This window comes from Perna viridis, chromosome 8 (assembly GCF_037379345.1).
Source record: "Perna viridis isolate PV_CMFRI_1.1 ecotype Kerala chromosome 8, ASM3737934v1, whole genome shotgun sequence".
Classification (NCBI taxonomy): domain Eukaryota; kingdom Metazoa; phylum Mollusca; class Bivalvia; order Mytilida; family Mytilidae; genus Perna; species Perna viridis.
In genome coordinates this window covers 21753415-21875675 of record NC_142452.1, presented here as the reverse complement: position 1 = coordinate 21875675, position 122261 = coordinate 21753415, and the positions used below count along the sequence as shown (strand labels likewise).

Here is a 122261-nt window from a genome sequence, read left to right as displayed (position 1 = left end):
ACATGTATAGACAGATCTGAAAAATTCCTAATGATGATAGCACTGTCCAATTTGCGATGCAAATTTTGGTCGTTCCTCTCTATACGTTTACATATCTTCCCTGTATCAATTTGATCAATTTAACATCTAAATGAACTGTCCCGTACCACCATACATCGTGTACTAAGTTACAGCCCTAGATTAATCCTACGAGGAGTAATGACCCGGCCAGCGAAAGCTATATTTTTATATAGCCTAGTTGGCCGAGTGGTCTAGGGCGCTTGACTTTGTGCAGGCGGTGTTGCCATAGATGTCACAGCAGTACGAGTTCGAGTCCCGCGGAGGGAACGACCAAACATTTGCATCGCAAATTTGACAGTTCTAACATCGTTGGGAATTTTTCAGACCTTTATATATACAAACGTCTCAGAATGTGACGGCTTTATTCGCTACACTGCTCCATCGGATCAAATTGATACAGGGAAGATATGTAAACGTATAGAGAGGAACGACCAAAAATTTGCATTGCAAATTTGACAGTTCTAACATCGTTGGGAATTTTTTTCAGACCTTTCTATACGTTTATATATCTTCCCTGTATCAATTTAATCAGATGGAGCAGTGTAGCAAATAGAGTCGTCACATTCTGATACGTTATATATATATATATAAAGGTCTGAAAAATTCTCAACGATGTTAGAACTGTCAAATTTGCGATGCAAATTTTTGGTCGTTCCCTCCACGGGACTCGAACTCGTACCGCTGTGACATCTATGGCAACACCGCCTGCACTAAGTCCAGCGCTCTAGCCCAAGATCTTAAGTGTCAATAAAATTTTTATACGTCACAGGTATTCACTTGACTAGGTAGTGAGTTGTGTTCACAGACCATTTACTTTCATACACATTCAGTTTATTTAGGGCATTGACGAGGGTCATTAGCCTAAAGTTTTGCTCAGTATATGTATTAATATTTTTATCGGTACCGTTGTACAATCTTTAGACTTATATATTTTTGTTTGTTTGTGCTGCATCGTCATGACTCGACGATCCGATACCCATTAAGTGGGTGGATTAAATTGATCTTTTGCTTGATATAAAAGAAAGGTTTTTTGCATGCTAATATTAGTCAGGAGGATAAAGGACGTATGATACTCCACTTATATCAAACCTTTAAAATATTCTTTGCCCTTGCCAATGTACTAAACTGTTACTGTATATAAACTTATTTCTAATTATAAGGATTTCTATTTTATGTAAAGCTTATATTGCAGCGTTTTACTTTTGTGAGTGTATCCTAAAAATATTTTGCTATGTGCGAAATTGTATTGGGAATTCAAGTAAGATTCAAGAAAATAGAGTACTCGCTAAAATGTTGGTATTTGACTTCAATTTAGTTTTCATATAACAAAAGCCAAATGATGAATAATGGAATAATTATTGTGTGTTCGTGTAGCACAAAATACATTTGAAAAAAGTTCATAGCTCAGTTTATAATGGAATTGATCTCTTCTTGTGATGAATAAAAAAAGAAACACACCAATTCAGTAAGCACATAAGCTTTATGGTAATAAAAAAGTACAAACTATGACCAAACAGTAATAGTTTAAAAGAAATGACTCAGTTTGAACAAATACTACATAATATATCATTTGACTGGGTTTCAATAAATACATGTAATACATAACGCATTAACTGACAGGATTTCAACACATAGTACACACTATAACCGAATTCTTAAACTTAGGAGCTTTACCCCATGTTTTCATATTTGAGGCAAACTGAAGTATCGAAGAAAGCTATACACTGAAACAGTTTGGCTTCACATACTGCACTTTACAACTTACGTAAAATCATTTTGTTACTCATGCAGAAATAACATACATGTTGTACATATGTAATAACCTAAATAGTCCAATGTGAGTTTCGTTTTTTTTTTCGATTAATCAAAGACAAAAAAACAAAACAAAACAAAAACAAAACATTAATAAGAATATAACATCAAATTCAAATGCCAATTATTTGGTTAAAATTGAGTTTTTTTTCAGATTAAGAGTTTTCAGACTATGATTTCAGAATATGAATTTGAGCGAAAAAAAGTAGTATCAAGCTAAACATTATTTTAACAGGATTTATCAAAACCAAATAACTAATTGTCCAGTTCTGTAGTTAGATTATGCTTGATTTATTTTGTCTATTCCAAATAGAAATTCAGACACTGTCAATGGAAGAAGGGATTCATAGTGTAGGAAAAAAATAGAGCAAACGATGCTTTTTGGACTACATACGCCATATTTGTCCATAACTGTTTGAATTTCTGTATAAATATCCATATTTAGGGGATCAACAGGCCATGTAAGTCTTGTCATTTGACTCCGTGGTTCCACGAGAATGGGCCCTATTCTACCATTCAAATGCATAGAGATTTGTAGCTTTCAGAATGTTAGGTTCAGTATAGAAATGCAAAACATATTTTCGTGTAAAAATATTAATAAAAATGACAAATATCTATTTCCAAATTATTAAAATGTTATATGAAAATATGAAAATAGAAGATTTTGTATTGTAATACAGCGTTTCGAGTTGCCGGAAGTAAACAATAAAATGTTGACCAGTGTTCCAAATCAATACGTTCTTCATCAGAAATTACGGTAAGGAAAATGACACTAGAAAGAGACTTACATCCTCTATAGCCTTAACTCTTGCAAAGTACTAGTTTCGTGATTTTTTAAAGAGCATGCACTATCTACAGTACAAATAAGTAAGACTTGTTATGTGGTCGAGAACATCTTGTGGCATGCTAGAATTGCCTGTCTAAGTATTAATATTTTGCTACTTAAGTAAATAGGCTAAAACAAACATGAGGTCAAGTAAATATAGCTATTAAAAGCAAATGCAATCGAACGCATAAAAATGAATAAAAATGGTAATAAGTGAATCTAAATAGTCTGGTAACTCAACGTTATCTGTCATGTGGAAATCATAAAATTGAACGTCAGTAAATTGGAAGTCATTTCAATCCTCTTTTCCTGTTATTCTTATACGAAAACAAATAAAACAAAACTTTTTCTGAATAAGAAATTGAAGTGCATTTGATAGTTTTGTTACATGCATGAATCACCCGTCTCAACTTTATAAAGATTGATTCTTAGGTATATCAGCTTGAACATGAGTTCCAATAAAATTATAGGCTATAGGGACCCTGAATCACTCACCTTGTTTAAAAGTTATATTCATTTTCTTGTAACAGCGGCCATGTTTTCTTCATGGATTCCCAATTGTCATGTTGTGCAAGATACCCGAACGAAAAATTATACTAAGTTTCATTGTATTCTGTACAGTAGTTTCTTTCAAGTCAAAACATTAAAAATAGCAACAAAAACTTCTCATCATTTAAACCTTTACACCATGTCAATATTTTGTCAAACCTAACGGTCTTGAGATTTATACACATAACAGCTGTCTGATCCCCATGTTTTATTTTTAGTAACGGGGCCATGGTTTTGACGGATCACAAATCGGAGCAAAAATTTTGTACAGGATACCAAAAAGGAACAACCATGCTAAGTTTAATCCAAATTCATACAGAGGAGATGTTTGATAAATTATTAATGACGACGCCAAGTGATGGTAATAGTTCACTTGGCCTTCGCCCAGGTGAGCTAAAAAGCTATTTTAAAAGCTATTTATTCATGTCGAATGCATTTTTAAAGACAGTACTAGTAGTATACTATTTTTTAAACTATGCAGTGGTATTCATATTACCCCTTGGAACAAAAGTATTTATTTTTATCTGGTTAAGACAGTTCAATATAACTATATTTACATTTAACAAACAAATTATGAAATACCATAACGTGTTGAAATGTCTTGAGTCAATTTCAAGGTTTACTGTTTAAATAGTGACTTGTCGCTATTTGCATCTATGTAAAAGCGGAATGGTTCATACATTGCTTAATGTTACAAGTATTAAGAAACTGAATTTAAGACAAGACTGAAGATAGATCTTTGTGATGAATAATAAAAAAAGTGACAATTTAGGAAAAAGGCATTTTCATTGCTAAACACAATGAGGCGACCGATATACAGGTATGCGAGGATATATTTCTGCCAAATATGTCTTTTCATTGTCATTGCGTATTTATAAACTGTAACTAACAACAGTGCCAAAAATTGGACCTCTACATTTTGGAAACAAACTACTCAAATGTGGTTGTGATAAAGTTTTTACAAATCTGCTAACGGTAGAGGATAACGGACGCTAAGTCTTCACAGTTGCTCACATGAGTCTTAAATATCTTGTCGTTCAAAACATTGATCCAGTCAAAACATGTTGTCAACTGAAGTTTCCATATGTCTTTGAAAACATGAACACTCTTTCATTTTCTATCAAAATCAAGTAATGCTGACAGACTTCCAAGGACAGAGAAACAATACGAAGTGTATTTTATATAATTGAAAAAGGCATAATCTTGTGCTCATGATTGGTGTCAGCGTTTGCAATAAATTTGTCAGAGATTTAGAAAACTTTCTACGACCACTAGCATCTTGCCTTATCATATTTCCTTGTCACTGTATGTTCAACTGGTTTGCCACATTTGGAAATGTCTAATAACATGAAAATATGAAGGTTACAAACAATTGTTAATACGGACAAGAATGAAAAATGTAAGTCATGCTATATGAAATATATTGCAGTTTGCAGCAGCAATAAAAAATGAATCAAAATTCAATAATATTAAACCCCTTTTAACGCTAGTCAAAATAAAAGTCTTAGGTCTTCATTTCTATAATGTTAATAATTTGCATACACATTGGATGACTCTAAATACAGATTCACAGCTTCATAGCATGAACGGTACTCCTCCTAAAATATATAAAATCAATTAGAATGTTTTTATTTTTGTTATATGTGCAGACAAGTTGTTAGTATTCCTAAGATATTAAGAATAATTATACATAGTATTTTAAATTTATAACTTGTAATTTATTTCAAAGAGGAAAGTTTTCATAATTTTCTTTTAATACTATCTAGCAGACATTTTTTGTTTTCCATTTTATGTTTGATTTCTTTTGTTTTATGACTTTTAATTTAGTTTCTCTTTTTCTTCAAAACTTTTTAAAGAGTAGAAAAGAAACCAACTAGTTGAGAAAGATGCTGCCATGATATTTCAGGAACACTTAGTGTCAACAATTTATCTAATAATATTAGTTTATACAAATTAATATATTAAGCAGGATTATCTATTTGTTAAGTAAAATAGTTGTCTGTTCGGCTGACGAAGATGTTGTCCATTGTAACGGAGGGATAACTCGTATATTGTGGAACGTTTTATTATAGTAGTGTTAATTCTCAAAAATAAAGCTATAATTTCGCCCAGACTATGGTAAATAAATTAAAACTTTTGAACTTTCATCATTTCATATTACTTAACCTCATGGCCAATGAAAACGCGCTTATATGAAATCAGCAAAAAAACATTCAACTACCAAAATGGCAATTCCTCATATCGGTCGTTTTAGGATACAGTTTCACATACAACACAACAAGAGAACAAATCATTAACAAAAACAAAAGCTGCTTTCATTATTCACTTGAACCTGAGTTAGATCCTTAGATTTACGTATTGATACATTGGCGATGTTTTCTCTATCAACAATCCTAAATTTGGAGAAATGCTACTGTTCACTTGTCCATTAGAACTGAACTCGGAACTAAATAGACTACCAATACAACTTTGCTTCATTTGTACACCTATATTTTCATGTGCATTAATGTAACAACTTTCCAAGCCTATTGAGTTTGTATTTCTCAATTGCTAAGGTATGACATTGCAGCCACTAGTATGACTTCTTAGTGTGACTTCTTAGACTGAGAGTCAGCTTTTTGGATCAAAGTATGAAACCCACGTCCAATAAGATGCCTGAATTTTTTTTTATTTTTAATACCAAGATTTTATTGAGAAATATTTTCTTTGTTACATAAAGGTTATATATGATGGATTTTCATGAAAGCATTTCTTTTGAATATTGCCAAGAATTTGCCAATCAGTTCCGTAATTTTACTGGTTCTCACGCTTTGTGTGCTTGTTTTATCACCTTGTGTTAACGATAGAAATGCCCATTGTATATTATGCATAAATCTATGCTTTAATAAGACACATTAATGTATCAGTACGAGAGAAGAATTATATTATACATACAAAATCGTCGAAGAATTCAGGTCGTCTTAGTTTTAGGAGTCTTGCCAATTGGAAAATATCGGCATTCTCATCAATGGTCATGCTAGAGACTGCGTTCACAAACGTACAAAACAAACCACAGTTCCTTGCACCGTCACTACAAAAAAAACCACTCAAATTATACATACAGAAAGCTAAAAATAATATTCAATTAAAGAACGTGTAAATATGTAATAATATTTGTCTTCCCATGGATATTCCATCTTAAAGAATAATCAAGGGAACTAAGGTTATAGAGGTAATAAAAAGAATATAATCCAGCGACAAAGACTAGACATGGAAAACAGATATTCACAACAAAGAAGATAAAGTAACTAAAATCATACATACAAAGTAACAGAAGCAAATGAGCAACTCGGACTCCACTAAAAACTGGGAGCATGGACCAGGTGCACCGGTAGGGTAAGCGTCCTCTACTTTTCTAGAAACACCCGCCGAGTTGCTAATAAAAAGTCAAGTCTGGGGTAGACGAAAGAAGAAAGGAAAACTATGACCCGTTGAACAAATCAGTTGGCATGGCGCAGATGGATACACTGTAACGATCCACGAATTCATGATATGACCATAAAACGCCTGTAGAAAATCAATAATTTGTGGTCTAAATTACTGAAACTGGCAAATTAAGAATTCTTTTAGGAAACGGTTACTATACCTGCTAACAACGGTAACGGGGTCACTCGACATTTCTATTCTGGTTGATATTAGATTGACTATCGTACACAGTGAAGCTGGATCAGGACGATCTTTGAACATACATTGGAATATTTCAAGTGGTCTTGCTTTTTCACCCTGAAACAAAAAGAAATAAATTGTTTATGTTTCCAAATTGTCTTTTGTCTACAATATTCAGGTAACTATTTGTTTTAGAAATAAATAAATTTTCTTTTGTTTGTAACAATATCCATTCTTTGAATATTACACGGTCCAGATTTTTATACACCTGTATTATAATATTAGCTTTTAATATTAAACGGTTAGACATGTACTTGATGTACTTTCCAGTATCAATTGAATCTTGAGTTTTACGCTTTCGAGGAATCATATCCAATATATTTTATGATATCAATGGTTATTTTTGAATTTTGAAGTGTAACAAATTGTTAACGGATCTTTATAAAGGGAAATAAATGAGGATACTTTTATTAATATAATATGAGTGGTTTTTTTAAGGATTAAGGGATATGAGTATATCGAATGTTGAGGTATTTAGATATCAAAACTAAGACAACACATTGACATAACTATCATTAACGCTCCCGAATCTTAAACGATTCTCTACCTATAGTTTGTGTCTACATAGTCTACATTTTCTATTGAACAAGAAAATAATATAGATGTTGAAACCTATATGTGATATCTAGATCATGTCGAGTGAAAGTTGCTCGAAAGGGATTTGTATTAATAAGGCATATTAATTAACCTTTCTGGATATTTGTGCTGAGACTACTTCAACGCCATTTTCTTCCGATCTAGGTCGTGTTATTTTGATGCTAAATGATCCACACTTAAGGCCTTCTGGAGCATATACCATTTCTGCCTGCAAGTGTTAAGACTGATCTTTTCATATATCCAATACAGATATTTATTACGAGCGTAATGAGATGAAGCAACTTAATTCTGCATAAATGTATCTTTGCTAAATTCGAAATAAAAACTTTTATTTTGACTACAATGTTAAACTAAGACAAGAAATCATAAAGATTACAAACTGAAAGGTTTCTCTGCATTAGCTTTGTATACCCCCCAAATACAATAAAAACAAACAACAAAAATACAAAAAAAGCAAACAAACAGCAAAAATAAAAAACAAACAAACAAACAAGTATCGCATGTCTACATTGACAAATATGGTTTTTACCTCCTTTGCATCCATAAGCAACAAGACGATGGTGGAAGAATTATGGTCCGTGATCATTGTCCAAAAATCAACCATGGTATCTTGTAATGGGAGCTGTGTTGACAGATATCCTACAAACTTGGTGTACGACTACGAAAAAAAAAAGAAAAGAAAAAAAAATCATATTAGGTGTAACGTTGTTGGTAACATTTTTGTTGTTGTTATCAGATTATATCCTTATCATATTTGCTAGATACTAAAATACAAATATTGAGCATTATTTTTATTGAATAAATGCATAGTTATAGTCAATTACTAAACACCTAATAATCACAATACGACCGTACGTACGCGTATTGTAATTTTTAGCTCACCATGTGAGCTATTGTTATCACTTGGTATCCGTCGTCGTCATCGTCGTCGTTAACAATTTCTTCAAACATCTTCTCTGAAACTACTGAATAGATCTGCAGGAAACTTATAATAATTGTTCCTTAGAATATCTTGCACAAAATGACCGTTTGGATTTTTGATTGATTAAAAAAAACATGGCCGCTGTTACTACAAATAGAACAGGGGTCGTACAGTAGTTTTTTGCATGTATCCCCAAAACCGTTAGGTTTGGCCATATCTTTCAATTGCTGAAATATCCTTATTATAAGGCCTACAAAAGTCTTAACTGATCAAATTGTCAGACGACTCCATGTAAGGGTCATTGCCCTTAGGTAAAAATGACTTTTCTTTTACAGTTTTCAGCCTATATCTTGAAAGCTATGATATATAGAATGAAACTTTGTTTTATAAGGCCCACAAAAGTCTCCAGGGATCAAAGTTGTCAGACGACTCCATATAAAAGTTATTGCCCATGAAAGGCAAAACAAAACTATAATAGAATGAAACTTTCGATTGATGAAATGATCCTCATGATAAGTCCTACCAAAGTCTTCATGGAGTCAAAATTGTCGGACAACTTCTTGTTGGAATTATTGCCCTTGAAAGGCAAAAACTTAACAGGTGAGTAATTCAGGATCCTGGGAACCTCTTGTCATTCATATAAATGTAACTTAGATTAACGATTTACTGCAAAAACAGCATCCATATTTGAAAAATGACAACTAATATGAAGCTTCAAACTTCAGAAAAGGATTTTCATGTGCTTAATACGGGTGCAATAAATTGTCAAATAGCTTTGAAAGCATTAATCGCATTATTGCCGCGTTATGTAAGGAAGAACAAGCAACTAGTTAATCCTTCGACACAGGATAGAATAAACAGCTGAATTTAACCAAGATAGGAAATTGCACTGTCTTAATGCAAAAAAAAAGTTCGTGATATATACTGGAATCTGTACTGCATTGATGTAATCAGTTCTTCCCTTTTCAAACGTCGTCAGGAACAACCTTGTGTTGTCACCTACAACAAAATATGTCATTTATTTGTTAATATAAAGTTTCACATTTGAAATGAAAATGTTGATCTTTTTATCCTTATTTCTTCCTCTTAAAACAACAAAATTATATAAACAGAAAAAAACTTTTACAATTCAAAGGACAGAAGCGTATTTGGGATTAAATCAGAATTCTCAATATATAAATTACATGTACTTGTTAAAAGTACTTAACCAAAATTGTACATGATTTTCCAAGTATTTTTGAGTAGTGGAGTCTTCAACAATGAGTTGCTGGATTTTGGAAAAAAAATGAAATATTGACATCAATGCTTGTTAATTCGAAAATATTCAGAATTATAAGGAATAGTTTGCAAGGATAAACATTATGTTCTCTGTTGTGCATATCTGTTTTCCATCACTGATCTTTGACCATAGATTGCATTCTTTTGATTGCCGCTATAACCTTAGTTCCCTTGATTACACTTTCAAGTTGTATTAATAGAATCTTGGTTGTCTTGATAACTCGTTCACTGATAAAACAATATACTTACTGGCTAATACATTCTGATTTCTGTTCTTATTTATATTATCTTCACGTTTAGCTCCTGAATACTGGAATGGGTGATGTTGCGCCATTTTTTCTTGAAGCATCTAGAGAACAAGACGTAACTATTAAATCTCAAACGGGCCTTTAAAATTAGAAATATACCAACAAGTTATGACAGACAGAAAGTAACTGAAAGTAAGGTGCAAACAATTACCATACATCATGTTTGCATTCGATACTTTCCACGATTTGTTTAAGGCTTTTGTAATTATGTTATGATATATTATACCTTATGAAATGCATACTGTGGTTCTAAAGTCGTGCAACATAACAATCTATTCTATTGTGGAGAAAGTTTCATAATATCCAAATATATTCTTTATATATACACTTTCTTTTCTGCTTATTTAAAACAAAAATAATGTGAGAAAGCTAACAAAGAGAATACCCCCGAATTAAATTAAATTGAACATATAATTTGTAAGTTTAAATAACTCCCTTTGTAGTATTCCAACAGTGATTATATATCTTCATGCACATTTTCATTTGATGTCCAATTTTCCTATTACATTTCATGAAATTTAGCAACATGAATGAATGCGCTCCACATTAAAGCCCTTAAGTCGGATAATATCAATTTCAATATCAATATCATATCGGAGTTTTCCGACATTAACATTCCTTCATGAACATCTACATTTGATAAACAACCACCTTCCCATTAATTTTCATCAACATCCCTTGAGCAATTTAGGAGAAGTTGTGCTTACGGGTCTCTACATGTAATTCCTTAAGTTATATCAACTCATTTTAGAGAGCTTTTACAGTAAAAGTTTATATCTACACATGATGCAAATCTTCCTATAAAATTCATAAATATCGAAACTAATCTGTTAAATATTCATGAAAATTAAATTGAAACAAATTAATTTCCTTTTCTTAATTAATAAATCGAGATTTATAATTAGGAAATTTGAATTTCCCGCGCCTATGGGCGTCACCATGACCGGTTGAACTGTGACGTCACGAAGTCGGTTTGTAAGGTGAAAGTAAATAAGTAATTGATTATGATGTCCGACGAAATCGCAAATTTTGGACTTTTCAACCCAAAATAAATAGAAAAGAAGATTGAGGCACAACATGTATAAGTAAATGTCAGACATCATTGACGAACTACGGGATTTGCTGCCAGATGACTAGTATTTGTGAGGAAAATCTTATGGCTACTTCCGAAGAATGTTCGTGTTGCTAGTACAAAAACTTTTAGAACATTTCTCTTTTATCATTCTGGCACTCGTAAGCTTGACAAGTCATCGTGTTTGGTGATTTGATGAACGTGATCGTAGAAATATTTACGGAATATTCTTTGTTTACATATCATTTGCACTACTTGTATCAGTACCAAACCGAGAAATGTCATAAATTGTCATATTTTCATCTACGAAAACGAGCTACTTTTAAACTCATCTTAATACGTGAAATGTCGTCGATGTTCATATTTTTAGTATTGAAGTTCATAAAATAAAACCTCCAAAAAACAAAAAGATCAACAAAATGTCGAAATGTGCAATAAAAATGAGTCACGTGATCGTTTAATCAAGCAGGCGCGTAGCTGCCGTTAGGCAAAAAAGCTTTTGCCTGCACTTAATGTTGCCATTTTTTTAATACATCCAGGAGAAGCATAAATGATGCTCTAAAACGCTATCTCCCCAGACCCCTGCCGTAATTTTGCCTACACTTCAATTTGGCCTCAGCTACGCGCCTGTCAAGCCTTGGTCGGACCACGTAAATGTCAAAAGTTCAGTGGGAAGATGACAAAATTGTACATCCAAATTTTAATAGTAGGTCAATGAATATGCATATTTTTTAAAACGTGTTGCGGGAAGTGTGAAAAATCTGCATGGATGTTAACAAATGGCTCGTAACTTGCTTGTGATGAGATATTTTTGCGTTTTCTTGTATTTCAACGAATATTAAAACAAAACGCTACCGATAGATAACTTCCCGCAGCAGTTTTAAGGTAAAATAAAATATGCTTTTTAAAATGAAGCATAAACCAAGTAAATCGACAAAGCGCATGACACTGCACTTTTTCATTTTCTAAACCATATAATTTTTCACATAGCGGCGACATTGAAACAAGCGCAACGTCGAATTAGACACGTTGACATGTGACGGATACGTGTGAAGAACCGATTTAATTGCAGTAGCAGACTACCGCTTTGAGTTTCTTATATTTTGACAAATAAAAACATTTTTCCTGGAATATTGTAGTTATTTATAAAACAAAATGCTGAAAAATCAATAAACTGTGTTTAAGATGTCTCCCTTTTCTTCTGAACAAAACATGATTACCCCCTCCCCCTTTTTGTATGTTATCTTAGAAAATACTCCATATCCAACAATTTCTTGGCAATATTTCCTTTCATTCAAAATTTGTTATGAATTGACATTCACCGAAATCTGTATAAGTGAATACAGAAGTTTTTTTTTAAGATAGCTAAAGTATGTAGCGGCTTGGCATTTTGTGTAAATGTGATATGTTTAAGACATTGCATGGGTGTACATGTACAATTTGAACTCTCTTAAGTATTTGTTTTGTAAGGAACAAGAGGTATCACCATAGATATTTGAAGTTGAAGAACAATTTGTCAACTAAGAAGAGACAACATTGTGGTGCTTTTGCTCCATATAAAAATAAAATAGATACTTTTATTGACAATTTTTACAATAATTTTAGACCAATATGTAAATTTAAAGTGTTCAAACTCATTTTATAAATGTATGTCAATTTATAGAATTTTGACTGAAACATTTATATTGCAGTTGCTAGAATGATACTCCTATTGACAATATTTTAAATAATTCAAGACACCTACGGAAATTAAAATACGAATACTTGTTTTAAAAAGATGCTAGCGCTAAGTGTTTATACATGTACATGTATATTGATGCAATAGCTCAATGATTTTCTCTTATATGATATGGCTATAAACATACTTTAAGGTCTGTTTTAATGTTCATAGTTAACACAAGTATGATTTACATGATCGTGCTTCCTCAAATTTTCAGTTTTCAACTTTTGTTCAGATTAAGATTGCAAAAGGAAAGGTATGATCTGAATTTATGACTGAACACATATTGAACATGTATTGTAAACAAAATTCCCTGCAAAATATTTATAATATAAATTATGTTCTTTTTAACATTTTATTTACAAAAAAATGATGTATACACAACAATATAAAGTGTTACATGTACCTATAGTTATGTTAATCACATGTATCACTGTACCTGTCCTATAGGATATGATTCCATTAACACCTCCATCCAGGAATTGGAATGCAGTTAAAACACAATTTGACACAAACTTTTTTCAAATGCACTTTCCATTGAACACATATCACTACTTGTATGTCACTAATACATCCAATTTTAATGTACACATAAATTATGGCAAGTAAAAGCTTCCTTCTGTTAACTTTACTTACTGTTATTAAAATAAAAATTGAATCCTGCATCTAAGGTCGAGGGAATATTTATTCACATATAAAAAAGTCAAATTCATTGTCAATCTCAGCTGAAAACTTGATATTCCATACTGTCACCAAAATGATATATTATATCAGGTTGTCCTGCTGTCTAATATGGGTTTGAAGCTTGGATTTGGGAAATATCTCTGTAAAGACAGTAAAATTCAAATTAGCATATCTCTCATGCAATTAAATTACTGGTCAGTCAACGTAGGGCCACACGGATTAAAATGAATTAAATAATCAATTTCACATGTCATTGAAATGGAAACAATATTTGCATCCCTGGTTAGATAGTGTGTTTAAAACAAAAAGAAGTACTTTACAAATTGATTAAAACTATTTAAAGAAGATTATATAAACAGACATTTGTTAGTATCAATTTACAAATTTGCAATCGGGTTGTAATTTTTTTTCATTTCATACACATGTTGGCAGATGAAGATTTTTGAAACTCATGACAGTTGCTCGATGTATGTTAGTACGTCAGTGATGAATGAACCACGGCCAAGCTGGTCCCACACATAGTTACAACCGTCTTTTACCAAACGACAGAGAATTTAAAGTACAACTTACCTAAACTTGGACAATTGTTCGACTGGTAACATGTATGACTTAAGAATTCATCGATGATTGAAGTGTAATGTCTCGGTAAATGCAAGCATCACGTCTCATTTGTTTACTACAGGTGCTCTGACGTTTCAAGCTTCTCTGTGACGTCAAAATCGATACAAAAAATATGCTGCCAGTTTTGTTATGTTGTGTTTCTTTATTAAGTTGATGGTTTATTCAATCGTTAATTTCATATATTAAAAGAACTGAGGACTTCATTTAACACCAAAAATACTCTTATGTGTTATTTACAAATATTTTGGTTACTTCCAGAAAAGATCCAACTCAAAACGTCACGTATTTTGTGCGTGATCAGACGGCAACCAGATGTACAAGAAAACACCTTAACATAAAAGAACAATATAAGATAAAATGTACACACAAAAATATATTCTCAAATACATAGGTCGCAAAAATGTCTAGGTCTCATTTCAAATGCATTTCCAATAAGATTATTGATCAAATTAATATGTAATTGTAATATCTATAACTTTATTCGTAAGCTGACCTTAAATTCCTCATTCAATCCTTGATGGTTAACCGGGCGCTTGTCTGCCTTAATATCCCTCCATACATTTTCAAACTCTGCTTTGAGTAGTTTTGTGTCTTTTATTCTGAACATTTCGAGGAGAGCCAAATGAAGACAATTGTATTGTTCCTATAATGAATGCAGTTAATTAACGGCGTGGTATATCACTTTAGTTTGTGTGTGTGTGCTATTCAATTTCTTATTTAAAAAAAAACTTATCAAAGAGATATTTCCTCATTCGATATTTTAGTTCAATCCTGTTAAACCGATATCAGCATGCAATAATATAAAATAATATTATTACAATAACAGAAATACGAGTACTATCTTTAGAAAAATATAGCCGACGCATTTTCTTGCTTTGCCAGTCTATATTGGTGAATTTTTCGATCTTACTTCAATAAATTATTCAATGAAGTAAACATATGTGAAGGTCAAAACAACTGGAGCATTGAATACTACGGTTGTCACCACTTTTGACCATTGAGGTCGAAAGCTCCATTTTCCAAACACCTTCTACAATTCATACCTGTGTCTGTATCATATTCATCCTACTGTGTCTCATTTTTTTCACATATTTGACTACATCGACACAATGTGTGATCGTCCCTTCTTCATAAAGTGCATCCAGACCGATGTATGTTCCTGTCCTACCTATTCCTGCACTAAATTAACAATTACACAAATACCAATCATATACATTGTAAATGTCGATATGCTGTACACGTGTTTTAAGGTATTTAAATCGAATAAAGATGAAGATTTAGGTCTAATTGTATACAAGAAGTACTCAAAACCAAAACTATTAAAACGGGAATCTTATTTCATCACCGGAAAGTTCTTCCTTGTAAAATACAAGGAATGAAGGCTTAGAGTGTTTTTTTTTTTTGGTTATACTGCAAATTTGAAAAATGTAATTCGGTGTCAGATAAGTCTGACTACTGGGTTTGTTAATAACATTGGAGACTATAGGTCTACCAGTAGTGACTTCGACCTAGTGGTTATTATTTGATGATACGACAATTGAATTAAAATAAATTATTGATTTTTAACATTATTATGATTTTATTTTGGTACAATAATACAGGGTATAACAATTTGTTCATTTCCACTGTCAACGCAAAGCATAAAATATACATGTAGTTCAATTTTTATGCATCAATATTTCATGTAATACGTATAAAAATATCAACTCGTCTGTGTCAATGACTATTCTCATCTGGAATTTTTCAGGTTTCTCTTGTTCGTTTTCTAGCTTTGTTAGTTAAATCCCGGTCTAGTTATGGAAAGTGCCTACACTAAAAACCCGTGCGTATTAAGAACCTGATAAAAGACTAGATTGATAAAGACTGCCATGATACAGACAATATTTGACGTAAAGTCTCATTCTCGAATAATAGCATGCCACGAAACAAAGCAAACCAAAAATATTCTAGCATTATAAGTTGTAAATAGTTGACACACGTGCTAATTAAAATAATACCTGCAATGTACAACTACTGGGCCAACATTCTCATTTTTCTTATCCGAAATGACGTGTTTATGAAACAAAACTAGATAAAGTGGGTCTGGTGTTCCATGATCCGGCCATGCTGTGAAATGGTACTGGGTAACTTCTCTTTTTTCCTTTGTCTATAATGGAGAAGGAATTTTTTGAAATATCTGTGTGAGAGAGTAATGAAGGGAACCAAGATTCTAGCGGAAATAAAAAAAATATGTAATCCAGGGACAAAGACCAGACATGGAAAACAGACTAACACAACAAAGGACATAAATAAACAAACATAATACATACAAAGTAACAAAATAAAGTGAGCAACTCGGACTACACTAAAAACTGGGAGCATGGACTAGGTGCACCGGTAGGGTGCGCGGCCTCTGCTTTTCTAGATACACCCGCCGAGTTGCACATAAAAATCAAGTCCGGGGATAAACGAAACAGGGAAGGAAACTATGACACTTTGAACAAATCAAATTTCATGGTGCAGATAAATCCACGACTTCATGATGACGACCATAAAACTTTTGTAGTGATGATTTTAAGAAGTCTAGCGCGATACAAAAAGCTTGCGTAGTTATGGCAATATCTCTGGCATAACGTATGAGTTGTGATATGAACACCCCGTACGCAGGTGCTGAAGGGATGTTGCCACAGATGAAAGGATAGTTGACAATACGGAATGAAAAGTCATCACGTTTGTCGTAAAGCTTGGTCAAACGTTTTTCTTTACCATCGGTCTCTAAATGTAGGTCAAGATATGAGGCTGATTTCACAGAAAACATCTAATGATATCTTCAAACCAGATGACATCGTGGTTCATTATATTAACTGAATCGTATCAGGGTAATCAAGGGAACCAAGGTTATAGCGATAATCAAAAGAATGTAATCCAGGGACAAAGATCAGACATGGAAAACAGGCACACACAGCAAAGAACATTAAGCAACTAAAATCACACATACAAAGCAACAAAACTAAATGGGCAACTCGGACTCCACTAAAAACTTGGAATTAAAGTAAAATGGAAATTAAAAGGAAAGTAAAAGTCTTAAATCACTGAGCACAGACACATATGATAATATGTATATATACTTATAGATATTTAATCAGGATAAGAAAACAGTCCCCATTCATACATTATTTTCCCAAAGACTTTTGATAATAGTTTAAAAATACAGTGAAACCCGTAAAAACCAAACTCAATATGAAGTCCCCTCGTATCAGTTTAAATCAGTTTGAACCTTGGTAAACCAAATACCTGTCTCAAGTAAACAAATTCTAGAGTCAAAAGAGGTTCGATTTGGATAGGCGTCACTATTATAACTTTTGTCAAACCTTTATGTTTTCAACATCGATTTCTCTTGTGATGTAAGCAGCCCTTTCCTTTTCTGACAGAAGAGTAAGTACAATATCACCACATTTCAACGTCTGGCCACCAATTGGCCAATATCTGTAACATTTTACCTATAAAATTGTAAAGCGTATTTCATATTGAGTGACAATTAGATCTTGTTACCACATTCAGAAATCAAAAATAATATAGGTTTTTTTTTAAATTCAAAAAGGAGTTCATAACTGATTGTGTGGTCTTACCTTTCAATTTATTATTATCACACCGTTTCCCAACTTTTGCTGTTAAACTTTCCATTGCATAGAATCAAAACAAATATTGTTATTAATAATTGTGAGAATCCCTGAATTCGTTTATAGGTATCTGTCGATGTTGTGGATGGACGGATAGTATAAAATCATTTTTTTTTTCAAAAACGACATCCAAAAGCAGTTCTAGAATTATTTAGTTTGAATAAGTAATTTGATACCTTTCCTGCTTCCGTAAGATTTGTTAACATAACTATTTTCCTTGTGTTGTGTTGCCATATCATTTTCCAGTGATCGTCGATAGTATGTTTGATTGGCCCTGAATTTATAGCATAACAAGAACATAGATAAAACATGTTCACAACCATTATTTGGGCCCAATCAGATTGTATTTCACAATTCATATTGTCCCCATCACAATAATCACATCTTTTATTTGATTAACCTGTTTTTTATGTGTGTTTTTCGAAATAATTCAGTTTAGAAATAGTGTCAACAAGATTGCTACTCGAAATGTTAAAACTATGATTTTCAACATGTTTTACAAACGAGATTTGTGAAACAGTATAAATCATGAATAGGCTGAAGGAGAATATGTTCTTCCTAAGAGATCCGCTGAAAATTGTAAAATTGTAAAGTGGCGGAAACAGCTCACAGAAATTTAATCTCGACCAGACAGTTAAATAGGCACGTGTTTTTTCTTAAATCGCTTACTTAGAAGGTATAAATAACTTTTTGAATTAACAATTGTTCAAAGTTGCCTATTCAATACTATATGATTACATTACATAGTACATATACAAAAAAAAAAACAAAAAACAAAAAAAAACATCAACAACAAAAAAAAACAAAAACCAAAAACAAACAAACAAAAAAAAACAAACAAACAAAAAAAAAAAAAGCCACAATACAAAATTATACACACTCAATATAGTCCAATATGAGATGTTGGGCAATGCATACATTCGTTTGGGCAAAAAGAAAACTACCTCAATGCAAAATCTTTTTTTCTAGTATTTTCTCAGTTATCCGTAGTTTGAAACCCCATAGTATTGCGGTTGTAGTTTAACCTTATATCAGTAATTGAAGGTACAATGTGTGTAAGAGTTCAGTTTAATCGTGGCATGAAAGAAATACTTTCGCTAAATTTCATTATTGGAAATTGAACCTATACCTCTGTGCATCTGCAAATAAGGTCTCTTTGTGAGACATCAATAGCCAAGGTTTTGACAACAATGTGCGAACATTAGCACTGAAATGTAATAGCTGCAATCAAAATATTTAACAACAACAAACCATCACATATGAAAGGAAATAACATAATAATGAAACATGTTATTCGTTATTAAAACTTAGTGTTGCAGGTTATACAGTTCTACGTCTTTTGAATGGAATCATTATGCTTTACACTTTTAGTAAAACCTACCTTGAGATGCAATATAACATCCTTCTTTCTCAAATCCCTAAAATAGGAAATGAAGAAAGCTATATACATGTAATTGTCCAGGCGATTTTCACTTTGAAGTGATGGTACTTGGTAATCGTATTTCTAGTTTCACTGACACAAGAATACTGTGAAAGTACGATTGTTCATGGGGTTTCAATTTTTCGTGGTATTCGTGGGTAAGCCAAACCACGAAAATTGTTACCCAACGAAAAGGAGATTTCCATTGATTTGTATGCTGAAAACCTCAAAACCACGAATACAAGAATTCACAAACTTGTGTTTCTTCGCTTATCCAAGAAAATTTGTATCAATGAATTAAAGTACTTTCACATTATTATATTTCTATATTTCTATATAAAGAAGCATAATGTAACATTACTTTATCAAAATATGTACAACAGTGGTTAAAAGTCAAGACATAATAAGTGGTTCTATCATATTACAAGATTTGGCCGTCTCTGACCTATGAATATATAACGTTAAGATATAATCAGTGGTTCTATCATATTACAAGACTTGGCCGTCTCTGACCTATGAATATATGAAGTCAAGACATAATCAGTGGTGCTATCAAATTACAAGATTTGGCCGTCTCTGACCTATCACCGTTCTATAAGTTAGCACATTTAACATTTAAAATATTTCTTCTTTTATCTATGAATTCTCAGTACGATAAAATATGCATTTGCAAAATTAAATTTTGACCCAAATACATCTGAATTTCTTCTCCTAATGAAAAGTACAAGTCTAATTCTGAATTCAAAAGCATTCCAGTGGTGTGACAATTATGCAGCATTAAAAAAACTACAAAAAGATAGTGTTTATACATAAACAACTTACGTCTATATAGTTTGCATTGATATAATCCGAACTTGACGATTCTAAAACAACTCGTGTATGATCATCTGAAATAGTTGTAAAAGACGGTTTGAGCTTTTGTGTATTACCTTTATTCGTCAATGGAGCTTATACTTGTTTTCGTCTGTAGCAACACAGCATATTTTAGATAACAGTAAATGTGTTAATGTGATCACGCGAGAAAAACAATCATCACATATAAATGAGAAGAACATAACCCCTTTCTAGAGAATATCATTTCAATTCATCAGAAGGTACTCCTTTGTAAATTTGAAGGTTAATGTGATCCATAAAATATCAATTTAAAATATGCAATGTATTGAATTGTTTCAAAAACGTAGGTATAAACATACAATATGGTAATGTACATGTCAAAAATTTAGTGAAATCGTTTTTAAGCATAACCTAATGTTATGTATTAATGAATGGTTACATACATGAGCAAACGTTTCAAATAAGCTATGAGTGTGGTGATTGGATTGTTCAATGATATTTCAATATCCCAAACATCGTATACAAAAATTCCTTCTTTAATCCTAAAATGCGTACTTACATGGTAGTGTACTTTTATATCTATTTTTGGACTTGTTTTCTATCATTTCCCCTTTGGTTGTTGGATATTGGACGCCATATGGTATACTCTGTAAAATATAGGAAAACTGATGTACAAATATATAAAACATTTCTTTACCATAAAGTACGGGGAGCGTTGTCAATTGAGTGGTTACACTTGTAAACGAGAAAATTTTCTAAGATGCAATCATTGGTGCAGAAATCCTCATGCAGAAAAGAGAGCATATTTGCGATTCATCTTCTTATGATTTTTAACATCTAGAGTAATAAAAAAAAGAAATAATAAGGTGAAAATGTAAAGAAACGGTATATAAAAAACAGACTACATGACAATGAAGTTTTTATTATGACAAATACAGAATATTCTTTAAATGCGTGGCTAATATAGCTCTCTCTGGGCAAGGTTATATTTCAATGCGTGGCTATTATAGTTCTCTCTAAGTTATATTTCAATGCATTACTTGACAGAAAGGGTTATTTCTTTGTTTGATTTATCAGAGCTTTACTGTATATTTTTGCAGATTGTCAGTAATAATTGCCTAATGTTAACTACAGTGATGCTTCAATATACCTTCTGGTTAAACCATAACCACATACTTATTATCTGAAAACATTCTGAAGATAACAAAACTTCAAAAAGGAAATTTTTATCGTTCTGTCCTTTATCACAAAACATCGCGCACTTTTATAACCCTAATATTAGTCCTATAAGAAGGAATCAACGAGTATAACCAGGGTCAAAGCCGTACGGGTTCGAATTCCACCAAGAGAACATCCAAAACTTTGCTGTGCACATTTGACAGTTACATCACCGATCAGAAGTTTTCAGGCCTTCATTTGCATATTTTGTCATCCAAACATTATAAAAAAAATCGATATAGTAATGCAGTGAATGAAGTGAACCAAATAATGAGACGTATATAACATTTATTGTTTTTCTGCAATCTTTGTCTTCATGTATAAATACACGATGCTAAATACATCTGTGCTCTATTTAATAGCATGTACACTTGTGTCGGTAATTTTTGGGCCACGCCAATGCCTTTCTAGAACACCGTTAACCAAGGGAATTTCCACGCCTTTGATATACTAGTAACAAAATAAAATTGAAAGAGTTATCAGCGGAACCAAGATTCCAGCGGAAATTTATAGAATGCAATCTAAGGACAAAGTCCAGAAAAGGAAAACGTACACACAACAAAGAACATCAAACAATCATATGAATATGTACAAAGCAACAAAGGTAAATGAGCAACTCTGACTCCACTTTAAACTAAGAGCATGGACAAGTTGTACTGGTAGGGAAAGCATTTTTTATTCTAGAAACACACCGTAGTGATGACTTATCCCTTATAGAAACTTAACACTGTTCCAAAAGCATAATTGAAAGAAGTCTAGTGTGGTAGAAACAAAAATGTGTAGTTACGACTAGCCTTGGCATAACGAATGAGACGTGATATGAAAACTCTATACGCAGGTGCTGATGGGATGTTGCCACAGATGAAAAACGAAGGGACTAAATGGCGATAAATTATAACTTTAAAATGTCTCACAATATTATTCATTATAACTTTATCGCCTTTTCATCGCAGGATAAAAACAACATTATGTACACTCGGCGTTGGACTACAAAAAATGCATGGTGAAGCTTCGAACTTGTCCTATCATCAAGCCTCATAAACATACACGATAAGCTGAGGCTATATGTTTGATATCGTACATAAACATTACATTGAAATAGAGTATAATACTGGTTATTGTTAAAAACTTAACCAAAAGAGTTTCATTGACATACTTCGTATTGATTCTGTAAGGTATCCCTATTCTGATGCTGTTCAATATAACTGCGGAGGTCTGAGACTTTAATCGTTGTAATAATATCACTAATATTATAGTAAGAAGTGTCTTCTTCAATTGTTGCAGGTTTCATTAAGGTGGTTGGTGCTTCCTCATCTACAGAATCATCCTCTTTGTCATTTTGAATGTTAAGATTTGCATATACTCCACCCACATTTGACACTACAAAATAACAAAAAAAAAATTAAGAACATCCCATTCAAATGATTGCTTTGCCCTAAACTTTGAGTCAAACATACTTTTTATAATTGCATATGACACAAAAAATGAAGTACATACTTGAAGGCAGTTTAATAAAGAAAATTTTAAATGGTCAACCGATATTGTTTAACAACGTTATCGCCTTTTAATTTCATGAGAAAAACAATGTCATTGGGCTTTTATTTAGACAATTGCCAAATGTAAACAATAATTATATCTTCAATATGTCTTATGATTAAGCCAACATTAAATATTCAAACAAACATTCCTTCAAAATGATGGAAGGTTACATGTATATTTGTACAGTTTGTGTAGAAATGTATATTATCCACTATGCTGTACACCTATGTAACTTAGGGTATTAAATGGACAGAAACATGAAAGAAATATTTACATATCGGAAACTTACATAATTAACGTCACAATGTCGCTTTGGACCAATTTAACGACTATGCGTCATACAAAAAAATCACGAGCACAAATCGTCATTTTTTCAATATAATATTAAAGCGACATTATTTTCGCATATTGCACACGAAATTATTAAATTTTTACAAAAAAGATTCTGGCTGTATGCAAAAAATATATGAGATCTAGTTATCCTGTTTTAGTACCTCGACCGTACATTTAACTGTCATGTTTATAAGATTCCTTTAATTAATTCCTTCTGATACACTTCTCCTGGTTTTAATTTATTGCTAAAAAAATCGTAAACAATTCGTTTTGTACGGGTGGATTACGAATCCGTACAAGTAATACTTCCATTGCCTTTTTGCTTGTGTGAAATTCATATAATAAATGTTTTACCTGGAATAAATCTAACATCTGGGCTTCTTCTGGATGGTCTTTTAGTATTTTTTCGTCTAAGATAAACATGATTACATTTTTGTAAAAGGCTTTATGTGACACTGAGTGACGATGCAAAAGTAAATGAAAATTTGTTTGTTCTTTTTACGTCAGCTAATCATAATGCTCGTTAAGATGCAAAGGTAATATTTTAGCTTTATAGGTTGTCACCTTACTACCGCATGCGAATATAGCGCGATTAGATTATATGGTTTACATTAGTTGATATCTCGACCAACATGCACAAGACAACAATTCAGATTAGCGTATTGGCGAGTACGCTTATACATTTGTAAAGAATTAAAAATACTTAACATAATCTTTGCATTATTTCATACAAATTATATTTCTGAAAGAAAGTATAAACCTTTTTAGTATCCAAAGCAAAATAACAAAGCATACAACAGCAAGGACTACACCAACAATACTACCAGTCACAAGACCCGCCAAACTTGTTTGTTCTGGATCTGTAATTTAAATCATTCAACGTGCTGAATATGGCCTCCAACTGCTACTTGATTTCAGAATAGCAAAATTTAAATCGGAATTTGCAATCACATGTGAGGAATTCATAATCTTATCATTATATTTTTTTCACTTTTGTCTTTCTTTTGTTTTTCATATGCATATTTCCTTTCGTTTTATAATTTTGTATTAGTTCTTTTACTGTGAATAGTTTATATAACTATGCTATGTTTGCCCTTAATGTTACTTTTGTTAAATGTGTTTGTATTTTGCTTGAAATATAACGTTATTGCTCATTTTATTCTTTTGTATTAATCATAATTTTAAAATGATTTAAGTTCAAACCTTTTATAATAATATTGATGTCGGTGCTGCAACTAGTTCCTATTTCATTTTGAACGCAGCATCTATAAGCGCCTGTGTCTGACAGTTCAGTGTCTTGTATGACAAGATGTGGTGTTTTTATGTTGCTGAAATTGTATTTCCCATCCAGGTTAGGGGCATCAATTTTGTCTCCATCTTTCATCCAGTACATTTGAATTGATTCGGGATAGGTATCATGGTTACACGACAGATCAAGGTTCACACCTGTTTCTCCTTGTAAGAAATCTATCAGGGTGTATACAAATGGGTTATCTAAAACAAAAAAATGTTATTTATACCACACGTATTTAAGTGACAAAAATGTCATTTTCCTTTTATTTGCTTCTGAGTTAAGAAATATTAACGCCTCGGTCACACGGAGCCTGTCCATGTAAAACAGACATTTTATAACTAATAAGGTTTTGGAGAAGGATTATGTTACGTTTACCCTAATAACAAATAGATTTCGATAAATTGAATGGCAAGCGACAAAAAAATATTGAAAGCCCCACCACAAACAGTGGAAGTCGACAGAGGAGATCGAATATAAATAACGAGGTATTGAAACACATGAAGTTCGAAAAAATGTAGGAGTGATTTGAATAATTTGTAGTATTGAGATAAACATCTTAATTTCACCTAAAGATAAAGAGGTTACCAAAGGGAACCAAAATTTCAAATGAATATATTCTTAGGATACAGACTAGACTAGAAAAATAGACATATACAACAAAAAACAAGAAATAACCAAAATAACACATACGAAAAAAACAAAAGTATATGAACGACCTGGACTCCAATAAAAACTCGAAACATTGACCAGGTGCATCAGTAGGATATGCGTTCTCTGATATCTAAGAAACAAACTCTGAATGGGCTATAGTATTCACGTCCAGAGTAGATGAGGGTTATCTGAACGATATATATAAAACATTAATTTTCTATTTACACAACAATAACCAGTTAAAATATATAAATACCAATCATATATATTGTAAAGTTTGATATGCTGTACACGTGTTTCCATGAGAAACCTCATATCAGCAGCATTAGGATCAAATATTCACGAACATCTAGATTCAAAAGTTAATTGTATACAAGAAGTACTCAAAACGAAAACTTTCGAAATGGGAAGCCGAAACCATCATCGACCGTAATATTATCAACCTAAATGCCTTCAAATGTTGTTTTAACGCTAGTAAGGTAAAGCAATAATTCGGACAGTTATGTTAAATTTTATCTTCTAATATTTCCTCCAGTTTTGTTCAATGCAAATCACTACTAATTTATTCTCGTGAATATTTATTTTTGCGTTTCTGGATATCATATCAATATCACTACTATTTCTTTTTATTTATACTGGTACTGTCATAACGCATTCCCTAATAAAACCTATCCATGGCAATTTATTTTTTCGGTCAGAAAAAAATCGAGGATAAATCGCTCGTGAAAGTTGGTTGAAAGCATGTTACTAATTTATCGTCGATTTATCGTTAAATGAGTTTCAATAAAAATTAATCATGATATAACAAGAGTGTATACGTGAATACGCCAAAGGAACACCAATCCGACCAAGACGAAAATAATGTCAACTCACGGCCAACAATGGTTCTTTAATGAACGACGAAATTCTCACACTACGGGCCTAGGGTAGGCTAAAACAATCAGTTCTTATATCGTACTTGAAGTTATCAGGGTGATTATGCTCAAAATAATCATTTCTTCATGGTTCGATAAAAAACGTACACCGTTGGCTCCACTTCTCTATTTTATTACCTATTAATCCATGAAATAGTTAAAAATGTTATAAAATTTTGTTGCCAATACATTTTACGATTTAGGTTTTAATTTGAGAAAATACGATTGACTGATTTACCTCGTACAAGCACATGTGCAGCACTGCTTGTAGCTGTTACATTGTCGAGTGTCGTTTCGCATGTGTAGTTTCCACTATGAATTCTTGTTAAATTAGCAATCTTCAGATTTTTAACGCTTCTAGTAGAAGGTTCTATTATTGCTCCATCTTTTTTCCATAGCAGGTCGGGACTTCCAAAAACATTACAATGTAATTCTAACGTATCGTTAGCAGTTAGTGTCCTTGGATATCGCCCTGTAATACTTGCTGCTGAAATGAGAATATAGGGGTTATTTTAACGCAAAATATTACAAATCAAGAAACGGTCCTACTAGAAGCAATTGTGCAAACCTGTGTGATAATTCCACCAGAAACAAAAGTTTACCTCGATCTATGCATTAAGACAATTGCAGCGATGTCATGGAAATAAGTCTAAAAGTAGATCAAAAGCTCATCTATAAAGGTCTCAGTATCGTATTAATTTTCCCATAGACCTCTACAGTGAAGTGCATATTTTTAGGATTTTTTTAAAAATATGTTAATTGATTCAATAAAACTTTCACTTATGTAGCATTTCTAAGGACATGTGAAAAAATAATTTCCTGCAAAGAAAATAGGGTGAGTCCACGAAGATTGGACAGAAAAGTAGTCTTGAACTATAAATAGCCATTTTCCCTACTTTCACTTTCGTTTTGCACTCACCTAACCAACCTTTTCAGTGGAACATTTTTATGATATTATGTTAGATTTTCTTTTAAAAAAGTTCTTCATCTTACAGTGTGATGTTTGCTCTATTTTTTAAGTCATTGTTCATGTCTTTTGACAAAACATTAGTTTGTAGAGAGGCAAAAAGAAAATGCACTATATTTTTATGGCATCCATGTTTTGACGTACACCCGCTCAGGGATATGCAATACGATACTGGTACCTATTACTAATAAACATTTCAATATAATCCTAAAAGTTGTTGTTTTTCTGCTAGAGTATTCATTTCCATACTGAAAATTCAGAATATCATTGCCCTGCTACAAACATGAGTTTTCTATTAAAATTCTTATATAGGTACCCTATTCCAGGCATAAGACTAATATCTCAATGTTAGCCAGAAAATATTACTTTTGATAAAAAGCTGCTGCATTAATCAAACTAAGCAACTTTGTGGTTTATTCTGACATGGTAGATACATAAGCTGTACTATGAGTTCCAAATCATTATTTAATCCCCACTTGTGAGTTCCATATATGGAAATATTAATATCCGAACCTCCTTTTTTGTCTTTAACTCAAGGGAGCCTCTTGTTTAAAGTAAAGTATAATGACCGGTACAACCAACTGTTTTAAACTATAGATATGGTCATTTCAATTATAATAAATCCAGAAAAAATTATACCAATATCATAGTTTTAAAAAAATATAGCTTTTCATATGCAGAAAATACAGATTTTAAGCCATTTTGGTACCCCAGGCAGATACAAATGGACCTCAATGTCACAGGAAAAGGACTTTTTCTTTAAAACAGATAGCTATGATGCAAGAAATATAGTTTACTGGTATAAATATTATAATAACAATTGTCTGCTTTAGATACTTTTTGAAAAAATTCAGTTTTTATATGAAAAAACACCATTATTTTTCTTGCCGCATTAGAATCTGTCCATTTGAACCACTAAAAAAAGTCCACTAAAAAATTGGCTGATGACTTTTGTGACATTTCTGTGTTTAAATCAACCACACAGTTATATGGCAACTCATTTTAGCTATTTATTTGAAAGAAAAACAAAAAATAAAAAAAATATTCATTTTTTCATATATAAGAGGCAATGTATGGAAAATGACTATTTTCAAGTCCTAACCACATACTTAAAATGTGTTGTAACTTGAAAACTATCCTTTATGCAGGAGTATTACTTGCTTTAGGTTACCTGAATATAGATATGCTCATCATAAATAGTCAAGATAATAATTTTATTGAACTGATATCCTACAAATTCATGAAAACAAAATGCATTTCCAAATTTGGTCAAGATTAACCATAAATGCAAAAAACCAGAGCTACCATAAAAAATCAGGTTCAAAAGTTGGCTAATTCATCTTAAAAGTGTTACCTGTATAGGGGTACTACTTTTTCTGCTGGTAAAGACCACTTGCTGAATATCCAACTTTACTTGAAAAACTGGCTTACTAGGTCTCAGTATCGTATTAATTTTCCCATAGACCTCTACAGTGAAGTGCATATTTTTAGGATTTTTTAAAAAATATGTAAATTGATTCAATAAAACTTTCACTTATGTAGCATTTCTAAGGACATGTGAAAAAATAATTTCCTGCAAAGAAAATAGGGTGAGTCCACGAAGATTGGACAGAAAAGTAGTCTTGAACTATAAATAGCCATTTTCCCTACTTTCACTTTCGTTTTGCACTCACCTAACCAACCTTTTCAGTGGAACATTTTTATGATATTATGTTAGATTTTCTTTTAAAAAAGTTCTTCATCTTACAGTGTGATGTTTGCTCTATTTTTTAAGTCATTGTTCATGTCTTTTGACAAAACATTAGTTTGTAGAGAGGCAAAAAGAAAATGCACTATATTTTTATGGCATCCATGTTTTGACGTACACCCGCTCAGGGATATGCAATACGATACTGGTACCTAAATATCCATTAAAACACATACATCTTGTATATTAAAATGGAACCGACAGAAAGCCAAGATATTTTTTTGGTAAAAGAGTAAAATGGTTTTTCCAGAAATTGGAATTAAATTCAAAATTGTTCCCATCCCCTTAAAATTGCGTCAGTTTGAATAATTTATCTTATATATGCTAAAAGTGAACACACACGAATTATTCTGTTATATTAAGGTTAAGTTTAACAATGCATGTTTGAAGAGTCTAATTTGCGGTTAATAAAATGTGACCACGAAGTTTTTAAATTCATAATTGACATATTGAAAAAAAATTGTATCATATATGTCTTTCTATATCAACATAACAATAAATGGTCAGACTTTATATGATACACTCATATTATCTGAAACGAGGGATGGGGTCACTAAATACGACCTGAACTATACGTTCAACACTTAACTTGTATTTTGACAAACGAACAGCATTGTGCTCTATACCATACCTAAGTCATTATTTAAGGAGTTAGGACATTTCAGTGGAAATTTGGTGAGTGGAATTTGTGTTTGCAATATTAAAAAAAAATAGAAATAAAGTCACACATTTACTCAAAAGCGTGACAACTTAACTTTTTAATTGTATCTAATATTTTAGTATCTGTATTTAATTACTTGGAAACTCAGTTTTCGTGGACGTGGACTCTTGGTACTGTAAACGTACTAATTTTCGCTTTTTTCGTGGTAGAGAGAAAACCGCGAAAAATAGTACACGCGACATTGATTTTTAACATTATATAACTCTGATCATTTTTTTGAAACCACAAATTGATACCCGCGAATACGTTCACATGACAAAATCCGTGAAAACTAAGGCGAAAATTAATACGTTTACACTATTTCATAATATAATATATAGAATAATAGCGCTATATTTCTTCAAATTGCTGATAATATCGTCGTCATTAAAAGACTTACATATCACTTTTAGGAATACAGATGCATTTGATGTGCCAAATAAATTCTCAATCTGGCATGTGTATTTACATGTGTCATGTTCGTCTAGGTTCTTAACAACAAGATTTGGGTTGGTTGTGGTACCTCCGCTGTATTTACTTGAATGTTGGTTTATATTCGTTGTAACTTTACGTTGTGTTTTTGTCCACGTTAGGTATGATGCATTTCCACTAAAAAGACATTGCATTGTAATGTCCTCCCCTTTTCTTCCGACATATCGCTCCACTGGTATATTTGCCTGTGTCAGGTCTGCAAAACATTTAATGAATTGATCGTTGATTAAATGTGTTTTAACGTTTATTCTATCCCTGGTACGTCATGTATTTTAGACCAAGAACGTTTAAGTAATCGAACAGACCCAGCTGTTTGAATGGAAAAGCGCTTTATTCCTCTCAGACTTATTCTAACTCGAAGTCAGCATTCAGTCATATTCATTAAGGCTGTATAGTCTCTGATATACTCAAGGATATAACTTAACCATGGAAAAAAGGCCATTTTGAAGCGATAGCAATCCATCGAGATCATCAAAGCAGTAAATTAAAACAAATAAAAAGCAAGAACAGTACCTTAGACATTCATTCTCGTTTAGCAAAGATGTTAAAAAGAACCAAAGGAACCAAGGTTATAGCGGTAATCAAAGGACTGTAATCCAGGGACATAGACCAGATATGGAAAACAGACATACACAACAAAGAACATGAAGCAACTAAAATTATACATACAAAGTAACAAAAGCATATGAACAACTGGGACTCCACTACCAGGTGCACCGGTAGGGTAAGCGTCCGTCCTCTGCTTTTCTAGAAACACCCGCCGAATTGCTTATAAAAAGTCAAATCTGGGGTAGACAAACGAGGAAAGGGAAACTATGAAACGTTGAAAGAGTAATCAAGGGAACCAAGGTTATAGCGGTAATAAAAAAAATGTAATCCAGGGAAAAAGACCACACATGGAAAATAGACATACACAACAAAGAACATAAAGTAACTAAAATCATACATACAAAGTAACAAAAGCAAATGAGCAAATAAATCAGTTTTCATAACGATCCACGAGTTCAGTTTTCATGGTGCTGATGGATACACCATAACGGTCCACGAGTTCAGTATTCATGGTGCAGATGGATACACCATAACGATCCACGAGTTCAGTATTCATGGTGCAGATGGACACACCATAACGATCCACGAGTTCAGTATTCATTGTGCAGATGGATACACCATAACGATCCACGAGGTCATGGTGATGACCATAAAACTTCTATAGTAATAACCTCAATCTTGTAGCAACATAACCCTGTTCCAGAAGCCTATTTGTAAGGATTCTAGCGCGATACAAAAAATCTGCGTTGTTTCGACAAGCTCTGGCATAATGTAAGAGTTGTGATATTAACACTCCATACGCAGGTGCTGAAGGAATGTTGCCACAGATGAAAGGAAAGTTGACAATTCTGAATGAAAGTCTTCATGTTTGTGGTAAAGTTTTTCAAAAGTTTTCCTTTACCATCGATTTCTAAGTGTAGGTGAAGATATATAGCTAACTCTGGGGTAGATGCGATGGATTAAATCCCCGAAATTAGGACTGCTCACAGATAACACGTCATCTATATAGCGGAAACTGAGATTAAAAGATCTAACCAAACGATATCCTTTCTTTCGGATCAGATCAGCTATAAGGTTATATAAGCTATAAGAGTGAAAGAAAAGGTCAGCAAGTAGAGGAGAACAAGTTGTTCCCACTGGACAAATATGCTGTCGATTAAAAAATCCAGCATTTTGTAAACATCTTCCTCTATATATTTGGAATTATTTCTTACAAAGTATGAGGAATCTCTACCAAAAACTATATATTTGTATCTTGGTGTAGCATCTTTTTATGGAAAAGCAACGATGTATATTGTTTTTAAGTCAGGTTTCTAACTAATTTACGGGGGTCTCACTTACTTTGACCTGTGTAAGTTTCATTAAAATACAAGTAAGCCTTTAGAATGTATACCCAGCAACCAATGTTTACTAAAAAAATATAATTTCTATAATGCAGATTTTGAAATTTTACAAAATCGGTAGATATCTTTCTGAACCTTAGATTTTAAATGCGTATAGGGGTCCCGAAATGCACAAATATTTTTTCCTTAAAATTTTTTTATGACCCTAATGATCACTTTCTAAGCCCAAAATCCGTTTCATTAAAATACCCACAAAAACACTTAAACATTTGTATGGCATGATAATTTGAACTTATACCTACTTATTTACACTTGTGTTAGTTTGTTTCATGTATATGGCCACAAACATTTAAAGATGTGCAGGATGTCAATTTTCAATAAAACATTACATTTCAGACGGTGCGTATTATCTCAACCTTTGGCCTCCCTACCTACACCCAATAGGAGCCTTCGTTTCCTATGAATAACTAATTTATATATTGACGGCTCTTTATAAAAAGCTATTAGAAGTAGTGCTCTGGAATCCAATGTGTCCTAGAAAATTTTAAAATGCATGCGACCTTGAACTTGAATACACACAACTAAACAGACCTTACGCCATGAAAAAACACAAGACGATGTACAAAAAGTTAATGTTTACAATAATTTTCATTGTGCATAAAAAGGAGTAAACAAAATAGTTAAACTAAATGTAAGTCTTACACAGGCAAATATTTTTCACGTGAAATTCATATTAATCGAACTACACATGAAATTCATGTGAAATTCACATGCAATTAACATGATTTTCATGTGAAATTCACTAAACACGAATTTCATGTGCACATTTCGTGTGAATTTCATGTGAAGACTGCATTCACCCAAATTTCACGTGAATTCTGTCACTTATTTATTTGCTCAATTCAGACTTTTTATATCGCGCTAGAACTTTAACAAATAGGCTTCTGGAACAAGGTTATGTTGCTACAAGATTGAAGTCATCACTACAGAAGTTTTATGGTCGTTACCATGAATTCGTGGATCGTTATGGTGTATTCATCAGCACCATGCAAACTGATTTATTCAACGGGTCATAGTTTTCCTTCCCTCGTTTGTCTACCCCGGACTTTTTATGAGCAACTCGGCGGGTGTTTCTAGAAAAGCAGAGGACGCTTACCCTACCGGTGCACCTGGTCCATGCTCTCAGTTTTTAGTGGAGTCCGAGTTGCTCATTTACTTTTGTTACTTTGTATGTATGATTTTAGTTACTTTATGTTCTTTGTTGTGTATGTCTGTTTTCCATGTTTGGTCTTTGTCCCTCGATTACGTTCTTTTGATTGCCGCTATAACCTTGGTTCCCTTGATTACTCTTTCAGGTGAAAATCATGTGAAATTCGTGTGAAAATCAAGTGAAAAAATTTTGCCTGTGGAAATGAAAGATGTTTTTGTTTATAATAAATAGTTATGGAAGGTGTAAAGGTAAAAGGAAATCACCAAGCAAAATGAACTAATGAAATATTATGCAAAGATAAATTTATGAATTTAAGGAATTTCAATAAAAGCACTCTCTTTACCCATTTAGTTTTATATTTGAAAATGGCCATGGTAAAACTAAAGCGACTTCACATGATGTTGAAATTAATTTCCAGATTTTCTGGTCCCCAAATCTCAAATAATATTTCGCATATCATGGTATGCAAATGATATATTACCTCCTACTTTTATCTTCATTTCATCTCTTCCTACACCATGACCATTTTCAGCTTCACAAATGTAAAAGTTACTGTCATCTATCTGTACGTTTTTGATTGTCAATATAGATCTCTGTAAATCATTATAACTGGTATATTTGCTGATGTCATCCAAGTCGATGAGTTCTTCCGTACCACGACGTCTTAGTTTCCATGTTATTCGATGAGGATACGGTTTGGAATCAATGATGCATATTATTTCTGTATTGCTCTTTATTGGTACAAAATTGTTACCCGAGAGTTTTACAATTGGTGATTCTACAAAATGAAAAAATAATTACATTTTCTTTTAGCGATTTAGTTGACATTTATTTTGTTGTTCAATATGATGAGTTCTACCTTAGCATGACGTCTTAGTTTCCATGTTGTTCTATGAGCATGTGGTTTGGAATCGATGATTGCGTTGCTGTCTTTTAAAACAGTAATCAATGGAACCAAGATTTTATCGGAAATCAAACGAATTCAACTCAGGGATAAAGACTAGACAGGAAAACACAATAGTGACAATGCATTGAAGACTTACTCCATGTAAACAAAGTTATGGTAGTTGATGCCCTTCCAACGTTGTTGACCGCCGTGCAGGTAAATTGACCATCATCTGTTTCCACAACTCTTTTTACTGTCAAACTATGTGTTTGAAAGTTGCTACTTATATATCTAGTCCCAGTTAAATTTATGTTTGTCTTACTCCAATACACATCGATTAGCGGCAGATCAGACATAACTGTTACATTAAGTATTACTCTACTTCCAATACTTGCCGAGACATCATTCTGTAGAGCTCTTATATTTGGTCGGTCTAAAAACAAAATATTATTTTGAATTTTTATACTAAAACTGTTAAAAATATTAAACAAAATTTTATTCAATGTACATGCTGTTTGGAAGATTATTTAGTATCTGTTTGAACCGATCGATTGTCAAAAAAACGAATTTAAAGTTGATTTTCAAGACCAAAAAAATCTCAAAAATACTAATGTATTTCCCAGATATTTCTGAAGTATGGTCATCTTGTTCAATCGATTAACAACGTTATATTTGAAATGTCTAATCCTGACATGAGAGCATCTCATTTTTTAACATGCAATTGACAGAATTTATCCTTGTTTGAAAAAAAATGTTGTGAAAGGTACCAACACAACAAGAGGACTGGGTATAACTTCCTCTCTCTTTTTTTCATTTCCAATAAAAGATTTTTCCATTCATTGTGCCCATTGCCTGGTATCTTATTTCCCTACTCACATTCATTATCTTCCAAGACGTAAAACGTGAGTTTTAGGAATGATTAATAATTTTTTTACAAAAAAAATTAATGAATTATTCAAAAATAAAATAAGTAATATGTGATTCCATGCGTATCTAATTACTTCCAATTTCAGTCTCCTATGCCCCACACCCTTTTGACCCCTACACCAATCCACACCGTTCCATACACCGTTAAAACTGGAATCGTAGCTTAGTCATCTATCAGTTGTGAATAGGTTAGCATAATGAGATGTTGGAGTCTCATGGTAAATAGGTTTCGGGAAACCTCAACATCGTAAAATTGCAATGTACTTTATTGACAATCATTAATTAATTGTTAACAAAACACAAAATCACAATAAAGATTAAAAATAAATTATACCTAGCAATGTAATATATGTAGTTATCAATGTAATAAAGTTGCATAATTCAGATCATCAATTTGACTAAATGTAGCGAACCTCATAAATGAACAAATTTGAGGCAAATTATCTAATATATTCTTTGAACAGAAAGCAATTCCCATAAAACAACACCTTTTTTGTTGTAAATACCAGCTTAAAATATAAGTCTTACTTCCACTTATCACTACTGTTTTTACAGTTGTTTCCCCATAAACATTTTTTTCATATACACCAATAAGGAATGTCGTTAATTTTGATCACGTTGTTGATAGTAAGATTTGGATTATTCAAAGTTCCTCCACTGTACCAATTTTTACTTCTGTCAATGTCTGTTTTAACACCATTAAGAAGTCGTACCAACTTCACATGTGTCGCATAATACTTGACAAGATATACTGACCGGTTTATTCTGTTCCGCATAAATTCTATTTGCTAAACATACGATTGGCTTATCTTACATAGAAAAAAATAATTGAATATACTCCATGTTTCTATATGTTTTTAGACTTGTGTAAATTTCTGGCCATACAACTTTCTATTGAATATGAAAAATAAAATACAAGAACCTTTAATCTACCTGACAGATCAATGCTTCGTCACAACACTATATTTCATTTATGTTTTCCTAAGTCGATTGATCTGATTGGAACTGTCTAGAAAGCAGTGTTCCCTCATCCAAGCATCTCGTAGAAATGTGAAGGATGACGGACATTATCATAATGAGACTGAGGCTCAAGAAAGGTATAATATAGCATATTTATTGAGCTGTTTCGCAAAAACAAGCCATATCAGTCTTGTTTAAAGAGGTAAAAATCACATACCATAACAAGGGCCTTAGGCCCGTACATACGTCCTGCTCCACGTCTTAGCCTCACTGTTTACAGATAGTTTGTTTCAACAGTGCAAAGACAGGATGGGAATAAATGTGTCAAGATGAAAGAATTTAAATGACACAAATGTACAATGTATTAATATTAGAAGCAATTGCATTGCAAGATATCAGACAGTCACAATAACCTGATAAACACATGAGGAGGGCATAATATTCAGGATCATCATGATAATATCTCTTATCCTTCACATCTCAACGAAATGCTTTGATGAGAGAACATAATCTTACATTCGCTTTCGTTTAAAAAAGGGGATAACATAGCACGTTCAAAGAGTTAGAACAAACTAGGTATAACATAAAATGAGTTTGCTGCCAGTAAATTAAACTATTACTGACTAAAAAAAACCTTCTTAGAAAAAAATGTCACGAAATAAAATTCACGATATATTAGTATATAATGCAACGATCCATATACTTGAATGGAAGAATTGAAATAAATACTTTTGAGAATTATGAAATATATACAAAAATGCACCTATTTATAGAATGAGAATTTATATAACAAATATAAACTATTATAAACCATAGAAATAATACCATAAAGATAACTTGACTGCTTTACAAAACATAAATCTTCTTAGAGCCACATCTACCAAGATATTCTTCATATCATGGCCGAAAACACTTACGTTATCTTATTTGAGAGAGTAATCAAGGGAACCAAGGTTATAGCGGTAATCAAACGAATGTAATCCAGGGATAAAGACCAGACATAGAAAACAGACAGACACAACAAAGAACACAAAGCAACCAAAATCACACATACAAAGTAACAAAAGCAAATAAGCAAATCGGACTTCACTAAAAACTGGGAGCATGGACTAGGTGCACCGGTAGGGTAAGCGTCCTCTGCTTTTCTAGAAACAACCGCCGAGTTGTTCATAAAAAGTCAAGTCCGGGGTAGACAAACGAGGGAAGGAAAACTATGACCCGTTGAATAAATCAGTTTTCATGGTGCTGATAGATACACCATAACGATCCATGAGTTCATGATAACGACCATAAAATTTCTGTAGTGATGACTTTAATCTTGTAGCAACATCTTGAGAACACCGCATTTCAACATTTTCCGACGTATTTAGACGTAGACATAAGGGGACCCGTTATTATTCAATTGAATTTCAGGACTTATGCAGTATTTTTATTCTATTTTATTCTTGACTTTTCTTTACCTATAAACCTTCTCTCACAAAACGGTGTATTGTGAAGACTTTGGTTGCTCTATCAATAGGACAGATTACATTTTAATACATTTTCGTACGTAGCTACCAGGGTTACTGTCTTGACTAAAAGACTGTATGTGTTTTATGTTTATATTTTGTGATGATATTTGCAAAGCATATTAGTTAAATATAAATTAAAATATTTGTAACTTGGCTACACCGACAAAATATTATTTCTTAATTTGTTGAATATTATTGCAACTTCTTATGTATATAAATGTAAATTAGATATGACTGTACCATGTATTACTGATTAAAGAGAAAAGGTCAAATATTATAGATGCTTAGATTTATATGCTGGTAAAAAAAGCAATGATTTGTATAAAACAAATCAATTTTGGGCCCCTAGTTATGTTATTTTCCCTTAGAACAAGTTATTTTATTATTGTTGATATTAAAAAAAAAACAAAATCAAACTTTGAATGAAAGATAAGGACAATAAATGGACATTCATGATTTAGTTTTACTGCGTCCAGGATGTGTGGGTTCAATGAATATGTAATGTGTATATGTAAATTGAAGTTATATTAGGTATACCAATTAAATAAATATCAAATAGTCATAAATTATATAATTTATATTTTTTCCAATTTACCCTGTTCACCCTACTCAGGTTGTGATGGTGGGGTTATTGTACAAATTAAAAATATATAAAGAAAAAGTAGTTTGAATCGAAAAAAGTTATGCACACACACAAGATTATTTTTGCACCAAATCATCCTACTGCAAACTCTGCCGTGTCACATTTCAATGTTTTATAGATTGACTTGAACAAGATTACTTCATGTATCTCCATCCAAACAGCATCAAACTAAATTCAACTTTATTCAAATATATCAAGTACAACTCGAACGGGATTGATCAAAAGGTGTGTTCGCGATTCCCAAATCATATTTCCTTAAGTACTAAGTTTTACATAACATTAACAAAGCAATCAAGATCTTTTCATTCCAAATAATAAAAGCTCATAAATATTTACGTTGTTTCTTTTTCGCTGATTTGTGTTTATTTCATTCAACTTGAACTTAATGTATTCCTGAAATTATTAAGTTGCTTAACACTTGAATAAAAGTTATAATTATATACTGAATGATGTATTTGAGGTTTGAATAAGAGATATATAGATTTGATTCCGTAGGGGGCAGATACGACATTGTTTATTAATAAAATGAAAAAGGTCACCCTCTATGCGCTATAGTACTAATCTCAAAAGATTCAACTTCGTAAGACTTGAAAGTTATTTCTTTTTTTTCAACTCTTGTTTTCCAATTGTTGGTGTTTGAAGTGAACTGAAGTAAAACGTCCCATCTCATCTTTGTATACTTTATATACTTGTCAACAATACTTATGTTAAAAAGTGTTAATTGGAACTCACCACCAACTGTAAGATTAGTGTCTGCCTGACTTGTTCCGTATCGATTTGAAGCAGTACATCGGTAAATACCTTCATCACCACTGTATACATTTGTTATTATAAGACTTTGGTCTGGTGTTGTTTTTATTTTATGCCTTTGTGTTTCCAATATTGGATTTGGTGTTCTATGGGCATCTAGTTTGAACCATTTCACAACCAAACTGTTTCTTACTCTACATGTAAGCACAACTGTCGCAGATCTTTCGATGTTATAAGTATTTTGATTAAAGGCTATTTCTGGGCGATCTATAAAGACAAATAATAGTTTAAAGTATATTATATCTTTATGCATTTTTTATGCAGAATTCAATAAAAAAGATATTTGATAACAGAGCAATAGTGTTGCAGTTTCGTCATTGTGGACAGAAGATTCTTTCAATTATTTTTAATTCAATTTGTATGACAATAAATCTTTTTTTGTTAATTCAATATGAACTATTTCCAAAATTTTGCTTTTATACTCTTAATGATACACTTTTAATTTACAATGAATAATAATTTGTAATTTATACGCGTGTTTATTTTGAGAAAATACCCATCAATGATTTAATAATATTGTGGTTTTTTTTTCTTAATTAATCCTGTTGACATGAAGACTACTGTAAGATGAACTGAATCCATTTGATGTTTTCTAGTACGGCTTATAGTTTTTGGCGTTTAATACTTTAATTATGTTAGTGTGGATGTGAACGTCAATGATATTTATCTTGGCACATGACGAATTTAAAAAAAAATCTTTCCTTTCATATCACAAATGCATCTTTTCTCAAAGTTGAATGTTGGCGTTTGATTAACTGCCACGGTTTAAGAGAAATAAATTATATAGAAAGCACTGAAGTACATTAAAAAAGGTAAACTACCCCTTATTTTGTGAACACACTAGTTGCTTTGTAATGAAACTTAAAATTTTCTAACTTCATTTTCAGTAATCAAAAAAATAATACTATCTAACATACAAATCATTTGAACAAAAACAAATTCATTGTGAATAAAAATTATGTTGCATCATCCATATCATTAGATTCGCCTGATTTAAAATTTACAGAAACATCATTAAGTCTAGGGGAACTTATCGTCGAATTCAGTTGTTAACGACATAAAATTCAATTTTCGACAACATTGGATTTATGTTTTCTGTAGTGTTATGTTATTAGAATCACCGAATATTTATAGTTCATACTATAATCTAATCTGGCTTTTCTGATTTGAACTTAACACAAGTTTTTGAGGTTAGTTACCCTAAAACTACCTAGAACATATATATATTAGTGGTTGAGGCTCACTAATACATCATTGGAATGGACGATTCTTTTATGAAGTTGATTTTCGTAATGGTTGATAGAGATAACCACAGGGAATTTTACTTGTCAAAATATATAATGTCATGATTTCAATGTAACGTTTAATGTTACACTTATATTTTGACAACCAAGAAGTATTGTGCTCTATTAAAACAGACATTAAGACTAGGCGTAAGAAAACTCAAGGGGTTGGTTGTGTATACCGTATCTTAGTTATTCTTCAAGGAATTAGGAAAATTCCGTTAAAAGTTCGAGAAATGGATTTTAGTTTTAATTTTTGGCAATATTTTTAAGATGCACTTTAAGTCATTCATTCAAAAGCTTGACAACTTTTTAATGGTATCTAACATTTTAGCATTTGAAGTTATTTACTTGAAAAAAATAACTATTAACGGACTTTGGACATTTCATTATGAACGGTCTTCAGTTTCTATAAAGCACAGTTTTCCTCAATTAGATTTTGGCAAAAAGTTAGAAATCTGTTTAAAGGAAATTAATAATGATCCTGATTGGGTCTTCCTCTAGCGGAAGGGAGTACCATGGTTTATAACAAAAAGCATTTCAACAGGTCCTGTAATTCCTTGGTGAGAATATTCACTATCTCAGTCTTACTAAGTCAGCTCAACAATTCAGATTAATACAAAATGTAATTATTAATTACTTTCATTAAGATAGATTAACAATAGAAATTTCCAAATATATTAATATATTGATAGAATTTTGGCGTTTCTAGTATCAGTATAAAATAATTAATTGTAACATGTCGTGAATCTTACATCCCGTTCTAAGACATGTACTTGACACTCAGTATTTAGGTTATATAAATATATCGCTATAAATAAAAAAAAAAATGTTTTCAGATGTTAAAGGTCAGCCAAATTGTGTAATTTCAATAGATGTTTAAAAGACAAATCACTATTTCTGAATCAAGTCAGCGGTGATACAAACACATATAAGTACATTATGTCTTTTGCAACATCATTATTTCAGTTACCCAAACATGTGTATAAAAATAAACATCTAAAATCAGAAAATAATCTAATGAAGAAACAAAATACAACATTTCAAGAATTAAGCATTTGGACTGTGTCTAGAGACCGTTATGGTTAACACTTCACGTACTTAGTCCACTGTTTAAATTAATAAAAAATAATTAATTAATTCATACGTAGAAAAGAAAAGACGTGATTATTACCCAAACAAATTGTGGGTTTGTGGTTTGACCGGAGAAGAGGTTATAACAAGATTTTTTATTTATTTTAATTGAAAAACTTTTTTAAAAATATCGTTACTTCATAATATCACTTTTTTCAGCAGGTTAAAAGCCTTATCCGTATGTCAAAAATTTTGTAAAACTCAACCTCCACGTGATTTTAACATTTGACTTGGAAATTTAATTCAGTTTTCTTTACATTTTGAACTGGAGCTTTTGGTTCCCGACGGTCATTAACAAGTATATCGATGAATCGGGATGATATTAAATTGGCAGATTAAAAAGAGATTTCGAAAAAAAATGTCATAAGGAAACTAAAATGTTTGATCATAAAAGCCTTGTTTACGATAAAAGCATGTAAGGAGATAAATGTTGATATTGTTCGTTCTCACATGATTGATAACTGATCTTCGATTTGCTTATATTTAGATTAAAATATTTTAGAATGTAAAATAGGAAAATTGCTTAATTTTGATTTCCATTAGAATCTTTGTTCCCCTGAGTACTCTTATGTGGATTCCTTTGGGTATTGTCAATATTTCGTAAACTTCTAAAATCACGTAGATAACATTTCTTATAACTTCATATAAAGAACACTTAACTGACATTTTGCATATTACAAAACGGAAACTGGAGGTCACCGAACTCTTTTTCTATACAATTCAATAAAACATTTCCCCGCCAATTATCTCCCCTTTGACAAAAATCCCGAAAATTATACCCCGTTGAAAGAGGTTTTTAAAAATAATGCTTTTAATTCATTATTATAATTTTTAAGCAAAAGAAATAATTTGAAATAATCCAAATAAACTATTTTTACATCATTTCAAACATTACCTGTTATTCATATAAAAATTTTTGATAAACTAGTTAATATCGTGATATTTAGACTGTCCACATGACAGTGGTATTGACCAAGACAGCGATAATGACCGAGCAGCTGGTGAGGTGTTTATCAACAACTATTATCTTTATTTCGTTTAGGAACCATATCCTTGATTGTTTCAGAAAGCGATACAAATCGTGTTTCTGCGTCAGGAGCAGATGTGCGGCTCGCCATATTTACATTGACAACTGCATAATCAAAAATACGTTTTAATAAGGAGATGTAACTCCTAACTTGTAACCGGGCATTACCACGATGTTATCACATCATGGTATTGACTGGTAAAACTTTTTACTGCATTTGAAGTAATTCCATATGAACAGGTTTTATTCATTAGAAATTACTAATTTTTCACAGATATGAAATATATTTTGCAAGATTACAGAAAAGAATGCTCCGTGTAGTAGATATGATCTACCTTGAATTATCAACTGATTTGTCATATTAGTAAGTTAAAGAACTGATTCGTTATTATCAATACTAATGTCCACAAAAAAGAAGAAGTAACGCTATTTGAATAAACTAGGCGTCTGATAACGATATATATAATTTCAAAGATCAATACAGATTACTTAGAATGCAATCCAATTTGCCATAATTACATCTTAATTAATCAATTTTGTCGTCACAGAATATAACAAATTCCAAATTTTAATTCCTGTATAGTATTTATCGCATTTCTTATCTTTTTAATATCACCGACAGTGACTTACACTTTCATTATACCAGATGAATGAAATAGTTTCGTTGATAAATGGTAAAATGACAAAATAACTTGCAAGTTTCAGATTTTCGCGCATGTAAAAAATATATATATATAATGTATATGATCCTTAAGATGCAGAAAAATTTAATCATCCATGGTAAATACAATACTGTTGTTGTCCCCTAAAGTTACTCAAAACAACATTCTTTCTTGTCTTTAAAGTTATTACATTTGTTTCATTTTTAAAACATTGATGGAGCTTCTTAAGGCATATCAACTCATACAGCTTCAATTCTTTCGCGCAGCATTAAATTGTAAATCAATGAAATAATTTCTAAATCGAAATATACAAAGGATAAAACGAATCTTTTTTAATATATTGATAGATAATTTATAAGTTTAATAATGGTAAAAGGTGCTTTATAAAGCATATTAAGGCTTTCTCAACCTTTCTCTTACTTAAACATATCACAGAAGCCATCGTTCTTGACAATAACACCAAAGTATACACATGAGTAGACTAGCTTTAATTTTCTCTGTTGTGCACTTTCTCATTTGACATTTTAATATATTTTGTATGTTCTATTTATATATTATATGTTAAATTTTGTTTTCCTTGGTCTCAATCTATACTTCAAACACACTGAGTTACATCAATATCTATGTAGTAATTTTTATTCGTATTTGAACCAAAACAGTTGTAGTCGTTTTGAGAAACATACAAATAAAAATTAAACAGCTACAAAACAAAATATAATGCGACTGTTCACTCAACAATTAATTGACAGATATCTTTAGTTTAACCAGAACTCATATGGAAAATGTCTCAAAGTTATTATTCATTATGATTGAAACATACTGACAGAGTGGTGTTTTGAAATCCTCTGGTATATTTCTCAAAAAAATATTTATGAATGGCGAACTGTTACTTTACATATAAACAATCATGGAACGAATAAATGTTTGGGATTGTTTTATAAACCCTATCTTGCATTAATATCTACTAATCGATTAAACCACTAGTCAAATAATTTAAACAGTTCAATGATATTTATTTCGTTGATACATAAACATTTAAAATTTAAAGGCACTGTCACTTACCTCCCGATAAAACTTCCGTAGATGCTGAATTTGATCCAAAGTCATTTGTGGCAGTACAAGTGTATGTGCCATCATCATAGTACTGTACCCGTTCTATAGTTAAATTTGGCTGAAACAGTGTTCCCCCTTTATACCGAGATGAGGGTAACCAGATTAAATAACTATTTTTGTACCAAGTTATAGTATTTGCACCACTTATGGTACACTCTACGGTAATGTGCTTGTTCCTTATTGCATAGTACTGGTTTTCAGGAATATTCACAGCAGGTGCGTCTGTAAAAGCGGAAATAGAGGAGAAATATATACATATCAAGTATACATTAAGTAAAAACTTGGAAATTATCAACCATCAGATGTTTTTGTCTTGTATTTTGGATGTTATCCGATGAAATAGTTTATTATTTCATACGTGTAATCTCATTCCTTATTTAGTTTTCATCACTGGTAATATCGACATAACCACCTTTGGACAGTCTACGCTTTATGAACAACACAAAATAATGCTTTTATATATAAATCATCCATATACATCGATAGACGCGTTAATGACCATCGTGAACCAAAAACTCAAACATAAAATAACTAAAACAATGTATACAAAGTACCAAAAGTAAATGAGCAACTCGGACTAAAAACTAGGAACATGGACCGGGTGCACCGGAAAGGTAAGCGTCCTCTGCATTTCTAGAAACACCCACCGAATTGCTCATAAATGTATTATTTTGGTTATGTTATCTTCTTTGTTGTGTTTGTATGTTCTCCATGTCTGGTCTTCGTCTCTTGATTACGTTCTTTTGATTTCAGCTACAATCTTGATACCCTTGATTACTGATACAAGAACAAAAAAGAAAACGTACATTCTGAACCTAACGTATACCATTATTCGGAAACTTTAATAAATACGTATTTCTTAAAAAGTCAATAAATTCACCTGCAAAATATTAAGTACATATTAAATGTATATGCCGAATATATCAAACAAAAAAATCGAGAATAAGCCACTTATTTCAAATATCATATGTTTCCACACGTATACGACGTATGGGTATTTTGGCTCCGTCATATTGAAAAATCTAAAATGGCCAATCTTCAACTTCATCTGACAAAATGAGCACACACAGCTAGAGAAACGCTTGTAATGCTAATCAACACGAGCAGTATTGACTCAATTATTGGTTAAAGCAGTGTAACCTTCAAATAGACGGAGGACCGATTAATGCTATTTGACAGTTGTGCATTAAATAAACATCTGTCATCGCAAACTTGAACAATTTAGAATCGTAGCCCTAGTTTAATTACAATATCTGGTATAACAGTCATATATTTGGCGTGTTCAGTTTGGAAAACATATATTTTCCATTGCGAATTCGTTTTTTTGACCGAGTAACAAACTTTATGCTTTCAAGAAGCTGTAATAAATTTTACAAAACAAGAAACAGCCAAACAATACAAAAAAACATTTGAGACAAAATCTATCAACAATGTTAGTGTTAAAACACGTTAACAAACCTCCAACTAGCAATATTGCTTCGATAAATGCTTGACCTTTTAAATTCTCAGCATTGCATATATATGTTCCATTATCTTGGTGGTTAACATTATTAATGGTAAGTGATGAGCTTTGTTGATGATTGTCAATGACGTATTTGTTGTTGTCGGCTGTAATATATTTTGTACTTTTAGACCAACAAGTAGATTGAATTTTCGGATTGATTTTTGGATGAAGGGAACATGATAATGTTTGCGATTTGCCAGTAGCCACCACATATTGTAGACCATCTTGAGTAAGGAAAACTGGACGACCTACAAAACAAGTGTTCCTAAACTGAATAGAAATAGATGAACGTAAAACATACACATGCTTATATTTTTTTTATTAATATAGCATTTTAACTTTTGACTTTTTTGGTTTAAGAGAAGTAGATATTTTCAATTTGATTTTTCAATATTTATAAGAAATCTTGACTTAACGATGAAATGATTGCTTGCGGTATATATTGTAAAAATTAAGGTCTCAATCCTACTGAATGGTTTTCTAATCGAAAGTAATATGGTTATATGTAAAAATCTGTTATTCAAATGCCAACCTTTTTATACAGTGTTTTAAGTTCAATGTTACAGCAGAGCTTGTTTTAAACAACATACGTTAATTCATTAATTATGTTTTAGAAACAAAGACTTTAGATAAATAAGTATTAGTAGCGTTTTTGTTGTTTTCATCTAAACTCAAAACAATATTATGGATTTTACTGCTCATGATCTGTCTTTTTTATCCGATTTTTGGACTGCTCATTCATATCATTAATATGTATTGCCCAGTTTTCTTTTCATAATTTCGTTAAACAAACCTCAAAATGATATTTGAGAAGTTTTTTCCGAAATTCTTGTTTTTTTCAGTTTTGTAGATAAAACCTACTAAGACAAAACCTATGGAAATTCCAGAGAAACTCTTTTACCGCCAAAATTTCAAATGCGTATGTCTCAAAAAAGCGAGCACACTGATCCATCATTTGTTTTCTATTCATATTTTTCAAGTATGAAAGATTTTTAAATATTTCACAACATTCCGAAATCCATGCTATTTTTTAATTGAGCAGCGACAGCATCCTTAAGACAAATCCGATTATTTTACTGTCAATTATTTAGCCTTGTCCACTGCTGGCGAAATTAGTTGGCTTTCATAAGACTTGACCGCCTTCACTATGACTTTCTGTGTGGTTTTGTCAGGATATTCAAAATAATTAATATGTATAATGATGAAGAAACTCTATCCATATACTAGTTTTTTTTTAAATTTTGGTGGATATGTTTTAACTTAAATTCTTTTTTTATTTTATTTTTTTGTCCCTTTCATTATTTCTGTTTTTTAGGTACTAAACAAGGGGCAAGTTACACAATAATCTTAAAATCAATTAAAAATATAGAAACAGAAACAGGAGGATAGTAGTTTCGTTTCTATTTTCAAAGTAACAGAATGTAACAAAAGCTGCCGAAAGAAAATTTTCTTAGAAATCTATAACGTGAACAAAAACAAACATTGCTTTTGAAACTTAAAATTCTATTTAAATGAAATAAGAAGAAAGTCGTCATATCTCTGTATACAAATATCTTAATTGTTGTATTTGCATTCAATTCAGTCTTTACTAGAATAAATAAAATAAAGCAGGAAAAACATGTGTCTTTGGATAATACTTATATATTATTTTAAAACTATTGGACATTTCTTCTCATGATAGTACCGTATGCAGATACCTTCATTTTTTTTTTCAAAACGCGTTGTTGCTATGCAGTTATAATAGAATATGATGTAAAAGATCGCGTACAATCATTTTGAAAAGTGGATCTATATAAATATATTTCCAAGGAAAGTTCAACATGAAGATTCAGTATATGCCCCAATTTCATGAATTAATTTCGTTATCTTAAATATATGTTTTCGTGGTGGGCACACATATTTGAAAAAAAAACTAACATAAGTTTTTTCAGGTGTTTGTTTTCTTTCCAAACACATAAAAACATATGTTATTTCATTTTCTTCTGTGTAGGAGATAAAAGTGTTCATCTAAGCAACTTTTCTACATGTATAACGAATGTCAAAGTTACATGTAAGTTAAATCTTATCATTTTAATATAGGTTTGTTTAAACTTGTTCCTCAACTACAAGTTTTTTTAAAATTTTTTTTATTGCCGTTTTATATATAGAAATATTTGTTCCTTTTGTGTTGTTTTTAGTTGATTTCTCTGATTCAATTTTTTTTATAAAATACTCACCAGTTACGCTTAAATTAAAATGTTCTGTCGTCCAACCTCCATTCACATAATATTGAACTTTATAGTTCGAGGCATCATCAAAGTTGACGTCGATAATAGTCAGACCGTATGTTTGTGTTCTTTTGTACTTCCTACTATCTGGATAGATAGCGGTGGTGGATTTGTACCAATAGTAAGAACTGGCTAATCTATAATTGCTTTCAAATGTTACATTTACACCATACTCAGCCTCCACTGAAAATATTATTACGCATTTAGTTATATTAGCATTTCGCAGAAATAAATTTAGCCAAAATAATGATATACGAATTTATCCGTAATATAAGGGAACACATAAATATTTGGAAATTTAAATAAAAAAATACAATAAATGAAGAAAAAAGTATCAACTTGTTAGAAATAATTACACTTTATTAAACGTTTATTTTAATTTAGACAGTTTTTTTTCAAAATCTTAACTTTAAAAAAGAAGAGAAAAAGATGACACTTCCGTACTTTAAGACGTGAAAAAGAGATGCTGAAAAAAACGTTCCTTAACAAAAGTAAAGAAAACGTAATTTTACAAATAACAATTAGAATACATGTACGTGACTAGTCACTCATATCTTATATCCAAGCGATGGTTTGCTTGTTGTCTTGATGAATCACTCCATTGATAAAAATCGAGAAACATTAAGCAATTATCAAACAAAAATAATTAAACGACATCTCAAGTAAACTGTTTATCTTTATAGATATATAGATGGCGCTGCTCAGCGACTCTTTTTTTTCTGAATTTGATGAAGAAAATTTGGGGACGTACCAAGTATATAATGAATATTCCCCACTCAAAGTTTCATGTATTTATCTGGATGTGCCTTTTAATCACGTTGCATGGATTGGCATTTTAAAAGTTGGATGACTTCTTAAAGAAGATTAAGACATATTCTAGACATATGCTGGAATTATTAGGACAAATACTATGATTAATGACAAGAATGGCTATATATAAAAATAAACAGTTTACTTGAGATGTCGTTTAATTATTTTGTACGTATGATTTTAGTTACTATATGTTCTTTGTTGTGTGTGTCTGTTTTCCATGTCTGGTCTTTGTCCCTGGATTACATTCTTTTGATTACTGCTATAACCTTGGTTCCCTTGAATACTCTTTCAGAACACCTTCATTAAAATATTAAAAACATTACAATATCACCCCTACCAAATTTTAGCCAAAGTTTTGAGTTATTTGCAAAATTCTGCAATTTGACATCAGTCTATGATCTATTTGTAGTAATGATGGCGATGTTATTGTCTTATAAAAAACACAGATTTAGATTGTTAAATATACCAAAAGAACATAGAGGCAAAATTTTGTTACAATTTGTGAAATAGTTTCAGAAGGGATGATGTTTGATAAAAAAATAACGAACGGCGAAAACGGAGGACAACGACGACGGATGACGAACACATAGCAAATACCAAAGCAGTATTGTTAAACGTGCAATGAACGTGGCATTTTTCTCAACACGTTGCACAAATGTGCTTAGCGGTCAGGTTTTCCATATTATTGCCAACTGACAATCCCAGCATGAAGCATGCCAGGGGTGCCCCATTCCATCAATAGGGGCAAACAACCCAGTGGGCAGACCGGCTTCGCCTCTGGTCAGCGTTCTGAGCATTAACTAGTCACTTTTTACATCAAGCTTAGCGCTGCTGCAGGCCTATTCTTTTGACATCCGGACCCGCACGGGGGTAAAATTGATTTGAAATGTCTGAACCGGTGTAAAGGTAGCAAGACCGTACTTGTCACGTGACCAATATAATATTGGATCTACTCGATCACTAAATACAAACATTTCCATCAATACACACTGATGCGGGAAATAATAAATTATAATACGATGACCTGTGAAAATTATGATTTAAATTGTTTTTCAGTTTAAAACATATATCAGGAATACATGTCCCAGTAAATGTTTATCTTACTACTATACTCGGCGTCACATAAATAACATACTGTTAAAATTTGAATAAAAATATTTTCTACGACTTTATTGACACCAACCGTCGTTTAAATTGTCTTAAATGACTTGCTCATTCGTTTAGCCAAACAGCTTCTCAAAAACAAGTCGCTTATAAGCTTAAATCATGCGTAACAAATCCTTACGGGAAAATCCCATACTAATATCCGCCATGTTGGTTTTTACGGGACGATTTGTTTACAAACGAAGTTCGTAAGTTCCCGTCGAACTCCGGTGACAATCGTCTGCTTGATCAACTTCTCGGTATTGTACGTTGTTCGCGTAAAATAAATCCGAGATATCCGAAATAACGCCGAAGTGCATTCTGGGTTCTTCGGTTTTTGGACAAACCATTTAAACGTAAACAACATCTCCTAGCAACCCGACCACTGTAAACATGGCCGACTTTTTACAATGTAAATATTGGCACCTAGAATTAAAATCTGACCGGAATTTAACGATTCAATGTTTAGGGAGAAGCCGTTTGGCTGAACGAATGAGCAAGTCATTTTAGACAATTTAAACGACGGTAGGTGTCAATAAAGTCGTAGAAAATATTTTTATTCAAATTTTAATAGTATGTTATTTATGTGACGCCGACTATACATTTTGGCTTCGAAGTTTATAGCCAGAAATAGCGAAAGACGATTCGAAACATATCACTATTGAATTATGATGAAAATGACTTTCTTAACTGATAAATATTTCGTACATTTACATAAACAGTCAAAGTTGTAAATAGATACATAAACTAAAATGAATAAATTTTAAACAAATCAAAACATTTGTCATTAAATAAGACGGAATATTCCTGTTTATATTTGTTTTACTGAAGAAATAGGTTTAACGTCTGGATTTTTCTTGTCGGTATATCTACCATTTCGGGTCTTTCTTATTAAATTTCTATTTTAATCCCTAGACCCATGGATCTGTTCCATCCAAAATAAAAACCGAAAACCCCCAAAATGTATTAGGTGGCTTACTGTTAAATAAGTTAGCATATTAATATTTTATTTTTTTTATTTTGTCACATTTTTCCCTTCTGGTTTTTATTTCTACCATTTCTGGATTTCCCGAAGAAATGGTATTTTAGTCACTAAAACCAAGAAACCGAAATGTAAGCAGCGAATTACTCTTAGATAAGTTTGCTTTATCATATTTTTAAAACCATTGTTATGGTAAAACTTTGCAAATAGAAGTTATTTTACTCCCCGATTTGCTTATAAAAAATCATAAAATCATAAAAGAGACAGACCAGAAACCTACCAAAAAATTATTACATTGCAATAGAAATCGCAAACCAAAAACAAGCCATGTCATTCATAAAGTAAGCCCACGCATTAAAAATATGCATAACGTGAAAACAAAATAGTCAAAGAATGAAAATGTTTCAATTCCGCAACCCCCTTTTATGAAATACCATTTAATAAAAACATTTACTTTACAATATTGTGATGGCATTAATTGCACATTTTTGGATGATGACTTTTTAACCTCGACTTTTAAAACAACTCACCATTCTTTTTATTTGACTGCTTTTACAATATAAATGTACTAAATTTCTGGAATCGATTGAGGTTTTTTTTTTAATTTAACCGGTTGAATATTAAATTCGGAGCAAAAACCGAAATAAACAGTAAGCAGTGTTTGTTGCAAATAATTTTTTTTCAATTTCGTTTATTTCACATTTTTGTCTTTCTTTCGGAGTGACAACTTTAGTTTATGGATAACATATCACTGTCCTAATAGTTTGTTGTTTAGTCATATCAAGAAAAAAGGGGCAATGGTAGTGTTTCAGAAAACTTTGTTGTAGGACAAAGAAAAACATTTGAAAAAGCAGATTGAAAGAAAGTGGACCATGGTAAACAAAAGGAAGTCATTGGATTTGTTTAAGAAATAAAGTTATGAGTTGACAGATATTCTCTCTTTTATTTTTGTTACAGAGTTAAAACAGAGGCACTCTGCATCTAGGTATGAAGAAGAGTGTGTCTGTTATGTCCTCGAACTCAACCTCTATGGAGAAACTCTAGATATTAATTGGTCACAAAATCGAGGATCAGCTAGATAAAAACTTAATCAATATTACTAAGACTTCAATTAAAGGATAAAACAAAATTTAACTTGCTTTTCTTCTGTTTAATGTAAATTTTTGAAAACATCGAACTTACAAATTGCAGGTAAATCAAATGAGAATATTCTGAATCGTTGACAACAGAAGTGTTTTGTCTGTTGATACAGTGACAAACCAAAATAGACAAATATATTAATTTTCCAAAAAGACAATAAGAATTGATTTCCATTTTTATACATGTAATCATAATTCATAACATTTTTTTACGTTTAAGATGTGTCTAGTATGGCACGAATGATCATATTTTGGTTGTTCACAATAACCATTCGATTATCCTATTTATTATATATATTTCCTCCATTATTCATTCTCAACATGAATAGTTAATTTTGTGAACGGCGGACTGATATTCGTGTTGTTATGTTTTGGCGGGAGAAAGTGCGAGAGTGAAATTATCGAATTTATTTCGCAAAGTGAATTATCGAAAGCTGTAACACTGGAAACATTCGATAAATCACTGCTATCTATATAATAACATATTTTCTTTTCAACATTAAAGGAAAATTTATTTTGAAATTGCGAATGAAAGTACCATGATATTCTGTAAAATCGACTTAACTATACGAACTAATCCAATCAAATGATATAACCGTTGCACGTAGAACATGACTCGACACCAAAAGCACGTGGACACGAATTCCACGCTGTTCCACTATACACGTACACGATGCACTCGAAACACGAACACGAAGCACAAGAAGCACGCTAAAATGGGAAGGTTACCTTTTTCAGGAGGTGTAATAGTTGTAACAAGTTTGCATTGAATGATGCCGATATCATTGTTTCATTTCTTTTGTTAACATTTAACTTTCAATTGATATTGTGATAATAGCATTAAACATTTTTAACAGAGATACATGAATGTAGTGTATACCTTATTGGCAATACATCGCTGGTGCCATTATAGCGCGGTTTTATTACTAGAACATGGGATGATGTAAATTTCTATAATTTGTTGCGCTTAAACAAGGAGTCAAGTGTAAACTTTAAATCAATACTTTTATCGTGGTTTCCCTAGCATAGGGGATAAGGTTCAGTGTTTCCATACGTGGCCCATGGACTATAAATTGTCATTTCCAGATCTTTGATGGAAATAATTTTAATCTTATGATGTTTCGCAGTACGAAATGTCGGAAAACTAATTAAGTCATACTAATGAACTTAAAAAAATCCAATAAATGTGAATGGATAATTTATATTCAAGTCATTGAACCATTAAATTCTTGATTTTTCAAAACAAAAATTATATGCTAGAATGTCAATAGCCAAATTAATCCTTTTATCCATCATCTCTGCCACCCTATGCTAAATGAATAAAAAAAAATAAAATGTTGATTTAATAATATCAGATCAATAACCGACCAATTGATGGTGCACAGTTGAAATTCAAACATATGAAGTGCAGTTTCTCGAAGACACAAACTAAATATTTAGCTTTCATTATCACGATGGAAATCATTAAACTTGATTCAGACAAAGTCAAACTAACGCAAACACATAAGGAAGGAAGTAGTTTGAAGATGTGTAGCAATTATAGAAGGTTTATTTCAACACTTCTAAGATAGCTGTAACATTAATCGCATTAACACGGAAATATGCCAGGTTTAAATAGTCAGGGACATGTGAGAAGGACTTTGAGTTTCTAAAATATAGTTTGACAGTTGTACCACTATTATCATACCCAGACCTGAATTTACTGTATGTTGTGTATACTGATACAAGTAACACGTGGATAGGGGCATGTAAAACACAAAATTTTAAAAACGAAGATGTCGAGAAACCGATCTAAGTCTTGTCGTGCAAACTGAGTAAAACACAACTAGGTTGTAAAAAAATGTGGAAACTGTGGAAAAAAAAAAACATTTTTACCTACATGGGGCTGAATTTGTCATCAAAACAGATCACAAACCTCTAAAATATTTATATATTTAACCGTGCAGAACAAGAAGATCCCAGTATTGGCTTAATTAATCAGTGTATATTATTGCACACTAGAGTAAATCACAGGTAAAACGAATACTGTGCTGATATATTGTCTAGAACTCCTAATCAGTACGATAAAGAACTCATTGATAATGAACAAGATGCAAACTGCAATGCGTACAACTTAGTGCAATCAATTCAAATCGAATCCATTAATCAATTCACGATATTATGCGAGCTACACTATAGACGATAATGACCTATCTGAAAAGAAAAAAGAATTATTAAAATCATAAATTTCACATAGTTAACGAACAGACACAGGATCATGAAATCCTAAAAATAAAGAAACAGATAGAATCAGAAAATACCAATGACAATGTTCAGGATCACTTTATCATAATTGACAATATAATGTACTTTATTTCATCAACCGAATACTGTATGAGAAATATAATTATATGTTCCCAAACAGACAAGAGAAAACATTCCATAATGACAACAGTCATTTAGGTATTGATAAGACATATGATAACATTAGAAAGAACTTGTATCGGCTAAACATGTTATAAAGAGTTATATTCCTATGTCGCAGCGTGTTACATGTCTGACTAGAAGTGTACGGAAAAACAATCCTTAAGTCCAAGAAACGAAAATTCCACCTTTACCGTTCGCCAAAGTAGCACTAGATTGTTCAAGCATTGAGACGTTGTCAGGTAATAAACATATCATTGATCTCAACTGAAGGTTTCCAGAGAAACCAAAGAAAATAAAGCTCAACATATTGCTCGTTTGCTTCTCGATTAGATTGTACCAATACTTTCTCAACCGCTGCAGAATTTGAATGATGACGGTCAAAAAGTGTTAACCGATTCATGTAGGAAACCTGTAAAGAATTGGACATCAGTAATGTCACATCTTCGTTTTATCACCCTCAAAGTAATGATCTATACTAGTATTTTTCGGTGATAAACGGACTTACTAATCATGGAAAGTGGTGACCATGTCATATATGTGGATCAAGCGCCAGCGACTTCAGAATATTTAGTGCTACAATTGCAGCAGTATTTATTGGGCGTTGAAAGTGATTGAAAATCTTGGATATTCCGCGAGGCGACAAATGGGTAACTTGAGAAAAAAGGCGTCAAATTGCGCGGTATTTGGAACAACTTTAGAACCTTCGACCGATAAGATCTGAAAATGCAAAAGACATTGAAACATCGAACGAAGTGGTTGACATCGCTATGACAAATTTCAAAGACGAGGAGCTTTATAATGAGCTGCAACAAAAACAGCCAGAAAATATATTCACAGGTGGATATTCGAGAAATGTAAAATTGAATCTGTTGAGTCACTTCGTGGACGGGACACATAGTAACTACTAAACAATGTTAAATTATCGACAAAAAGCTTTTATCATAGCGCAAAGAACACGTAGGGATCACGAAAATAATTGGCTGATCGTTGAAATCCATATTATCGTATAATTGACCAGATATCTCCAGTTTCGTATTGACCGGTGCATTCGCCATTAGCACACATTGATGTGTGCGATTCCTTAAGAAATATCAATTTTAAATACTACATATGTCCTTCCTCAACGTAGCACATCTGTTTCTTGCAGCGAGACAGATAGCAAGGAAAGTTTTCGTTTGGCGAATCTTGTTCGACATCAAAGAAAGGACTGTAATGATTCTTCCGATGAAGATTGTATTCATTCGATGTAACTGAGAAAACTTCTCAAACATAAAGAAAGAGAGGAATATTTAAGTCAAACAAACAACTTGTATGGCGACTCTCTTGATGACATAGACCAAGATAACTGTGACTCCTCCAATTAGGACATGAAAGTATACAAATTAAACCATTGTTGGTCAATGGTCAAGAGGTAACTTTCGAAAAAAAACATGAAGTTAATAAATTTGCAGAAAAAAAAGTTATTTTCAATTTCAAACATAATGTAGGCTTCAACTAATGTTTGATGAAATGTTCATATTGAGAGACATATTTCAAATTTGTTTTGGTACTGTTCAAAACTGAATGTAGTATTGATATTTTGTGAAAAAATCAGTATAATTAAAGGTCAAGACAATTTTTTTGGAGGAAATTAAAACAACCCGATCAAAATGGACTATAACATTCGTAATTGATTTAGAACCATAGCAAGAGTTGTTTTAATTACTTTTCATTGAAATAAAGGACGTTTAAATAATGGCAACATCTTTGCAAGGTTAAACAATTTGGACAAAATTAAAAATGGTTCGACAACAAAACCGCAAAGATAGATGAATATTTCACAGGATCTGAGAGATTAAATACTTAATTTGAATTTTACTCTTGTACCGTTCGGACATATTTGTTGAATATCAAGCACACTTTTACGCTAGTCAAAACGGTCAATTTTACCTATGGTAGGGAGAAGTTGGGATATATGTTTGGTATATGTAAAGATGATTCAAAACGTGAATATATTAGCTGCAAATCGACTAAAAGTGTTTTGCATCAGAAGAAAGTTTAACCATACTAAAAACTTCCAGAGCAGAAACTGCGGAAAACAGGTAGCGATTTTTATTTATTTTTTTTGTTTGTTAAATTTTAATGCAGGGCAGAACAATAGGATTTTTAGAATTAAATAAATGGGATTTTGATTGTTAAACGATATGCATTACCAAATTTAATAGTACAAATGTATCAAGAGCAGTTATTTAAGCAAGAAACACATTCAATCAAATATGTTGTCATTTGGTCATTTTTCATCTGGTGTAATATCACTCGCTTGTTTACAATTGTTGTTACTTATTATTTCATAACAATTACCAGAAGGAACTCTCCATCCACACAATTCATTAATACAATTGCGAGACTCTATAGAATATTAAATGGTCAAACTATTAAAGATAAAATTCAAATTTTTATAGTGATGGGTATTCCTTTGGTAGATTTTAATGATATGTATAAAATCTTTAAACCATACAATTTACCTATACCAGTTCAAATAAGCGGTACTATTTAAATATTAGCATATGCATCTTTATAATCAAAGGCCATAGGAATTAATGAAAAGAGTTCTAAGTACATATTTTCCGAAAAGAAGATTTAAATCGATGCATTAACAAGTTTCCCATTTTTGTGAGGTTAAAAGTTAAATTTATAGACATATCTAAATACACTATGTATTAAATGAAATGATAACCTATCGATTCAGAACAATTGTGAAAATAGCTATACTTTGGCATGAATTCAATTATACCTTAAAACCTTCGAAGCTATTTCATTTGGTAAAAGAACTTAAGGGTGTTAGAAATATTATCGTGGACTCTATGTTGCTTGGCCTGAAGGGAAGTAATTCAATTCAATTATGTTCCGAAGGTTTGGCTCTTATACCTATTAGGGTGGGCAATTATGATTTTAGTTGTAAATGTTGGGTTTAGATTTAAAGACTGATTAGTCAAAACAATGTGTCATTAAGGATTACAGTTTTATGTTAAAAGTGGTCGGTGTACCTTTGACCGGAGGCGATGTTGACGCTGATACCACAGAATCAATGGAATCACTTGACGACGCCGTTTTTATGGGCACACAAACTGCTCCGAGGTCTATATGAGAACTAGTGAAACGTTCTAGACGATTACGGGGTAAAACCGTAGAGAATATATCCCAAACTGCAGTTTTATCATAGATACTTTTAAAATTTGACCGTTCATATAGATATAAATTACCGTGTGAATGTAGTTGTTGTTAAATTCTATTGGTGAACTATTGCATCTGAAATCTACTATGATTGGAATTATATCCAAAGGAGACAATCTGTTTTTGAAATAGAAATATTGTTGTCTTATGTTTTGTGAATTTTCTCCGATTTTTCACTTAAGAAAAGGAGGCATGTATTAAGTCAAAATCAACATACCATAAGAATATTGTAAACGCCTATTAACAGATCTATATGGATGTTTGGACTATTGTGCTATACACACAAGTTTCTATCAATTAAGATACTCATTTATACACCTATTTCATATTCTGGTCCATGCTCCCAGTTTTTAGTGGAGTCCGAGTTGCTCATTTGCTTTTGTTACTTTGTATGTATAATTTTAGTCACTTTATGTTCTTTGTTGTGTATATCTGTTTTCCATGTCTGGTCTTTGTCCCTGGATTACATTCTTTTGATTACCGCTATAACCTTGGTTCCCTTGATTACTCCCTCATCTATAACATCTATACCAGTGACTAAATTTCCAATATTTCGAATATATGTTTCATTACTAACATCATTATTGACTAACTTTCAATAAATAAATACATACCGATTATTTCATATTCTCATACTTCACAATTTGCATCCAAAATTTTCAATTACATGCATACAAGGCTATTGCAGGACCCCAATATTGAGAAGAGATTAAAGGAAAGTTGACAATTCTGAATGAAAAGTCATCATGTTTGTCGTAAAGTTTGGTCAATGGTTTTCCTTTACCATCGATTTCTAAGTGTAGGTCAAGATATGAGGCTGACTTCACAGTGTCCTGTAATATCATTTATCTCCAGTTCTTTAGGATAGATGCGATGTACCAAATCCCCGAAATTTGGATTGTTTAAAGATAATACATCATCTATATAGCGGAAACTGGGATTAAAGGATATAGCCAAACGATATTCTTTCTTTCGGATCAGATCAGCTATAAAGTCAGCCTCGTAGGAATGAAGGAATAGGTCAGCAAGTAAAGGAGCAACTTTGTTCCCATTGGAATGCCGACCTTTTGTTGAAAAACACGTCCACCACAGTGGTTTTTTGGAAATCTACGATGTAGAATGTTTTAAGTCGGGATTTTAACTGAGTATGGGGAATAGAAGTATACAATGTTGAAAAATCATTGGTTTTAATGATATTATATTCAGATAATAGTCTTGAACTGAATGTATCCAAAAGATCTTTCGAATTTTTCAGGATCCACACGGAATTAATACCACTACGGGAGTAACTGCTGTGGTAGGAACTGCAGACCCTCTTCTGTTAGTATAGAAGTTAAAAGTTTTGAAACAGGTTTGGTGCTACATTTTGCAGATCCAGCAATGAAACGTTGTTTGTTTGTTCTTGTGGAGTTTAGGAATTCAGTACATAGACCGAAATCACAGTCATCGTCCTTGGTAGAGAGACAAACAGAGGACAGCACAGATTTATGGTTTTCCACATTCTCTTCTTTGGAGAGTGTGGTAACAGTATAGGTCTTATCACTGCTATTATTTTTTACGTCTACCTTAAACATAACTATCGAAATAACCATCTACAAAGCAAGAAAATGAACCCTGGGGATTTGAAGTATTTTGAAACTTGTAATACTGAATAAAATGACTTATATCATAATATAACCTGACTTAATGTGGGGTAAGACAAATCTCACTACTGGGTTGGTGAATACCTTCGAGGACCTTAGGTTCACCAGCAGTGGCATTGACCCAGTAGTTATTAGATACAAAAAATACCAAATATTTATGTTGAAAATTTCGATATGCTGTACATGTGTTTATGGCACTAACTTTTGTATCAAATATGATTGTAGCATAATTTATAAATGAAGCCGTACAAAATGAACCAACTATGTATTTTTTTCAACATCTGACATTGTCCATAGTATAGACAAATACGATGCGGAAAATTAAACATTCTAAGAAAAAGACGAAAACAGTATATATCAACTTATCATATACAAAATAAAGAATAGAATACCCCGAAGTGCCCTCTTGAATTGTTGTCATTAGCACAATGTACAAAGAAAGATACTTAAACAACAGCTGCTCATTCAGGTTTAAATCACACGAGTACATCGTTGATATCCAAACATGTTTTGCGTGAACCTTCACACTAACATCCTAACCTGTGTTAAACCAGTCACTCCACTTACTTTAAAAGCCAAAAACATAAACACGAAAACAAAGGGTTAATTATGAAGATGAGCTTTAAATTATTAAAAAGGTCTAGACCAGTCAAATACTTCATTTACAAGTGATAAACTTTAGGTACTTTAAGTACCTCTTAAGAGGTTTTACGTTAATACAGAAACACAATGATTTGTTTTATTGTACAATGAACGACGATCCGCACCAACGACAAACCTATATAGAAATTTGATGATTTTCTATAGACATATAATTTGTTTCACTTCAGTTTGAATGTGTTGCGTATCTGTATTGTGGTTAACTCCCTTAAGATTGCACCATAAAAATCATCAGAAATACTAGCACTAAGTCAAGACATTGTGGTGTTTTCTAACTTTCCCATTTACCATGTTGTGTCATTTGTCTTTACTTTTTCACTATTGCCTTGCGTTTATCAATTAAGTAATTTATGCGTTTTTTTCATGAACAAACAAGATAATCAAAGAAAATTGTGCACGATAAATAGTTCATTTTTAATAAAACTTTTCAATGTCGAGGTTATGCAGAGATATTTCCATCGTAATTGTTTTGGCAAATGTTGACATATTCGATGAAAGGTACTTTCCCTCAAATTCTCGAAAAAGTAAAGTTCATATCCCTAGTGATCTTAATTGCATAATGTCATAAAATGCCTAAGAAAAACAAAAAAAATAATTAACCATCAAAGTGGTGCGTATGACAACTTGTTGAATGTGATTGACTAAACAATTCTAATATTTCCATTGTATTGCGGTGCCAATATGATTAATGTTTGAAACACAAAAGTTTACTTCAAATCAATCTTTCTTACCAACATAAATTGATACTTCTCTGTAGAACATAGAATACCAGTCATCGTGTTTGTTAAGATTGAAGATCAACGTTCATTGTACGGGAAATCTTCATGGATCCCATTTATCATAAGAAACATTGATTTTATTAATAAAAGACCAGTTGGAGAGTTAAATCACAAATTTAACACAATAATGACGAATCAGAAAATTCTTTAACTGGGGAGGAGTGCCAATTGGATTAAGTGTAGCTTTGTCGCTAAGGGCATTTCCTGTTTTTGTTCTGTAAGATTACATGTAACCAACTTATCGAGCGTAAGGATTCGTGGGCACCACTTACCCCCAGGAAGTTAACACCCAAGCGTGTACTTTTTGTTAACATCTTAGTACCATTTATGCTGTTCAATGAAATAAAGCCACTTTAAATTCATCTGGCCATTATCACTAATTAATCAGTGATTACATGTTACTACTAGATACCTTTAAACTGATTTTACTGTAGAAAGGCCTGTGGAATGTTAGTGTTTTAATGATATTAGCATAGAATCTATTTAATGTACATTTAAAATATGTACAAATAACGGGGACGTTTCCGGCAAATGTTGCGGAAAAAGTACAGCTGTTACATTTTAGATGTTAGAAGTACAGACGATTCAGTTTGCCCAAGAAAAATGTGTTTGACTCTAATTGATATTTTCAACTTAGCTTACGCTCAAATCGAAAAGAGATGTACATGTTCGATCAGGTGAACATATTGTTGCTATTGAATAAAACGGTGATTTGACATAGAGGCACACTCGGGGGAATACAAAAAATAACTTTGCTTAAACATAGAATGCAAAACGAAAAGTATTACATCTAATTTTTTTGTCTTAAGGATTATTCAGTATGGGGAATAGAAGTATACAATGTTGAAAAATCATTGGTTTTAATGATATTATATTCAGATAATAGTCTTGAACTGAATGTATCCAAAAGTATCAGAACAATTGTGAAAATAGCTATACTTTGGCATGAATTCAATTATACCTTAAAACCTTCGAAGCTATTTCATTTGGTAAAAGAACTTAAGGGTGTTAGAAATATTATCGTGGACTCTATGTTGCTTGGCCTGAAGGGAAGTAATTCAATTCAATTATGAAGTATACAGTAACTTCCGATAAATGGAAGATATTAATAGTTACCATGATTAATGGGTCATTCAATGACAGCTTTGATTAAAGGAAAATCAACAAAAAAACACGGTTTAAAAGAAATCCTGGCTTTATGACATGAAAGAGTAACCAATCTACAAGGGCATAGAGTTAATTAAGAACAAGATCCATCAAACACGCTAGTTTTTCATATTTACTCAACATAAAGTACAATCTGAAAGCCATGTGGTTCTCTGGTTATTTGCACATTTTTTCGTATACACTACATGTAATACCTTTCAGCAATTGCCAAAAGAACGAACATCTGAATAAAAAAAAGTAAACGTAATAAAGTAGATGACAATTATAATCCTATACATAATGCAAAGGGAATAAGGAGTCAGTGTTCCCCTTTGTGGCCCAAGAACTAAACATCATGTACAAAATTTCCGTACTTAAAAGAAATAATTTAAGTCTTATGATTACTCCCCTCTTTCAAAAATTTGGAAAACTAATTAGCTTTATAAGTCTGAAATGAATTTGTATAGACCATATATATTTTTCTTAAGTTTATGTAATTTAATGCGAATTGTCAATCAACTCTTCCAAATTGTGTTAAAGTAAATAAAACGAGACATCTGGGCAACCTGGAATGGAAGGGTAATAAGAAACATCATAATTCATGGACATTATTCGACCTGGTACCACGAGACATACACCAAGCAATTGATATAACACGTACAGAGAAACTCATTTTAATCAGCAACCTGGTCTCAACTAAAATGTTGAAGCCAAGTTCACTGGTAAGGTAAGTAACCTCTGCTTTTCTAGAACCTCTAAGAAATTTGCCCATAACACGTCCGTAGTACGAAAGAGGAAAAAGACAACTATGACACGGTGCTTGTCTTGATTATTGTGGAGTTTTGGATACCAGGATACAAAATAAAATCAATTCTTTTATAATGTTCTGAAGAATACAAACTATTATAGAGAGCACTGAATGAACTGTTGATAAACTGTCGTGACTTTGTTGGTGTAAACTTCCGGACGACGACTGCATTTGCTACTAGAGTCATTATCAATGTTTTGTTGATTTGCAACTTAAGTCATAATGACTGTCTGTGTGATACGTGTTGTTGGTAAAGACAATAGTAAAGAAACTGTATGTGATCAGAATGTGGTAACTCAAGATTACAAAAGTGTACATCTTCTTAATGATTCCTTTCTTTATTTTGTCTAATTATAATGTAATGAGATAATAAGTAACTTGACTTACTAGTATTAAATGCTTCCGTTAATCCTACACAACATCCAAAAACTATCAACATATGTCCAAAACTCATTGTCTTAAAGACAAAGCATACACACACATACATGTAAATACATGTACATATATCTTTAAACTGATGTAGGGTAATGTACAATTTGCGGTTTAATTGTTTAAATTAATTGATATAATTGGGACGCAGATAATACAAAAAGCAAAGATACACGTAAAATGTTCCGGATGTTTTAAGTATCCTTGTTGATATCAAGTACGTACACGCTATAATTCGTATTTTATGAGTGGAGCAAAAATTATCAATTGACTATTTGTATACACATAGTTTTGTGGTCAATTAGAAGGGTACACAGATTCGTCTAATTCATAAACCTTACTTTAATTAATTACAGCTTATCAAATTCATTCAAGCGATTCATTTGAAACAAGCGAATTATGCTTGATTTCTTCCACGTTCATTTGTTCAAGTATCATATACAATTACTATTCATTCTGTGGACTCTTAAATAATAGGTTCAGACAAACGCAACTTTACATTTCTTGAGCGCACAATAAAAACCCTTGTTTTGTTTGTTTGTTTGTTTTTAATTTATTTGTCTACCTTCGTAGAAATACAACAAACATGGAATAAAAAATATCTTGCAGTTCTGTGGTGGAAATACTAATTTGCAAAAAAACAAACTAGCAAATAACTAAATATTTAATTTGTAATAAATGATAATACACCAAAAGCCTAAAGCCAAAAATGTCAGTGAAAAATGGCTAGAAACCGGGGAATCAATGATTGTAAGGTGTGCGGCAATTTCAGTCCAAATTTTTCAAAATGATATCATTTGTAAAATGAATGAGTGCAAACACTTTAAATTCACAAATTGGCCTGATATTAGTGTATAAAATGTTAAAATTGTTAATACATGCATCACGTGTGTAGCTACAATACAAATAGTTCAGTCATTTTTTTTAATATTTTGCAAATCATATAAATGCGAGGATTTTAAATTTCAATAATGGTTTGAAATTGAATACAATATGTATTATGTCAATATAAGTATCATGCGAATATCGGCGACAAATAATTATTTCAGTCCAAAGTCCCCTGGCCCATCCCCCATTGCACAATCCCACATTCTCCTATGACAAATCCCACATTCTCCTATGACAAATTCCACATTTATCCATCCCACATAGACCCATACCACATTGGTCCTTACCCAATAAAACGGGAAGTGTATTCAATACTTAAGTTTCCAATTTAACAGAAACAATATGAATTAAGTTATATTACTGTCGCTCGGAAGTACTTTCTGACGATGCTCAGATGAGTATTTACTCCTAAAATATTGCAAGCGAACAAACGTTGATCAACAGGACAAAATTAAAATAGTCAAACAAATGTGAAAAGAAATGCACATTTTTATACTGCACAAACATTTGTATCAGAGATAATAGTAACATAGTTAAAAACAAGTGAAAGCTGCAAGAATAGCGACAGTTTTGTCATTCTTTGTTAAACCTGAAATTTGTCATAGAAAAATAAGATGAGAAACATGAAAATGCGACGAGAATGACGAACACATTCAAATGCTACACTCTATACGTCACGATAGGCCATCAAGTTTTTTCCCTGTGATTCCACTGTGAATTCAGTCTGTCAAATCTTAATCTGTTACAAAATGATAATCAGAAGTTTCCTAACAAATAATTGTTTTAATTTTTAGTCTTCAGTTGGTCATATGTGCAATTGCTTAAACCCACCATACACCATAAATACGCGGGTTTGAAGCGAATCTATAGACATAGACGATCAGATGTTATATTATCACAATCCCTAATTGGAAATATAAACATGAGGAAGTTATTAGCATTACACGTTTACTCAAAACGTTTTGTTTAACGCGTTCCAAAGCATCATAAAGCACTAAACAATGTATATATTAGTCAGATACTTTATTTGCTAGTAATACACCTTAGGGTTTTTAACTTAATCTCAGGAGGTTTTTTGTTGATTAGGAAGTAGAAGGTTTTGATTACAGATCACATTAATGACATACTCTTTTAAGAATTTAATGATTTTCTACATATACATTTTTAATTTCACCTCAGTATTTGAAACTATTGCGCATTTGTATTGGGATTAACACCCTTAAAATTTCAAACATCTGAAATTGTCAATCTTTCAGTGGTGTTTTTAAAGCACCGTAAAAGGTTCATTTGAATTTAGTTCCTTAATACCTTTCAAATGAGGCTGTGTTTGTGCTACCTGATTATATTGTAATATACTGGAAAAAATCAACAGTAATAAAAGCGGGAGATTTATAATGCTATAGAAATTAAACGGTATAAAAAGCGGGAGATTTATAAAACCTGGTTTCACCCATCTTTTCCCTCGAAAATACTAGTACAAAGCTAGGACCGTTTTGAACTTTCCTTTGGACCTCGTTATTGCCATTTGACCCACGGACTTTTTTTTTACTTCTACTTTTACTTTTACTTTAACTGAGTATTCATCAGTTGCGTAATTTTGTTACCCTTCGTCACGCTAATAACAGCAAAGAAACGACGCTGAAATTTTCAATTAACTAAACGTTGTTTTAATGAACATGGTATTCAAAAGAAATAGTGCAGGACAATGGTTAAATGTTTGATTGTCATCCGTAAAAAAATAGAAGTCTAACAACCCGATCAGTGGATAATTGCCTTTCACACAATGAGAAGTATTATTCCTTAAATTTTTGAAAAAAAGTAAATTGCATACCACTGGTGATTTTTATTGCATAACGTCTTAAAATATTTTAATTAAAGCTAAAGAAAAACAAAACAATGCGAAATACAAGTTTTTATATTATTTTGAACTTTATGTGAAAATAAAACTCATACTATGAACAAACACTTTTAGGGACAACACTATACAAAGCATGGAGAGCTTATATTAATGTGTTAATGAATGTAAGACACACAGTTCCTTTTTTTTCCGAAATCCCATCGCCTCACTCTCTGTGTAATGCTCCAAATCGTGTTCTGTTCCAAGATGATGAGTTGAATTTAGGTGAAATCCTCGTTACAATGGTTTGATGATCTGAAATGTCAACTTATATGAAGTAAAGGTTTTTTGTGAAGTTCTTCCTGTGTCCATTCAAACGTTGGTAAAAACTTGTTATCGCATGGCTATAAATCAAAAGACGTAGCTGTGAACGTGCTAACATCTTCAGCCGAAATTATGTCCTCGACTATAAACCCAAGAAAACAAACAAAAGGGTTCATTTTGTGCTGACTTACCATGCAGCCTTTGCAAAACTCTTCCAGTTACTTCATTCGAATTGGGAAGCCATTTAATAACATCCCGAGCTCTCCGAACTCTTTCGTGAGGCACATGTTCTGGCATTCCATAGACCTAGGAGTCCAAGAGATGCCCAGGTAAGAGCACAGATTTCATCGCAACCAAACAAAATACAAGGGGCCAATGTCAACCATGTACCCAAATACTGCATTCCCAAACATTTAAAAGCTACTGCACTGGAAAGGAATACGCCATTTTTGCGACGTGACTTGTAAAACTGAAAACACCATATACCTTCTCTTGTGTAGATGTAGTAGGCAGTACGCTGGCGAGACAGAACAACATTTCAGCAGGCGAATGCATGATCATCTCAGTGACTACAAATGTAAACCAGACCTCTCTCATTGTCGCCATCTGAGATCTATCGTACACATCCAGGAGGATCTCCATAACATTATTGTTACGATCATAGATCATAATAACAACTGGTCAAAAAGTAAAGGAGTGTCTCTTGAAAGCTTTTGGATGAACAAATTACAAACAATTTCTCAGATGGAATTAACGAGAAAAATAAATCATTTTTAGGTCCTGATCTAAAACCGGTACATCACTTTGCTTTACATTAATACGCTGTACTACAATAATTTGACTTTTCTTAATTGTTTTCCACATTTGATTCATGTCTAGTTTTTGAAAAAGGTACAGTTATCCACAGCGTGATTCAGTTTCAGAATCGATGTTTTGATTTCGAACTTCGTTATCTTTATGCTTAAGAAGGATATCGGTTATCCAAAATATTCAATGTTAATTTTACCATCATTTGTTGACTTTGAAGATATTTAGACTATATATATTCTTTACGTTTACATATCTTCCCTGTATCAGTTTCATCCGATGGAGCAGTGTAGCGAATAGAGTAGTCACATTCTGAGATGTTTGTTGTGACATGCATCATTAATTTGATCCTCTATCCTATATAATAACATCGAAATGAACTGCCCCGTACTTCCATACATCGTGTACTAAGTTACAGTCCTAGATGAATCCTACGAGGAGGAATGATCAATCACATTTGATACAAGGAGGAAAATTTAGGCAAAAAGGGGTATACAAACTTCCGAACAATGTTAGATAACTGTCAAATATTTGGTCTTTCCCTCCGTATGACTCTTACCGCTGTGACATTTATGGTGACAACGCCTGCATTAAATTCACGGTCCTCGACGACTCGGAGTCTATATAAAAATTTCTAGATTTCAATTATCATTGACGAACACAGAGTCCAAAAACCTTACAATCTTACGCCATTTCTATACATTTCCAGTCAAAGATCAAGTAACTCGAAAAATTTATCATTACACATTTTTTCGTTCGTACAAATCGTAAAAAAGTCAAGGGGGGAGAAAAAGTCGACCCCAACGATATCCTCCCTTTGGGTTGACATTTGAGCATTTTCATGCAGTGCCAGAACAGTCGCAAAACTTTCATAAGAAAAGTCAATGATATGTACACAATGATAGTATTAAAACGTTTAAATTACTGCTGACAAAGACAAAGGTGGAGAAAATAGAAGTGATTTTATTTTTCAAACACAATACAATGAAAAAAAAAATGATTCATAGCAGAAGATGACTCTTCTTGATAAAATGAGATACTTGTTTGTAATCAGATTATTTGTTTGTAATCACATTATTTGTTTGCAATAACTTCGACACAGGGAATCCTTGTTCTCGTGATAAAATTATTATATGACTGTGACCCTGTACGCCGGACGTGGTGGTAAGCATCATTACATAGCTATGTTTTGTTTGTTTTATGTTTTCCCTTTTTATTTGCGAGGCAAGTTATATATTGATGAACACGAGAACGAAAACAGAAATATCTTTATATTGTATGTTTTATTCCATAATATGTATGTATATACTTTTTTATATTGTTTTGCCTTCTACGGAGAAGTTTAAATATACAGATTATACGTAAAAGAAAGTGAATATAATATAATATTTACATGACTATAAGTATTAATCCAAGATTTATATTAATTGTCAGTTCAGTTAAATTTGTTTTAACTTCCTAACTTGAGAATATTTAGAGATTAGCTAATCAAGTAGAAAAAAATTGAATACAATCTATAAACAAATAAATTATTTCAACAGAATCTCTATCTGATATGTTTCCTAGGAAGTTACTGTAGAAAATCGGATTTGTGTCTATAGTTCTTGACCACGAACACCATCAGTATAGTCGCATGAATTAATTGTGTGGATGCACGGGTCAGAAATAAATTTCCCAAATTTGACACAGAGTAAATGGTTCTGTTTGTATGAGGCAGCGTATTGAAATAACATAATGAACTTGTAAACGAAGCTATGAAACTGAACAACATTTAATCTGCATGTGGTTTACACGAATGACAAGTTGATATCGGATTAAATGTTCATCTCTCAATTTCGAACACGGCATTTTTACTATGTTTTGCTACACCTTATTCGACGTAAATTTACCTTGGTCTATGAGAGTGTCAACATATTCATTCATGTTGTATCAATTTTTAAATCAATCAGTCGATAGCCGAAATTCAGTTTACGATATAACTCTGAAGAAAGATTAACTACTGTTGACTCCATACTTTTTCATAAAGTCATGAAGGGTTCATAATTGGATATAAACAAAGTGTTAAATCAACATCATTCAATGTTTTTACATAAATTTAGCAATATTTAATATAGATTGGAACATTATAATCAAAGTCTTAAATCTAGAGTTCTTACAGGTAAAGTGTAATTTCCTTACTTTTACGTTGGTTGTTATTTTTCATACAGTATAATCTGATTAATCTGACCCGGTTTTGACTTGTGGTTCAGACATATGTTTGATTTATCAAGTTTCAAAATAATTGTTGGTCTTTAAAATGAGTCTAGCAGGGTTTAGGATTATTCAGGGCTTATTTTAAGCTCTGTTCTCATAGACAAATTGGCCAAATTTGCACATGTACTTTATTTGCATATGTGTTAATGTACACACAGATGCAAATTCGTCCATCTTAACGCATCTACCTATATCAGTAAATTTGCATCATATGCAAATTTGCAAGCTAAAGTTACATGCACAAATATTCCATATGCGTGTAAAATCCAAATTGTGAAGCGATTACATGAGTTTTTGTTGGGTGTTATTTTAAACATTTTTAATCAAGCAGTTAATCAATATTCGGTCTTCTGTTGAACCATTCTCACAATGAATAGCCTTAAAAGACGACAGACATTGACGTGGGTATTTGATAGCTAGTCTGTTTGATGCTAGAAACATTCACTGAACGACAATTGTTTTAGTTCCAACTTCTTCTGACCCTGCACATTTTACATAATTTAACTAGTATTGAATATACTAATAATATATAATATATTAATAAATAATATTACTAAAGCTGATAGTTTACCGCATCCTTATGATGCGTACCATGGTGGCGCAGCTATTTTATACAAGCGTTCACTTCAGTTTTCTATAAATGAAATGTATAATTTAGATTCAGAAAGAATAGTAGGTATAGAGTTGAAAGGTCAATCATTTGGTTCTATCTTTATATTCGGCGTTTACTTGCCATCAAACGAACACATAGACCAATATAAAGACATATGTATATTTTTATTTGTATAGTATAAATATATCTATAACCATTCAGATTATCAACACATGTTCTTAACTTGCATTACATTGTAAAATACATTACATAAGTGTGTCTTTTGAATGGAAATTGACACGTTTAAAAGACAGTGTTGTATTACAGGGTGTTCAAATGGGGGTTATCAGTCAAAGGTAAGGCGGAAGTAGAACATGTGTTGACCATAACTCTACTTATGGCAAATTTTCTTATATTTGTAAACCTCATTTTACCTTTTTCCATTCCCACTTGCTGATGAAAAATAAATTGACAAAAGCAGTTGATAGAAAAAAAAACAATAAAACCCTCTAAAAGTTAGGAGCCTAACAAAGACTCCAAGATTTGCTCTATCACATAAAAAAATCCCTACTATCAGGTGTTTGTGTTGTGTTATAAGGCACCATAAATTCACTGCAAAAGTAGTTTATGATCCTAGATGACGTAAAACTGCAAAGATGTATCAGCTATGCGTCAACTTTCGGATGAAAGATTTTATAAAAAGCTACACAGTGACCCTACTAAATCTTTTAGTGAAAAAATCACTTCAGAACTGAACAAAATGTTCAAAGACGTCAGCATTACTGAAGAACAGTTCGAATACTTAAAACCAGAGGATCCAAGACCCGGACGTTTTTACCTTCTATCTAAAATTCACAAAAAGATATCCCTGGACGGCCCATAGTTTCTGCTAATAGTCACCCAACCGAAAAAAATTCTGAATTTGTGGATTACCATCTCTGACCCCATGTTCAAAAGCTCCCATCATACTTAAAAGACACCGCGGACTATCTGAGGAAAATGGAATCAATGAATCCTTTACCTCCCGAAACACTTCTGGTCTCCTTTGATGTCACTGCACTTTATACTAACATCCCACACGATGACGGTATAGATTCCTGCCGAGAAGCTTGGGAATCACAAGATATATATTTTGGACCCCCCCCCACTGACTGCCTAGTTAATTTATTCACTTTAGTTTGGATGTGTAACAACTTCACTGTCAACGACGAACTCTACCTCCAAATCAATCGCACAGCTATGGGAACGAAAATGGCTCCTTCGTATGCTAACATCTTTATGGGTAAACAAGAAAATCAAATAATCTCAACATCTTTATCGAAACCCCTCTCTTTGTTTCGATTCATCGATGATGTTGACATGAAATGGACCGAGTCGAAACAAAATTTAGACAATGTTATCACACATGCCAACAATGTTTATCTATCAATCAAATTCACCCATGAAATTTCTGACACCAAATCACATTTGTGGATACTACTACGTTTGTAAAAGACAGGGAAATGACCATGGATCTTCACAGCAAACCAACTGATAGTCACCAATACTTATCTCCCAATAGTTGTCATCCAAAACATTGTACTTAAAGTATACCATACAGTCCGCACTTCGAATTCGGTGCATTTGCTCATCTGACGATACCACCAACAAACGTCTAGATGAACTCCGTGGTCATTTGTTAAAACGTGGCTATAAATTAACAGATATAGATCGGGAATTTGAACGCGCTAACAACATCAGCCGTAAAGATCTCCTCGAGTACAAACCTAAGAAAAAGAACAAAAGGGCCAGTGTCGACCATGTGGAGATAAAAGATATAAGACCGGTACCCAGATGCTGCACACCAAAACGTTTAAAACCTACTGCACTGGAAAGGAATTTGCCATTTTTTGCGACGTGACTTGCAAAACCGAAAATACCATATACCTTCTCCAGTGCCGATGTAGTATGCAGTACGTTGGCGAAACAGAACAACTTTTCAACAGGCGTATGAATGGTCATTGCAGTTACTACAAATGCAAACCAGACCTCCCTTTAAGTCGCCATCTTAGATCCGCCGGACCAACCCAGGAGGATCTCCACAACATTGTTGTTACGATCATAGAACATAATAAAAACTGGTCAAAATGTAAAAGAGTATCCCGGGAAAGCTTTTGGATGAAGAAATTGCAAACAGCTTCTGCAGATGGAATTAACGAGAAAAAAAATCATTTTTAGGTCTTGATCTAAGGCTGGTACAGCACTGTATGCTATACATCAATATGCCGTACTACTATATTTGGATTTTTTAAAAATTGTTTTCCACAGTTAATTTTTACTTTTAATTTTGATAAAAAGATCCTCTGTGTTATTTTCATTCAGGCTCCTATCAGTTGCATATGGGAGCCTTTGATAAAGGTACAATCACCCACAGCGTACGCGGTTCAGCTTCCGAATCTGTTTTGATCTTGAACTTTGCGAGTTTTATGCTCATATCGTTTTATGAGTTTTAAGCTGAGGAAGGATATCAGTTATCCGAAATATTCAATTTAAATTTTACCATCTTCTGGTGATGTTAAACATATTTAGACGTTTATTTAATTTATTGGTATGTTTCGCATCGTGTTTAACCCCGTGAGAGTGACTCGAACTCGAACAGCTATGGCAACAACGCCTGCACAAAGTCCAGCGCCCTATATATATATTTGATTAAGATTTAAGGACATTCAGTAGCACTCGAAAGGCGATAGGTCAATAAGGAAACACAAGGTTACATTTAATCGTAGGACAGTCTCGATATGTATATTAAGAAATAGTGCACATCTTACTTTGAAGCTCTGGTGGGCCAAAATATTTTTTTATGTGAGCAAGCTTGTACGCGTTTTTGTAAGTTTGTATGAATGACATATACAATGTATTATTTATGCATTTAACTTTCAGGCAAACTTATTTGTCAAAACCTGAAACTGGTACCTGATTCTAAATTTTTTTATTGCTTATTAAGGATAATGTTTAACAAAATATATCTATGTTAAAAATTAAAAATTTCTCATAGAAATAAAAACTATAGAAATATTAAAATAATGCATCATTCTTTAGTGAACAAAATGTATTCAAAATTGAACGACTATCACTTTTTTTCTCAGAACCGAACGATATGTTAACAAAAGACCGGTAGTGCTTCTTTAAAATTGTTCGATTGATGCAAGATATTTCGCAGATGTACTTTTACATTTCTCAGTTCGACTTTGATATTTCTCAGTTACAACGTGACATTTCGCAATTAAGAGTTGAAATTGCTCAGTTCAAACTTGATATTTTCATTTCCAAGTTGACATTCCGCACTTCAATGTTGACATTTCTCAGTTCCAATTTGACGTTTTTTTATTTTAAGTTTTAACTTTAATTTACTCACTTCTGAGTTGACATTTCTGACTTCAAAATTGATTTTTATCACTTCTAAATTTACTTTTCTCAGTTCCAAATTGACATTTTCCACTTCCATGTTGATATTTGTCAGTTTCAATTTTCAGTTGACATTTTATAGTTTAAAGTAACATTTTTCTGTTCCAAGATGACTTTTTTCACTTCGGAATCGACATTTGTCAGTTCCAAGTTGACATTTCTCACTTCTGTTCCTTTAAGTAACATGATCAACCAATGATAACGCTTCTTTTTTACACAGGTTTAAACAGTTTACCTCGATATTATATTTTTAATACCTACAGCATATTTTGTTCACTAAAGAATGATGCATTATTTGTTTTCTATTTAAAATATGTTATCGTTAGTATATTTTAATATTTCTACAATGAAATGAATTACACATGCATGCAGTAATTATTTCGCTGAGTGAAACACATTACCATTCAAAATAACAATTTTAAAGTTCTTCTCCAGCACAATGGAAAGGCCTTATTGTAGTTCTCCTAATAATTAAGGTTTTCTCACTATAGTGGGAAGAACTTGCTGTAATTGTTCTGATTATTATTATAAAGGTCTATCCTACTACAGTAGAAATATCCTATTGTATTTCTTCTTCTAATTTGGCATTTATTCCGGCGCCAAAAGGAACATTTATCATATTGCATCATAAATAATCCCTGCAATGGTTCGGCCTAACTACCCTGCGAAACTCGCCTATTTTTTTTCCTTTCATGACATTTGTCGCAGGTGCGATAAAACAAATGATCGGAACTGATTTTAAACTTGTCCAAAACAATAGTGACACTAACTTTACTAAGGATTTTATGAAAATTCGTTTGGAAATGAAGGTGTGAGAGCAACCAGCAAGTCTAGAAATCATTCCCTAAACATTTTTTGTTTAATTAACAAAAAATAACGAAAATATTAATCACTGTAGTTCAATTTATGAATATAAAATTACAACATTTTCTTCATTCTGTGAACTAATCTATAAATATTTGAAAATAGTTTCAAGTTATTTTTGTTTCATGTATGAACTTCAAATCAATCTTAAGGTTAAAGGTTAAAAAGTTGAAAATCCTAGGGTTGAGAGTCTGTTGATTCATAACAATTATGCAGCCCCTGCTTGTCATACTTTTCTTCTGGATTCTATTTGATGACAAGAATTAATCTAGTACTAAGGCATACTATATGCATATCATCAACCTAGGACTAATAGTGTTTTTTTAGATATAAGGTTGCTAACCATTCTTAAACATTGCTATTATATGTATTGTAAACAGTCAAAGTCACTCAACCGGAAATTCAAGAAATGTCAACTTGGAGCTGAGAAATGTCAAGTCGGATCAATGTTATATTAAAACTGTGAAATGTTAACTTGCAAGTGAGTAAAGTCACCTTGAAGATGAGAAACGTCAAGTTGGAAAGAAACTTTTGGTTGGAATTTTTTTATCACCGCACCATGTAACCAGTGGTGGATCCGAGTTTAAAGTTCAGGACGTTAATAGAATTAAAGTCAAATTAAAGCGCCACAAGAACATTTGGTAGGAGGTTCATTTATGAGAAATAAAACAACAAAATTACACGCAAATAAATCTATTTTTACGGGACACGGCTTTAATTTGATTAACACATGTTTACATTGAATGTGCCCTGGAAAATGATGCTAGTGCCTCAATGCTTCATTGATACAATGATAGAGAAATTAATGTCTTTTTTTTTAAACTGTAAAATTTAAAGTTTAGCATAGTTTAGAGTTGCTACACTATACAGAGAATGGAATGAAATAATAAAAATTACTGAAATCTGAACATATTAGATGGAAATACTGGCAAACAGTACAGCAGTTAATAATATGATGGCAAAACAAGTGCAATCAACATTTCACTTAAGAAATATTAAAAAAAAATATCCCGCTCCAACCATTTCAGTATAATTAACCTATTGGTCGTTTTTTCTATATCAAGATATTGAATGAGTAAAATAGTCATGTGTCTCTAGTTACTTTGATAACATTGCAAAACTTAAAAAGTCAATGACCACAAACTCGACTTCAGCAAAAACATACATGTAATAGCAAAACTTCTAAAAACGCTTTAACAGCTTAATAGATAAATGACAGACAAAACATCTTCACTAAATATTTTCCAAGCCAGTTTCCTGAACGAACAATGGATCGTTACACGAATTTAACAACAAGAGGATGCTATAAAATCAGCAAAACATGAAGAGAAATAATGGCTTTCTCATTAAAATAAATGGATTTATGATTTTAACTTACGATATCGAAGAGAATCCGAAGGCAAAACAAAAAATCCAGAAAGGAGGATAAAGTATCTTGTTACCACCATCTCTAAGAGAAAAATATAGTCGAGGAAGTTATTACTTTTCTCTTATATTCTAACCTTAAGTATAGTCGAATACCTCTTTTAAATGTCTAAGATCTAAGGACCATTAAGTGCCTCTCGGAAGGATACATGTCAATCAGGAAACAAAAAAATTCGTTTAATCCTAGGACAGTCTGGATGTGCAGATTACTTATATAAGGATTTATAGTCTACATGAATAATTTCACGTAAGTATTTGAAACTATTTTGCATCCGTATTGTGATCATCCCCCAGTTTTAATTAATGATAAAATTGGTGCATTAGGCTTAAAGGATTTCCATACGATTCATAACAAAATTAACTACCGATTCAAACAAAAATGATTTCTTAGTGTTGCAATACAAAGTGCTAATGTAAACAAAAACAACCTTAACAGCTAAAACCAAATAAAAGTACAACAAAAGAAATTGAAAAAAAAATTAACAAATCATTCTTGAAGCAAATGAACTATAAAAAAAAAAAAACATGTACATGTGATATCTCCACATTCGACCCCTTTTCAACTGCCATTTGATTTTTATGTGCTTCGAAACTTCGTTTTATCACCCTCAAAGTAATGGTCGTTTGAGGACTTGAAGAAGAAAAGTCCAAAGCGAACTCGGCTGTTACATAAAACTATCTAGGCACAGGCTTTTCAAATGTTGGATGAAAGCGCTAATCAAGTAAAGGTTAAAGAATTGCTGGATAAATTACATCCTGCGAAAGGAAATGCCGTAGAAGTAATGAAACAACTTTTTAATGAATATAAAACAGGGAATGAAGTTGCAAATGTTCCTTAAATCGCAAATGAAATGGAGCAAATGGAGAGTGAACTTTCAGAAACAGAAAACGAATGTCAGGATTATTTTAAGAAAGATCAACTGCTAAATCAAGACTATATATTGAATCCAATAATCTATCATACGAGAAAGCTGGACAATTTATGTACTAAGCGGTACTGATAATGTCAATGCAATGGAATACGCAAGTGCCAAAAACAGGGAGAAATCATCTAAAAGTAGACAAAATGGTCATAGATGTTGAGGCAAATAAAGTGCTTTTCTATACCAGTATTTTCCGGTGATAAACGGACTTAATAATCTTGGAAATTGGCGTTTATGTCATATATGTGGATCAAGCGCCAGCGACTTCAGAATATTTATTGCTACAATTGCAGCAGTATTTATTGGACGTTGAAAGTGATTGAAAATCTTCGATCCCGCGAGGCGACAAATTAGTAACTTGAGAAAAAAAGGCGTCAAATTGCGCGGTATTTGGAACAACTTTATAATCTTCGACCGATTAGATCTGAAAATGCAAAAGACATTGAAACATCGAACGAAGTGGTTGACATCGCTATGACAAATTTCAAAGACGAGGAGCTGGAAAATAGATCGCTTTATAACGAACTGCAACAAAAACTGCCAGAAAATATATTCACAGGTGGATATTCGAGAAATGTAAAATTGAATCTGTTGAGTCCCTTCGTGGACGGAAAACATAGTAACTACTAAACAATGTTAAATTACCGACAAAAAGCTTTTATCATAGCGCAAAGAATACGTAGGGATCTCGAAAATAATTAGCTGATCGTTAAAATCCATATTATAATTGACCAGATATCTCCAGTTTCGTATTGACCGGTGCATTCGCGACTAGCACACATTGATGTGTGCGATTCCTAAAGGAAAATCAATTTGAAATACTACATATGTCCTTCCTCAACGTAGCGCATCTATTTCTTGCAGCGAGACAGATAGTAAGGAAAGTTTTCGTTTGGCGAATCTTGTTCGACATCAAAGAAAGGACTGTAATGATTCTTCCGATGAAGATTGTATTCCTTCGATGTAACTGAGAAAACTTCTCAAATATAAAGAAAGAGAGGAATATTTAAGTCACACAAACAACTTGTATGGCAACTCTCTTGATGACATAGACCAAGATAACTGTGACTCCTCCAATTAGGGAGATGAGGACATGAAAGTATACAAATTGAACCATTGTTGGTCAATGGTCAAGAGATAACTTTCGAAAAAAACATGAAGTTAATAAATTTGCAAAAAAAAATTGTTATTTTCAATTTCAAACATAATGTAGGCTTCAACTAATGTTTGATGAAATGTTTATATTGAGAGACATATTTCAAATTTGCTTTGGTACTGTTCAAAACTGAATGTATTATTGATATTTTGTGAGAAAATCAGTATACTTAAAGGTCGAGAAAATTTTATTGGAGGAAATTAAAACAACCCTATCAAAATGGACTATAACATTCGTAATTGATTTAGAACCATAGATAGAGTTGTTTTAATTACTATTCATTGAAATAAAGGACCTGGGAGATTAAATACTTAATTTGAATTTTACTCTTGTACCGTTCGGACATATTTGTTGAATATCAAACACACTTTTACGCAAGTCAAAACGGTCAATTGTACCTATGGTAGGGAGAAGTTGGGATATATGTTTGGTATATGTAAAGATGATTCAAAACGTGAATATATTAGCTGCAAATCGACTAAAAGTATTTTGCATCAGAAGAAAGTTTAACCATACTAAATACTTCCAGAGCAGAAACTGCGGAAAACAGGCAGCGATTTTTCTTATTATTGTTTTTTTTTTGTTTGTTAAATCTTAATGAAGGGCAGAAAAATAGGATTTTTAGAATTAAATAAATGGAATTTTGAAATGATAACCTATCCATTCAGAACAATTGTGAAAATAGCTATACTTTGGCATGAATTCAATTATACCTCAAAACCTTCGAAGCTATTTCATTTGGTAAAACAAACTTAAGGGTGTTAGAACTATTATCGTGGACTCTATGTTGCTTGGCCTGAAGGGATGTTGACGCTGATACCACAGAATCAATGGAATCACTTGACGCCGTTTCCATTGGCACACAAACTGTTCCGAGGTCTATATGAGAACTAGTGAAACGTTCTAGACGATTACGGGGTAAAACCGTGGAGAATATATCCCAAACTGCAGTTTTATCGTAGATACTTTTAAAATTTAACCGTTTATATAGATATAAATTACCGTGTGAATGTAGTTGTTGTTAAATTCTATTGGTGAACTATTGCATCTGAAATCTACTATGATAGGAATTATATCCAAAGGAGACATTTTGTTTTAGAAATAGAAATATTGTTGTCTTCCGTTTTGTGAATTTTCTCCGAAATTTTCACTTAAGAAAAGGAGGAATGTATTAAGTCACAATCAACATACCATATTAGTATTGTAAACGCCTATTAACAGATCTATATGGATGTTTGAACTATTCAATTTGGATGTTTGGACTATTGTGCTATACACACATGTTTCCTATCAATTAAGATACTCATTTATACACCTATTCCATATTCTGGTCCATGCTCCCAGTTTTTAGTGGAGTCAAAGTTGCTCATTTGCTTTTGTTACTTTGTATGTATAATTTTAGTCACTTTATGCTCTTTGTTGTGTATGTCTGTTTTCCATGTCTGGTCTTTGTCCCTGGATTAAATTCTTCTGATTACCGCTATAACCTTGGTTCCCTTGATTACTCCCTCATCTATTACATCTATACCAGTGACTAAATTTCCAATATTTCGAATATATGTTTCATTACTAACATCATTATTGACTAACTTTCAATAAATAAATACATACCGATTATTTCATATTCTTATACTTCACAATTTGCATCCAAAATTTTCAATTACATGTATACAAGGTTATTGCAGGACCTCAATATTGAGCAGAGATTAAAGGAAAGTTGACAATTCTGAATGAAAAGTCATCACGTTTGTCGTAAAGTTTGGTCAATAGTTTTCCTTTACCATCGATTTCTAAGTTTAGGTCAAGATATGAAGCTGACCTCACAGTGTCTGTAATATCTTTTATCTCCAGTTCTTTAGGATAGATGCGATGTATCAAATCCCCGAAATTTGGATTGTTTAAAGATAATATGTCATCTATATAGCCAAACGATATTCTTTCGTTCGGATCAGATCAGCTATAAAGTCAGCCTCGTAGGAATGAAGGAATAGGTCAGCAAGTAAAGGAGCAACTTTGTTCCCATTGGAATGCCGACCTTTTGTTGAAAAACACGTCCACCACACTGTTTTTTTTTTTTTTTTGGAAAACAACGATGTATAATGTTTTAAGTCGGGATTTTAACTGAGTATGGGGAATAGAAGTATACAATGTTGAAAAATCATAGGTTTTAATGATATTATATTCAGATAATAGTCTTGAACAGAATGTATCCAAAAGATCTTTCGAATTTTTCAGGATCAACATTAAATTAATACCACTACGGGAGTAACAACTGCTGTGGTAGGAACTGCAGACCCTCTTTGACAGTTGTTAGTATAGAAGTTAAAAGTTTTGAAACAGGTTTGGTGCCACATTTTGCAGATCCAGCTATGAAACGTTGTTTGTTTGTTCTTGTGGAGTTTAGGAATTCAGTACATAGACTGAAATCATAGTCATCGTCCTTGGTAGAGACACAAACAGAGGACAGCACAGATTTATGGTTTTCCGCAATCTCTTCATTGGAGAGTGTGGTAGCAGTATAGGTCTTATCACTGCTATTATTTTCTACGTCTACCTCAAACATAACTATCGAAATAACCATCTAAAAAGCAAGAAAATGAACCCTCGGGATTTGAAGTATTTTGAAACTTGTAATACAGAATAAAATGACGTATATCATAAAAATAACCTGATTTAATGTGGGGTAAGACAAATCTCACTACTGGGTTGGTGAATACCTTCGAGGACCTTAGGTTTACCAGCAGTGGCATTGATCCAGTAGTTATTAGATACAAAAAATACCAAATATTTAATTTGAGAATTTCGATATGCTGTACATGTGTTTCAAGGACAACCTCCCAATCAAATGAGTAGGAAAAAACTAATTCCAAAATAAGTTGTTAACAAGAAGTACTAAAAACCATTTCTAATACTGCAATACTTGATAGATATGACAAATAAAATTTGAAATAATTCGGGGTCAGACAATTCTGATTACTAGATTGGTGAATACCCTCGGGAACCTTAGATCCAACAGCAGTTTTTAACAACTTTTCTGATTCTTGGTAAAAATGAAGACAGTCGAAAACAGTCTTGAAAATATATCTTTTAAATACGGCACTAACTTTTGTATCAATTATGATTGTAGCATAATATATAAATGAAGCCGTACAAAATGAACCAACTATGTATTTTTTTCAAAATCTGACATTGTCCATAGTAGAGACAAATACGATGCGGAAAATTAAACATTCTAAGAAAAAGACGAAAACAGTATATATCAACTTATCATATACAAAAGAATAGAATACCCCAGAAGTGCCCTCTTGAATTGTTGTCATTAGCACAATGTACAAAGAAAGATACTTAAACAACAGCTGCTCATTCAGGTTTAAATCACAGTTCATCGTTGATATCCAAACATGTTTTGCGTGAATCTTAACACTAACATCCTAACCTGTGTTAAACCAGTCACTCCACTTACTTTAAAAGCCAAAAACATAAATACGAAAACAAAGGGTTAATTATGAAGATGAGCTTTAAATCATAAAAAAGGTCTAGACCAGTCAAATACTTTATTTACAAGATAAACTTTAAGTATTTTAAGTACCTCTTAAGAGGTTTTACGTTAATACGGAAACACAATGATTTATGTTATTGTACAATGAACGACGATCCGCACCAACGACAAACCTATATAGAAATTTGATGATTTTCTATAGACATATAATTTGTTCCAATTCAGTTTGAATATGTTGCGTATCTGTATTGTGGTTAACTCCCTTAAGATTCAAAACAGTTGAAAATAACATTTTTTGCATCATAAAAATCATTTGTATTTAGTTCCATCGGAAATACTAGCACTAAGTCAAGACATTGTGGTGTTTTCTAACTTTCCCATTTACCGTGTTGTGTCATTTGTCTTTACTTTTTCACTATTGCCTTGCGTTTATCAATTAAATAATTTATGTGTTCTTTTCATGAACAAACAAGATAATCAAAGAATATTGTGCACGATAAATGGTTCATTTTTAGTAAAACTTTTCAATGTCGAGATTATGCAGAGATATTTCCATCGTAATTTTTTTGGCAAATGTTGACATATTCGATGAAAGGTATTTTCCCTCAAATTCTCGAAAAAGTAAAGTTCATATCCCTAGTGATCTTTATTGCATAATGTCATAAAATGACTAAAGAAAAACAAAAAAAGAATTAACCAGCAAAGTGGTGCGTATGACAACTTGTTGAATGTGATTGACTAAACAATTCTAATATTTCCATTGTATTGCGGTGCCAATATGATTAATGTTTGAAACACAAAAGTTTACTTCAAATCAATCTTTCTTACCAACATAAATTGATACTTCTCTGTAGAACATAGAATACCAGTCATCGTGTTTGTTAAGATTGAAGATCAACGTTCATTGTACGGGAAATCTTCATGGATCCCATTTATCATAAGAAACATTGATTTTATTAATAAAAGACCAGTTGGAGAGTTAAAGCACAAATTTAACACAATAATGACGAATCAGAAAATTCTTTAACTGGGGAGGAGTGCCAATTGGATTAAGTGTAGCTTTGTCGCTAAGGGCATTTCCTGTTTTTGTTCTGTAAGATTACGTGTAACCAAACTTATCGAGCGTAAGGATTCGTGGGCACCACTTACCCACAGGAAGTTAACACCCAAGCGTGTACTTTTGTTAACATCTTAGAAACCATTTATGCTGTTCAATGAAATAAAGCCACTTTAAAATCATCTGGACATTATCATTAATTAATCAGTGATTACATGTTACTACTAGTTACCTTTAAACTAATTTTACTGTAGAAAGGCCTGTGGAATTTTAGTGTTTTAATGATATTAGCATAGAATCTATTTAATGTACATTTAAAATATGTACAAATAACGGGGACGTTTCCGGCAAATGTTGCGGAAAAAGTACAGCTGTTACATTTTAGATGTTAGAAGTACAGACGATTCAGTTTGCCCAAGAAAAATGTGTTTGACTCTAATTGATATTTTCAGCTTAGCTTACGCTCAAATCGAAAAGAGATGTACATGTTCGATCAGGTGAACATATTGTTGCTATTGAATAAAACGGTGATTTGACATAGAGGCATACTCGGGGGAATACAAAAAATAACTTTGCTTAAACATAGAATGCAAAACGAAAAGTATTACATCTAATTTTTTTGTCTAAAGGATTATTCATCGATACTAATAAAGATGTTACGTTATGAGATAATATAAACAAGATTTTTTTTCAGTCAACTATTGACCTTCTTCAATGCTAAACATAAACTGAGTGTGTAGCAAATGAATGACATTACAATAACTCGATACATAAAAAAAAATGTGGCGTATTTTTTTTTCAACGGAGAAACATAAGAAAACAACTTTTGAGATTATCTATTTGTGAAAGTCAAACTATAAACAAACACTTGCCATGCCGACCGAGATCGTGCAACGCTCTTGGCTGGTACACTCTAACGTAAGAAGCCAAGTTGCTCACAATCAATTCAAGTTGGGTTAACAAAATGAAGAGAATTGTCACTAATCTACAGTTCATTACGATTATATTGAAAATACATGTTACAGGATGAAAAGATACTTTGACAACAGAAAATTCGAGTCGAACAGATTGAAGTTGTAATGACACGAACAATTAATAGTAACATTCGGCACTTGTGCAAGTTGAGGTTTGAACCTGTTGCATTGAGGTGCAAAATGTTCGTAAGAAGAGCATAAGTTGTATTGATTAGGTTGACTAAATCGTCGAACAGGGGTCCAACAATATCGTTACAGATGCCCACATTGACCACAGTTGAAACACTGAAGACCTTTTTTGTGTCATTTCATTGCATATTGAATTTTGGGGTCTTCATTCAGGTCGTGATGATGCTTGATTTAGACCTGGGTTTTCTCGCTGAACCACCGAATCTGAGATTTCAACAGTTAGCTGACTCAAAATTGCCTATAGGTTGAACGGCAGCAACTTGTCTGCCTTTGTCTTCGCCCAAATTGGTTTTAACCCATCATCTTTATGATAGCCCGAAATGTTCTGCAAGAAACAAGTTTCTTCGTTTTTCTAGTCACTGTACGTTTCATTGGACAGGATGGAATTACAAAACAATCTTCGGCAAGAAAAAAGAAAACGTATCGGATAGTATTAAATAATAATTTTTGGAAATGTCGGTGTCTAATATATTGAAAGAGCACGACGGTCTGTTATATGAAACTGTAGAGAGTCACCAAAATGGTAACTATGTACAGAATCAACTTTGAACTTAAAATCTGTAGTGATCTGATGTTGTTTTCTGAGTGTGAAAGGCATAAACAACTCCTTGTATACATTCATTATTGCATACATGCGTATATCATAGACTTTTCTTTCCATAATATGCAAAACCCATGTGACTTGGTTATTGACGGACGGAAAATGAAAACACAGTTATTGCCAAAAAAATTACGAGGACGGAAATAAAGAAACAAAGGAAGTGAAGTATACAGTAACTTCCGATAAATGGAAGATATTAATAGTTACCATGATTAATGGGTCATTCAATGACAGCTTTGATTAAAAGAAAATCAACAAAAAAACACGGTTTAAAAGAAATCCTGGCTTTATGACATGAAAGAGTAACCAATCTACAAGGGCATAGAATTAATTAAGAACAAGATCCATCAAACACGTTAGTTTTTCATATTTACTCAACATAAAGTACAATCTGAAAGCCATGTGGTTCTCTGGTTATTAGCACGTTTTTTCGTATACACTACACGTAATACCTTTCAGCAATTGCCAAAAGAACGAACATCTGAATAAAAAAAAGTAAACGTAATAAAGTAGATGACAATTATAATCCTATACATAATGCAAAGGGAATAAGGAGTCAGTGTTCCCCTTTGTGGCCCAAGAACTAAACATCATGTACAAAATTTCCGGACTTAAAAGAAATAATTTCAGTCTTATGATTACTCCCCTCTTTCAAAAATTTGGAAAACTAATTAGCTTTATAAGTCTGAAATGAATTTGTATAGACCATATATATTTTTCTTAAGTTTATGTAATTTAATGCGAATTGTCAATCAACTCGTCCAAATTGTGTTAAAGTAAATAAAACGAGACATCTGGGCAACCTGGAATGGAAGGGTAATAAGAAACATCATAATTCATGGACATTATTCGCCCTGGTACCACGAGACAAACACCAAGCAATTGATATAACACGTACAGAGAAACTCATTTTAATCAGCAACCTGGTCTCAACTAAAATGTAGAAGCCAGGTTCACTGGTAAGGTAAGTAACCTCCACTTTTCTAGAACCTCTAAGAAATTTGCCCGTAACACGTCCGTAGTACGAAAGAGGAAAAAGACAACTATGACACGGTGCTTGTCTTGATTATTGTGGAGTTTTGGATAACAGGATAAAAAATAAAATCATTTCTTTTTTAATGTTCTGAAGAATACAAACTATTATAGAGAGCACTGAATGAAATGTTGATAAACTGTCGTGACTTTGTTGGTGTAAACTTCCGAATGACGACTGCATTTGCTACTAGAGTCATTATCGATGTTTTGTTGATTTGCAACTTAAGTCATAATGACTGTCTGTGTGATACGTGTTGTTGGTAAAGACAATAGTAAAGAAACAGTATGTGATCAGAATGTGGTAACTCAAGATTACAAAAGTGTACATCTTCTTAATGATTCCTTTCTTTATTTTGTCTAATTATAATGTAATGAGATAATAAGTAACTTGACTTACTAGTATTAAATGCTTCCGTTAATCCTACACAACATCCAAAAACTATCAACATATGTCCAAAACTCATTGTCTTAAAGACAAAGCATACACAAACATATATGTAAATACATGTACATATATCTTTAAACTGATGTAGGGTAATGTACAATTTGCGGTTTAATGGTTTAAAATAGATATAATTGGGACGCAGATAATACAAAAAGCAAAGATACACGTAAAATGTTCCGGATGTTTTAAGTATCTTTGTTGATATCAAGTACGTACACGCTATAATTCGTATTTTATGAGTGGAGCAAAAATTATCAATTGACTATTTGTATACACATAGTTTTGTGGTCAATTAGAAGGGTACACAGATTCGTCTAATTCATAAACCTTACTTTAATTAATAACAGCTTATCAAATTCATTCAAACGATTCATTTGAAACAAGCGAATTATGCTTGATTTCTTCCACGTCCATTTGTTCAAGTATCATATACAATTACTATTCATCCTGTGGACTCTTAAATAATAGGTTCAGACAAAAGCAACTTTACATTTCTTGAGCGCACAATAAAAACCCTTGTTTTGTTTGTTTGTTTTTAATTTATTTGTCTACCTTCGTAGAAATACAACAAACATGGAATAAAAAATATCTTGCAGTTCTGTGGTGGAAATACTAATTTGCAAAAAAACAAACTAGCCAATAACTAAATATTTAATTTTTAATAAATGATAATACACCAAAAGCCTAAAGCCAAAAATGTCAGTGAAAAATGGCTAGAAACCGGGGAATCAATGATTGTAAGATGTGCGGCAATTTCAGTCCAAATTCTTCAAAATGATATACTTTGTAAATGAATGAGTGCAAACACTTTAAATTCACAAATTGGCCTGATATTAGTGTATAAAATGTTAAAATTGTTAATACATGCATCACGTGTGTGGCTACAATACAAATAGTTCAGTCATTTTTTTTAATATTTTGCAAATCATATAAATGCGAGGACTTTAAATTTCAATAATGGTTTGAAATTGAATACAATATGTATTATGTCAATATAAGTATCATGCGAATATCGGCGACAAATAATTATTTCAGTCCAAAGTCCCCTGGCCCATCCCCCATTGCACAATCCCACATTCTCCTATGACAAATACCACATTCTCCTATGACAAATTCCACATTTATCCATCCCACATAGACCCATACCACATTGGTCCTTACCCAACAAAACGGGAAGTGTATTCAATACTTAAGTTTCCAATTTAACAGAAACAATATGAATTAAGTTATATTACTGTCGCTCGGAAGTACTTTCTGACGATGCTCAGATGAGTATTTACTCCTAAAATATTGCAAGCGAACAAACGTTGATCAACAGGACAAAATTCAAATAGTCGAACAAATGTGAAAAGAAATGCACATTTTTATACTGCACAAACATTTGTATCAGAGATAATAGTAACATAGTTAAAAACAAGTGAAAGCTGCAAGAATAGCGGCAGTTTTGTCATTCTTTGTTAAACCTGAAATTTGTCATAGAAAAATAAGATGAGAAACATGAAAATGCGACGAGAATGACGAACACATTCAAATGCTACACTCTATACGTCACGATAGGCCACCAAGTTTTTTTCCCTGTGATTCCACTGTGAATTCAGTCTGTCAAATCTTAATCTGTTACAAAATGATAATCAGAAGTTTCCTAACAAATAATTGTTTTAATTTTTAGTCTTCAGTTGGTCATATGTGCAATTGCTTAAACCCACCATACACCATAAATACGCGGGTTTGAAGCGAATCTACAGACGATCAGATGTTATATTATCACAATCCCTAATTGGGAATATAAACATGAGGAAGTTATTAGCATTACACGTTTACTCAAAACGTTTTGTTTAACGCGTTCCAAAGCATCATAAAGCACTAAACAATGTATATATTAGTCAGATACTTTATTTGCAAGTAATACACCTTAGGGTTTTTAACTTAATCTCAGGAGGTTTTTTGTTGATTAGGAAGTAGAAGGTTTTGATTACAGATCACATTAATGAAATACTCTTTTAAGAATTTAATGATTTTCTACATATACATTTTTAATTTCACTTCAGTATTTGAAACTATTGCGCATTTGTATTGAGATTAACACCCTTAAAATTTCAAACATGTGAAATTGTTAATCTTTCAGTGGTGTTTTTAAAGCACCGTAAAAGGTTCATTTGAATTTAGTTCCTTAATACCTTTCAAATGAGGCTGTGTTTGTGCTACCTGATTATATTGTAATATACTGGAAAAAATCAACAGTAATAAAAGCGGGAGATTTATAATGCTATAGAAATTAAACGTTATAAAAAGCGGGAGATTTATAAAACCTGGTTTGACCCATCTTTTCCCTCGAAAATACTAGTACAAAGCTAGGACCGTTTTGAACTTTCCTTTGGACCTCGTTATTGCCATTTGACCCACGGACTTTTTCTTTTTGACTTTTACTTTTACTTTAACTGAGTATTCATCAGTTGCGTAATTTTGTTACCCTTCGTCACACTAATAACAGCAAAGAAACGACGCTGAAATTTTCAATTAACTAAACGTTGTTTTAATGAACATGGTATTCAAAAGAAATAGTGCAGGACAAAGGTTAAATGTTTGATTGTCATCCGTAAAAAAATAGAAGTCTAACAACCCGATCAGTGGATAATTGCCTTTCACACAATGAGAAGTATTATTCCTTAAATTTTTGAAAAAAAAGTAAATTGCATACCACTGGTGATTTTTATTGCATAACGTCTTAAAATATTTTAATTAAAGCTAAAGAAAAACAAAACAATGCGAAATACAAGTTTTTAGATTATTTTGAACTTTATGTGAAAATAAAACTCATACTATGAACAAACACTTTTAGGGACAACACTATACAAAGCATGGAGAGCTTATATTAATGTGTTAATGAATGTAAGACACACAGTTCCTTTTTTTCCGAAATCCCATCGCCTCACTCTCTGTGTAATGCTCCAAATCGTGTTCTGTTCCAAGATGATGAGTTGAATTTAGGTGAAATCCTCGTTACAATGGTTTGATGATCTGAAATGTCAACTTACAGGAAGTAAAGGTTTTTTGTGAAGTTCTTCCTGTGTCCATTCAAACGTTGGTAAAAACTTGTTATCGCATGGCTATAAATCAAAAGACGTAGCTGTGAACGTGCTAACATCTTCAGCCGAAATTATGTCCTCGATTATAAACCCAAGAAAAAAAACAAAAGGGTTCATTTTGTGCTGACTTACCATGCAGCCTTTGCAAAACTCTTCCAGTTACTTCATTCGAATTGGGAAGCCATTTAATAACATCCCGAGCTCTCCGAACTCTTTCGTGAGGCACATGTTCTGGCATTCCATAGACCTAGGAGTCCAAGAGATGCCCAGGTAAGAGCACAGATTTCATCGCAACCAAACAAAATACAAGGGGCCAATGTCAACCATGTACCCAAATACTGCATTCCCAAACATTTAAAAGCTACTGCACTGGAAAAGAATACGCCATTTTTGCGACGTGACTTGTAAAACTGAAAACACCATATACCTTCTCTTGTGTAGATGTAGTAGGCAGTACGCTGGCGAGACAGAACAACATTTCAGCAGGCGAATGCATGATCATCTCAGTGACTACAAATGTAAACCAAACCTCTCTCATTGTCGCCATCTGAGATCTACTGTACACATCCAGGAGGATCTCCATAACATTATTGTTACGATCATAGATCATAATAACAACTGGTCAAAAAGTAAAGGAGTGTCTCTTGAAAGCTTTTGGATGAACAAATTACAAACAATTTCTCAGATGGAATTAACGAGAAAAATAAATCATTTTTAGGTCCTGATCTAAAACCGGTACATCACTTTGCTTTACATTAATACGCTGTACTACAATAATTTGACTTTTCTTAATTGTTTTCCACATTTGATTCATGTCTAGTTTTTGATAAAGGTACAGTTATCCACAGCGTGATTCAGTTTCAGAATCGATGTTTTGATTTCGAACTTCGTTATCTTTATGCTTAAGAAGGATATCGGTTATCCAAAATATTCAATGTTAATTTTACCATCATTTGTTGACTTTGAAGATATTTAGACTATATATATTCTTTACGTTTACATATCTTCCCTGTATCAGTTTCATCCGATGGAGCAGTGTAGCGAATAGAGTAGTCACATTCTGAGATGTTTGTATAATATTGATTTGTTGTGACATGCATTATTAATTTGATCCTCTATCCTACATAATAACATCGAAATGAACTGCCCCGTACTTCCATACATCGTGTACTAAGTTACAGTCCTAGATGAATCCTACGAGGAGGAATGATCAATCACATTTGATACAAGGAGGAAAATTTAGGCAAAAAGGGGTGTACAAACTTCCGAACAATGTTAGATAACTGTCAAATATTTGGTCTTTCCCTCCGTATGACTCTTACCGCTGTGACATTTATGGTGACAACGCCTGCATTAAATTCAAGGTCCTCGACGACTCGGAGTCTATATAAAAATTTCTAGATTTCAATTATCATTGACGAACACAGAGTCCAAAAACCTTACAATCGTACGCCATTTCTATACATTTCCAGTCAAAGATCAAGTAACTCGAAAAATTTATCATTACACATTTTTTCGTTCGTACAAATCGTAAAAAAGTCAAGGGGGGAGAAAAAGTCGACCCCAACGATATCCTCCCTTTGGGTTGACATTTGAGCATTTTCATGCAGTGCCAGAACAGTCGCAAAACTTTCATAAGAAAAGTCAATGATATGTACACAATGATAGTATTAAAACGTTTAAATTACTGCTGACAAAGACAAAGGTGGAGAAAATAGAAGTGATTTTATTTTCAAACACAATACAATGAAAAAAAAATGATTCATAGCGGAAGATGACTCTTCTTGATAAAATGAGATACTTGTTTGTAATCAGATTATTTGTTTGTAATCACATTATTTGTTTGCAATAACTTCGACACAGGGAATCCTTGTTCTCGTGATAAAATTATTATATGACTGTGACCCTGTACGCCGGACGTGGTGGTAAGCATCATTACATAGCTATGTTTTGTTTGTTTTATGTTTTCCCTTTTTATTTGCGAGGCAAGTTATATATTGATGAACACGAGAACGAAAACAGAAATATCTTTATATTGTATGTTTTATTCCATAATATGTATGTATATACTTTTTTTATATTGTTTTGCCTTCTACGGAGAAGTTTAAATATACAGATTATACGTAAAAGAAAGTGAATATAATATAATATTTACATGACAATAAGTATTAATCCAAGATTTATATTAATTGTCAGTTCGGTTAATTTTGTTTTAACTTCCTAACTTGAGAATATCTAGAGATTAGCTAATCAAGTAGAAAAAAATTGAATACAAACTATGAACAAATAAATTATTTCAACAGAATCTCTGATATGTTTCCTAGGAAGTTACTGTAGAAAATCGGATTTGTGTCTATAGTTCTTGACCACGAACACCATCAGTATAGTCGCATGAATTAATTGTGTGGATGCACGGGTCAGAGATAAATTTCCCAAATTTGACACAGAGTAAATGGTTCTGTTTGTATGAGGCAGCGTATTGAAATAACATAATGAACTTGTAAACGAAGCTATGGTGAAACTGAACATCATTTAATCTGCATGTGGTTTACACGAATGACAAGTTGATATCGGATTAAATGTTCATTCGAAAATTTAGATCTCTCAATTTCGAACACGGCATTTTTACTATGTTTTGCTACACCTTATTCGACGTAACTTTACCTTGGTCTATGAGAGTGTCAACATATTCATTCATGTTGTATCAATTTTTAAATCAATCAGTCGATAGCCGAAATTCAGTTTACGATATAACTCTGAAGAAAGATTAACTACTGTTGACTCCATACTTTTTCATAAAGTCATGAAGGGTTCATAATTGGATATAAACAAAGTGTTAAATCAACATCATGCAATGTTTTCACATAAATTTAGCAATATTTAATATAGATTGGAACATTATAATCAAAGTCTTAAATCTAGAGTTCTTACAGGTAAAGTGTAATTTCCTTACTTTTACGTTGGTTGTTATTTTTCAGACAGTATAATCTGATTAATCTGACCCCGTTTTGACTTGTGGTTCAGACATATGTTTGATTTATCAAGTTTCAAAATAATTGTTGGTCTTTAAAATGAGTCTAGCAGGGTTTAGGATTATTCAGGGCTCATTTAAAGCTCTGTTCTCATAGACAAATTGGCCAAATTTGCACATGTACTTTATTTGCATATGTGTTAATGTACACACAGATGCAAATTCGTCCATCATAACGCATCTACCTATATCAGTAAATTTGCATCATATGCAAATTTGCAAGCTAAACTTACATGCACAAATATTCCATATGCGTGTAAAATCCAAATTGTGAAGCGATTACATGAGTTTTTGTTGGGTGTTATTTTAAACATTTTTAATCAAGCAGTTAATCAATATTCGGTCTTCTGTTGAACCATTCTCACAATGAATAGCCTTAAAAGACGACAGAAATTGACGTGGGTATTTGATAGTTAGTCTGTTTGATGCTAGAAACATTCACTGAACGACAGTTGTTTTAGTTCCAACTTCTTCTGACCCTGCACATTTTACATAATTTAACTGGTATTGAACATACTAATAATATATAATATATTAATAAATAATATTACTAAAGCTGATAGTTTACCGCATCCTTATGATGCGTACCATGGTGGCGCAGCTATTTTATACAAGCGTTCACTTCAGTTTTCTATAAATGAAATGTATAATTTAGATTCAGAAAGAATAGTAGGTATACAGTTGAAAGGTCAATCATTTGGTTCTATCTTTATATTCGGCGTTTACTTACCATCAAACGAAAACATAGACCAATATAAAGACATATGTATATTTTTATTTGTATAGTATAAATATATCTATAACCATTCAGATTATCAACACATGTTCTTAACTTGCATTACATTGTAAAATACATTACATAAGTGTGTCTTTTGAATGGAAATTGACACGTTTAAAAGACAGTGTTATATTACAGGGTGTTCAAATGGGGGTTATCAGTCAAAGGTAAGGCGGAAGTAGAACATGTGTTGACCATAACTCTACTTATGGCAAATTTTCTTATATTTGTAAACCTCATTTTACCTTTTTCCATTCCCACTTGCTGATGAAAAATAAATTGACAAAAGCAGTTGATAGAAAAAAAACAATAAAACCCTCTAAAAGTTAGGAGCCTAACAAAGACTCCAAGATTTGCTCTATCACATAAAAAAATCCCTACTATCAGGTGTTTGTGTTGTGTTATAAGGCACCATAAATTCACTGCAAAAGTAGTTTATGATCCTAGATGACGTAAAACTGCAAAGATGTATCAGCTATGCGTCAACTTTCGGATGAAAGATTTTATAAAAAGCTACACAGTGATCCTATTAAATCCTTTAGTGAAAAAATCACTTCAGAACTGAACAAAATGTTCCAGGACGACAGCATTACTGAAGAACAGTTCGAATACTTAAAACCAGAGGATCCAAGACCCGGACGTTTTTACCTTCTATCTAAAATTCACAAAAAGATATCCCTGGACGGCCCATAGTTTCTGCTAATAGTCACCCAACCGAAAAAAATTCTGAATTTGTGGATTAGCATCTCTGACCCCATGTTCAAAAGCTCCCATCATACTTTAAAGACACCGCGGACTATCTGAGGAAAATGGAATCAATGAATCCTTTACCTCCCGAAACACTTCTGGTCTCCTTTGATGTCACTGCACTCTATACTAACATCCCACACGATGACGGTATAGATTCCTGCCGAGAAGCTTGGGAATCACAAGATATATATTTTGGACCCCCCCACCCCCCCTCCCCACTGACTGCCTAGTTAATTTACTCACTTTAGTTTGGATGTTTAACAACTTCACTGTCAACGACGAACTCTACCTCCAAATCAATCGCACAGCTATGGGAACGAAAGTGGCTCCTTCGTATGCTAACATCTTTATGGGTAAACAAGAAAATCAAATAATCTCAACATCTTTATCGAAACCCCTCTCTTTGTTTCGATTCATCGATGATGTTGACATGAAATGGACCGAGTCGAAACAAAATTTAGACAATGTTATCACACATGCCAACAATGTTTATCTATCAATCAAATTCACCCATGAAATTTCTGACACTAAAATCACATTTGTGGATACTACTACGTTTGTAAAAGACAGGGAAATGTCCATGGATCTTCACAGCAAACCAACTGATAGTCACCAATACTTATCTCCCAATAGTTCTCATCCAAAACATTGTACTTAAAGTATACCATACAGTCTGCACTTCGAATTCGGCGCATTTGCTCATCTGACGATACCACCAACAAACGTCTAGATGAACTCCGTGGTCATTTGTTAAAACGTGGCTATAAATTAACAGATATAGATCGGGAATTTGAACGCGCTAACAACATCAGCCGTAAAGATCTCCTCGAGTACAAACCTAAGAAAAAGAACCGGTACCCAGATGCTGCACACCAAAACGTTTAAAACCTACTGCACTGGAAAGGAATTTGCCATTTTTTGCGACGTGACTTGCAAAACCGAAAATACCATATACCTTCTCCAGTGCCGATGTAGTATGCAGTACGTTGGCGAAACAGAACAACTTTTCAACAGGCGTATGAATGGTCATTGCAGTTACTACAAATGCAAACCAGACCTCCCTTTAAGTCGCCATCTTAGATCCGCCGGACAAACCCAGGAGGATATCCACAACATTGGTGTTACGATCATAGAACATAATAAAAACTGGTCAAAATGTAAAAGAGTATCCCGGGAAAGCTTTTGGATGAAGAAATTGCAAACAACTTCTGCAGATGGAATTAACGAGAAAAAAAAATCATTTTTAGGTCTTGATCTAAGGCTGGTACAGCACTGCATGCTATACATCAATATGCCGTACTACTATATTTGGATTTTTAAAAAATTGATTTCCACAGTTAATTTTTACTTTTAATTTTGATAAAAAGATCCTCTGTGTTATTTTCATTCAGGCTCCTATCAGTTGCATATGGGAGCCTTTGATAAAGGTACAATCACCCACAGCGTACGCGGTTCAGCTTCTGAATCTGTTTTGATCTTGAACTTTGCGAGTTTTATGCTCATATCGTTTTATGAGTTTTAAGCTGAGGAAGGATATCAGTTATCCGAAATATTCAATTTAAATTTTACCATCTTCTGGTGATGTTAAACATATTTAGACGTTTATTTAATTTATTGGTATGTTTCGCATCGTGTTTAACCCCGTGAGAGTGACTCGAACTCGAACAGCTATGGCAACAACGCCTGCACAAAGTCCAGCGCCCTATATATATATTTGATTAAGATTTAAGGACATTTAGTAGCACTCGAAAGGCGATAGGTCAATAAGGAAACACAAGGTTACATTTAATCATAGGACAGTCTCGATATGTATATTAAGAAATAGTGCACATCTTACTTTGAAGCTCTGGTGGGCCAAAATATTTTTTTATGTGAGCAAGCTTGTACGCGTTTTTGTAAGTTTGTATGAATGACATATACAATGTATTATTTATGCATCTAACTTTCAGGCAAACTTATTTGTCAAAACCTGAAACTGGTACCTGATTCTAAATTTTTTTATTGCTTATTAAGGATAATGTTTAACAAAATATATCTATGTTAAAAATTAAAATTTTCTCATAGAAATAAAAACTATAGAAATATTAAAATAATGCATCATTCTTTAGTGAAAAAAATGTATTCAAAATTGAACGACTATCACTTTTTTTCTCAGAACCGAACGATATGTTAACAAAAGACCAGTAGTGCTTCTTTAAAATTGTTCGATTGATGCAAGATATTTCGCAGATGTACGTTTACATTTCTCAGTTCGACTTTGATATTTCTCAGTTACAACGTGACATTTCGCAATTTAGAGTTGAAATTGCTCAGTTCAAACTTGATATTTTCATTTCCAAGTTGACATTCCGCACTTCAATGTTGACATTTCTCAGTTCCAATTTGACGTTTTTTTTATTTTAAGTTTTAACTTTAATTTACTCACTTCTGAGTTGACATTTCTGACTTCAAAATTGATTTTTATCACTTCTAAATTTACTTTTCTCAGTTCCAAATTGACATTTTCCACTTCCATGTTGATATTTGTCAGTTTCAATTTTCAGTTGACATTTTATAGTTTAAAGTAACATTTTTCTGTTCCAAGATGACTTTTTTCACTTCGGAATCGACATTTGTCAGTTCCAAGTTGACATTTCTCACTTCTGTTCCTTTAAGTAACATGATCAACCAATGATAACGCTTCTTTTTTACACAGGTTTAAACAGTTTACCTCGATATTATATTTTTAATATCTACAGCATATTTTGTTCACTAAAGAATGATGCATTATTTGTTTTCTATTTAAAATATGTTATCGTTAGTATATTTTAATATTTCTACAATGAAATGAATTACACATGCATGCAGTAATTATTTCGCTGAGTGAAACACATTACCATTCAAAATAACAATTTTAAAGTTCTTCTCCAGCACAATGGAAAGGCCTTATTGTAGTTCTCCTAATAATTAAGGTTTTCTCACTATAGTGGGAAGAACTTGCTGTAATTGTTCTGATTATTATTATAAAGGTCTATCCTACTACAGTAGAAATATCCCATTGTATTTCTTCTTCTAATTTGTCATTTATTCCGGCGCCAAAAGGAACATTTATCATATTGCATCATACATAATCCCTGCAATGGTTCGGCCTAACTACCCTGCGAAACTCGCCTATTTTTTTTCCTTTCATGACATTTGTCGCAGGTGCGATAAAACAAATGATCGGAACTGATTTTAAACTTGTCCAAAACAATAGTGACACTAACTTTACTAAGGATTTTATGAAAATTCGTTTGGAAATGAAGGTGTGAGAGCAACCAGCAAGTCTAGAAATCATTCCCTAAACATTTTTTGTTTAATTAACAAAAACTAACGAAAATATTAATCAATAGGTACATTTAAAGACTTTATAGAAACACTGTAGTTCAATTTATGAATATAAAATTACAACATTTTCTTCATTCTGTGAACTAATCTATAAATATTTGAAAATAGTTTCAAGTTATTTTTGTTTCATGTATGGACTTCAAATCAATCTTAAGGTTAAAGGTTAAAAAGTTGAAAATCCTAGGGTTGAGGGTCTGTTGATTCATAACAATTATGCAGCCCCTGCTTGTCATACTTTTCTTCTGGATTCTATTTGATGACAAGAATTAATCTAGTACTAAGGCATACTATATGCATATCATCAACCTAGGACTAATAGTGTTTTTTAGATATAAGGTTGCTAACCAATCTTAAACATTGCTATTATATGTATTGTAAACAGTCAAAGTCACTCAACCGGAAACTCAAGAAATGTCAACTTGGAGCTGAGAAATGTCAAGTCGGATCAATGTTATATTGAAACTGTGAAATGTTAACTTGCAAGTGAGTAAAGTCACCTTGAAGATGAGAAACGTCAAGTTGGAAAGAAACTTTTGGTTGGAATTTTTTTATCACCGCACCATGTAACCAGTGGTGGATCCGAGTTTAAAGTTCAGGACGTTAATAGAATTAAAGTCAAATTAAAGCGCCACAAGAACATTTGGTAGGAGGTACATTTATGAGAAATAAAACAACAAAATTACACGCAAATAAATCTATTTTTACGGGACACGGCTTTAATTTGATTAACACATGTTTACATTGAAAGTGCCCTGGAAAATGATGCTAGTGCCTCAATGCTTTATTGATACAATAATAGAGAAATTAATGTCTTTTTTTTTAAACTGTAAAATTTAAAGTTTAGCATAGTTTAGAGTTGCTACACTATACAGAGAATGGAATGAAATAATAAAAATTACTGAAATCTGAACATATTAGATGGAAATACTGGCAAACAGCACAGCAGTTAATAATATGATGGCAAAACAAGTGCAATCAATATTTCACTTAAGAAATATTAAAAAAAATATCCCGCTCCAACCATTTCAGTATTAACCTATGGGTCGTTTTTTCTATATCAAGATATTGAATGAGTAAAATAGTCATGTGTCTCTAGTTACTTTGATAACATTGCAAAACTTAAAAAGTCAATGACCACAAACTCGACTTCAGCAAAAACATACATGTAATAGCAAAACTTCTAAAAACGCTTTAACAGCTTAATAGATAAATGACAGACAAAACATCTTCACTAAATATTTTCCAAGCCAGTTTCCTGAACGAACAATGTATCGTTACACGAAGTTAACAACAAGAGGATGCTATAAAATCAGCAAAACATGAAGAGAAATAATGGCTTTCTCATTAAAATAAATGGATTTATGATTTTAACTTACGATATCGAAGAGAATCCGAAGGCAAAACAAAAAATCCAGAAAGGAGGATAAAGTATCTTGTTACCACCATCTCTAAGAGAAAAATATAGTCGAGGAAGTTATTACTTTTCTCTTATATTCTAACCTTAAGTATAGTCGAATACCTCTTTTAAACGTCTAAGATCTAAGGACCATTAAGTGCCTCTCGGAAGGATACATGTCAATCAGGAAACAAAAAAAATCGTTTAATCCTAGGACAGTCTGGATGTGCAGATTACTTATATAAGGATTTATAGTCTACATAAATAATTTCACGTAAGTATTTGAAACTATTTTGTATTCGTATTGTGATCATCCCCCAGTTTTAATTAATGATAAAATTGGTGCATTAGACTTAAAGGATTTCCATACGATTCATAACAAAATTAACTACCGATTCAAACAAAAATGATTTCTCAATGTTGCAATACAAAGTGCTAACGTAAACAAAAAAAAACCTTAACAGCTAAAACCAAACAAAAGTACAACAAAAGAAATTGAAAAAAAAATTAACAAATCATTCTCGAAGCAAATGAATTATAAAAAAAAATCTACATGTGATATCTCCACATTCGACCCCTTTTCAACTGCCATTTGATTTTTATGTGCTTCGAAACTTCGTTTTATCACCCTCAAAGTAATGGTCGTTTGAGGACTTGAAGAAGAAAAGTCCAAAGCGAACTCGGCTGTCACATAAAACTATCTAGGCACAGGCTTTTCAAATGTTGGATGAAAGCGCTAATAAAGTAAAGGTTAAAGAATTGTTGGATAAATTACATCCTGCGAAAGGAAATGCCGTAGAAGTAATGAAACAACTTTTTAATGAATATAAAACAGGGAATGAAGTTGCAAATGTTCCTTAAATCGCAAATGAAATGGAGCAAATGGAGAGTGAACTTTCAGAAACAGAAAACGAATGTCAGGATTATTTTGAGAAAGATCAACTGCTAAATCAAGACTATATATTGAATCCAATAATCTATCATACGGGAAAGCTGGACAATTTATGTACTAAGCGGTACTGATAATGTCAATGCAATGGAATACGCAAGTGCCAAAAACAGGGAGAAATCATCTAAAAGTAGACAAAATGGTCATAGATGTTGAGGCAAATAAAGTGCTTTACCAGTATTTTCCGGTGATAAACGGACTTAATAATCTTGAAAATCGGCGTTTATGTCATATATGTGGATCAAGCGCCAGCGACTTCAGAATATTTATTGCTACAATTGCAGCAGTATTTATTGGACGTTGAAAGTGATTGAAAATCTTCGATCCCGCGAGGCGACAAATTAGTAACTTGAGAAAAAAGACGTCAAACTGCGCGGTATTTGGAACAACTTTATAATCTTCGACCGATTAGATCTGAAAATGCAAAAGACATTGAAACATCGAACGAAGTGGTTGACATCGCTATGACAAATTTCAAAGACGAGGAGCTGGAAAATAGATCGCTTTATAACGAACTGCAACAAAAACTGCCAGAAAATATATTCACAGGTGGATATTCGAGAAATGTAAAATTGAATCTGTTGAGTCACTTCGTGGACGGGAAACATAGTAACTACTAAACAATGTTAAATTACCGACATAGCGCAAAGAATACGTAGGGATCTCGAAAATAATTGGCTGATCGTTGAAATCCATATCATAATTGACCAGATATCTCCAGTTTCGTATTGACCGGTGCATTCGCGACTAGCACACATTGATGTGTGCGATTCCTAAAGGAAAATCAATTTGAAATACTACATATGTCCTTCCTCAACGTAGCGCATCTGTTTCTTGCAGCGAGACAGATAGCAAGGAAAGTTTTCGTTTGGCGAATCTTGTTCGACATCAAAGAAAGGACTGTAATGATTCTTCCGATGAAGATTGTATTCCTTCGATGTAACTGAGAAAACTTCTCAAACATAAAGAAAGAGAGGAATATTTAAGTCAAACAAACAACTTGTATGGCAACTCTCTTGATGACATAGACCAAGATAACTGTGACTCCTCCAATTAGGGAGATGAAGACATGAAAGTATACAAATTGAACCATTGTTGGTCAATGGTCAAGAGGTAACTTTCGAAGAAAACATGAAGTTAATAAATTTGCAGAAAAAAAAATTTGTTATTTTCAATTTCAAACATAATGTAGGCTTCAATTAATGTTTGATGAAATGTTTATATTGAGAGACATATTTCAAATTTGCTTTGGTACTGTTCAAAACTGAATGTATTATTGATATTTTGTGAGAAAATCAGTATAATTAAAGGTCGAGAAAATGTTATTGGAGTAAATTAAAACAACCCTATCAAAATGGACTAAAACATTCGTAATTGATTTAGATCCCTATCAAGAGTTTATTGAATTACTTCTTTTTGAAATAAAGGACGTTTAAATAATGGCAACATCTTTGCAAGGTTAAACAATTTGGAAAAAATTAAAAATGGTTCGACAACAAAACCGCAAAGATAAATGAATATTTCATAGGATCTGGGAGATTAAATACTTAATTTGAATTTTACTCTTGTACCGTTCGGACATATTTGTTGAATATCAAACACACTTTTACGCAAGTCAAAACGGTCAATTGTACCTATGGTAGGGAGAAGTTGGGATATATGTTTGGTATATGTAAAGATGATTCAAAACGTGAATATATTAGCTGCAAATCGACTAAAAGTATTTTGCATCAGAAGAAAGTTTAACCATACTAAATACTTCCAGAGCAGAAACTGCGGAAAACAGGTAGCGATTTTTCTTATTATTGTTTTTTTTTGGTTAAATTTTAATGAAGGGCAGAAAAATAGGATTTTTAGAATTAAATAAATGGGATTTTGAAATGATAACCTATCCATTCAGAACAATTGTGAAAATAGCTATACTTTGGCATGAATTCAATTATACCTTAAAACCTTCGAAGCTATTTCATTTGGTAAATTAACTATTATCGTGGACTCTATGTTGCTTGGCCTGAAGGGATGTTGACGCTGATACCACAGAATCAATGGAATCACTTGACGCCGTTTGCATTGGCACACAAACTGCTCCGAGGTCTATATGAGAACTAGTGAAACGTTCTAGACGATTACGGGGTGAAACCGTGGAGAATATATCCCAAACTGCAGTTTTATCGTAGATACTTTTAAAATTTAACCGTTTATATAGATATAAATTACCGTGTGAATGTAGTTGTTTAATTTTGTTGGTGAACTATTGCATCTGAAATCTACTATGATTGGAATTATATCCAAAGGAGACATTTTAGAAATAGAAATATTGTTGTCTTCCGTTTTGTGAATTTTCTCCGAAATTTTCACTTAAGAAAAGAAGGAATGTATTAAGTCACAATCAACATACCATATTAGTATTGTAAACGCCTATTAACAGATCTATATGGATGTTTGAACTATTCAATTTGGATGTTTGGACTATTGTGCTATACACACATGTTTCCTATCAATTACGATACTCATTTATACACCTATTCCATATTCTGGTCCACGCTTCCAGTTTTTAGTGGAGTCAAAGTTACTCATTTGCTTTTGTTACTTTGTATGTATAATTTTAGTCACTTTATGCTCTTTGTTGTGTTTGTCTGTTTTCCATGTCTGGTCTTTGTCCCTGGATTACATTCTTCTGATTACCGCTATAACCTTGGTTCCCTTGATTACTCCCTCATCTATACCAGTGACTAAATTTCCAATATTTCGAATATATGTTTCATTACTAACATCATTATTGACTAACTTTCAATAAATAAATACATACCGATTATTTCATATTCTTATACTTCACAATTTGCATCCAAAATTTTCAATTACATGTATACAAGGTTATTGCAGGACCTCCATATAGAGCAGAGATTAAAGGAAAGTTGACAATTCTGAATGAAAAGTCATCACGTTTGTCCTAAAGTTTGGTCAATAGTTTTCCTTTACCATCGATTTCTAAGTTTAGGTCAAAATATGTCACAGTGTCTGTAATATCCTTTATCTCCAGTTCTTTAGGATAGATGCGATGTATCAAATCCCCGAAATTTGGATTGTTTAAAGATAATACGTCATCTATATAGCGGAAACTGGGATTAAAGGATATAGCCAAACAATATTCTTTCTTTCGGATCAGATCAGCTATAAAGTCAGCCTCGTAGGAATGAAGGAATAGGTCAGCAAGTAAAGGAGCAACTTTGTTCCCATTGGAATGCCGACCTTTTGTTGAAAAACACGTCCACCACACTGTTTTTTTTTTTTTTTTTTTGGAAAACAACGATGTATAATGTTTTAAGTCGGGATTTTAACTGAGTATGGGGAATAGAAGTATACAATGTTGAAAAATCATAGGTTTTAATGATATTATATTCAAATAATAGTCTTGAACTGAATGTATCCAAAAGATCTTTCGAATTTTTCAGGATCAACATTGAATTAATACCACTACGGGAGTAACAACTGCTGTGGTAGGAACTGCAGACCCTCTTTGATAGTTGTTAGTATAGAAGTTAAATATTTTGAAACAGGTTTGGTGCTACATTTTGCAGATCCAGCTATGAAACGTTCTTTGTTTGTTCTTGTGGAGTTTAGGAATTCAGTACATAGACTGAAATCACAGTCATCGTCCTTGGTAGAGAGACAAACAGAGGACAGCACAGATTTATGGTTTTCCACAATCTCTTCTTTGGAGAGTGTGGTAGCAGTATAGGTTTTATCACTGCTTTTATTTTCTACGTCTACCTCAAACATAACTATCGAAATAACCATCTAAAAAAGCAAGAAAATGAACCCTCGGGATTTGAAGTATTTTGAAACTTCTAATACAGAATAAAATGACTTATATCATAAAAATAACCTGATTTATTGTAGGGTAAGACAAATCTCACTACTGAGTTGGTGAATACCTTCGAGGACCTTAGGTTCACCAGCAGTGGCATTGACCCAGTAGTTATTAGATACAAAAAATACCAAATATTTAATTTGGGAATTTCGATATGCCGTACATGTGTTTCAAGGACAACCTCCCAATCAAATGAGTAGGAAAAAAATAATTCCAAAATAAGTTGTTAACAAGAAGTACTAAAACCCATTTCTAATACTGCAATACTTGATAGATATGATAAATAAAATTTGAAATAATTCGGGGTCAGACAATTCTGATTACTAGATTGGTGAATACCCTCGGGAACCTTAGATCCAACAGCAATTTTTTAACAACTTTTCTGATTCTTGGTAAAAATGAAGACAGTCGAAAAAAATCTTGAAAATATATCTTTTAAATACGGCACTAACTTTTGTGTCAAATATGATTGTAGCATAATGTATAAATGAAGCCGTACAAAATGAACCAACTATGTATTTTTTTCAAAATCTGACATTGTCCATAGTATAGACAAATACGATGCAGAAAATTAAACATTCTAAGAAAAAGACGAAAACAGTATATATCAACTTATCATATACAAAATGAAGAATAGAATACCCCCGAAGTGCCCTCTTGAATTGTTGTCATTAGCACAATGTACAAAGAAAGATACTTAAACAACAGCTGCTTATTCAGGTTTAAATCACAGTACATCGTTGATATCCAAACATGTTTTGCGTGAACCTTAACACTAACATCCTAACCTGTGTTAAACCAGGCACTCCACTTACTTTAAAAGCCAAAAACATAAATACGAAAACAAAGGGTTAATTATGAAGATGAGCTTTAAATCATTAAAAAGGTCTATACCAGTCAAATACTTTTTTTTTCTCTTGGTAATCCAGTCAAATACTTTATTTACAAGTGATAAACTTTAGGTATTTTAAGTACCTCTTAGGAGATTTTACGTTAATACGGAAACACAATGATTTGTTTTATTGTACAATGAACGACGATCCGCACCAACGACAAACCTATATAGAAATTTGATGATTTTCTATAGACATATAATTTGTTCCAATTCAGTTTGAATATGTTGCGTATCTGTATTATGGTTAACTCCCTTAAGATTCAAAACAGTTGAAAATAACATGTTTTGCACCATAAAAATCATTTGTATTTAGTTTCATCAGAAATACTAGCACTAAGTCAAGACATTGTGGTGTTTTCTAACTTTCCCATTTACCGTGTTGTGTCATTTGTCTTTATTTGAAATAATAAGTAACTTGACTTACTAGTATTAATTGCTTCCGTTAATCCTACACAACATCCAAAAACTATGAACATATGTCCAAAACTCATTGTCTTAAAGACAAAGCATACACAAACATACATGTAAATACATGTACATATATCTTTAAACTGATGTAATGTACAATTTGCGGTTTAATTGTTTTAAATAGATATAATTGGGACGCAGATATTACAAAAAGCAAAGATACAAGTAAAATGTTCCGGATGTTTTAAGTATCCTTGTTGATATCAAGTACGTACACGCTATAAAGACACCAATATGTATTTTATGAGTGGAGCAAAAATTATCAATTGACTATTTGTATACACATAGTTTTGTGGTCAATTAGAATGGTACACAGATTCGTCTAATTCATAAACCTTACTTTAATTAATAACAACTTATCAAATTCATTCAAACGATTCATTTGAAACAAGCGAATTATGCTTGATTTCTTACACGTCCATTTGTTCAAGTGTCATATACAATTACTATTCATTCTGTGGACTTCTTAAATAATAGGTTCAGACAAAAGCAACTTTACATTTCTTGAGCACACAATAAAAACCCTTGTTTTGTTTGTTTGTTTGTTTTTAATTTATTTGTCTACCTTCGTAGAAATACAACAAACATGGAACAAAATTATCTTCCAGTTCTATGGTGGAAATACTAATTTGCAAAATAACAAACTAGCCAATAACTAAATATTTAATTTTTAATAAATGATAATACACCAAAAGCCTAAAGCCAAAAATGTCAGTGAAAAATGGCTAGAAACCGGGGAATCAATGATTGTAAGGTGTGCGGCAATTTCAGTCCAGATTCTTCAAAATGATATACTTTGTAAAATGAATGAGTGCAAACACTTTAAATTCACAAATTGGCCTGATAGTAGTGTATAAAATTTTAAAATTGTTAATACATGCATCACGTGTGTAGCTACAATACAAATATTTCAGTCATTTTTTTAAATATTTTGCAAATCATATAAATGCGAGGACTTTAAATTTCAATAATGGTTTGAAATTTAATACAATATGTATTATGTCAATATAAGTATTATGCAAATATCGGCGACAGATAATTATTTCAGTCCAAAGTCCCCTGGCCCATCCCCCATTGCACAATCCCACATTCTCCTATGCCAAATCCCACATTTATCCATCCCACATAGACCCATACCACATTGGTCCTTACCCAATAAAACGGGAAGTGTATTCAATACTTAAGTTTCCAATTTAACAGAAACAATATGAATTAAGTTATATTACTGTCGCTCGGAAGTACTTTCTTTCTGACGATGCTCAGATGAGTATTTACTCCTAAAATATTACAAGCGAACAAACGTTGATCAACAGGACAAAATTCAAATAGTCGAACGAATGTGAAAAGAAATGCACATTTTTATACTGCACAAACATTTGTATCAGAGATAATAGTAACATAGTTAAAAACAAGTGAAAGCTGCAAGAATAGCGGCAGTTTTGTCATTCTTTGTCAAACCTGAAATTTGTCATAGAAAAATAAGATGAGAAACATGAAAATGCGACGAGAATGACGAACACATTCAAATGCTACACTCTATACGTCACGATAGGCCACAAAGTTTTTTTCCCTGTGATTCCACTGTGAATTCAGTCTGTCAAATCTTAATCTGTTACAAAATGATAATCAGAAGTTTCCTAACAAATAACTGTTTTAATTTTTAGTCTTCAGTTGGTGCAATTGCTTAAACCCACCATACACCATAAATATCTACTGCTCTTCAGATTTAAATTGCGCAAGTTCATATCCAAACATTTCTTGCGAAGTCTTTTTAGAACTTAGATACATGAGTCTTTGTCTACTAATATACTTAAATTGATATTAGGTTAGTCAGCTATATGAAGTCTTAATCGAGTACATGTATATGTTTAACCTACATGTTTAAAAGGATTCCTTAAATGTTTCAACATAATGTAATGAAAAAAACATGAACAGTTATCAGAGGTTCCAAACGTTGATTTAAACGCGGGTTTGAAGCGAATCTATAGACGATCAGATGTTATATTATCACAATCCCTAATTGGGAATATAAACATGAGGAAGTTATTAGCATTACACGTTTACTCAAAACGTTTTGTTTACCGCGTTCCAAAGCATCATAGAGCACTAAACAATGTATATATTAGTCAGATACTTTATTTGCAAGTAATACACCTTAGGGTTTTTAACCTAATCCCATGAGGTTTTTTGTTGATTAGGAAGTAGAAGGTTTTGATTACAGATCACATTAATGAAATACTCTATTAATAATTTAATGATTTTCTACTTATACATTTTTAATTTCACCTCTGTATTTGAAACTATTGCGCATTTGTATTGAGATTAACACCCTTAAAATTTCAAACATCTGAAATTGTCAATCTTTCAGTGGTGTTTTTAAAGCACCGTAAAAGTTTCATTTGAATTTAGTTCCTTAATACCTCTCAAATGAGGCTGTGTTTGTGCTACCTGATTATATTGTAATATACTGGAAAAAATCAACAGTAATAAAAGCGGGAGATTTATAATGCTGTAGAAATTAAACGTTACAAAAAGCGGGAGATTTATAAAACCTGGTTTGACCCATCTTTTCCCTCGAAAATACTAGTACAAAGCTAGGACCGTTTTGAACTTTCCTTTTGACCTCGTTATTGCCATTTGACCCACGGACTTTTTTTTTACTTCTACTTTTACTTTTACTTTAACTGAGTATTCATCAGTTGCGTAATTTTATTACCCTTCGTCACGCTAATAACAGCAAAGAAACGACGCTGGAATTTTCAAACAACTAAACGTTGTTTTAATGAACATGGTATTCAAAAGAAATAGTGCAGAACAAAGGTTAAATGTTTGATTGTCATCCGTAAAAAATAGAAGTCTAACAACCCGATCAGTGGATAATTGCCTTTCACACAATGAGAAGTATTATTCCTTAATTTTTTGAAAAAAAGTAAATTTCATAACACTGGTGATTTTTATTGCATAACGTCTTAAAATATTTTAATTAAAGCTAAAGAAAAACAAAACAATGCGAAATACAAGTTTTAATATTATTTTGAACTTTGTGTGAAAATAAAACTCATACTATGAACAAACAGTTTTAGGGACATCACTATACAAAGCATGGAGAGCTTATATAAATGTGTTAATGAATGTAAAACACACAGTTCCTTTTTTTTCCGAAATCCCATCGCCTCACTCTCTGTGTAATGCTCCAAATCGTGTTCTGTTCCAAGATGATGAGTTGAATTTAGGTGAAATCCTCGTTACAATGGTTTGATGATCTGAAATGTCAACTTATAGGAAGTAAAGGTTTTTTTGTGACGTTCCTCCTGTGTCCATTCAAACGTTGGTACAAACTTGTTATCGCATGGCTATAAATCAAAAGACGTAGCTGTGAACGTGCTAACATCATCAGCCGAAATGATGCCCTCGACTATAAACCAAAGAAAAAGAACAAAAGGGTTCATTTTGTGCTGACTTACCATGCAGCCTTTGCAAAACTCTTCCAGTTACTTCATTCGAATTGGGAAGTCATTTAATAACATCCCGAGCTCTCCGAAATCTTTCGTGAGGCACATGTTCTGGAATTCCATAGACCTAGGAGTCCAAGAGATGCCCTGGTAAGGGCACAGATTTCATCGCAACCAAACAAAATACAAGGGGCCAATGTCAACCATGTACCCAAATACTGCATTCCCAAACATTTAAAAGCTACTGCACTGGAAAGGAATACGCCATTTTTGCGACGTGACTTGTAAAACTGAAAACACCATATACCTTCTCTTGTGTAGATGTAGTAGGCAGTACGCTGGCGTGACAGAACAACATTTCAGCAGGCGAATGCATGATCATCTCGGTGACTACAAATGTAAACCAGACCTCTCTCATTGTCGCCATCTGAGATCTACCGTACACATCCAGGAGGATCTCCATAACATTATTGTTACGATCATAGATCATAATAACAACTGGTCACAAAGTAAAGGAGTGTCTCTTGAAAGCTTTTGGATGAACAAATTACAAACAATTTCTCAGATGGAATTAACGAGAAAAATAAATCATTTTTAGGTCCTGATCTAAAACCGGTACATCACTTTGCTTTACATTAATACGCTGTACTACCATAATTTGACTTTTCTTAATTGTTTTCCACATTTGATTCATGTCTAGTTTTTGATAAAGGTACAGTTATCCACAGCGTAATTCAGTTTCAGAATCGATGTTTTGATCTCGAACTTCGTTATCTTTATGCTTAAGAAGGATATCGGTTATCCAAAATATTCAATGTTAATTTTACCATCATTTGTTGACGTTGAAGATATTTAGACTATATATATTCTTTACGTTTACATATCTTCCCTGTATCAGTTTCATCCGATGGAGCAGTGTAGCGAATAGCGTAGTCACATTCTGAGATGTTTGTATAATATTGATTTGTTGTGACATGCATCATTAATTTGATCCTTTATCCTAAATAATAACATCGAAATGAACTGCCCCGTACTTCCATACATCGTGTACTAAGTTACAGCCCTAGATGAATCCTACGAGGAGGAATGATCAATCACATTTGATACAAGGAGGAAAATTTAGGCAAAAAGGGGTATACAAACTTCCGAACAATGTTAGACAACTGTCAAATATTTGGTCTTTCCCTCCGTATGACTCTTACCGCTGTGACATTTATGGTGACAACGCCTGCATTAAATTTAAGGTCCTCGACGACTCGGAGTCTATATAAAAATTTCTAGATTTCAATTATCATTAACGAACACAGAGTCCAAAAACCTTACAATCTTACGCCATTTCTATACATTTCCAGTCAAAGATCAAGTAACTCGAAAAATTTATCGTTACACATTTTTTCGTTCGTACAAATCGTACAAAACTCAAGGGGGGAGAAAAAGTCGACCCCATCGATATCCTCCCTTTGGTTTGACATTAGAGCATCTTCATGCAGTGCCAGAACAGTCGCAAAACTTTCATAAGAAAAGTCAATGATATATATACAATGATAGTATTAAAACATTTAAATTACTCAAACCCGCTGACAAAAACAAAGCTGTACTAGTCACAAATAAAACATAAAACGGAAATCAAAAGAATGTTATCCAGGAACCATGTCTTTTCTTACAAAAAAGACCAACAAAATCCATTTTAGAGGGCAAATGTCGAACTTTCATTTGATTCACACCAGTCTTCATCGAAAACGCTCTCGCAAACCATGCTTGTTAAAATTATTAAACACTGATTAAGAAAAATATTATCATATTGTTTTCATTTTTTAAACTGTTCATCATAACTGAACCAAATGAATTGCGTATTTCATCGAGAAAAGTTGAAATTTCTTCCTCTTTTTGTCCAATTAGAAATGAAGGTCAAAATAACAAACAGATTTCAATGTGGCCATAGCTGCCTAAATCTTCAGTCTTTTTGCTTAAGTGAGTTGAAAAGCTTAAATGTGAGAAATTGTACAAATGGATTTTTATAAAAATGTTTCCGTATTGCATATGCATATTCATCATAAATAATGTATTTTAGTTGTTGGATTGGGAACTTTTTTTACAAAGTAAGATAATATTAGAATACTCGTTTATCGATATTTTCACTGAAATGAAGCGTTCATTTCCTCATTAAGTATAATTATAGACATTTTTAGATAAATTACTTTATATTTAGATTTGTAAAGAAGTTGAAAGTAAAAATATTAATTGTAACTGACTAAATAAAGTGCATACTGAAAAGTATATTATCAACCAAATGCCTTAATGTAATATTATTCGATTTTATTTGCTGGAATGTACCTTAACATACTCGTGATATTTATTTCTTATTTCTTACCTGTGTTGACTAAGTCTTCCGATGTAGACCTTGCAAAGCAACTAAATAACACACACGCCACAATTATATTTTCTAGTGTCGTCATTTCTATTTAGGCAAAGCAAGAACACTTCACATTTAACATCAACATAAACGTCTTAGTTGGAGAAAATAGAAGTGATTTTATTTTCAAACACAATACAATGAAAAAAAATGATTCATAACGGAAGATGACTCTTCTTGATAACATCAGATACTTGTTTGTAATCAGATTATTTGTTTCCAATAACTTCGACTCAGGGAATCCTTGTTCTCGTGATAAAATTATTATATAACTGTGACCCTGTACGCCGGACGTGGTGGTAAGCATCATTACATAGCTATGTTTTGTTTGTTTTATGCTTTCCCTTTTGATTTGCGAGGCAAGTTATATATTGATGAACATGGGAACGAAAACAGAAATATCTTTATATTGTATGTTTTATTCCGTAATATGTATGTATATACTTTTTTATATTGTTTTGTCTTTTACGGAGAAGTTTAAATATACAGATTATACGTAAAAGAAAGTGAATATAATATAATATTTACATGACAATAAGTATTAATCCAAGATTTATATTAATTGTCAGTTCATTTAATTTTGTTTTAACTTCCTAACTTGAGAATATCTAGATATTAGCTAATCAAGTAGAAAAAAATTGAATACAAACTATGAACAAATAAATTATTTCAACGGAGTCTCTATCTGATATGTTCCTAGGTAGTTACTATAGAAAATCGGATTTGTGTCTATAGTTCTTGACCACGAACACCATCAGTATAGTCGCATGAATTAGTTGTGTGGATGCACGGGTCAGAGATAAATTTCCCAAATTTGACACAGAGTAAATGGTTCTGTTTGTATGAGGCAGCGTATTGAAATAACATAATGAACTTGTAAATGAAGCTATGATGAACCTGAACAACATTTAATCTGCATGTGGTTTACACGAAGGACAAGTTGAAATCGGATTAAATGTGCATTCGAAAATTTAGATCTCTCAATTTCGAACACGCCATTTTAACTATGTTTTGCTACACCTTATTCGACGTAAATTTACCTTGGTCTATGAGAGTGTCGATATATTCATTCATGTTGTATCAATTTTTAAATCAATCAGTCGATAGCCGAAATTAAGTTTACGATATAACTCTGAAGAAAGATTAACTACTGTTGACTCCATACTTTTTCATAAAGTCATGAAGGGTTCATAATTGGATATAAACAAAATGTTAAATCAACATCATTCAATGTTTTTACATAAATTTAGCAATATTTAATATAGATTGTAAAATTTTATTCAAAGTCTTAAATCTAGAGTTCTTACAGGTAAAGCGTAATTTCCTTACTTTTACGTTGGTTGTTATTTTTCAGACAGTATAATCTAATTAATCTGACCCCGTTTTGACTTGTGGTTCAGACATATGTTTGATTTATCAAGTTTCAAAATAATTGTTGGTCTTTAAAATGTGTCTAGCAGGGTTTAGGATTATTCAGGGCTCATTTTAAGCTCTGTTCTCATAGACAAATTGGCCAAATTTGCACATGTACTTTATTTGCATATGTGTTATTGTACACACAGATACAAATTCGTCCATGTTAACGCATCTACCTATATCAGTAAATTTGCATCATATGCAAATTTGCAAGCTAAAGTTACATGCACAAATATTCCATATGCGTGTAAAATCCAAATTGTGAAGCGATTACATGAGTTTTTGTTGGGTGTTATTTTAAACATTTTTAATCAAGCAGTCAAGCAATATTGGGTCTTCTGTTGAACCATTCTCACAATGAATAGCCTTAAAAGACGACAGAAATTGACGTGGGTATTTGATAGTTAATATGTTTGATGCTAGAAACATTCACTGAACGACAGTTGTTTTAGTTCCAACTTCTTCTGACCCTGCACATTTTACATAATTTAACTAGTATTGAACATACTAATAATATATAATATATTAATAAATAATATTACTAAAGCTGATAGTTTACCGCATCCTTATGATGCGTACCATGGTGGCGCAGCTATTTTATACAAGCGTTCACTTCAGTTTTCTATAAATGAAATGCATAATTTAGATTCAGAAAGAATAGTAGATATAGAGTTGAAAGGTCAATCATTTGGTTCTATCTTTATATTCTGCGTTTACTTACCATCTAACGAAAACATAGACCAATATAAAGACATATGTATATTTTTATTTGTATAGTATAAATATATCTATAACCATTCAGATTATCAACACATGTTCTTAACTTTCATTACATTGTAAAATACATTACATAAGTGTGTCTTTTGAATGGAAATTGACACGTTTAAAAGACAGTGTTGTATTACAGGGTGTTCAAATGGGGGTTATCGGTCAAAGGTAAGGCGGAAGTAAAACATGTGTTGACCATAACTCTACTTATGACAAATTTTCTTATATTTGTAAACCCCATTTTACCTTTTTCCATTCTCACTTGCTGATGAAAAATAAATTGACAAAAGCAGTTGATAGGAAAAAAAAGCAATAAAACCCTCTAAAAATTAGGAGCCTAACAAAGACTCCAAGATTTGCTCTATCACATCAAAAAATCCCTACTATCAGGTGTTTGTGTTGTGTTTGATATCATATAAGGCACCATAAATTCACTGCAAAAGTAGTTTATGATCCTAGATGACGTAAAACTGCAAAAAAGCGTAATCAATTTTAAAGATATCAGTTTATTCAACTTAGTCCTCTCACAGGTTATACCTGCCTCATAGTGATTTTGGTGATTATGACGATGATGATGATGAGAATGATAATGGCAAAAGCGTGTAATCGATATTCCAATGAACAACGATTTCAAAAATAATTCGCTCACGCTCATCGCTTGAGACCGTCTAAATATCAACCAATGGAATTTATGTTTTCTATATAAAGACTATAAAGCAATACTCTCACAATAAGCATATGTCTCTAGTCAATTTGATAACATTGCAACGCTTAAAAAATCAATAACAACATAGTCGACAAATGCAGACATGTAATAACTAAAATTCTAAAATAACTAAAATTCTCAAGAATGCATTTATTGTTTCAACACTCAATCAATAAATGACAAACAACACTTGCATCATGTGATATATTCTATATTTGTTTTCCGACCAATTTTAGAAGTGTGTACACTTATAAACTAAGTATTTTCGAGCCAGTTTCCTTAACGAACAATTGACCACCAAACAAAGTTTAAAGCAATACAAATTCAACATAATACTAAATTATTCAGGGATGTCTAATTACAATATATATATTTGCAAAAGTGCCAATTTAATATATTGTATGCCCGAACTGCGAAGAGATATATATCGGCCAGACCGGAAATGCATTATCAGAACGAATGAGGGTACACCGTCAACAAATCAGAGATTCCGCATATAGACAAATACCGCTAAGTGCACACACTGAAACTTGTGGCGGTGGAATTTTTTTTATTTTTCCATTTTATAAAGTTAAATCTCCGATAGACACTTTAAGGGAGTTGAAAGAACGAAAGTTTATTGAAAAAATTAAACCTATCTTAAAAGGACGTTAAATTCAATTTTTATTATAAGTATTAGCTTACACTTTCAGTTTCGTTTTAACTCTATTTATAACGTTGAATCTATTTATAACGTTACTAAGTCGTTCTATATCTGTAACGTCACTGAAACGTAACTTAGATACCATTGTAGTTTTTCACCTGAAGATCGTCTATGAAGACGTGAAAGTAATAGTGAATTATAAATATGGAACTGCTGGTTGTGTTGTAACTTTATTTGACAAATATATATATATATATAAAGTCTAAAGGATTGTACAACAATACCGATAAAGATGTTAACACACTATAATAAAGTATATAATGGGCAACATTTTCAGTCAAGACACTCAGTTTATTTAAGGCACTGAAGAAGGTCATTTGTTGACTGAAAATTTTGCCCATTATATACTTTATTATAGTGTGTTAACATCTTTATCGGTATCGTTGTACAATCATTTAGACTTATATAATTATTTTTGTTTGTGCTGCATCGTCATGACTGGACGATCTGATACCCATTAAGTTTGCTGGTTGGCAGATTCCTTTAGACTTTATATAAATATATATATTCTAACATCGTTGGGAATTTTTCAGACCTATATATAGATTTAAATGTTCTGTATACATTTGTATTCCGATATAACATTTAAAAGGTAGGAAGCCTGGTTTATATACCTGTCAGTCTGTTGAATTTGAAAACAAACACTTTCCTTTACATTAAATTTTCATGTTCAGCAAATATTCAAGAATTGGCAATGATAAAAATTTTGTCTATTGAAAAAAAATATAAATTTTCCATGTGTATATCGTTTATTATTATTATAAGTTGATTTTAAAACATATTTTTATCTTTAAACATGAGAGAAGTAGCTCTGAATTTAATTGAATAAGGTCGTGTCAATATTTTTTTATCAATTGAGATACAACAAAATTATTATAATTAATCAGATTACAGTATTTATCTCAAATTAATTTATAACGATATATATGATAGACGAATATATATTATTTTGGGGATAAACTTGTTAAACTCTTTTGTCAAAAATAATAATTTATCGCACTTGATTTCTATGAAATGTGCAAAGCTGTGTCTTTAAGTACCTATCGATTTTTGGGTCAAAAGGTCAGTAATAGAAGCTTAATAATTTTAATGTTTATTATGTATTTTAGAGTTGAATTACTACAATAAAAAGGCTTTCTATTTGTGATATGAACATAATGGTTCGACCAATCTTCGCATCGTGTAAGTATTTTCCAGAATCTACATTTAAGGAGGTAGACATAGGGTAAGTGACATTACTCTTGAAATCAGTGATATATTGTATCATATCCAATTTCAACAAAGCCTATCAAGCTTCCATTTGAAACAGAAAGAAAGAATAATCAAGGGAACCAAGGTTATAGTGGTAATGAAAGTAATGTAATCCAGGGACAAAGACCAGACGTGGAAAACAGACATACACAACAAAGAACATAAAGTAACTAAAATCATACATACAAAGTAACAAAAGTAAATGAGCAACTCGGACTCCATTAAAAATGTGAGCATGGACCAGGTGCACCGGTAGGTTAAGCGTCCTCTGCTTTTCTAGAAACACCCGCCGAGTTGCTCATAAAACGTCAAGTCCAGGGTAGACAAACGAGGAAAGGAAAACTATGACCTGTTGAATAAATCAGTTGTTATGGTGCAGATGGATACACCATAACGATCAACGAGTTCATGATGACGACCATAAAACTTCTGTAGCGATGACTTCAATCTTGTAGCAACATAACCCTGTTCCAGAAGCCTATTTGTTAGAGTTCTAGCGCGTCTGCGTAGTTTCGGCAAGCTCTGGCATAACGTATGGGTTGTGATATGAACACTCCATACGCAGGGGCCGACGGGATGTTGCCACAGATGAAAGGAAAGTATACAATTTTGAATGATAAGGCATCACGTTTGTCGTAAAATTTTGTCAAAAGTTTTTCTCTACCATCGATTTCTAAGTATAGGTCAAGATATGAGGTTGACTTCACAGTGTCTGTAGTATCCTTTATCTCAAGTTCTTTTGGGTAGATGCGATGTATCAAATCCCCGAAATTAGGATTGTTTAAAGATAATACGTCATCTATATAGCAAAAACTGAGATTGAAGGATCTAGCCAAACGATATTCTTTCTTTCTGATCAGATCTGCTATAAAGTCAGCCTCATAAGAATGAAGAAATAGGTCAGCAAGTAAAGGAGCACAATTTGTTCCCATTGGAATGCTGACCGTTTGTTGACAAACACGTCCCCCACACTGGACAAATATTTTGTCCATTAAAAATTCCAGCATTTTGTAAACATGTTCCTCTGTATATTTAGAAGATGATTTGGAATTATTTCTTACAAAGTCTGAGGAATCTCTACCAAGAACCATATATTTGTATCTAGGTGTACCATCTTTTTTTGGAAAAACAACGATGTATAATGTTTTTATGTCGGGATTTTAACTGAGTATGGGGAACAGAAGTATACAGTGTTGAGCAATCATAGGTTTTATTGTTATTATATTCAGATAATAGTCTTGAACTGAATGTATCCAAAATATCTTTCGAATTTTTCAGGATCTACATTGAATTAATACCACTACGGGAGTAACAAGTGTTGTGGTAGGACTGCAGACCCTCTTTGACAGTTGTGAGTATAGAAGTTAAAAGTTTTGAAAGGGGTTTGGTGGTACATTTTGCAGATCCAGCTATGAAACATTGTTTGTATGGATTCTTGTGGAGTTTAGGAATCCAGTACATAGATGGTAAATGACAATCATCGTCCTTGGTAGAGAGACCAAAAGAGGATAGCACAGATTTATGGTTTTCCACAATCTCTTCTTTGGAGAGAGTGGTAGCAGTATAGGTCTTAAAATTGCTAATATTTTCTACGTCTACCTCTTATAATAAACATTTAATATAAAACGTTTTGCAGACAAAAACAATGTTGTTTTGGGTTTTGTCTGCTGGTACGACAACATATTTGTCATGTATAGTAGACAATGTTTTTGCTACATCAGGGTCTTTGAAAACTGATGTAGCCTAGGCACTCATTGACCTACGCAGTCCAAATTAGTCCAAGTTACTTTGATGCTTACATGAAATTGATGTAAAATGCTGAATACAAACGTTCCAATGATTTGTAAGAGTTGTGTCCCATTACCCTGGGTCTACTACATTCATTGATATAAAAAGAAATGACAAAAAAATCAAAATGTTACGAAATTTGGAATACGTTTATCTTAGTGTAGAAAATAAAAATGCAGCATGTATGACGATTTATTTAAAGATCAATGGCTTTGAATTTAAAAAGAACAAAACATTCGTTTTGAATCACGTCATTGTTAAATTGTAGAAAATATTAGAGTTCATGAAAAGAAAGTACTATGGAAAAAAAATTGATGATAGTATAAAGCATAAATAAGTAGTCGTATCTAACAAAAACATACTACAAATGCTTATGAGTTTTATTGTTTTATCTTGCAGCAAAAGGTATTTATTGTTACTGTTATATCTGACATACCGTATATCGGATTATTTCTACGGGTTTAGAATTCGCATTTTTGTTGAAGAAAGGTTAACAAAAATGTTGGCCTGGCAAATGCTATGCGAGTAGTGAGTAATAATTATATTTTTCAGCATTTTTGTTTGCGTCTTCAGATTAACAGATAGGAAATGTAAAGTTACTGAAATACGATATATTTAATAAGCGGCTCACTACTATCTATAGATTTATGGTTTAAGTGTCCGTCTCTGAACGAATCAGACAGAGAATGAAACTTGGTCAATAAAAACACCATATTGAAAGGTTTACTTGCACAATCAGAATCAAGGACAAATACAAGACTTTTCATAATTTCATTAAAATGCACTGAAAATTAACATTTAAAGGACAAATGACTCTGTCAAAAAAATTTTTTGTTTAATTCTATTGGAAATGTATGAGAAAATTTAATCCAGCAGAGATAAAATAATGGTATTTTAAATAAAGCAATGTTGAATTAAATTATAATGTCAGATCGGTTGGTTTTGACATGCATGGTTCTGATTTTCACCATTTTGCCTGATTTTTACAAAACATTCACTAAACAGTTTGTTGTTATATGTGTTCTTCTCTATATCATGTCTTCCTTATATTATTTTGATAAAGATATATGATAAATCGATTCCTTTTAGTTCTGTTACTGGTGCTTGGCAATGCCATATACATATTTGTTTATATAAAACACTACCTTATATTTTATTATTATCTCAGAGTGAAATATATTTTAATAGTTTCTAAATGGAGAAAGACATTTCTTCCCTCACGTGCTCATTCTTCATTTACCGAATTTACGCTATTGATATTTATGTAGCAAAGAGGTACTTTATGGGTTAAATATCACATACTAATGTTTAAACATTTTGTGGAGTATGTTTCACAAAATTTGAATTAAAACAATGTGATAAAGTGCTTTTTTTATCATTCTTCTATGGGCCAGCAAAAATATAACATAATTGTATCATTTTCTTTAAAAGGGGGATAAATCTAGTTTCCTTAGAGAGTCTTTCAAAACTCTCACCTGAAATATCTTTTACTAGAAGTGACCATGTCAAAATTTATATTTCGTATCAAATTTGTTCAAGCTACATTACGTCAGAAAACAATGTGCGTCCTTTTATTTAAATTAATTCAAAAGCAAAATTAGCAAACGAATCTGGGCGATGTGAATTGTTGAATTGGAAATGGGGATAGATTATGGGAGAATGCGGATTAGAGTATGGAATATGGGGTCTTTACATTTAAGGATTAGTAATAATGAATAAAAAATAACATAAATTTTCCTAGTGCATATTGTTTATTGCGCAAAGTGCAATAAACAATATGCACATGTAATATTTATGTTATTTTTTCAATAAACAAATTTTTAGCATAGCCAATTTTTATAAATTAATTTTAAAACATATATTTATCTTTAGACATGAGAAAAGTAGCTCTGAATTTAACTGAATAGGGGCGTGTCAATATTTTATTATCAATTGAGATATAACAATATTATATTAACCAATCAAATTACAGTATTTATCTCAAATCAATTTATAATCGATTATAATCATTTAAACCCACATTGTTCATGTATATATCCTAATTTCTTATTGTTAACTTAAGTGTTTCTTACATGTAAGTTTAGAATTTTCAAATGTTCTTTTAGATGAATTAAATGTTAAATAAAAACCTCATCTTAATTGTATAAATGAAATAACAATACACAAAAAATAGCGACTGTCTATTTTGTTAATGGAATACAAATTCGACTAGATATAGTAAACCTAAAAGGTGTACACGATGTTTGTTCGATTTTATTTGTAAAGTTTAAAAAAAATAATATGCTTTACTTATACCCCGCTTGTAAATTAAGAGATATAGCGATCATGCTGTCCGTCCATCCATCTGTTCAGTTATTCTTTTAAATATAGAATTTAATAGAATCGATAAAATTTCACAGTCTTTATAAAAACAAGGCAATTGTGCACGTCTTTTTCATCTGAATGACTTTCATTTTTATATGCAAAAAAAAAATCGTCATTAGTCGACAGTTGGTCTTCTTAAGCAGATACTATTTTCAAATCACTAAATGGAATTTACAATGAATGTTTTGTCAGTTCTTCTTCACCGTCATTTTTATTGGATTACAAAGTTATATGTTACGCCTGTTACAATCATTCAATGTATATCATTTGTATACAACCCTGATCCAACGCTGGTTGAGAAACCGAATTTCACCATTCCAGCAAGTTGAACAAACTACAACTACCGATTTTACGGAACGTACATTCCTTGTCCTGTTGGATCCCCACCTGCAGAAAGTGGCCAAACGTGTTAAAGATAAAATTTCGGAGTACGTTTAAATGATTGATTGATATCGGAAACAAATGGGTAGAGTCAGGCAAAGATACATAGGAAATTTTTCAAAATAAAAATGATCAATTTTAATACTTTTTTGTGAAATATTTAACAACTTCTGTTATTGTCAGCACCAGCCACATTCCCAGTTTCGTCTTCAAGAATTTTTGACCAAAAATATTTCTTTGTAGTAAATAGCTTAATATCACAAATAACAATGGACCTGAGTCAGACAATAGTTCTTTACAGGCATTTTAATGCAACTTCTATTTCGTATTCATCCAGCTTTCATATCTGAGACTGTACAAAAAGTTGATAATTTTGGTGGCATTTAAAGTGTCTCTAATATCTCGATTCCTACTAGAACTGGACATATACCATACAATATGAGTTAGCTGACCTATTGAATAAATTAAATCAGATGATTGTCCCTTTTTTACAGGCATAATATATATACAACATAAGCAGGAATTGGTATCTTGCACAAAGGACACAATGCTTAATACTATTCAACCTCACAGCAGACGAACAAATATTTAGCAAGAGTTCTTGCTCATTGTTTCGTTGTGTACTGGTAATGCTAATAAACTGAATGCAGTTAAATAAGCAAAATACTTTTCGCTATATGTAAACTAATGATATATTAAAATGTCCTCCACTTGTCTTGAACATAAAATTTTACAAGGGTCACATACGCTTATTCCTATGTGTTATATACTATAAGAGAGGTTTATACGAATCGTCCGTTTGACATGTTTATTCTTCCTGTAATTAAGCACATATGAAAACATTGAACATACATACTTTTGTGTGTAAAGACATTTTCTGTTATAAAAATTCTCGAAAGTATTTACCAGCAGTAGTCAGAATTGTTGTAAATTACTAAGTTCATTTGCCCTTACACACTGAGGCGTTATTCCGTGTATTACACTTGCTAAAACTTCTCGGTACAGGATTTGGCTTCTTATTTTGGCAATTCTATACAATGTATTTTTAACTACATCTTTCGTTTTGGTTCAAATGCTGCAATGTTACTATCTTAAAAATATGAACAACATATCGAAATCAAGTAGTATATTGAATTTTCTACCAACCACTCAGACGACCCAATTGCCGCTGGGACAAACGTCCTCGAGGGTATTGACCAGTCTAATAGTCAGAATAGTCATAACTTTATATCATCATTAAATTACATATAGTTCTACCGAATTCAAAACTATTTAACCACCGAGGCTTGATTTCTTAATTAGAACCCTGACGAATTTGGTGCTGGCTTTGTAGTTTTGTACCGATGTTTTCAGTTTAAGGTCGTTCGTGTATTCTATTTCATGTTGAATTAAGATCTTCCTATATATTTGATTATAATGTTGCCGATGATATCCCGATGATATGCAACTACTTGATACACGTGTACAGCGTACCGAAGTATATATTATCGATAAAAGGGCTTTTTTCAAATGGTTTTTAATTGTAATCAATGTAAGAAACAGGATTAGCTGATATAGTTAATGTTTAATTGTCCACCATTCATAATTTTCCAGTCCTGATTCCAAAGACGACCCACAATACACAAAAAAACTGACAAGAGAATTTTCACTGTTCAAATTTGTACTTTCATATTTATTTTAAAGTTATATTTCATATAAAGTTTTTTTTTTTAAATATCTGATTTTTTCTAGACGGATGATCATTCTGATACGTTATGTAATTATTGCATATTTTCCTCAGTATCCTTCATTGCTTAAGCACTATGCTTTGTGTTGTTTTCTCCTTGATATCACATGATGAGGATACTGTTACATCACCTGGTTAGTTATTCAAGGTTTTTAACAATTGAACAGATTTTTATCAAATTATTTGGTTGTTCTGAGCGGAGCTTAACTTCCTACTGCAAAAAAAGAGTTCTTAAAGAATAATTTTAATTGAGGTATGTTTTTCATGTAAGCTTAATCAGATTTGACTTGTTAATAGTGTTTAACATGTTGTAAGCGAATTTCTGGACGGAAGATTAAAAAGAGTAATCAGGGGAACCAAAGTTATAGCGGTAATCAAAATAATGTAATCCAGGGACAAAGACCAGACATGGAAAACAGACATACACAACAAAGAACATAAAGTAACTAAAATCATACATACAATGTATAAAAAGCAAATGAGGAACTCGGACTCCACTAAAAACTGGGATCATGGACCAGGTGCACCGGTAGAGTAAGCGTCCTCTGCTTTTCTAGAAACAACCGCGTAGTTGCTCATAAAAAGTCAAGTCCAGGATAGACAAACGAGGAAAGGAAAACTATGACCTCTTGAATATATCAGTTTCCATGGTGCAGATGGATACACCATAACGATCAATGAGTTCACGACGACAATTATAAAACTTCTGTAGTGATGACTTCAATCTTGTAGCAACATAACCATGTTCTGGAAGCCTACTTGTTAGAGTTCTAGCGCGATACAAAACGTCTGCGTAGTTTCGGCAAGCTCTGGCATAACGTATGAGTTGTGATATGAATAATCCATACGCAGGTGCTGAAGGGATGTCGACATCAGGCAGATGAAATTCTGAAGGAAAACCCATCACGTTTGTCGTAAAGTTTAGTCATTAGTTTTCCTTTACCATCGATTTCTAAGTGTAGGTCAAGATATGAGGCTGACTTCACAGTGGTGTCTGTAGTATCCTTTATCTCAAGTTCTTTTGGGTAGATGCGATATATCAAATCCCCGAAATTAGGATTGTTTAAAGCTAATACGTCATCTATATAGCGGAAACTGAGATTGAAGGATCTAGCCAGATATTCTTTCTTTCTGATCATATCAGCTATAAAGTTAACCTCATAAGAGTGAAAGAATAGGTCAGCAAGTAAAGGAGCACAATTTGTTCCCATTGGGATGCCGACCGTTGAAAAACACGCCCCCTACACACGGACAAATATGTTGTCGATTAAAATTTCCAGCATTTTGTAAACATATTCCTCTGCATATTTGGAAGAGGATTTGGAATTATTTCTCACAAAGTATGAGGAATCTCTACCAAGAACTATATATTTGTATCTAGGTGTACCATCTTTTTTGGAAAAAAAACACCGATGTATAATGTTTTTAAGTCGGGATTTTAACTGAGTATGGGGAATAGAAGTATACAGTGTTGAGCA

At 32.3% G+C, this 122261-nt stretch overlaps 1 protein-coding gene and 1 long non-coding RNA gene across 11 annotated transcripts; one reads left to right on the top strand and one right to left on the bottom strand.

Annotated features, from left to right (window-relative positions):
- Positions 1–1521: 1521 nt before the first annotated feature.
- Positions 1522–109806, bottom strand: LOC148609825 (receptor-type tyrosine-protein phosphatase kappa-like). 9 transcript variants are annotated; one of them, XM_088541155.1, is made up of 28 exons: positions 109639–109806; positions 47701–47934; positions 45439–45732; positions 43930–44202; positions 38684–38968; positions 34068–34343; positions 33506–33802; positions 29831–30118; positions 26255–26503; positions 24361–24651; positions 23918–24017; positions 23512–23567; positions 22442–22665; positions 20627–20714; positions 20056–20120; positions 19195–19231; positions 17990–18087; positions 17505–17633; positions 16152–16300; positions 15198–15333; positions 14648–14797; positions 9999–10098; positions 9397–9470; positions 8079–8207; positions 7641–7757; positions 6873–7009; positions 6182–6317; positions 1522–4845 (listed from the first exon to the last, which is right to left on the bottom strand). In XM_088541155.1, exons 1-28 carry the CDS (start codon positions 109721–109723, stop codon positions 4774–4776), a joined length of 4569 nt encoding a protein of 1522 aa, XP_088397281.1. In that variant the 5' UTR covers positions 109724–109806; the 3' UTR covers positions 1522–4773. The 9 variants fall into 9 exon arrangements, with proteins under 9 accessions (XP_088397281.1, XP_088397279.1, XP_088397282.1 ...); XM_088541153.1 differs by lacking the exon at positions 109639–109806 and adding an exon at positions 103772–103909; XM_088541156.1 differs by lacking the exon at positions 109639–109806 and adding an exon at positions 75300–75429.
- Positions 109807–110025: 219 nt separating this feature from the next.
- LOC148609824 (uncharacterized) lies at positions 110026–119772 on the top strand. 2 transcript variants are annotated; one of them, XR_015914562.1, is made up of 4 exons: positions 110026–110091; positions 114383–114455; positions 116712–119104; positions 119552–119772. It is a non-coding gene; the product is annotated as an uncharacterized LOC148609824 (long non-coding RNA). The 2 variants fall into 2 exon arrangements; XR_015914560.1 differs by having other exon boundaries at positions 116712–119772.
- Positions 119773–122261: the final 2489 nt, after the last annotated feature.

Excerpts from the sequence above, each read along its gene's own strand:
- LOC148609825 (XM_088541153.1), bottom strand. The coding sequence starts at position 103,871 with ATGTATGTTTGTGTATGCTTTGTCTTTAAGACAATGAGTTTTGGACAT. Across the intron at positions 18,088-19,194 it reads ATGTTATATTGCATCTCAAG|GGCCAATCAAACATACTATC; the intron begins GTAGGTTTTACT and ends CTATAAATTCAG. Across the intron at positions 17,634-17,989 it reads ATCTTACGGAAGCAGGAAAG|GTAAAATGTTACAGATATTG; the intron begins GTATCAAATTAC and ends ACAATTTTATAG.